Here is a 144,179-nt window from a genome sequence, read left to right on the forward strand (position 1 = left end):
GCTCTCCAGATATGCAAGAAGGGTTGAAGTTCTGCTTTGGTTCCTACAATTTTTTCTGGGATAATTATGGATAAAAAGGATATGGTTAGAGGATGTATGCCCTACATTTTTTCCATGACACTGCCTCTTGTAGCTCTTTGAGCTACCCAGTGCTTTTCATCAAACTGAGCTTCCACATATCCAGTGGTGCCTACTCCCTTGGACTCCAAATCTTAGACCATGTGTTGTCATTTTCTACCATTCCAGAGTCATTTCCTCTGATATGAAATTTCCCAGAATCCCACATGTATACTGTATCATGCAGCACTGGGCACCTGCATTTCCTTAGAACATTACTATAGGCCACCCTGATTACAATCATCAGTCCTCCACTTATCCTATGTGCTAAGCAGTCTTCCTTTTAACCATCCATTGTCATCTCCAAGAAGTCTTCCTCAAACTCTGGATTGACCCAACTGCTTCTCTTCTGTGCCCCTGTAGCAACCATGTTTATCTCTATCATAGCATTTCCTCACTACAACAATTGTTTCTGTTTATGGTCTGTCTCCACGCTGGGCTGTGAGCTCCTAAATTGTAAGGACTAGCTCTTATTTATCTATACATTACAAACACCTAGCACTCTGTCCTGCACAAAATAGTTGTTCATATTGATGAACCATTGTTGAAGGTTTGATTGAATGAGTTTGGGTGAAGGTTATTTCCAGGCCTATGAATTAATTCTACTTCAGAAACTCTTTTTGTTGTATTACTTTGTCATGATACATTAAGTATGGCTTGTGTTGACATTCAAATAGAAGGACACACATCCAACTGAAGTTGTCACTACAGAAAAACTAGTTTAACACTCAAAGGGTAATTTGATTTATCAGGTCTTGTGGAGGGCCATGTTGAGGGAGATGGCTGAATTTCCCCATGCTTTCACCTTATAAGAGACAAGGAATTTAGCAGCCACTCTGGATTGTCCTTTAGTTTGGTCTATAGTTCAATAATCTCTGACAGTATCTTCCTTAAATCTTCCCAAAAGGCTCTGCTGATCTTCATAGACATTGTCAAACCAAAATGTCTGATGTGACTTATGGACCCTTAACCCTCTGTATCAACTTCCCAGCCACACTGCCACCACAAAAGCATGCTGCTGTCTTAGATACAGACTGGGAGCCCCAGAGAGAATCTTTGCCAATCTCAACAACTTCGGTTTGCTTGAGGATATCTCTGTTCAGCTACCTAATAAAGGATGTCACTAAGTGTTTAAGTCTCAAGGAGTCTTACATCCTGATGCTTTGAGTAGAAGAATGAGTCTTTCCAATTCTGAATCCTCTGGCTTTTGCCCTGATTATTTTACTACAGCTTCAATCTCCTCTAATTCTGAATGGTTAAAGAAGCCTTTCCCTGGTCACGTTTCAGGAGAATGAGCCCAAGTTAGGGCAGGGTGTGGAGAGCTTAATAAGATGTATGTAAGTCCATATGGCAAAGAAACAAAACCAACATGTAAGAAAAAGACTTTATTGATGAAACATTAAATCCTCTGGACACCAGCATACTCTGATTATGGATATGGAACCTGTGACCATTTGCCTAGGTGTTTCTGGGAATCATTTCTGGATAATGGGATTGCTAAACTAGTTCTCCTCTGCAAAGAAAGCTGACTGGGGAAGGAACATGAGATGCTTGTTGGCTTGTGGTACTGGGTGCTTCACTTTGTGAGCGTCCTTTCTGAGAAGCATCACCAGTAGCCTTCTGAGGCCAAATCTGGTGCTGTCACAGGGTTAAACAAAGAATAGTTCCAGAAGCCTAGTTTGGAAACCATGTGGGAAGATTTTACTGGGTCTCTGGGAATACCACAGAACGTTACATGACAAGGCATTCCATGCTCCTACTTTGGGGTATGAAGACCTGCAAAACTACAAGCTGAGTAGAATGTGATCCTGACACTCTAGAGAGATGGCTTATATATCCATGTTCACTTTGTGTTGGTCTCAGACTATTGATAGTAATGCTAGGAATGACTGGGGCACTCACCTGAGCCCCTACCCCTCTTGGCCACCCCCCACAGACGTCTCCCTGATTGACTGGAGCCAATTTTGTGGCTGGACCAGCCCTTGTGATTCTTACTATGATTGCAAGGTGCACCTCAGAAACAACCATCAGGGAACTTTGAAAAAACAAGGTTTTTTCACAGGTCCTGGAGAGTACATGCCATCCCCAGAGCCACACAATGAGGTCACGAGAGACATGGAGCTGACCTGGGGCTCTGCCTAGCTGGGGCTGCAGGTGGGGTGCCTCGGGTTTCTCGGGTTCACTCTTTATTGGTGAATTTAAAACATAAGAGCAGTAATTAGTGCACTGGAAAAGGAGAGCAGGGTCACTCAAGTGGGCTTTTCTAAAACAGGGGACTTCATGGGCAGGGTGGTCTTTATTTAGTTGTGTAATGGGCAATATGTTTGGAGATGGATGTCTTTGAAAAACAGCAATCAAAAGCTTACTGTTGGGCACTTACATTACAATTAAAAAAAACTAATTGTTAGGCACTTAACACTACAGTGTCATGTTTGGGATCTTTCTGGATGAAACCCAATTAAGAACTGATTCCTTCTATACTATAAGCTTTCTTGGTTCAAGGACAATGACTTATCAATAGCATTCTCAGCATTTTGCCCAAGGAAATATATATAAAAACAAGAAGCCAGCTCTAATTAACTAACTTATATTAATGAATAGTGCAAACTCTGAATGGGACTGCCTGAGTGTGACCTTGTGCAAGATTGTTGGCCTTTGTAATTTTTCTCTTACCTACGATATGGCCATAATAATAATATTGCTGGCATGTAACAAGGACTTGATAAACATTTCTTGTTTTGTAGTTAAATCCTCGAGATGTTTTAGGAGAATGGGAAGGAACTCCTACTGCAAGATACATCTTACTGAGGAACTGACCTCTAGTGGGGTAAATTCAACTGCTCCAGATAGTTTTGCCAAACATTCGAAAAGCTGGGACTGGAAGTTAGCCTTCCCTTTACCAGCTGGGTTTACAGGAAAGACAGATCTTAGAAAGTAAGTGTAGACTGGTTGTGGGGCTTGCAGGGACTCCCTGATGCCTACCCAATCTGTCTCCTTCTCTTCCTGGGCACTCACCTAGACTGTATATTTCCCAGCTTCTCCTGCAGGTAGGTGTGGCCATAGGAGTTCAAACTACAAAATCAGGAGGAAGTCATGTAACCAGTTCCAGGCCTGATTTATCTCCCAAGTTCAAGTTTCCACCTTTCTCCATCTGCTACCTGAACGGAGAGGTACCAAACATTATGTGTTGAAGATAGCAGAACCTAAAAGGAGCCTGGTTCCTGGGATCACTGCTTGGAGGACAGCCACCTAACCAGGAAGCCTAGGTCGGATTGCAAGATGAGTGAGAAATTAACAGTAACATGTTACTATTTGAAGGTTTCTCTCTTACATTATCCAGAGACAACTTAGGAGGGGCTTTCCCTGCCCATGGGTGGAGGAAGGATGTGCAGTGTGGCAGGAAGGGGAAACTCCACAAATCCTCCTCGTGGAGTCCAGAAACTTCTAGAATGAGAACTGCTGGAGGGTTGACCTGGCCGTCCTCGGCAGTTCCCTTTGTCCGCTTCAGCTTCCCTGGGTGAAAATGCCAAAAAGGATTCAAAACCTCTGGTTTTCTGTGCCTCTGCAGGGCCCACAGTAAAGTCTCATAAAAGCTGAAAGTGTGAGTAGGAAGCATCTGAAGTGGGAAATGCCGTTAGGCTGGCCCATAAAAGATGAGTGCTATGAGCAGTAAAATGAGCTAAGAAGGAAAACATGATGAATGTTTTCTCGGCCTTAAACAGCAAGATCCCCTTTCACAGTCCCACGTGGCACTGCATGCCTGAGCTGGAGAAGCAAGGGGCTCTGTGCAGAGCCTGACTCAGGGACTGTGGCAGTGAGCCCGTGCCTAGGGGCCCCGGTGGGTTTGGGGGGATGGAGTCAACTCCTCCATCACCTCCCAGCCCCCACTGGCCCTTGCCTGGATGAAGGCTCCCACTGAGACACTGGAGGAAACCCTGAATTGCCCAAGTTACAGAGCTAGGACATCTCACGTATGAAAATGAAATCCAGAGTCATGGTACCAGGAGCAGGAGGGAGAACATTTGACTTAAGAGATTTGAGATTTGACTTAAGAAAGTGAACATACTCCCCCCACTGCCCACTGCCATAACTCATTGCCCCATATAGAAAATATTTGTCTTTACTGTGCTGCTTCCCACACTCACACCCAGATACCTCTCTCTTCATTTTATGTGGTTTCCAGGAGTTCTTCAAACAATTCAAATTCGACCTCCTCCATGAACACTTCTCTCTTTATTATAGTCCTTTTGAATCTCATTTTTAGAAAAACATAATCGTGGAAAGACCTGGGCTGGAGCCCTGTCTTTGTTACTTAGAAGCTCTGTGATTTTGTGCACATTGCTCATCTCTATGAGTTTCTATTTCCCCATCTATAAAATAGGGATTAAAATACAAATTCTGTAGGGTAGTTGCAAGGATTAAAGGATGAACTTGCATAATGTGTAACATATAATAAAAACTCAATAAAAATGTTTCCTTCTAACATTTTACAGAATATATGCTCATTACCACAAATGTAATACTTTTTACTGTTCACTGTTTCATATGCACATATCTTGACTTCTCAACCAAGCTGAAATCTTCTTTTTTTTAAAGATTTTATTTATTTATTTATTTGACAGAGAGGGAGAGCACAAGCAGGGAGAGTGGCAGGCAGAGGGAGAGGGAGAAGCAGACTCCCCGCTGAGCAGGGAGCCCAATGCAGGACTCTATCCCAGGACTCTGGGATCATGGCCCAAGCTGAAGGCAGACACTTAACCGAGTCACCCAGGCGCCCTTAAGCTGACATCTTCTTGATGGTAGGAAATTTTCTACATCTCCATATTACATAGAACAGTTCTGAGAAAATTATAGAATACCAAGACATATTTAGTACTTTTTTAATTAATTGTTGTTCATAATTTATCTGATTGCTATTAATTAATTGTTTGATCCTTAGTGTTAACCTTTTAACAAAGTCAGATAGAAGGGATGGATGACTCTCATCCTCGACCAAGGAAGTCATGAAAATAGGACTTTATTGGGGCCAGAGAGAAGACAGATTCAGATTTGAGGAGTCTCTAAATGGCCCCAGTCCCAGAAGGCCAGCAGCCAGGTTTCAGCAAATAAGGATCAATGCTACAAAGCCCTTGGAAGAACAAAAATACCTGGCCTCAGCTGATGCAAGACCAACAGAGCACATCCTCCGGTGAGGATATGGCTGCCCTCGGTGTAAGTTGGAGTAAGCAAATTCTGAGATGATGTCCGCATGTGTCCTTGCTCAAGTGTCATCTCCTCAGAGCAGCCCTCTTAGAAAACCCTATTGAAATGAGTTCTCATTCTCATTCTCCAATCACTCTCTATCATTCTATTACTCGCAATTCCCTCGAGATGATTCTTGCAATCTGAAGTTACATTATTCATTTGTTTGCTAGGGTATCCTGTAGCAGTCTCTCACCAGACCATGAACTCCTCAGAGACAGGAACGTGTCTAATTGTTCACCTCTATGTCCTCATGCCAAGGGCAGTGCTTGACCCAGAGTAGGCATGAGATACACATTTACTGATATTGAACGAGATGAATGAATGAAGCCGGTCACAGGTATGGCCCTCTCTGGAAATCAGATCTCTGACCGACAACCATAAACACCATCGCTTTGTGAAAATTTATCTTTGTGGCTGGGTTTCCTTAGGAGGACAACTCTCCTTCAGTTTATTGCATGCAAATTAATACAGCAGAGCTTCTCTGAAATCCTCCAAGTACTGAGCAATGAATCAAACATTTGGCATCAGCCAAGAAGCTCTGCCCTTCCATCTCTACCCTCTGTACACTCACTAATGATAAACTATTTCATAGAAAAGGATATTAGTCTATAGGCTACAAGAAGGTTCCGAACTCTTGTTTTATTAAATGACTACGCGTGAATTGAGATGCTATCATTTTCCTCCAAAACTTATTTACTGATTGACTTTTAAGTTGTTATTTCATTCTTAACCCACCATTCCTTCTATAAAAATTCTGAGCATCATTCAAACTAAATCAAGTTCTACCCCCCAGTGAAAACAGTTCCAACCTCACCTTCTTACACTGAGCATCTCCTCTGAATTTTCAGTCTTTTATGTCGTTTGCCCCACAGGCGCATGACTGCCTGAAAAGTAAACCTTTCAAGAGAGAAACTATCACACGCATTTTTTTTTTAACCCTCCATTATGTATTAGGGGATCCTGGCAAGCTAGTATGTAAATTAAATTTACATGAATCTGCCACGGAACACCATATGAAGGATAATCTTTGTTCATTTGGGCCCATGAATTTGGAGTGAATGATAATTCAGCCATGCAACCATTTTGCACTATCCTTGGAAAATGGGCTTGGTCGACAAATTCAGCAGTAAGAATGACTATGTATTGAGATTCTGTACTAAGCCACAAACTTTCCAAGGATGCAAAGAGGAATAAGACAGACTTTCCTCCAAGAACATGAGTAAGGGCAGAATAGCTTTCTTATAGCTCTTTGTATGTAGTCAGTGTGCCAATTATGAAGAATTTTCACCATTCCATTAAAGAGAATTAGGTAGAGCGTATTCTTGAAAATTTTTTATCCAGTTTGTTAAAATAAATATTTTTATTCCTTTCTCATTTATAGATAAAGACACATGCCATAATTGAGATGTAATTGACTTGGACTGCTCTAATTAATCCAAATAACAGAAATTTTCTGTACTTACCACTCATGAATGATTATTGAAATTCTTATCCTGTTAAGTGAAAATATGGAAATTTCTATGTAAAGTTTGCTCCCTGGCATATGATGATTATCTGTTACCTAAAACCTCAAACACTATCAGGCCAGTGCATAATATTTGGTATGCGGCTGAATCAGAAAGAAATAACTCTAAGCTTTATATGTAGTTGTTTTCAGTCTGCCGTTATGAAGCCAAAGGTTGACTGCAAGATTTCCACATAAATAGTGCCTTTTTAAGTCTTGAGACATGTCACACCTACAGTCCACGGAGATTCTCATCAGCTGTCGTCCCAGCTATTTCAGCAACCATGTGATAGCTGATGGAATTAGCAGCATTTCAGTCTTTGAAGTTATCTATAAAATCAATGCAATGATTAAAGTCTTTGCTCCTCCAAACCAAGCTCCATTTCCGGTGAATGAGTGTGGTAGTGGACAACCTGACCCCCCAAATCAAGCCCACGTGAAGTGAGTCAGCGGGCTCCCAGTGTCACTGCCTACCGGGAAACAGTCCAGGATAGAGGTCGAGTGGGAGATTTCAAGTTCTGGCTCTGCTCCTTCCCAGCCACTCTGAAGTACAGGCAAGTCACAGCCTTTAGAATCCTCGTCTCCCATTTGCAAACCAATACTTCCTACCCTGTCCATCCCTCAGTGGTTACTGTGAGGCTCAAATGAGCAAATATGGGAGGAAACAAGAGAGAATATGAGAAAGTGCTTCTAAGTGGAACAGCCTGAGGCACTTTATTCGTCTAAGTCGTCATTTGGTACACGGCAATTCAAAATCACTCCTCCGGGGCTGTGGAGGCGCATTTAAAGGGGAGGGTATAAATGTCTGATCAAACAGCCTCAGAGGTGTGCTCACCTCAATCCCTTAGGATATAACTTCTTCCTGATTGTCCGAGTGCCTCATGGGACTGCGGGGACTGTGGGGGCTCCGGCAACGGAAGCCGATGTAACTGCACAGACCCGGAGCTCAAATGGCCAGCTCAATCCCTTGCTACCTGAGGGCCTGCATCACGTACTTACTTCTTTTTAAAGCTTGTTTCCAGATCTCTGAAACGATCAAAATAACACCCATCTCACAGAATCGTGGGGGGCTGAGATGAGATACGCATATAAAGAATGGTATAAGGCGCGGGGCCGGGATGGGGATCGCTGTTGGACTCGCTGGATTCTGCAGCTAGCATGAAAGCGAACATCCCACTAGAGTCAGACCTGATTTCAAGTCCTCGTTCCCTCTCTGACCAGCTCTTCGATCCCAGAGAATCCACTCAACCTCTCTGGAGCTCAGTTACTAATCAAAATGAGGATGGAGAAATCTCCTTCACGAGGTCTACATAAAGATCATGCCAAGCAGCATAGATCAGAGCGCTGTGCTCATTGTAGAGCACAATGCAAATGCATACACTGCTATTTACTTTTTCCGTACAAACACGCTGTAATACAATTGCAAAGATTTTATTTAGCGGCTTTCTGTGCTTGGCACTTAGAAACAGAGTTCCGTGCATAAGGGCAAATTTTTTATACACCTTTACTTCATACATATTTTACATACCCTTTTTATTGCCCCCTTTTTTAATATTCATAATATTGGATTCCCCACTAGGCACATAAATACATTATCTACAACACCTCAAAACCAAAAATCTTAATAATATCTGTATTATTTTACTTGGTATTATTTGCATTTCCACACCACTTAAAAAGTTTAGCTTGCACCAAACTTCACTTGTTTTCTTAACATTAAAGGACTTGAAGGGGAAAGGAGAGATGAAGGAAAAAACCCAAAACTTCAAAATGCAATAAACTATTTGATAAAAATGGAGATCTAAGGGCAGGTGGAAGGATGGAGAAGGCCCATCTGCAATTCCCTGGGACGTGCCCGGATTTCTCATGCCACAGGGGCTAAGGGGCAGGTGATCCAGGTCAGGTGTCTGGGTCTGGCATGTGGAAGGCCAAGCCTCTATTTGTCGCCTCTGCTCTTGGTATCATCTGTCGGGATTATAACACCCTTCCTTCTTCACACTCCTTCCGGTCCCCCTCCCCTGCCAGGCTGCATGCTCTGGAATTGGCACTGCGTACACAGGGCACCCCTCTTCTGGAGCACGGTGGTCAGAGCTGCGGGATCGAAGTGCATCCCTTGCCCGGGTCCCTGTCACCAGTGCCCTGACTCTGCACAGTGTCCCAGAGAGGTTTCCTCCTCGGTGATGCCACGATTCTTTCTAGAACCTGTAGGGGGGTGGGGGTGGAGAACCAAAACAAACCAATTTCCTCGGTGCATTACAACTCTCACCATTGCTCACACTTCCTTTCTCAGTCTCGCTCTCCGCCTCTCTCTTGCTCATTACTGCTTCTCTTCCTTTCTCCTTCGGCTGCTCTTACTCCCTTTTCACAGGCACGCCCGGGAACATCAGCGATAGCACACCGAGTGAGGAGAGCCAAAGTTCAAAAGCAATCGTTCTCAGGAAGCCAAGTCCGGTTGTAGTGCTGATGTTTGTCTACCTTCATGGACCAGAAGGGGCTCCAGGATACACGGTTCATTCCAGAAACAGGGTAGGCTGCAGGGGAGAAACGTTGACCGCCACTGCTGGCCCAGTCCAATCTAGTGTTGTACGTAGACCCATTCTTGGTGAAAGCCCCCACCGGGGCCCCCCTCCACAGAGTTCACCCACTTCCAAGTCAGTGTGCATGTATGTCAGTGTGTGTAAGAGTTTGTGTGTGAATACATATGTGTGTATGCATGCATGCACGTATGTATGTATGTAGGTATGCATGTATAAGTAGGTCTGTATTCGTGTGGGGGGTAACTTTTCATGGCTGCTACATGCTAGCATCTCCCTTAACATTATTATAAAATGATTATTCAGTTTCTTCAAAGGCCACTCTGGAGTAGACAATGCTTTATAAAACTAAGGTTTGGGAAGGCAGGAGAATGGCCACTGAGTCGGAGATGATTCTACCACAAGTATCCTTCAGTGGCTTAAATGTCTTTTGTTGTTCTTGGGTATGTGCTTTCCTCCTCCAGAAAAAAAAAAAAAAATACACAGTTCCCATTTCTCAAAGGCTTGGGCTTCCAAAAAGGAGGATCTGCCCATGGAGGCGCTGGGGCCCTGTGGGTGTAGGGCAGTAGGCTCCGTGGTGTTTGGACCGGCCATTAAACCATGTGCACGGACATCTGGGAGGAGGAGCCTGGGACCGCCCCATACTGCCGACCGTCACAGGTGTTAGTCGCCTGCTGGTTATTGGGCGAAGGGCTAATCATGTGCATGCTGTGCTCCATCCCCGTGGGCAGGTACTGCCTCTCTCCAAAGGCCCCATTGGAAGGAGAAGAACAGAGTAAAGTGCTTTGAGAGGCGCTCAGTTTTTCTGGGCTTGCAGCTAGCCGAGGAGAAGTGGGGAAATTGTATCCATAGAGATTGTAAGGGTTGTGGAGAGAGAAGGCGTTGTAGGAGCTCTGCTGCATATGGCTGCCCCCAAACATATGTGGTGATGAGGAGCTGGAGGCCGCATTGCCTGCCTGCATGACATACTGGAACTGGGAAGTGGGGAAGGACCCCAGCTGGCCACCGTAGGCTTCCATCTTGCTGTTGCTAGGCAACGAGGGAGGAGTCGGTATTCCTGAGATCAGGGATGGAGTCCTCTGAGGCATGAAGGTTTCCGAGGGCTGAGTGGCTGAAGCAGTGCCACTCTGGAGCCTGTTGTAGCCACTGTCACTCAGCCCTGGGTAGCTCTGCAAGGCCGCCATGTTGCTTCGGGCACAGGGTGGATAATCGGAGAGGTTTAGATTACACAGCTGGCTCTCTCGACAGCCCACATTGAAAGTGTTGGGCGCCAGATGAAATGTTGGAGGAGAACAGGATGGAGATAAAAGGTGAGAAGAAGCTGAAGGGGATGGTGTCCCAGTGCTGGAGGTGGTCGGGGAAGTGCCTGTGCTGCCCCCTGAAAAATAAAAGGCGAATACCATTGAGCCAGAGACCTTTTAAGAGAAGTCTGTGCAGGCCAGATGCAAGCCAGGCAGGAGGTGCCCTCAAATGTCCAAGATGGGCTGAGTTTTACAGAACCATCGCCTTCTCTTAACTCAGCAGACTCATGTTAAGTGATTCTACCTGTGTGCGTGCGCGCGCGCACACACACACACACATACTCCAAAAGAGAAGACAAAGAGGTGACACAAAAGAACACTAAACTCTTGTTTCTGTGTGTGTCTTCGAAGTCTTGTTTAAAAAGAAAAAACAAGCCCTCCAGTATTCACTTTGCCATTTCTCACCATCAAATTCACTTTCCAGTAAGACCTCTGATAATCAGATTTAAAATCCACCAGCTCAACTTCCCCCCATTGTCCGTGGAAATGCATCAGCTACGTGCTGTCACCTGGGACTATGGCTGACCTTGCCATATTTAGTCCTCCAGCTAAAAACACAGCATACCAAATCTCAGGCCCTCACCTGCAGAGGAAATGGGGTACTGGGGCAAGGTGCCAAATCAAGGTTAAGGCCTGGGAAGGCTGAGCAGGGGGGCCCAGGTAGTAGGGGGTCAGTTATGGGACTGAAGTTCTGTCATATGAAAGATATTATGAGCACAACCAGACGAGCTAGGTTAGCATAAAGCAAAGCTAACCTGTAACTAAATCATTATAATTCAGAGGCTCTGCTAATCTCCCTCTAGAAAAGCCTGTTCTCTGTCTCAGAGATTGGAACAAAGACTGTAAATGTAGTCTGCAGATTTGGGATACTTGTGAGGGCAAGAGTCCAGACAGGTCACAAAGGCAGGAGATCTCGGTTCTCACAGCTCTGCCACACAAACCCCCCATGTGGTCCTGGGCACATCACTTATCTTTTCTGGGTTTGTTTCTTTATCCAGAAGATGAGAAATTGAATTGGATCAGTAGCTCTCAAGCTAGGAGAAGCTACAAGCTTTTAAGTTCCAGGATCCCACCTCAGACCAACCAAATGAGAATCAAAGGATTCTAATGTGCAGCCAGGGTTGAAAACCAGTGATACCACCCAAATTCCTTATTTCAAAGCACCCAGCAGTTTAAGAAGAATCACTTCTTAAACTTTAGGGTACATGAGGATCACCTGGAGAGCTTGTTAAAACAGATTGCTGACTCTACCCCCAGAATTTCTGATTCTACACCATCTGGGGCAGGGCCCAAGAGTTTGCATTTCTGAGACTGATGCTGCTTGATGGTCTGGAGACCACACTTGGGGTGAGAGGACCTCCAGGTGCCTTTCATCTCAAGTTCCTGAAACCGTATTGACAGAGTTGCTTCTCTGACGTGCGGATATTAGAACTGGATTGGGGGCTGATGCACCAACAGATGAAGGGCCAGTTCAACTCAACCTACTTCACATGTGTTCTCAGATAGTTTCAGAAGACAAAAATGACCCTTCCAAGCCTCTCCTTTCCCAGGGCTACAAAGGAGCTGGGCAGGACCCACTTTTTGCCTCGCCCACTGGCAGTTAAAGGCAGTGGTGAGTGCTTGGGCTGCCGGGCCTTTCATTTGAATTCCAGAATGGGAGGCTGCTCTGTCTTCCACAGGGACTCTCCCATGATGGAATTCCTCCTTTGGGGCAAGGTTGGGAGCTTCCCAGCGTTGTTGATGAGAGCCCTGATTCCCCCAAGGAGCATGGTACCCTTAGGTCATCCACAACTCTTGTAAGGATTCTTAGAACCTGAGCTGCCATAAAAGGATAAGGACATTTTAAGTGGAAAGGAGCAGGAATAAGGTTTTTATCAGTGAGAGAAATGTGAAGAAAACTGGCAGGCTTCCAGAGATATTGGGATACAGAAAAACCACCCACAGGGTGCCAGGGAGGAGGGTCCAAATGTGCAAATTGAGAGGCAGATAACTCAAAGAGAAACCCAAAGTTCATTTTTTGCCTCAGCCTACATCCACAAATATGGTAGTGGTACTGACTGTGGAATTTCAAATTTAGCTCGTTAATAGTTTCTTCGGAGTTGAGTTTTTATAAAACCCAGCTAATATCATCTCTTGCTTGGTCAAAAGAATTTCCCCAATGAACTTCCAAAATAGAACAATAAACAGTTGCTGATTTTAGAGTCATTTCAGGAAATTCTCCTTCCTGTTTCTTCTTCATGCCTTAAATTCCTTTAAGAGAGGTAAAAAGATTTCTATCCCACAAGTTGAGATAAGGCCAATATCATATATACCACCGAGAGAAGTAAGCCAGCAGCTGACCGTGGTAGGAAGAGCACCTAGACTAATTCTAGGTCCACTGGCCTCCATCCAGCTCATGATCACAGGTAATGTGGGCTACCTCTTCATTCTCCTCCTCTGTGAAAGAGGGTCTCGAATGACAGGCTTCTGTTTCTGTCCTTCTCAGAATTCTATTGGCGTCTGAGGATTAAATTTATGCTAAAGTGTGAATGGCCAATAGCAAGGACTTTTCAAGGAGCCATTTTAATATAAAGAAGGAGTCTGGAAGGGCACGGCTGAGAAGGATGAGGAAGAATATCTCCCACTACTTGTTTCTGGACTCCCGAGTGGCCTAGACTGCAGAGCCTTCCAGGAAATTCAGAGATTCATGCTCTGCAACTGGCACTCTACACATTTCCCTCCTCTTGCACCCTCAACGCTATGAGCTTCGGGGAAATAAGTGCTATGGCACAAATGGAGAAACCCGACTCCAGCTGTAAAGAGATCTGTGTTTTATGGGAGATGTATCTGATCTCCTCTCTTTGAAAGTCCGCCCTTGCTCCTCCCCCCCCCAGATCTGGTGTTTATGTGGTCCCCAAAGAGACCCCCCCCCCGTTCAGCACACTGCACTGTCCTGTTCTAGGGAGGCTCCCTCAGCCCTGGCCCCAGCCTTGCAGCAGGAAGTGCATGATGGAGCAGATGACTTTTTACAACTCTAAATGGTTTTCTCAGATGGCCCAAGATGGAACGAATGGTACTGATTTAAGGCCGCAATTGGTTTCACTACAAAAAAATAAGAAGGGAACTATTAACAAGTTACAGGGATTTCTGTTGAGCAGATGAGAGAGGTCCCATGTTAAAAAGTGTGTAGTCAGCTTGCTTTGGCTTTTAAATGACACTCACTGGAAATGAGACTTGGTGGCCTGCTGCGTTTCAGGGGGTGGGAGCCCCCACATGAACTAGCGTTTGAAGAAATGCTCTTATGCACTTTAAGCACTTGATTCAAATAATAGCTATTTTTCAAGGTCCACATAGAAAGAGAAGACTATGGTACGCATTTTGCAGAGAAGCAAACCAAGATACTGAGAAGTCGTTACTCTCTTATGATCTCTCAGCTTGGCGGCTGTTAAACAAGAATGGGAGTACCAGCCAAGTGCTAAATAAGCCTAAGGAGGCAGGCTGCCCTCCCTGTGCTTTTCAACACTGGGCTGCCTTGAGGCCTCACATCACAGAAGAGCTAGGGCAGAGTGGGAGGCCTGGCCACAGTGCTACAGAGGGGTCTGAGCTGCCTCTCAAAGGAAAAGCCTACCTCCCTTTTTTGCATAACATTCTCACCTCATCCCTTCTGTATTGCCAAGTTCTGAATGCTCTCAGGGTCTTGATTTAAACCTTAGATAGATGAGCAAGGACTGTAGAGTTTTGGATTCCCCGGCTCTCTTACTGAGTATAGGATCTTGCAAGTGAGCCTCTCTATGTAAGTAGAATTTTGAGTGTCTACCTTCGTAGGGATATTTTGAGAAACAGATGAAATAACATATAATACAAAGTGCACATAGGCATTAAATATTTGTCAATGTTAAATACATTGTAAATATTGTTTCCTCTTCTCTTCCCTTCTATAAGTGGAGAAGGAGGGAAGGAAGGAGAAAGGAATCCTAGGGCATTAGGGTTCTGATGGAGAGGCTCTCAGGTGTTGGCTTCTGTCCATGGAGCTGAGCATCTTGGCCTCCCCACACACTGGTGAGCATATGTCACAGCTAGATGCCTGGATGTAACAGGCTGGAGGAGCCTCCATGGCTGTGAATGATAGAGCGCTGGCCCCTTGACCACTTATGGGCCCATTAAGCCCATCTTCCCAAAAGCTAAGCCAACTCTGTTTCCTCTCTGGACTATCTTTCCCTCTCCTCTCACTCTTGCCCAGAATGGAAATTCAATGCCCCATGTCTCTATCTCTTCTCAGACCAAGCAAGTGGAATTGAACACAAATAGGCAGGTTGGTGTCTTTCCCACTGTCCTCAGAGGTCTTAATCCACTTCTGAGAGGTGAGTTAAAATGTAATGCCCTAAGTGGCTGAAAACTCTCTGGTATTCCAGGACCAATTCCCTGTCCACCCCACCTCCCTGTATCCTGTTTTACCCATGGACCCAAGTGAGGAGGTCCTCATTGAAATTCATATTCAACATTAGCCTGTTCCAATATTCAAGGCTCACGGCCAAACTAACCAAAAAGAATACATGTTTAGCAGTGCTTCCATATGAGGACAATAACCTAGAATATACTTGTATACCATGAAGACAAGTTAAATGTGACCATGAAAATCCTGAATACCAAACCTGCTGACTTCTGCATCTTTAAATTGATCACTTCCAGACTGTAATATGAAGGCTTTCACATACAGTTTCCTTTTGGGTTTATTTTGTTGTGCTCTATTCCCCTCCCCCTCAGAATTGAAAAACAGTAAAAACAATACCCCATTTGGGCTAGTAAAGAATAAATTTCCATGTAATTACTTGGTTCCATCAGCCAGACTCTTCTCTCATATAACTTGGTGGCATGTGTCCCTGAAGAATATGGAATCACTGTGTCCCTGAGCAGCCTTCTTTGAGGCTTTCAAACAGATAAGAGGTAAAATGTCAGCACCCTATGGACTCAACCCAGGGAACAAACCCAGAGGCCATAACATCAATGCTCATGATCACAGCCCTGTCCATCCCCACTAAGGAATTACCCTTAGTTGAAATGAGTACCCTTATCAAAATGCAGATGTGTAACATTGCAGTGCTAATGAGAATTGTGTGGTTTCAATCTTAGAAAGACTCTTAATGCATCCTTCTCCATAAAGTTTAAAAATATACATGGATCCTTTTAAAATAGCTTTTAAGACTGTTGAATCTCAGATCTGTACCTCTGAAACAAATAATGCAATATATGTTAAGAAAAAAAAAAAGAAGAAGAAGAAGAAGGTAGCGGGAGGGGAGGAATGAAGCGGGGGAAATCGGAGGGGTGGACGAACCATGAGAGACGATGGACTCTGAAAAACAGGCTGGGGGTTCTAGAGGGGAGGGGGGTGGGAGGATGGGTTAGCCTGGTGGTGGGTATTGAGGAGGGCACATTCTGCATGGAACACTGGGTGTTATGCACAAACAATGAATCATGGAACACTTCCTCTAAAACTAATGATGTAATGTATGGGGATTAACATAAGAATAAAAAAAATAAAATAAATAAAATAGCTTTTAATATATTCACCCAATTCTCATTTTTCACATTGGTCCTCTGGGGTTCTGAGCCTCTGTGCTTCCTGGATGGCCCTGTTTCACACCTGCCACACTGCCCCAGGTGGGCTAGCCCCATCTTTTCCCCTTTCATTAACTGGGCTGTTTTCTCTGCTACTTGCTTTACCGCCTGCCCTTGCTGTCCTGTACACATCGGTTGTGATTGCCATTTAGGGCTGATCTGCCTCTCTCCTGGCCACAGTACCCAACTTCCCACTGAGAAACCCCCTCCCCACTCTCAGGCCTTCGCCCCTACCACCAGGGAAGGCAGGTGACTAAGGGCTGAATGGTCCAAGCATCATATTTCCAGGGCCCCACCACAGTAATTGGTAACACAGTTAGAGTCAATGAGACTCAGGGAGATTTTGCTAGAAAACTTAAGAGGGGCACGCGACCCTTCCCATCAGATTTAAACTTAAGAGGATGGAGGTCTAGGGCTGTTGACAGCTATGCTACTGCCCTGCGCGCTGGGGGTGGGGCCTGAGAATGAAGTCAAGTGGGAGCCGGGAGCAGGGTTGTGGCAAGGGAGACTAGAGGTGTGGATGGATTCCAGAACTTGGTTGGCTATGGTGGGTAGGGAGGGAAGGAAACACCTAGGATGGTGAGTGGATAGTGGTGTCCTTCCCCCAGGAAAGGGCGCCAAGTCTGTGAGGTAAATCATGGACTCAACTTTGGACACACTGAGCATAAGGGACTTTGGGACAACATAGAATATGTCACCAATAACTGTTTGTCTTAGTGGACTGAATTGAGATGCCTTCCAGTCCCTGTCATGAGCTGCTCACGGGCATCATTCCAGATCTCAGGGATAAATGAGATCTGCTTAAGTGGCTATCTCTGAATTGTTTGAGTGATCAATAGTGAACAGTAGTGCAAAGACGTGCTGTCCATTGAACTGTCCTCCTTCTCTATCTTTTACTGGTAGGAATTTCTCAGCATCTAATCCCTTTCAAGGGCCAACCTTGTAAATTATAATTTGTAATTATTACAAATCAAACCTATAAAAGGCCCAACACTGACAGAGATGTTTATCATCCTTTTAACTGCCTGACAAACATCAAAAAGCCCCAGGGGTGTTGAAATCCCTCTAGTTTTGGCTGCTACCAGTTGAGGAGAAGGGAGGGTTTCTGTAAATGACAGGTCTCCTTACTTCTGTAGATGGAAATTTCCTGCCAGCTCTGGTGTCGCTGGTCCAGGATGGTTCCTTATAGTACAACCATTGTCAGACCCTGTGGAGACGGATGGTGCTCACAGAAGCTCCCTCAGTTTGGGCCAAACAAGTAGCTCTACAGTATATACCATCAGAACAACAGAACTGCACTTGGCCATAACTGGCCTGGGCTCTTATTTCTTTTTTCTTCTCCATCTGTGTTGCCTCAGTCAACATCCCCCAAGCAGCACTTACGTGGTTAGTTCGTTTTGTCCCCGCCACTAGCAGTGTTCAGGCAGAAGCCACTCCAGAAACATAATCCCTACCTCCAGACTCTCCAAACGTATAAACTCCCTTGCCGATTCTCAATGAAGAGGTCTGAAGGTAAGACCAGACACTTGACTTGATAAAAACAAGATACTGACCTATTTAGAGTTAATGCTCAAGTTGTTGACAAGAAAATATCAAGTGTAAGAGTAAACTTAAAAAAAAAATGTTGTGGCGAATTAAAGCTCTAGTAAGTAGGAATGAAGAAAGCAAATGTGGTCTGGGTGGAAAGGCAAGTGCCCCGTCAAGATGGAGATCCATTTGGGAATCCTCAACTCACTTCTGCCACTGCTTAGCTGCAGACATGTGAGTAGACCGCTCTGTACCTTGGTTTATTCTTGTGTAAAGGCAGAGGATGATGAATCCCATGCAATCTTCTCCATTGGAGAAAACAACCATACAGACTACCCATTCAATATAATTTCTAAAATAGAAAGATCTGGGGTTTGGCAAAACAGTGGCTAATTCAACTAAGAATTTCCTTGAAATTTTATCAACAAATGGGTCTTCATGAAAGAGAAATAAAAATGACAGCAAGGGCGGGGTGAAAAAAGCAGCATCCTAACCTCACTCAGACATAAGAGTGGATCCAGCCTCCAGCAGGAGGACAAAACTGGCCCAGGGCTGCAGATGTGACATGCCAGGTATTCATGTGTTTGAAGCGGTGAGGTTATATGGATCCTGGGTGAGTCAATCATGTGGAGCTTAAGTTTAGTGCCAATGCTCCCAATACTCTCTTCACCAAAAGGGAATTACTACAAAACTCAGTCAGCCACTGAAGTTTCCACTAGAAGTTCAACACTCTCTACTTCTTCTAAGACACAAAACAGAGATGGCTCTGTCTCTCTTCTTCATTTTATGAGTGATAGTGTCCAGAGTTACTGGAACTCTCAGTTCTTAAGGGAAGGGGGAGTGGATGTTGTTTCTTTTACATCCTTTGTTAATGTCAAGAAACCAAGCCACGTATTTTTTAATAATGAGAATCTGGATCAAGTTCAGTATATAGTTCAAAAATGTATTCCAATTAAACAATTTAATAGAATTTTGGCTTTTCCTCTAGCCCCAATCCCACTACCATATGTATCCAATAATTCCAAGTTCATCCCCCCCCACACACTAAAATGGAGTCACTAAACAAGTGTGACATTTTGCTTCAAAAGTTCAGTTTCTCCAATCAACAAAACTAAAAGCCAGCCTATTGAATGGGAGAAGATACTTGGCAAATGACATATCTGATAAAGGGTTAGTATCCAAAATCCATAAAGAACTTACCAAACTCGACACCCCAAAAAACAAATAATGCAGTTAAGAAATGGGCAGAAGTCATGAATAGACAGTTTTCCAAAGAAGACATCCAGATGGTCAACAGACACATGAAAAGATGCTGAACATCACTCATCATCAGGGAAATAACAAATCAAAACCATGATGAGATACCACCTCATACCTGTCAGAATGGTTAAAATCAACAACACAAGAAACAACAAGTGTTGGTGAGGATGCAGAGAAAGCAGAACCCTCCTGCACTGTTGGTGGGAATGCAAACTGGTGCAGCTACTCTGGAGAACAGTTTGGAGGTTCCCCAAAATGTTACAAATAGAACTATCCTAAGACCCAGCAAATGCACTACTAGGCATTTACCCAGAGGATACAAAAATACAGATTTGAAGATGTACATGCACCCCAAAGTTTATAGCAGCATTATCAACAATAACCAAACTATGGAGAGTCCAAATGTCCATCGACTGATGACTGGATAAAGAACATACTGTATACACACACACACACACACACACACACACACACACACACACACACACAGGAATATTACTCAGCCATCAAAAAGAATGAAATCTTGCCATTTGCAATGATGTGGATGGAGCTAGAAAGTATTATACTAAGTGAAATAAGTCAGAAAAAAAGACAAATACCATATGATCTCACTCATATGTGGAATTTAAGAAAGAAAACAGATGAACATATGGAAAGCAGAAAAAGCAAAAAAAAAAAAAAAGGAGAGAGGGAAACAAACCATTAGAGACTCTTACCAATAGAGAATAAACTGAGGGTCGATGGAGGGAGATGGGTGGGGTGAAGGGCTAGGTAGGTGATGGGTATTAAGGAGGGCATTTGTTGTGATGAGCACAGGGTGTTGTATCTAAGTGGTGAATCATTGAATTCTACCCCCAGAAACCAATATTGCACGGTATGCTCACTAACTAAAATTTAAATTAAAAAAGATTAAAAATAGGGGTGCCTTGGTGGCTCAGTCAGTCAGTTAAGCATCTGCCTTCAGCTCAGGTCATGATCCCAGAAAGCCCCTCGTTGAGCTCCTCTCTCAACAGGGAGTCTGCTTCTCCCTCTCCCCCTCTCTCTGCCCCTCCCCTGCTCGTGCTCTCTTTCTCTCTCTCTAAATAAATAAATAAAATCTTTTTAAAAATTAAAAACAAAAATAAAAAAAGAAATAATTTTAAAAATACAAGAAAAGAAATAAAAAATTTAAAAAAGAAAGCTCAGTTTCTCTTAAACCACTGTTTTCTAAGAGTCAACACTGGCTCAACCACCCCACATGCTGGTGAAATGCAGACTGTCAACCCCAATCATCACTCCACATCCATATCCACACACATACCAGGTGGTTGTGCTCCAGGCCCGTGTGTCAGTGACCCTGCCTACCTCCTTTCATTAGGTACTTCCTGGCTGCCAGGCCCAGGGACAGTTCTCGAGAGCACAGCAGTGAACACAATGTCTCCACCAATGCCTGCTCTCAGGAACTGGCAATATCTCTGCCAAAACCTTCTCACACCAGCCTCCATGATACAAAACGCCTGTTTAGCTCGAGCTTGGACAGTCAGTGAGTAAAGCAAGGGCAGAGAAGCAAGAAGCCACCTCAGAAATAAACAGGATCAAGTGTCTTTGCATGAAAATGACCCATTTTCATTTATGAAGCATGTTTATATACATGACTGCACGAAAAGTTACCCTTCTTTGGTAGGTGAGGAAACAGACTCACTAGAAGCCAAGGTTATAGAGAGAGTTAGTGGCCATCAAAGATGAAGGCCCAGATCTCCCAACTGTCATAACACCTCTGCCTCTTAAGGGCCATGAGGGCCTCAGAGCAAAAGCAGCATCCTGAATATGTACTGAGCCTGCTTCTCTCACAGAATTATGAGGAGAAAGTTGGCTTCCTACAGAGAGCTTCCATTTCTCGGCCATTTATTGAGAAAAAACAGAAGGAAATTCTGCATCACTTGTCTCACCAGATCCCTATGAAGATGAATGGTCTAATCATGCTTTAAATAGTTAATCATCAGAAAGGCAGTATCTCTTGTCCCTGAGGCATCTTCCTCTCAGGTATCCATGTACAGGGACATGAGGGAATGGAGATGGTGGTGGTCATGATGGTGATGACAATGATCATCACCGCCACCACGATTGCTAGCATGTAGTGCATGCCTACTCTGTTTTTAAATGCATTGTCTCATTTAATCCTCACAAGAATTCTACTATATTCTTCCATTCTGCAGATGAGAAAACTAAGTGTCAGAAAGGATGGGAGACTTGGCCAAGGTCACAAAGCTAGGAAGGAGCAGTGATAAGAGCCTAACCCAAGTGGTCTGCCCCCAGCCCCTATCCTTTTAATCGCCTTCTTCATCTTAAAACCTGAGAGACTTCAATAATTTAGATTACAAAACCTAATTTAGTGTGCAAACTGCTGGAAGCTCCTCTGGGAGGGGAATGTAATATAATGTATTATCAAGTCCTAGAAGGGTTTCCCATATGGCAGAGCCACAATTTCAAAACTTAGGGTTCCATTAATGGCAGCTGTGTGACAGAACAGAGTAAGCTCTGTCTGTAATTTTGACCAGTGTCACTTTGGGGCGGGAGGAGGTTGGAGAGAGAGACTCATAAAGTGTCTGACACTCTGGGAAGCTTCCCGAGGCAAAGGGGTCCTGCCCTGGGAAGAGCCACTGACAGAGGAAAAGAGTTGAGGTTGGCCCACAAGCCATCTGTGCTAAGGCCACAGGCTTCCCACCCTGAGCTGCCAGAGAAGGGAGAAACTGGAAGTAAAGCACAAAGCAGTGCAAGGAAAATGTTCACCCGGCCCATCAACTTGAGATAGGTGTTGTGTCTGTCCAGGTGTTCAGCCAAAAAGGAGGGAGCCCAAGTTGCAAAATTCAGATGGGCTTGCAAGCGGTCCCCTCCTCACTGTCAGATCTAAGCAATTCATTCCCATTGTTCGGACTGAGTTTTTTCTCCTCTACAAAACCAGAATAAGAAAACTGATAAGGCTGCCATAAGGAATAAATGAAATTATCATGAAGTAGTTCTTCAAATACCAAGGGCTATGTGAATGCTTAGGCATAGAAATAATAATTTCACCCCCATCATAATCATGAACATAACCTTGCTTTTTGGAAGGGGGAAAGGATGCTGCATCTGGAGCCAGCTTGTTTGCACAAGTGGTTATGCTCTGGTTATTTACAGAGCTACCAAGTACTCTTCGTTCGAGAAGAATTGGTGTAACCCATGGCTTGGCTTGGGGCCAGATGTGCTGTATTCAGTTCCGCTCCCACTCTCTCCCCGGCACTATCACTAAGAAGAAGCCATGGCCCAGGATATTACCTTGCTGCTTTTGCATGGTGGTGAAATCCTCAAAGGTGAGTGTGCGTACAGGGGGTCTCCAGAACGCATAAGTCTCCATGATGGCTTCCAGTCCAGTTCTGCGGAGAGAAAAGCCAACAAAGGAAATTATAAATTATGCCAAGAAACGCACTGACTTTTTAAAGATCCTGCGGTGGTTTGTCTGACAAGTGGTATATACGTAGGATTGAGAGACATCACCCCCCTCACCGCCCGGGAAATTAGTCTAGAAGAGCACAAGGAACAGATGACACTGAAATGCATAAGGAAGAAGAAATTAACCCAATTCAGATTATGTGCAAGCAAGTGATAACTATGATGGAATTTTACTCTGAGCTTTCTTCAAAGGAGGTCTGGTCTGCATGAAAAGTCAGAAAAAAAACTACGCATTTTTAAAGGTCAAGGTCACTAATATCATGACCAGAGTTGAGCCGAGAGTGGCACTGACTATTTCTCGAGCACAGGACAATATCATCATCATTACCACAGTACATGGACACGGCCTGCCCCAGAGTCAACTCCACCAGTGGGGATGTGGAGTCCAGGGAACTGTCAAATCGCTTAAATCAACGGAGACAAGCAGGGCAATATAAACAAAAGGAGAAGTAAGCAAGCAAATACACTTGAGTTTCTGCCACAACAAAAAATGCCCACCTGAAGGCAAAGAAAGGGTTTTGTCCCAGAAATTATACCTCACGCAAAAAGGCCAATACATTTCTCTAAATACTGATCTGTATTTTATAATCTAATAACCAAGCTGGTGTTTGAGGGTCACATACATGAGACCGTTGGACCTCAGGAAACTTTCATCCAGTATTTTACAAATACATTAAGGCTTCTGTTTCATTGATACTGGAGGTTCCATTAATTAAAATATGCACACACTGCCTACCTTACCCTTCAATAAATTCTCTCTATCATATATATGAGGTACTGATGGACATCAATTCAACATAACTATCCAGGTTATCTCGGTCATATTCTTGCTGATATTCCATGTCCTCAAAACAGAGTATTGGTTGGGGCTTCGTTTAAAGCTTTGAACTTTTAACTTTGTTAAAGCTTCTGATTATTGACTTTTCTTTAAAACTAACTGCTTCACTTCTATCTAAGTGGAAGGAGCAGAAGTACAGGGACTGTGGACAAGGAGGGTAGAGACGAGTAGGTGGCATTGTCCTTTCATTGCAAAGTCACTAGAAGGTAACATGGCGTCCCTTCCTGCAAAAGACAAGCATTCCCTCTTGAGATGAAACTTATGCTGCCTGTCTTCCTCCCTAGGCAATATATTTCCAGAGCTCTCTTCACTCCTGCAGACCAAGAATAAAGTGAGAAGCTGTATTTTAAGTGAGAACAAATATCTTTTCCTTACAAATGACTAGAAGATACCTTGAGGTTCTTCTCAGATGAGCTGCTGCTCTTTGTGTTGGAAAATTTCCTCTCTGAACAGGCTTTACTTGCACAGTTAACTTTCTAAAGTCTTCCCTGGAATCTTGGAGGCTTTAAATACACCAATGTTGGCAAATCAAACTCTGTATTTTTAGAAGAGGTTGAGAAGAGAGGGTGTTGCATGGTGTTTATTAGCTGTTAATCTGTTAAAAGTAGGAATAGAAGACATGTCCACATAGTCACCTACATTAATGCTGAATACAGTACATGGAACTATTTGTGGAGAGAAAGAGTCCAGACAATTAGGGAGTTCAGAATAATAAGAGGATAGGCAGATAAAGCCATGCCGAGCTTTGATGCATATAAGAAAGAGATAGGTCAGGCATGGATCTCACTGCCTTGTTCTGGAATGTTGGCCACCCATCAGAACATCTTAGGATTCCCTGTAATGGCACGGGAGGCTCACTGCAGATGGCAAGGCCTTTGTGGTTTCACCTTCTATTCCATTCTTCGCAGGAACATTGTACCAACGAGGGACAAAATATTAGCTCAAGGACAAAGAACAGTCCCTTCTCATTTCACAATAAAGTGACAGATGACTGTGAAGTAACAGTTACACACTGATATACTGGCCATGTCATATTTATACAGGAAATAGAAAAACTTTGATTTCATTTTCCTAACAGGCAAAAGGACTGTAGCAAAGGTATTCATAATTTTATTTAAGCCGCCAACGCTATATAGGACAGTGACCATTTACCCATCTGTCCAAATCTAAAATCCAACTGGAAGACTGAGTTGTAGAATCATAGATTTAAAAATTGGGACAGTTCTTGGGTATCACCTACTTCCTCTTCCTGGGATGCCATCTTGGATGGTTATCCAGCCCCTGCTGGGGTATTTCCCAAGGAAAACACTCAGTTTTCTAATAGATGTTAGGAAGTTCTTTCTGACCTTGGGCTGAAATCTCTGATGAAACTTGTACTCTCTGGTTCCATCACCAGTGAATAAATGCTGACAGTGACAGACACTTTCCACATCCTCATCAGGAAGACTTTCCTTAGCTGTTAAGAACGTCCTGTACAAGACACCACATACGACACAGCTACTGTCCATCCAGTCCAGGGGTCTGTCAGAAGGTTCATTTTGGTGGTGGAGTTGTGGGGGAGGGGCCATGACAACTGAAAAATAATGACTGAGACCACACATCCCTCACCATGCTTTGCTGTGGATCCACCTCTCATAGATTTATCCCAGCTACTTCCCGAATCTATTTATATATTCAAAGCATATCTCTTTTTAGAAAAATTAATCCTATTTGTTTACTCTATGCCACATCTTATTTGTCCTCAAACTCCATTAAGCTTCATCAGACAGATCTAATTGTTAGAAAGTACTAGTGCTAGATATCAGGATTTGGTGGCGTGCCGTGACTCTCTTTGCCACTGGTGTGTCTACTTTGGATCCCATGTTTCTCTGTGTCCTGGTGCTTAAGGTCTGTTGCCTGTTGCATAGTCAGATCTCAATTTGTATGCACTGAATGAATAAATAAAGGAGTAAATTTTTGCCCTATGTTTTATTACTGCACCATTATTTCATGAATTTTAGCCAGCCTAAAACTGAGAAAAGCAACTTGATGTAAAATCAAGACTGCAGACAAAAGGAATCCTTTAGTACCTGAGAATTGGGAATTGTTTCTATAGCTGCTTGTGCCTTTCTTGACTCAGGTCTCAGAGGGGTTTCAGTTTTCCTTTGGTTTCTTCTGTTCCGGTCACGAAATTTCTGACCTGCAACAGTCTGAGTTCCCCTCTCAGGGGCCAGTCATTTCTACCCTCACCTTCTCTTACAAGAGTCTCTGCCAACTACCCATTAACACCTTCAGCCACTTGGATGTCTATTCAAAGTTTATTGTGAGCAATACATTGCTTATTTATCATCATGCTACCCTAGCTTTGTAAAATTTTATCGTAAGGTTCTTAAAAATGAATTCATTGTCTAACAGATTAAAAAAAAGCAGTCTTAGGTAACCTCGTGTCATTAACGTGTTCCACGCGGTGGGCCTCTCCAGGTCTGCTGCACACCAGAGACCCGATATCTGAGGTTTCCAATCAGAGATGATCATATTGGCAAGTGTCTCCTCTCTTGCTTACTTTTCCCTGTTTGCTCCAGCGACAACAGAGGCCATATCCAAACCCTCTTTGTTCAGTCCTTTGGCTAGAATCACCTCTCTGATTTCCAAGCCTCTTCTCTTTAGACTTTTCAGTCTGCTCACTGGCCAAACCAACAGAACGTGTTGAAGAGGAGGGAGACAAGGAAGGAGAGGAAGCGAGCCAAAGATCTCTTTTGCCAATTGATGATACGTCAAGATCAACTGATTTGGAAAAATAGCCAGACTGTAAAGAATTTTTCTTCCAAATTTCTCATTAAAAAAAAAAAAAGTGGGACTAACCCCTTTGAAGTTCAGCAAATATTTTATAATAATAACAATTATGACTACCTTCATGAACCTATTAGATAGCACACTGCTGCATACTTTCTGTGTTTTATTTGTGTTGAGATAGAGAATTGCTTTTTATGTTTCTCCCATTTATTTTCTCTGTAGTTCTGACTTTTAACTCTTCCCCAAGCTATTGGCCGGTGATTCTGGTAACAAAAGGAACATACACTAGGGATTGGTGAGGCCATTGGTCATCTGTCAACAGAAGACAGTCAAGGACTACAGAGATGGGGTTTTGAAATCATAAAGAAGTTTTCCAGCCAGTAAATGTATTAGGTCCAGGAGATATAGAGACAAAAAAGGACACAGGGTCTTTACCCTAATTTAGGAGTGTCTTGTTCAACAAGAGGACAGCAATGTAAATGACTAATTCCTGAACAGTGTGATGAATGTTACACCAAAGATACATAGAAGAGGTCACGGAGCACTGAGCAAGAAGTACTTAATACACCTGGAAAGCTCCAGGAACACTCCATAAAAGGCCAGTTATTTCCGCTGAATATTAAAGGGTACTCAGCAGTTTTCCATATGGACAAGAGGCAGAAAGAACTTTCCCAGGAGAGTTCACAGTATATACAAAGACATGGAGGTATGGAAGAGAAGGCACGTTCTGGGAACTGAAAATAGTTCAGGGCGGCTGGAGCTCCAGGTGCAAGATGAGACGGTGGGGCGGATACCAGAGATATTTATTCCATGTTAGGGGCCTGGATTTTATCCCATGGGCGGTCCTGTACCTCTGATCTTCTTTCCTTTCTCTTCCTGTTCCAGCATTTGAAAAGACACAGAACCAGAATATACTGTTCTTTCAGATCTAATTACTATATCTCAACTTCCTAATCCTTTTTCTTAGACTGTCCTTCATTCACCGAGGTGAGGTCAACTCTTCCACGCATCCTTCTCCTTCCCTGGATCTGGAATTGTGTCCTATATATTGGTTATCCAGATATATTCTACAAGACCTCCCAACAGAGGTCTGCAAATGGGAAAAAAAAAAAAAAGCCATCATTCAAAACTTGGCTATAGATGGTACAGTAAGTATATCTGCATGATGAATTGACTGTCACTGATGTGCCTTACACTGGTTTGGAAGAACAGGTGTCCAATGGACAGATGCTTGGAGCTGAGTCAAAATTGTTCCTCACCCAGTGACTCCCAACTTGGGGACCCTGTCCCCACATGGAGTCTGAACAGGTAGCAATGGCAGTCCCCAAGGAGTTTTCATTGCCTCGAGAAAAATCGCTGACAACACAATGCAGGCTAACTAAGAGATTAGGTTTCTTTGCATTTGACTGGAATGATCTGACTTTAATCAGGAAATACCAAATCGCACAAGGGGCAGATGAGCACAGTGGTGAAGAAGAGCAAGAGCTCCGGAGCCAGACCGCCTGGGCTCATAGTGCAATCCTGCTGTCCCTCAACGTAATCTCAGCCAGGCTGTATCACCTTCTCATGCCTAAGTCTCCCTACCTATAAAACGGAGATAACACTACTCCCTCAGTTGTTACAGTAAATGCAGACTGATTAAAGATAAAATATATCGAAGAGAAAAAAAAACAATGAAAGCTTGAGGACCACTGGTCTACCTCAAGCAAAAGAAACGCCACCACCGTTTGCCCAGGCTGTGACCTGTAACAGGAGAAAACATTCTTACTTCCCTGGAATCCAAACCTATGTCAGCCCTCCAGCTCCAGACTGAACGTGGAGGGACCCGCATGTTACTTAATTCCATTTCTCATTCTCTCCTCAAAGAACCAAACGTGTGTCCCTCAAGCCTCTATAGGCCTCATTATCTTGCAGATATTCCAGGCTCCAATATGTTAGCCATTAAAAAGACGTCACTCTGTTAGATGACACCATCCCTGGGCAAGAGCCATTGATAATAAAACAACTGCCAACTTTTCCCTGGCAAATCCCACACAGCCAAGAGGACAATGGTGGAAAAGGTTCAGGACCGAGGAGGGAGAAGAAATAACAAGGCAGAGAGAAACGTCAAATATCAGCTGGAAGACCATAAGCCAGGGGATGTGATACAGAGCCATGTGCTGGAAAAAGAGGGGTAATCTGGCAGGGATGCTGCCACTGGAGTCTAGTACGGGGCCAGCTACCTCGACCTGTAGATGCAGCGGTTCCTGAGAGGGAGCCCGGCGCTGACGACTTACTTTCGCTCTGCTCAACGCCCCGCCCCCGTGCCAGGGATAACATAAGAGTATGCAAAATCTACAGGGGCTAGGAGGATTGCCAGGAACAAGCAGGATGAGATTGGCTGGAAAAACACAGTCAGTGGCTCAAGGGAGAACAAATAAAAATATGAAAACTGAAAGTGAGGGAGACACTTGGAAGTCATGCTGGTTGAAAGAAGGCAAGGGGTTCGCTCACTGGCTCTCGGCTTGCTACATGAGACTGCAGGAGCAACGAGGACCTGGACAAGGGCGAGGGCGGGGCTGTCGGCTGACTGGTAAGCTGTGCCACACAGAGGGAGAGTGACATCACCCTCTGGATGCTGCCATTGGCTGGACTGGCAAATTCTGAAGGCTAGTATCTCACTCTACTCAGTTGTACCACCCATAAAATGGGAAACCCTCTAACAATACCAATCAGCTTGGAGACAGAAAGGGACAAGCTGGACTGCAGATACTGTGTGAAATGATTATTACTATTACTATTGTACACTTAGGATTTGAACTCCTAGAAACAAATATACAAGGTTGAACTGTATGAAATTGCTGATATTTTACCTCTTGGACCCACAAATCTAGTAATTTCCTATGTTCAGCTTAGGAGGTAGGTAAGGGGGTGGACAAGATTTGAGACACTTGGTTATAACAGAGAACCCTTCTAACAGACTTTAACTGAGACCCATCCTGCATATTTCTTCCCCAACTTACAAAGAAAAGTGGTTTCTTTCAGATCTAAGCACAGATGACCTGGCCCTGGGGCTGGGGGCTAGCTGACTCTTCTCTTTCTTCCTTCTCCCTTCCATTAACTGGAGGCACTCTGATTCCACACGGAGTTTTGAGAGAAGGAGCTGGGCCTTGACAGGGTTTCCAGTCTGTGTCCAAGGAGGTGGGTCTTCACTCTAGGAACATGGCCTTGGGACAGCAGCTGCTTACAAAGGGGTCCCAGGAAAATCCTTGACCCCCTAAATATTTTCCCCCGCATCAGTGGAAATGCCTTCCTTTGGGTTAAGTATCAGCCTCATTAATCATCGTCCTCCAGCAAGCAAATATATCTTATTCCCATAATGCAGTTAATGGCTCCATTTTTAGATCACTCTTCCCTGCAACATGTAAAGGGACACTAGGTACCAAGGAGGACTGCCGCCAGCCACATTCCCAGCAAACAGCAGGGCTGGCGGAGAATTAGCTCAGACTCACATGGCCTCGTACACCTCATCCTGCAGGCCCTCTTGTTTTCTCAGTGAGGGGCAACCTATTAAAGCTAGTTACCCATGTGAACCAACCGCCGCATGATACAGGGCCTGCCACCAGCTCCTTTCTGTCAGCTCTGAAATGGTGGAACTTGAGTATCATGGCTAAGCCTCCAAGAGTGGCCTCCATAGAGAAAAAGATCCCCTTCCAGAAAGCTCTGCAGAAGGGCCACTCGACCCCGGGCCTGTTGTGGAGAAGCAGGGGCTTCTGGGGCACCATGCCAGCTAGGTGCATCTGGAGGAAACCCTGTCACATGGGATAGTCCCCCTTGCAGTTGCCTTAGACGCAATGGAGGCTGGGAGTAAGGGTAAAGCCCAAGGTCAAAGACAGGATGAAGGGTGCTGAGGGAACCCAGAGTCCTGCATTCGATGGCACTCTTTAAAACAAGTACATAGAACCTTCACTCCCCAGACAGATCATAATTTTAATCCTCTCCTTTTTATGTATATGTTTGCTTTGGAGGAAGTCCCTGGGAATTATATAAAATTTCCCAAGCCGACTTGGGCCTTCTGTAAAATCTTGGCAGCCACTCCCAGCAGAGACAAGGCCTTCACGTTAGATGTGGACTGAGAGACACACAGCGTCCTCTTTCCTTCTGCTCCTCTGGCTATCCCTTTAAAGTGCAAGGTCTTTGCAGTTGTAATGCTCTGTCTAGCTGAGCACAGTGTGCTCGCCAGGCATGTGGACAGAAACCTCTCGAGGCTGCTTCTTGACCGTGGGACTCAGTGCAAACACTCTTGCTTCTCTCCAGCTCCATGACCTTTGTCTTCTCTTTGGAATGTGCTGCCCACTGGGGTGGCCACCCATAACGATATAATTTTACCTCTCCGTTCCCCACTGAGTGACCTTTCTCAACTAAACCTCACTCTGCTTGGGCTCAGCCTCTGGGACCCCTTCTTTCCTGAGGCTCATGGACTCTGAAACTTGCTGGGAGTCCTCTTTTCTCCAGGCAGCTTTATAAACGTGTGCCCACTGTTCAGAGACAGCTCCAATGGCCTGAAGGGTGTGCATGCCTAATCTAGGATGAGGCTAAATCAGTATCCATAGCATCAGTCCATCCCAGATTTGAATCAAAATTGCCCTTAGTCTTCAAACTAAGCCTATTTATAGATTCACTCTTTCTTCCCTTCTTGGTTCGTGTCTAAAACTAGCTCCCCGCTGTTGCTACACCTGATTCACCGTTGGTTGGGGTAACGGAGCTCTGGTTTTTAATTTCTCTGCCACTCATCAACTCTGTTTGCTGTTTTATAACTAAGTAAACAATTAATATTTTACTCTGTGTACCTGGCACTGTAGGAAATAATCTAAGACTAGAAGCCTGAAAAAGGTACAGTTCCAGTCTTCAAGGAACTTAACATTCTAGCAGCAGGCAGAGCCCACGAACACCAACTGAGACATCAATTCATCGAGCTGAGGGGATCTGTTTTCCCTAGGAATAGGAAGGTGCTACTGTCTCCTCCTGGAAGGAGAAATCTCCCAGAGGTCACTCTGGATATTGTGCGCTGGGGCTAGACCTGATGAAAAGTAAACATACACAGGTCTACCCAAAGCCAGATTTGGGCCACATAATTTCTGAGAAATCTAGAAGGAGGGACAATTTAGAAGTAAACACAATTGCCCTTCCATTGCAGAGACAATGCTGGAAGCAAAATCTGACAGTGTCTCCATCCAAATGGACCAGCTGTCTACCACTCTTCCCCTCAACATGCGCGCACACACACACACACACACACACACACACACACTTCTGGTGGAGACTTCTCATCAGGGATACAATTACATAGGAAGACAAAGTAACAACTCCCTAAGTACAGTTTGGAGAGTGGTGACCTTCTCACACCGAAGCATGTGAATGGCACCTCCTAAGGAAGCGGGGAAGACTGTGACAAGGTCTGGTGACGGTGACACCACAGGGCTGACACTGTGGACTCGCTGGGGCTTCTGCAGGGGTTCTGAAAGGCCCAATGAATGTCACTTCTTGTCCTCATTTGAAGTCAGAATAGAGTCCGAGAAAGCTGTAGGAGCCCGAAGCCACGGAGACTGAAACACCAGTTTCGTTATTGATAAAGGTGAATGGATACCATGGCACAGGTGTGGAGGCTGAACGAGTGGGTCAGAGCTCCCCTGAAACAGGCCAGCCCCCCAGAATGGCAGGCCTCCTCTGCTGGACTCACCACACAGTGGCAAGAGCCCAGAATGTACACTGTGTGCAGGCAAGCAGGTCCTCAAGAGTTCCTTCTCCCAGACTCAGCAATCAGATGGGTCACTCTGGTGCCCAGTGAGGGGATGGAGACAGCGAGAGGGCTAGACGCCAGGAGTATTCTCCATGGCTATCTCTTTACACGGAAATATGAGGAGTGGAAATAAGTATCCTCACCCCAGCCCCCCCGCCGAGTTCTCTTTGCCCAGGACACGGCTGTCGCCTGGCTGGCCCCCCTCAGAGGACACCTCGCTGAGAGGCTGGTAGGACGGGAGAGACTCAGGAGAGGCATGGGAAGAGAGTGCAGCGGGTGCTGTGTCCTCCCCATCTTCCCTCCACACCCCTCCCTTCCTGAGCCTTTGGATTGCACTGGGATAGATTGAGATCGACAAACCTAAACGTGTTTTGGTTTGAGGTTTGGCAAATTCCTTAACTCCAAAGTATTCCACAAATGTTTTGTGTTCTGCAAAACCAAAAAATATTGGCCAAGCACTCCCCCCCTCCACTAATTTTTAAGCCCATGTGTTTTTAAAGGAAATGTAATCCGTATGTTTTGGGTACATTTATATGCAACTCATCAAACCATGCTCGTCCCCATGAGTCATTTGACATCTAAAATGCATGGGGATGATCATAGATTTATAAGAACTCTGTTAGCACAAGAAGGGCAACAGGTGACGCACTGGTTGGAAGGTAAGGAACTGGATTCTGGTGTTGGCATAGAACCACCAGATCCCAGATTTACAAATAATCCCCTATATCCTCATCCATCAATCTTTCCCATCTGCAAAATGACATTAATAATTCTTGCCCTCATCAGATCCTGCAGGCAGGGAGTGAGATTTCAAGTCTGATTGTCAGGTCATTTTGAGCTTTTTAAAGACAAAATACAAGGGTCCCTATACCTGCCCCCCATGGGTCTATATTAATCTAGCTTCCCAGAGTGCTGGAGGACAAAAATGGCTTCTATATTCAATGATTCATCTTTGCCCTCTCATGAGACAGGGGACTTCAAGGCCATTATGTCATGGTTTCACCTGCTAGGGAAGTTCAGCCTGATTTCCTGTCCTCTACTAGGGAGCCCCTTGTTTACGGGGAGTCTAGAAAGTAGATGATAAAGCCATGGGGAACGCTACAAAGACAGGTGGAGAATATACAGGTTGTTTTATTTGGAAAAGAGAAGATTCTGGGTACTTTAGTACCTTTAAGTAAATGAAGGGTTTTCAGAGGAGGAGATCTAGTCTCCATATCTGTTGAAGACAAAATAAGTCAAATTTAAACTGTTAGCATGATGAGCACAAAGTTCACAGGCTTTGAAGTCAGGCGAACCGGGAGTTATTCCATGCTCCAGCTTTGCTCTGTGACACTAGGGGGGCTGCTTAAGCTCTCTGAGGCTGTTTCTTCATTTGTAAAATATTTTAAAACATTTTAAAGATTAGAAGAAAAAAACCCTAAGTAAAAGGTCTGAACACAGTAAGTGTTCAATCACAGATAATTTCAGTAATTACTAATGTTACTTAAAGTAGCCTACAGCTTTAAATGGAGCATACGTCACAAAGAATCACCATGCTACCAGAAAAATAACAAATAAGGCACTGAAATGGGCCAATGAGGATCCATAGTTCTGCTTTCGTGGAGTCCTTACAAAGAAGAGTAACCCATGAGGCAGGACAAACAAATAACTGTCCTGAGCAGGAAGACATTCATCAGCCCCAGAGCTGGGCCAGGCCAGGGCCAAATGATGCATCAAGGTCCCTTCTAGCCCAGTGAGGGGACAGGAGGACCCCAGGACTTGCACCAAGATGTCATCACAACTTCCTAACCAGAGGCAAATGCTTCAAGATACATGGTCTTATTCCCCAGATTAAAGCGTGGTTCCAGTTCTCAGAGCAGAATTCTGATGCTGCTCAGTACAGCCTCTCTATTCCAATGTTCTGTTCTAGGTCATGCCTCTGAAAAACGAGGACTCCAGTGGAAGAAAAACTGCAAAGAAAAAATCAAAACAGGGCGCCTGGGTGGCTCAGTTGGTTAAGCGACTGCCTTCGGCTCAGGTCATGATCCTGGAGTCCCGGGATCGAGTCCTGCGTCGGGCTCCCTGCTCAGCAGGGAGTCTGCTTCTCCCTCTCCCGCTCCCCCCTCTGGTGCTCTCTCTCTCTCTCACTCTCTCTCTCAAATAAATAAATAAATCTTAAAAAAAAAAAAAGAAAAAATCAAAACAATCTTCCAAGTTCCAAGAAGAAAATAAGCAAGTACTAAATGTCACTGGAGATACAGAAGGAAAGAAAGAGAAGGTAGTTAAGTAACTAAAGTCATAGGGCTGACCCCTCACGGTGTCTAGGGCAGAAATTCTTAACTCTTGGTCATGGAACTTTTTGAAAATCTGAAGAAAGCCATAGATCTCTCCCCAGAAAAATGCACACCTGCTCATCCACACACCAATTTTCCTTACAATACCTGGGAACTCACAGAACCCTGGAAATCCATCCATGGACTCCAAGCTAACGATCGTAAATACCCTTGCGGCTTCTTTATGAAAGGCCAGCTTCTATTCTGAGCACATCATCACTAGCAAGGTCCTCAATAAGCCTAGAATGCAGAGCCCCGAAAAGGAAACAACAGGAAACAGTTCACAGACAAGTTCTACGACCTGAACATGGAATATAAACTAACTGGCAGGAAGAGGACTGTCTCAAATGGAAGGAATAAGTATGCATTCCTCATTGGCTAAATTTTGAAGACAAAGGTCTTCGCTGAACAGGAAAGCATTTGGCCTGGAGTTCTTGTGCCTGTGGCCACACCACTAACTGCTTGCTTGATCTAGGACACATGACACAATTTCACCATCTTCAAACTAGAAGTTTAAGTGAATTTTTCTTCAGTAGATACAACACTAAGAAATTCTGAGGTAAATAAAATTTTATAGCAATCTAAATGTATTTTAAATATAAAATAAGAGTTTCACAAAGAAGTGCTTCCATAGGGGATTAAGGGTACACTTATTGTGATGAGCGCTGAGTAATATACAGAATTGTTGAATCACTATATTGTACACCTGCAACTAATATAACACTGTATGCTAACCATAATGGAATTTAAAAAACAAATAAATATTTTTTTTAAAAAAAGAAGTGCTTCGGGGGTCCTGGGTGGTGCAGTCAGTTAAGCACCTGACTCTTGGTTTCGGCTCAGGTCATGATCTCAGGGTGGTGAGACTGAACCCCACATCGGGCTCTGAGCTCAGCAAGGAGTCTGCTAAAATTTCTCTCTCCCTCTCCCTCTGCCCCTCCCTATCTTCACTCTCTCTTCCTCTCTCTCTCTCTCTCAAATAAATAAGTAAATCTTTTTTTAAAAAAAAAGAAGTGCCTCCGTAAATAATTTTGTAAAGGAAATGATCACCACAGATGATTTTTAGCATAAATCTGGCTTCTAGTAGAATGTGCTATTATATAGTTCATGAAGTGATCTAAATATAATACTAGATAGTTTATCTGAAAACTCTTGCAGAGAAAACTCCTGACGGTCTGTGTCATTCAGATGTAAAGAAATGTCCCCAAATGAGGAAAATGTCTGAACACTACATAAATGGTTATTGCAAAGCCTACACACTTTACAAGACACACGTGTCACATTTGTGGTTTCAGTATGGTTTATATAAAGTGAGCTTTTCTGACTGAATAACCTTAGATAGATCTGTGTTCCCTAGCAACTTCAGTTCTCCCCTAGCTCTCTGGATAACAGATTTTAATTTTATATAGGAAGGGTGGGAAAGAAAGGATTTAGAGAGAAGCAGAATTAACCAGAAAAATGCCACAGCCACTAAGACCACTTACAACAAGAGCAAATAGTCCTGTAAATGTCAGCAGCTCTTAAGAGTTTCCCTACATGATAACCTAGTCCTAATGATGATGCTGAGGCATCAAGAAAGGTCATGTTCTAGAAACTGTCTTTAAGGCATGCAACATCTAACATATTTTGGGAATATCTCCTAAGAGAAAAATGGCTAATTTTTTAACAGTTTTTAGCTAATCTTAAAGGTGATAATTTTCTGATAATTTTTATTTGTCCACAATTCCTTGTTTGATAATACAAAGTAAATGAGGTGTCACTGTGGGTCCTGTAGCTACCTAGAGTACTTAGCAGAAAAAGGAGCAATCTTTTGATGATAATAAATCACCATAAAATTTGGTTTAAATGACTGGATTATCAAGCATGATGTAGGGAGAAAAACACAATGAGGGATCTGATCTGGTGATGTACAGAGTGTTAACAAAAATTGGAAAACTCAACCTTTTGGGGACAGCTTTTTGATTCTCAGATCAGCTATCCATCTCTCTTTGCCTGAGTCAGCACAGAGGCATAGTGTTCAAGTTTTCCCCAAAAAGCAGGAGCCAAAAGCCACCAATGGGGTGGGGGGGGAGAAAAATGTCATGAAGAAAAGAAATGTCAGTGACCGTCTTTCCCAATTATTCTTACCTGTTTCTTCCAGAATCTCTGAATCCTTTAGCAAAAGGGTTTCGATCAATTTTTAATCTGGTGATCTGGAAACAAACAAAGAACATAAATTGTATTTATATTAACTGATTTCTTTTTTGGTTGCTCCTGGAAAATTAACAGAAATCACTCTGTTGGTAACAGCTGTTGTTTTTATTTAGTTTCCTTTAAGTCTGAGATTTAAATGGAAGTTGATATAGGACATGGGCCTGGCACCCAGATGTCTGACCCACCTGACCCACTTCTCCCTAAAAACTGAGGTCTTCCCAGTATGTGACTATAAAATCTCTTCTGCTCACCTTTCTTGCCCCAGAAAAGGTGATAAATCACTTGCCTAGACACACAAAGGCATGGAAATAGAAAACTGGTCAATGGTCAAGTCCGTGGTACATGACACACAGGAAGTACTTGAACAGCGTTTGTTGAGTGAATGAATGAGCGAGCAAGTGAGTGAATGATGGACAAATGGATTCAGTCAATCCAATCCAATGGAATCGGACCCCCAGACAACCCGCCTCAGCCTGAAAAGTCCATATAATTGACTGCATTTGCCATTTCACTTTAGTTGTCCCTTCCTTGCCCCTTGAGATGGTTCATTTAATGACCTAAAATGGTCTTGTAAAAGACATAAAAAGTAGCTACACTTTTATCAAGGTTGCATTCAAAGGAAAATCTATAAATGAGGGACCCGGTGGGGCAGGCTACATCCAGTCTCCAAGGCTCACAAGCAAATCAGAAGACATGAACGACTGTGTGACCCAGGTTGGATGGGTCCTCAGGAGCCATCTGGTTCAACCTCTACTCAGAGCATAAGCCCCTCTCTATCACATCTTACCTTAGCCCCTTCGAACTCAGCGAGGGTTGTACACACCACCCCCATGCCCCCAGACTAGACCAAGCCTGACCAACAAATTCCACATGTGTTCTTACGTTTCCACTTTCAGCCTTGGTCATGGGAGGCATTTTTGATATTTTTGTGTCTAAACCAGATGTCAATGACTCACTATCTTCAAGCAACAGAGACTTTGGGGTGGGGGTGAGGAAGCTCAGGAAAGGAGGCAAGGCACTTTCAATGGAAGGTGACTGTAGAAAGAAAGGAATCTCATTGAAGACCACCTTCCCCTTTCTGATCATTGCAGAACTTATTACCAGGATGGCTAAAGATTTTCTTACGTTGAAAATCTTTTCCAAGTCCCTCTTCCATCTTACTTTGTCAGAGTGGAATTTCCCAAAGCTGCAATCTTTAAAGGTCTTTAAAATGCAATGTGAGATTCTGACCAACAGACTCTGACTTGAAAGTACCAAAGTTAATGTTTTTCCCTAAAACATTCCTTGCCTTGAGAATGGCACACTAATAATGCAGCACTAATAATGTAGCAAAAGCAATTTTACATCTATTTTTATAGACCAGAGCAGGAGCCTGAAGCTTTGGCTCTCTAAAGTCGAGTGTCTGCCCTGTGAATATTGTATTGAGTTTAAAGACTGTCACTGCTTTTCTGTTTTTGACTTAAAATCCATTCTTTCTTCCTTCGTAATCCACAGCAATAAACCACACACCATATTTTCTTTTCAAGTTGGGGTTATAATATTTTATTTTCTCTTTCAAGTTGGCTTATCCTATCCGGCTCATTTATGATAGGGGTTTCTGATATATGATTGTGCTGCCATGTTTGGGGGGCCTCCACAGACTCCTGTAAATAAAATGACATTCTATTTCATGGGCCTGGGAGAAAAGGTTGAAAAGCCGCTTCCCACAGCTCTTTCTATCTCAGGCCAAGAGGTCTGCGTGGAGATTTAACAGAAAAGTGCCACCAAATGTTAGGAAAAACGGCACCTCTCTACATGTTTGGAAGCTTTTAATGTGAGATTTAGAGAGCTTTATGTAGTGTGGTTGCGTACTCATTATTTATTTGTCAAGTACCTTTGTGTGCAAAGCAAGGTGACAGGAGGCACAGGTGACAGTGATATACAGTCCATATATGGCTGCGTATTGTCTGGTGCCCCCCGGCCCAGAAGCTTATAATCTAGAAGAAAAAAGCAGACATATACACTAACACATAGACACTAACACAACACGGGAATGGGTAAGGTTTGCAATGAAGGCAAATGAGAGCCTCAGAGGGAGTAGCGAGAGTCCCAAGTTGAAGGTGAAACCTCAGACACAGCACATGAGCCAGGCCTCGAAGGATGTGTAGGACTTTAATGAAAAGTGCAAAAAGAGGAGAAAGGAACAAGGGAAGCATTGCATAAGACATGGACTATGGAAGCCAGAGCCCTGAAGTAGAAAAGCATGAAAGAATGAAGCGCACGCGAGAAACACCGAGAAGTCCAATTTGGCCAGAGCACAGCGTATGGGAAGATGGGCAGCGAGAGACAGCATGAGAGGCTGCCCTGAGGCCATATCACAGAATGCTTTATCGCCCTGCTTAGGCACCTACATACCCTCTAGGCAGAAGAGAGCAACTTCAGCAATATAAACCGAACTATGACCCCAGTTGATGCTCGTGCTGACAACTTTGGCGATGTCTACTAATCCTCAGGGTAACAAGGACAATAATTTGGAGGAATAAACCAATGTATTCTCAATCTCAATAATCCATAGTCCCGTGGTTCCCATATGAAGAGCCAGCCTGCTGGCATCTGCGCCTTCGAGTATCTTATAGAGCATAGAAAGGGGATGCAAATGACAGCTGGGCCACAAAGCCCGCTGTCCTGTGGAAGACAAGGATGTGACATCAGGTGAATTCTTATCAAGGGGGGAAAGAAGTAAGAGATCTTCTGCTCCCACCTCAGGGGAGTATGAAAAAAGAGGAAACAGGGCGCCTGGGTGGCTCAGATGGTTAAGTGTCTGCCTTCGGCTCAGGTCATGATCCCAGGGTCCTGGGATCGAGTCCCACATCGGGCTCCCTGTTCCTTGGGAGCCTGCTTCTCCCTCTACCTCTCTCTCTCTGTCTCTCATGAATAAATAAATAAAATCTTTAAAAAAAAAAAAAAGAAAGAAAAAAGAGGAAACAGACGAAAGAGAAGCAAGTAGGTGGACTTACATGTGTCTTAGCTCCCTACTCAAACCAAAATCCAGGGGTGCGGGTGGGGAGCTTCAGAGGAAAACTGGCAGGGCAACCTCCACACACACACACACACACACACAGGGCCGGCTGCATCAAAGTAAAAATGCCTCCCAGTCTAAAGAATCAGGAAGAGGACAAGTCAGCATCTCCACGCCTCCTATCGCCCTTTCCATGGTGAGTCAGGGACTTAGAGGTTCTCACATGGAAGGTGACTGTAGAGGGAAGGGAAGGTGACCCTAACACAGAGGTGCCATAGCCTAGGCAGGAGCCCAGTGGAGGACCCAGATGAGCCCTGAGGTGAGGCTGAGCCAGCCAGGGAGGCCCAGGAGGTCCAACTGAAGCAAAAACATGACAGCACAAGCTCAGCAGTCTCCTATCAGTAGAGCATGTCCACACAAGGGACCCAAGGCCCAGACTAGACATGACGGTCACCAAGAGAGGCCAGTGAGGCCCTCTGCCCTGAGCACACACCACACATCTAGAGGCCCTCTGGAGTAGTGTGGGAGACTCATTTGAATAGTTAATTTTCAACCCTACTCCAAAGTTACGTTTATCAATTAGACCCAAATATGGCTGTCAGTCTCCATCTCCCCACCTTCAACCAGAACACAGTCATCTTTTCATTAAACTACTCTATATAACCTTGGGACTAATCTCTCTTCTTCCACCCTCGTCCCTGTCCGGTCTCTTCTCTACAAAGCAACCAAAGTGATCTTTGTTAACAGATACGTGAACCACGTCATTCTCATCAGTGGCTATCACTCTACTCAAAACTCAACCCAAACTCCTTGGCTGGCCTTGCAGGGCCCCTGCCTAGCTCTCCATCCCCACCCATGCTCCGCTACACCTGGGCCACAGGCTCCCGCCAAACTCAGCTGCTCTCAGAGCTGAGTGTGTCAAGCTCTTTCCCTGCTCAGGCCCCTCACACTCACTCTATCTCCAGTCAAAAAAATGTTCTTTTCTGTGCTCTTCACATAGCTGATGCCTCGTCCTAAGTCTCAGTGTAAATGTTACCTCCTGAGAGAGATGGTCCTTGATCATCCCTCCAAAATAGGATGCTTTCAGGTAAGAACCGTGCCTATTTTCTACACCATTTTATTAAGAACCTAACATGACATGCTCTTTGGGCTCAATGAATATTTGTTCAGTGAGTGAATGAGTGAGTGAGCGCATGAATGAATAATGTGGGAAAGAGGGATTACCAGCCCCAAAGCCATAACAAGCCTTAGAGAATACAGACCAGACAACTCCCTCGATCCTATCTGCTTTCACTGGAGCACCACAGACGGAAGTCTCAAATGTCCTCCTGGGCAGAATGAGGTCTATTAGTAACTGTCTGCGCAGCTAAAACTATTCTGCAGCAGTCATGTTCAAACCTGCTCAAAGTGATAATGAGGAGACATGGAAAGTCAGAGGTTGGGGAAGCATTTTTCTTCCCCGATTTGATTTCCATTATCCTGATTTTACAGTCTGCGTCATCGAAGACCATAGCACAGGAAGAGGTGGCTGCTGGCTTACCACCTTTGGTTTTAATCATTTTCACTGACTTTTTGCCTAGAAACGTCCAGGCAGTTAATAAATGAGGTACACCTCACAGTGCATGGCGCAGACATAAATCGCACAACCTACAAAGAAAATGAAACTTCAATATCCTGAGTATGATTTTACAATACCAAGGCTGAAAAGGCCTTCCCTTATTAACACTCTCTTAGTTATTCTTTTTTTTTTTTTCTACCATATTGCTTTGAAAGGTATTCATCAGGGAAGAAAAAAAAAAACTCAGCCCATATGAAAAATAAAAAATAAAAAACCTCTGCACTGATTTGATTGAAAAGTTAGAGCACAACGGGCTCGATAGTTTAGGATATAATGAGTGGCTCAGAGCTCCTATTGGATTTGCTTACGCAAACCTGGCTGTGGTTCCAGACTTCCTATCTGGTTCATGTAGCCAATTCTCATCAAGAAATAAGACTGTGTTACCTGAGGAGAACAGGGCTGTGTCTTTTTGAAATCTAGTTTCCTGTTTGGGGGAAAAAATATATATATATATATCAAGGTTCGGCCATCTTTTCCCCTTAGAGAAGACAAAGACTCTGCAACGGAAACTTCCTGCTAATTCCATGAGGACATGTTGGCGTCAGCTTCTTCCAAGAAAAAGCGTTCAGTGTAGAGTCACCTTTATTCCCACTTCTACCACTTTATTCTCCACGATGAGATTCTGGGCATGGTGTACCTTCCTCTCTGCCTTAGGCCTGCCAAGTTGGCACTCCAAGAGCAAATAATAGTAATAATAACTTCAGTATGCTAGAGGCCCTGGGAGTCTTTGGGTCAGTCAGCAAGGGTGGGAGGAAGGAATGGGAAGGGGGGAAAGAAAAGCATAAAATATTTCATGAAAATAGAAACTCTTTCTTCACATTTCACGACTACTTATACCCAAAAAAGCAGGACCACAGCTATGTAAGGAAACTGGTAGTGGAGGTGTGTTGGCTAATTATTCATTCAGTCCTTTTCCAAGCACATATTCAGTGCTGTGCACCACCGGACAGACACAAATGCCTTAGAGTTACGCAGATGGAAGGGTCCTTCTTCTTAATTAGTGGTTTCTGGGCTTCAGGACAATTCTAATTCTCTCCCTCCAACATTTAAGGGGTCAACATTGATATTCCATATTTATTCTGTCAAACTAAAAGAATTACATCAATCCACGATCTCCTGCCATCATTATTTCATAAATTAAGTGACATTTTAGTATCAAAAAAGGTTAAAAGAAAAAAATAATAATAATAAAAATTTAAAAAAAAAAAAGGTTAAAAGGACAAAATAAAATACAGCCTATTTAAATGAACGTTTACAGGTATAAACTGCCCCTATCCTGCCTTTATTTTTCTCATCTTTCGGTGGACTATAAAAAACGTCTCCACAGACTGGTAGCTGAGAAGCAAACCACCGATTTGCAAATGAGGATTCGGAGGTGAAGCAATCTGTCAGAAGCAGTAGAGTCTGTCAGCTGCAGAGTTGAGTCTAGAACCTGAGTCCCCTAACTCCCGGGTTTTGTAGAGGCACGATGTTTGGTTCTCAAAAAGCTCAAAATATTGAGAGGAAGACTGGTCACACGCACAGCTTAGAATGTGACAGGGTCATGAGAGAGGTACAGCACACTAACGGTGCGATGACGGAAAGCTCATTCGAAGCCGAAAAACGTAAGGAACGTTGTAGGGGAAAATGTTCGAAGAGTAGAAGGAAGCTAGACAGATAAAGGTGAACAGAAAGGTCATTCCTGGAAAGACAACAGCACAAGCAAAAGCAAAGCTGCTACCAAGTGCAAGCAACAGTAAAACTCCAACTAGATCGCTGAACTCCTGTGGATGCATGATGATGATTAGTGGGAAATGAGCCTAGAAATGTAGCTGGTAACTAGCTACAGAGGACCTTAATGGAAAGACTCGGGATCTCGGACTATATACACTCCCTTCCGGCACTGAGGAGTCAACAGTTTTTGACAGAGAAATGACGCAATCTGAGCTATGTTTTAGGAAGACCCATCCCTCAGTGAATATATGTGATGGCTCATGAGACATTAACCATGCAGTCCAGGTGACTCGGCTGGAAGCTGTCACAACAGCCTAAGGTGGAAGGAGGGTGGGTCCAGAACAAGGGTAGAAGCAGTAAGATGAGAAAGAAGAAAATATTCCATCAGTAGAAGCAACATAGTTTAGTGGCAGACTGGATGTGTGGGGAGTCAGGTGTCCCGCCAGCCTCAGTGGCAAGATGGAAGCCAACAGGAAATACAGGCTTTAACAATGGAGAGGACTGGCAGGGGTGACAAAGGCATAGTATAGCTTGGAATATTTTGTTTACGAGCAACAAAACACCTTTCCCACCTTTCAAGTGCGGACTTGCTACAACTCTATTGGTCTCACCTGTTGTGGGGGTTAAAAAAGAGTTGACACACATGAACATTCGAATAATTTTCAATACTTGTGTGTGTTGACTGCCTCTGCTTGAAAACAATAAATTGTTCCCCACCCTCAACTAAAAACATGCAGAAAAAAAAGAGGGAGAAATTATGATTTCAGAGCTAATAGAGAACTTAGAAAACAGAGGCCAACTGGTCATTTTCTTGAAGAAGAAATCAAAACCCCAAAAGAAAATACCTTGCTCAGAATGACATAGGTAGCTAGTAGTTCATTTAGGATGAAAACCCAGGTCTCCAAACTACTAGCCCACTGCCTTTCCTTAGGAAGACTGGATAACATTTCACTTCAATTCCATTCCTCACACTGTCCTTCCTTCATTGTGTTCCTGAGAACAATGAGGACTCCCCCCCTCCACTGACTTTTCCTCTTTACTCTCTCATGCCTCCTAGCCATTCCTTTAAAAAGAAATACATGAAGTAAATAATTTTGTCATAAAATAGTAATCTTTCTCATTCAAGACAGTTGAGGGAAATAAAAACACAGTAGTAGGTGATCTAGCTCACAGAAGAGAATGGTTTATGCTACCCGGCATCTCTGTGACAAGTGTGAAAATGATTGCTAGGTAACAGGATGCAGACCTCCAGATTCCTGGGGGAAAGACCCGAGGTTAGTTTGCTTTACTAGAAGACACTGTGTTATATGAAATCATATCTACACAGCCAAAAAGAATGTTAAATAATTGTGCTTGTTGATGTATCTGGGGAATGAAGCCTTGTTAAACGGGCAAAAGCTGTTACCTTGATTTCAACCCGGGCAGAAGTGAGTATGCGTGACTCATCTATTTTGAATGTCAGCACATCATGAATTCACCAACATGACATTACAACAGAAAGATCAAACTGGTTACCTATTGGTTATAACACCTTCAAGAGCCAATGCAGGTCCTCTAAATCCCAACGATCCACTTTCTCCTTAATAAGCAATTTATGCTGTATAATTGCCTCTACTCCCCCCTCCCCTTCATGCTTGTGCAGACCCAGCCATTGACCAATGTAGGCTTCTACTAGTGACTTTACGCGTGTTCCCTCATCTAGTCCTCATCACTAATTCGGTGAGGCCAGGACATTTTCAGGCCAGGAAATACTGATGAAGGGAGTTAAGAAACTTGCTCAAGGTCATACAATCCAACCGTGGAAAGGTGAGAAATCAAACCAGGTATGGCTGCTACCAAATCCCATGAACTTAATCATGGTGCCCCACCCCCAACAAACCACCACTGCTCCCACCCCAGTCCAGATGAAGACAAAATATTCGTATGAGTAGAATGTCCTCAGACACAGGAATGCTGTGAGAGAAGGTAGAAGTGAGAGGGATTGCAGGCAGCCATGTTTGGTCTTCTTTCATTGACATTGTCACGGTGAGTTGTGGCTTTTTAATTTCAGCTTGGGTGACAGTACTGACCCTCATGGCCTCTATAACTGATCACGGTGAGGCAGCAGAATATTCATTCACCAGTGTTCTGGTTTGCCCAACAAGCTAAATTCTAAAGTTGTAATATTTGTTGCCACATCTCTGCCTTCATGAGAAACTAATGATTAAAATGGTGGCTGGCTGTCTTGGGAAAAAGTCCCATCAGTTATTCAAAGAATTTAGACTTGTGCTCCCCTCCTCTCCTGAACCACAATTAATCCCAAGGTTCCAATCACTCCCAAGGGCATTATCTATATTGCTGCACTATCTTGTTTCAGAGCTTGAAAAATCTTGATATTAAAGATTCCTGTAAGGACCCTCCATGGCTTCTGTTTACTACCTAAGGAGTTTGAAAGGGTTCAATAGTTTTTTAATAACATCCAAAGCAAACTAAAACTCTTCCTCTACTATAGATCAAATGTGGCAACCACAAGGAAAATCTGAAGTTGGGAATGCTTTACAGCTGCTGAGAAAGCCCAACAAGCATATAGTACTTGTCTACCAGACTGAAGGGTTGTTGTATATCAAATTCCTCTGGAGGCAAAGAATATCTAAGGAGTCTTAGGCAAATGCACTATGAAAGACCAAAATACTCTTTCTATATAAACCAAAGATTATATCACTCACCTTCACTTGCCTGGCACATAGTAAGCACTCAATAAATACTTAATAAATGAGTATTTTTCCTCTCTTTCTTTGTCAGAGCACTAAGCATAGCATCCAACACAAAAGGTATTGAGTATTGTGGTATAAGTTCATTTTGCTCCAAGCAGGTCCAAAATAAAAGTACACAGACTTTCAAGCAAAATAAACAAGCAGAAACTCTTATTTTCAGAAAAGGATTCACCTCAGGATCCTATTAATTAAACAAATTGTCAAAAGATGAAATACAGTCTAATTTGCAAAAAATGAGACTCTCATGCAATTTTCAGGGAATTACATAAAGTGAGATCACTTATAAATCCATCTACTCACCCTCCTCAAAAAAAGAACATTGTCTAGAATGCCCACAGTTCCAGACTTGGCGTCTCTCTCCCTCTCCCCATACAACACTCCCCTGCCATACTTCCCCCATTAGTCTGGCCAATTCTTTTTTTTTTTTTAAAGACTTTATTTATTTTTTGAGAGAGAGAGAGAGCATGCGCACACAAGCAGAGGTGGGCAGAGGAAGAAGCAGACTCCCCACTGAGCAGGGAGCCCAACGTGGGGCTTGATCCCAGGACCCCGAGATCACGACCTGAGCCGAAGGCAGATGCTTAACTGACTGAGCCACCCAGGTGCCCCAATCTGGCCAATTCTTATGTGTGTCTCATCATCAGAGAAAGCATTAGCTCCTCCAGGAAAACTTCCCTCATTCCCTAGACACAAGAACACCCTGTCCACATCTCTGTCATTAAATTATTTCACTGCTTTATCATTATGTATTTACATGTCTTTCACTCACCTAAAACTCTTCTTTGCTTATGGAGAAATAAATCCTAATCTGCTCAATTTCTCTACTAAGCTTAGACTATTGTAAGTTCTCAAGATCTCAAACATTTATGGAATAAATGAACATATTGCTGACATAAAAACACAGATGTTAGGGTGTGGCTGGTGATCACACAGAGGTAAATTTAGTCTGATAGTGTAAATGGAAGCAGTGGGTCTTCAACGGGGTTTGAGAGGCTTGATGACTTTGATGTAGCCACTGCAGGGATATACGGAAAATTGCAGAGAAGAGGGAAGGAATGAATCAAACCTTGGTACTTGCAAAGGAATTGCAAATGATGAGGAACATTTGCCAAGATGCAGGAGAGACCATGAACACGGGTACAAGTACAGAGAGACATGAAAATGACCTAGGAGATTCGGTCCTCCTGGTCAAAGATTTTGTCTTTGATCTAAATCTAGATTATACCAGCTGCTACTAGGCATCATGGCCTTGTCATCACCAACATGGTGTTTGCACAGCAAGCCTGGCATCTCTCATTCCAGTTCTTCGGTGTCATGTAGAAGGACTAAGTATTTCTTACCAAAGGCATGAATAAGCTCCTTGAACAGCAGATACAGCAGGAGCCTCTCAAAGGCAGCCTCTTACCTGCTGGTTCTGGTAGGCTGTGACTGTGGTAAACACAGTCTCAGGGAAGTTGAATGTTTTCACTCCATCCCCAACAGGGACAGGTTTGGTGGGCGAAAGGTCACTGCTGAAATCCTTGCGGATCACGTGAACTCGAGGCTGGTATTTGTGCATAGAGTGCAGAATGATCTGAAATGAGAAGGGGCCACATTATGCCAGAGTGGCTCAAAGGTCCTTACATCTTTTCAAGCTCTCATGCAAATATAACCACAGGATAGAAGCATTATAGGAAAAACACAGATGGGGGTTGGGTGGGGGGAGATGTATAAGAAACTGGAAGCCAGTGTACTTGCCTATGGCAGGAAGGACTAAGTGACCGGATAGCATTACATGGACCCATACAGCAGAGTATCCCAATCATGGGTGGTGGATGCAGTATGCTTGCCTTAACTGAACAATACTGAACAACTGTCCCAACACCAGAAAACAACACTCCGCTGAAATGTCTCAGAACCTCTGCTATGGGACAGTTGCTCCTTCCTGCTTCAAAGTTTCATCACGGGCTCATGCTGTCTTTAAATTCTATAAGCTGTCATTTGCACTTTGTTACCAAATTTATGACCACTCACTATGAGAGTGAATGTATATGTGCATTCTCCCTTCCTTCGAAAAATGTCATTCCCTTAAAGATAAGACCCATGGTTTTAGTTCTTCAATCTTCCTATAGCACCCAATCTGGACCCTCACATTCAGTGAAAGTTCTATGTATGTCTTGCCACTAAAGATAAATTAATAACATCAAGTGCTCTAATTATACCTGGAAAGTCTTAAAACCTATTCTTCTCTTAAAAATGCATGAATTTCTCAACAAATCAGCCCAAACTGTCACTTAATTGTTTCTCTGAGTTTATTGCCCTGTGAGTTATTCCACTGACTTTTGTGACTTCTTTCACCATTTTTAAACTTGTCCTGTGTTTCTGTCTTCAAACTAATCCCTGACTAGACTGTGGGTTCCCAGAACATGAGAACTCTTGTCTGATAAACACAATCTGATGCACAGCAGACGTTTGCTAAATGTTAGATTTGTAATAAATGAAATTTCATGGGAAGAAAAAAAGGAACTTGTATGCCTAGTTACTTAAAATGACTCCAAATGGCATAGAGCTTCTTATTTTACCTGTTTGAAAAAGCCTAGGGCTAATCAGCTCTAGAGCCAAAAGGGAGGAAGAGGGAGATGGATGGGATTCTTTGACTCACATGTCCTTGATCATCCAACTCATTGTTGGTCAGCTTGAGTTTGTCGAAACTGACCACCTGTCTCATCCAAGTATCTCCAGAAGCTAGAGAATCAGGGTGTATATAAACTCTTGGGGGCACAGGGGAGTCCGCGTTGCCAGCCACCATCCACTTGGAGCTGTGGTACACATATCTGAGGTGGAGAGGGAGAGAGGCGAAATCAGAGACAGATACAGAGAGGGAAGAGAGGCCCAAGAAAGCCAGTAGAGACAGGAGACGGGAGAGACAGAGAGATGACAAGATGGAAAATAGTAAGGATTAAACAGAGAATACAACAGAGAAAAGGAGTAGGGTAGAGAACCAGGGACAATCAGATAGAGATGAAAATGGAGAAAGAGGTGGGTTGGGGGAGGGCAGCAAAGGGTTGTGGTTAATGATCAAAGCTACAGCCCTCACAAGGAAAACATTCTCACAGTCCTTTTTCTTTCTTTTCCCTCTCCTTGCCTTCCACCCCTGTGTGCACACAGGCATCCTGAGCCCATGTGTCTAGCTATGGAAAAGGTATTTTACTGCAACCTTTCACCTTTCAAATTCAAACCATATAATCCGTTGGCCACTTGTTCAGGATTTGGTTCCTTATTAAAAACATCTTCCATATTGTCCTATAAAACACAGCCATGTGCAGAGACCCTCCAAGCCTCTTACTTATTAACCATTTCTTTGCTGAGAATCTGAATTTTGAGGCATTTCTATGAAAATGGAGGGTTTTTGCCTCAGTGCAACCATTCCCAGAAACACCACCAAGTCTTCCCAGTTAGTGTTTTAGTGTTTCTTTGATGAATCCAGTTTTGAATATCATCATCATCCACATTATTTTCCCACAAAGGCACTGGAAGTGAGATGTTGTTTAGTAGCAAAGGAGGTCAGTTTTCCAGTTTGCCAATTGCCCTGTACTTCTGAAGAGAGTTCTCTACGGATTTGGCACCTCCCTGCTTCTCACTTATTAAAGGACCACACAGGACCTGGATGCTAGCAAACAGAGGCACTCAGTCCAAATCACAAGATCCTCTAAAACAGATTGGAAACATCTCCTGTGCTAAGTCCTGCATCCAGATAACTTCTCTCTTGGGCAGCTCTCTCCCTCTACCATACTAGGCTGGTCTTTCCCATTCATTCATCTCTCCCCTCCTACTTCATAGGTTTGGAGCCAAGTTCTCAAACATTTCAAAAATGAGCCATGATTCACTGACCTGATTGACATCTCAAGAGATTAAGGCACAGTTTGTGTCTGGCAAGAACTATGTGTAAGCCATCCAAGAAACAAAGACATCGTGTTGGACTGTAATGACTTTGAAGGAAAGTTACTTAACAAACTCGCTCACAACCCATATTGATAAACAATAATTCTCCTTTACTAAATGTTGTTCTTGAAATCTTACCCAATTCTCCTCTTCTTCCCCTCCATCATCCACAGGATAATCCATCAGACATATGATTGAATATACTGCACTGGTCCACTCCTCCTCCACCTCTCCAAAATAAATCATCTCAACTCATTTAGTATTTCATAAACCAAATCATTCAATATGTTAATCACTTTCAATGTTAACTGAATTAATTTTAGACCTAATATTCATTTGATTTTTGTAACCCTGGCAGACACTATACAGTCCCGCTCTCTCCAGAGACACAGGGAGGATTCCAGACAAAATCATTACTAAGTCCTGATTTCCAACCACGAGTGACTACTTCCTGCATGGTGCTTTGCTACAGGTTATTGGCATATCCTCCATTCTTGTTCCCTATAGTGCATTGTACAGTGCACTGTGAAAATGCTTCATCTAATGATTTAAAGAACTGTCTTGGAATGCTGGTGATGTCCACAGTTCCACACCCCAGGGTCATCATTACCTGTATCTTTTATTGTCCACAGGCACAATGTCCATTGCTATGTAATACTGCTGGTGTGGGTCCAGGCCAGTGATTTTCACTCTCATGGCAGGAAACATCCTCCTATGAAGGGGAATAGGCAGTAAGCTCAACAGTCAGAGGGGGAGAAGTAGCAGGAATAAAAGCTTAGAGAGTCTCCTCTTATGAAGAACGCTAAACACACCAAAGTCCAATTCCTCTAATTCCCAAATTGGCTGCTTTTTTTACACTTTGGAAATTATTACTATAAAATATGCTGAGGACTCATTGCTGAAATAGCACCATTTCTTAACTTAGATTGACCTATTTGATGACTCATACACTCCAAGAGTTCATACCATACCCTGATTTCTATTATTAATATTTAATGTGATTAGATAGATAAGCAGATAGATAATGTGTATGTATCCACACATACATTTCCTATCAGACTATAACATTCTTGAAAATACTTACACTTAACATACTTGAATAACTTAATGCTTTTATTACTCAAGTAGCTTATCACAGTTGATTGTAGGTGATAATGAAATATTTTTTGATTGATTGAGTCTATTTAAAAGTAATCTCTAAAAAAAGAAGAAAAAAGGAAGAGGCTACCAGTCCCCAAACAAAGGGCCAACAAAGCTGAGGGTTTTTTAATGCATAAAACTATAGAAAAATTTCTGCAAGTTCTCAGGCTGTCAACATGTGTGTCAGAAGGAGGACCCTGTGGAATCTGGAGCAAATACCAAATGAATTCTAGTGGCCTCTGGGCAATACCTTGTTTCTACCACAATGGCTTGTTAAACTTGCCAAAGCAAGCGAGGTCAGGATATGGCACTTTACAACTACTCTCATAATTGAAGAGGAGGAGAGGGAGCAGCCCAGAAGAGTATTGAGTTTCAAGGGTCTAGAATAAAATTCTCCATTCTTCTTTAACCATAAGAAAGAAGAAAAACATCAAACTCTTTTGTATGTCATTTACTTAGGAGTCAGACATAAAAAGTGCTCAGTTCAAAAATTTAGATTGCCTGAATGTGCTCTAGGGTACTTGTACACAAAATGCTGCATTAAGCTTAACCATCTGGGGCCACTTAGTTGAGCTGGGCAGAGCACGGTGCTAATGAGGTCAAGGTCACAGGCTTGATCCGCATACAGCCTAATTGGCTTTGCTCCATTTCATGGCCATAGACCATACCCTGACCCCAGACAGCCATCTTGCTTACATGCCCTAGTTGTTTACATGAGGGGCTTTCTGTTCTAGTCACACACTGCACTGCTCACCAGAAGCAACTCAAAATGCAAATGTCCTGTGGTAGTAGGTCAATGACATCATAATCATATTTGGGAGAAGGCATAAGAGGGACCACAGACCTTTAATAGGAATGATGGCTAATTCTTAAATATTTACAAAGAATAATACACAACCATTCCTTCTTTCCTACTTTATGACTCTTCAGAAGCTTCTATTGATACATTGTTCTGGATTTACTACCTCTAGCCTCACAAGTTTAATTAGAAAGCCTTATATTTTGGTCTTATGGTGAGCTAATGAAACCCAGTGGTGGACTTCTCATAATGACTAAATCTAGCATTAACTATAGGTTAGGCACTTTGATCCACACTAATTCTCTCCAAAAACTTGGGAAAGTTGATCTATATACATTTACATTTAAACCAGTAATTACCTTCTTAATAACAATGACTTATGATTGCCTTGTATTTATAAATGGTTGGAGAAGACCTTGCCAGGGATGGAGAGAAAGTCCTCTCACTTGCTATCTGAGGTAAGATAATGTGGTTCCTCTCAGCCATCTACAGAGGCTGTGTTACACTGCAAGAGATTAATGTCTTCTCTTTATGACTCCAAGAAAAAGAGTTAGATGTTTTTAAATTCAATACCTGTTTTGTCTAGCACAGTCATATGACCTTGAGTGGAGAAGCTAGCAGTTTCTTACCTATATCCAAGTTCTAAATGAATGAGATGTGTGACTTTGGAAAAGTTATTTAACCTTATCACCTATAAAACAAAGAAAAGGGACTATATAATCTCTAAAGTGCCCTCCTGCCTTAAAATTCCATGACTGGGGCGCCTGGGTGGCTCAGTCATTAAGCGTCTGCCTTCAGCTCAGGTCATGATCCCAGGGCCCCGGGATTGAGCCCCCACCAGGCTCCCTACTCCGCAGGAAGCCTGCTTCTCCCTTTCCCACTCCCCCTGCTTGTGTTCCCTCTCTCACTGTGTCTCTCTCTGTCAAATAAATAAACAAAATCTTTAAAAATATATATAAATAAATAAATAATAAAATTCTATGACTACATTTGAATTGTCTTCTTAAAAACTTACCAAAAGTTGCTTTTTCTTTTTGCCAGTATTTTAGCACAGAATATCAAGTGAAGTCATAACACCCTAGGGAAAAATTAATCTTTCATATTCACAAAGTGAGATGCGTTTGGTTTTAATTTTATGGTTAAATTTAGGCCAATTCTTGTGTCTTCCAAACCCATTAATCCCTGCAAGCACCTCTGTCCATGGTGCTGATTCTACAGATACGTTGGTACATTCAAAGATTGAGGGCTCTGCAGACTGCAGTAGTTCTAAATCAACAGGATTACAGTTTGGGGAGTGAGAAGAAGTAGATGGTGACTAAAATCTGAGCAGGAAAAAGGAACAGAGAGTCATACAAAACTAATGTAACTGAGAAAATGAAAATTGAGATTAAAATTGGAAAGGACACTACAAAGGAAGGAAAATGAAGTGAAAAGGAAGAAACAGACTTGGGGAATCGGGAGGAGGTGAAGAAAAGTCAGAGCAGAGAAAGCTTTCTTTGTATGTTTTTGAGTTGTTCCAGAATTACTTGAAGAGTTACATGGAACAACAGCAAAGGCTGAGGCAATCCAATAAAGAAACAATGAATAACGGATCTTAACCTAAACAAAGGGATATGACTAAAGAACAAACTGTATTATGTTTGTACTGGGAATATCTGGGTATATCCAGGTATCAAATGAATTTGTGAAGGCAGAGATGTGGAAATTAAAACACTGCAGAACAAATCATGAAATGAGGTCACAGGAGAGCTGTGAAAAAGGTGTTTGGGTGAACTGAATTCACTGAAGTGCAGGGAACGACGGAATGATATCGGAGATGAAAATGACCGGAATGCACAAAATCCACAGTACTGAGTGAAAACCCAAAATAAGAAACTGGATAAAAACTTTTTCCTTGAATTGCTGTTTCCTTCTAAGCCATAACATCTCAAAATGTAGAACAGAAGTCAACTGAAACCCAAGCAACAAAAAAGAGATGGTATTGGAAATAATTCCCCTTCAGAGTTGCTCCTCCTAAGAAGCCTTTTAATGATCTTATTCACCACCAAAACTTCGAGAAGGAAGAAGGTTCCAAAGGAGAAATAAAATGAATAAGATTTCAGGTTCATTTTGACCTCATGTTTTTGTGAGCACAGGCTGCTTTGGCATAACCAATGCTACCTACCACAAGTAAGTGAAAAAAATGTATGTAATAGCTCCTACTTTTGTTCTCCATTCTTGGAATCTGGCCATTCAAAGGAACCTGTCCTTACCTGCCTGCTTTGGTGATGATCATCTCAGTTCCAATGTCATGGAACCTCTTCCAGAGGTCAGCACATTGCAGCTCTACCTGAATCTCTTCCATGGAAGACATGGCAGCAGGCACAGGGCCTGCAGCACCAGGGCCCAGGTCAGCGTGAGTGTCAAAGGAGCAGGAAGTCCGCTCAGTGAGCACCTCAGAGTCTGAACCCGTGCTTTGCTCAGAATCTGCAAAATAAACAATCAAGTCTTAGGTGAGAAACTGCTGAACTGCCCCCACCCCTCACTGCCCTAAAAGATGGGAGGCTGGGTGAGGGGCATGGTGGAGTAGGGAGAGTGGTGAACAAAAGGAGACTTAAAGCTGGGAAGCTCCAGAGCACAGCATTCAGGGTATTTTATTATTTTTTTTATGGTTTGTTTTTGTGATTTACAACCATCTTTCAGGTTTTGCATTTCCAACATGACATCTGGCATTTTAGCAACAGCTGAAGAAAACTGGTCCACAACAGGCAATATTAGGAGTACTAATGTCACCACGGTGAAGGGAAGAAGCCAAACAGGAACAATAAAGTAAGTGCCAAATTTTAAAAAATAATAATAATTACAGACCACAGCTCCAAATCTAGACAATTTCACTAGGGGCTGGGTGTTGGGGGGGTTCAATGCTAATAATAATATATTCTTTAATGTCCTACTACTCAGCATCATTGCCCATCAGCCAGTAATTTTTAAACAAAGCAAATTTTCCTCTATTTATATATCTTGGTCATCAAAAGTAATGAAAAGTTGTTTGGGATCTTTAGAAGCACTTTGTCATGTATTTGAGTAAATGGCTTTTCCTAAGAGTCCAATCAGACCATTTTGGATGAAAAAAGAAAAAAAAAATGTCTGTTGTAAGGCAAGGATGTAAGCATATGGAAAAAGTTACCCAAGAAGGCGGTTGAAACAAAGGGAATAAATGAGTTCAGGAGACACCTTGATTGGTTTCTGAAGTATGAGCAGAGGGGAGGGGTGATCCAAACAGGAAGGTAGGATTGAGAGCAACCAAATAAAAAGCTGGCGTGCTGTGCCAGATGGTCCTTTCTTCCTGTGTCTTCTGTACTCATGAAGGGGTTTTGGGGGGGAGGCGCATGCAGAGTGATAGAGAAGGCTGGAGTCAGATTTACCAGGGAATTTACTGTAATTTTTAAAGCTTTTTACTCTTAGAGGCCCAATGCCAAGAATCTTATCTCCTAAGATTTTCCAAACTCCGATTAGCTGATACAATCTCCTTAGGTCAAATGATACTGCAAGCTAAGCCTGAGAACCTATTTCTGCAACCCTCCCCTGACATCTAGGATTCTGATTGCTTCCCCTGTTAAATAAATACATAGACGAATGTGTATTGCTGCCATGCTCACTTAACTGCAGCAGGTTTCTAGGCCTGTGAAAACCCATCCCACAAGACCTTCCCTTTCCTTCCTTCTAGCCCTGATGTGTTCCTCTCTCAAACCCAGGCAGCATTGCCGGCAAGTCTTCCACAATGCTGCCAGGGAGCACAGTGACATTTCTCTCCTCCCCAGTTCCCCACCCTTCACTTCTGAAGATATTCAGGGTACTGCAGAACTGAACCAAGCTCCAAAATGACAGGCAAGTCTCTGCCCAAATCTAGTTTATCCACAATCACTAGTCCAGTCACCCTCTTCACACACACAAATATATATATATAGGTTTTACATGTCTCAGCATGTAATTTTAGACTTGGAGCTAAACAGGGACTAACTCTGGTCTCCTTCAAACACAGAAAAGTGGAGCTGCTTATCTAAGATGAGAGCTGATGCTTCTGAGTGACAAATCTCCATCCTGGCCTGATTCTATACGCCTTTCTGCTGCAGAGCCATTATATCAACATCACACACTCTGCCAAACACAGTAATTCTGATCCCCTGAGACATGATTCCCAAATCCCATTGTTTCTGTGATATGCCAAGAGCTCCTCACTTATCACATGTATTGTGAACTTTTCGAAAACTTCTCAAAGCAAGAGTTTTAAAAAATAGTCTTGTCCTACCTTTGGGAGCAAAGTGATGTGAAATCCACTTACCATAATGTGCCACAGTTATGAAAAAGTTGGAAATTTGGGACATATGATTTCTCCAATGAGTGTTTAGGCAGAGGGAGGGAAGGGAAAGATATCACTATGCTAAGTGATAACTTTTTAATGGTGGCCAAACTGGGTTGGGATTAGAATGGTGACTATGGCTGGAGAATTAGGAAACCAGAGACTCTACTCTTAACTCACCGTGTCATCTGAAATAAAATGGGAGCTCAAAGTGTGACGTTAAATGGACTATTAGTCCATTTAATAATGAATCACTTGGACAGGTCACTTAACTATAATGGACCTATTTCCTTATCATGCATTTAGAAGGATTGAGCTGAAAACTTTTATAATCTCTTCCACCTCTAAGGACTTGAAGAGTGTCGATGCATACTTTCTAATGAAACTTTCAGTGATAACCCAGGTAACCTCAATTAGAAGCATCAAATTAAAACTGCTTGGGCAAGACAAGTTAAATGAGGAAAAAGACTGGGGGCTCAGATTCACGTTATCATAGAAGTTAAAGAAATCAGCGGGTATTCTGTTTATAGTTTCAATCAAATCAATCAATAAGCACCTGTCAGCATGTGGCCCTATATGAGGTACCATTGTAGATAATTTGAAACAGAATCCCAGACCTTGAGAAGTTTCCCAGTTAGTGCTGATTAATTATGTGTTTATTGGGTGCTTACTATGTGCCCAGCACTGTGCTAGATGCTAAAAAATACCGAAGTACAGAGCGAGGCTCCACCTAAAGGAATTTACAATACAAATGGAAGCTGAGTGCATTCACAAATAGAGACCAAGACAAATGCTACCACACAGTTTCCCACACCATTACATATTGCCTTTGCATGTCTCACAGGAATCCAGCAAAGAGAGGGATCTGAGAGGACTGGAACAGTCCTGGCGAGCTCATGCTTACTAGAAAAGAAGCGTACAAGACGTGGAGATATAGGCAGCATTTGTCCATGAAGAGGATTTTCAGACACAGTTATTTGTTCCCCTGGAAGTACTCTCTGCTCCTGGATTCTCACTCCCTCACAAAATAGAGCCCCAGTGACTTCTACATAAAGAATACAGGCACCAGCCCACATTTTCAATAACATAAATTAAGCTACCTTATAATATCCTTAAAATAGGGTTAAGATCAACACCTTAGGTAAAAATAAAATTGAATCCTTTGTAAAATGCGTTTCTAAATCATAGTTAGATAAAATATTTAGGTTAACCAGATCATTTATTTTAGCTATTAATCAGAATGCATAATCCAGTTAACTATGTCATTAATATAAGAAATGCAGAACAGGTTATTTCAATCAAATGGGGCCATCCATTCAGAAATACAACCAGTCCCTTGAATATCAGAAAACACCTCTGTGTTTTCAAGTTTTTTTCTTTTTTCTTGGCAATTTGTGACTTCCTGCCTTCAAAAAACTAACCGTTAGGAACTCATTTGAATGACCTGGAAAGACTTCTTGGCTGTCAGATGTCTCTTGTGGACAGCATTTGAACAAGGGAAATTTTAGCAAATCAGGAACATAAATGATAAAGTTATCTATAACTAAGGAAGTTAAAGAAAACTTTGCGAACTTGCATGGATCCAGTTACAAATCACTGGAGAACATCGTCTGACTCATATAGTCAAACCAACATATCTATTACCATCCAAAAAAATCCCAACAAGAGATTCTAACCATCAGCTCATAGTGTTACTTGTTTTCTATCTCTGACCTATTTCATGTTGATAAAATGGACACAGTAACACTAAGTTCCCATAGAAAGTTGAGTTTAGCTTAACAGCAAGTTCAATTCTCAATTTATGCAAAATAATAGCAATAAGAAAATAGTTTCTTCTTTTACATTTTACACACTATTTAATTTATCTTTCCATTTGATGAGGTAGAAGCAGCATATTTTTAGGTCCATTATATAGATGAGGAAATTGAGACTAAGAAAATTAAAAACAACATGGCCTAGAAGGTAGGTCTTCTGTCTCCTGACCCAATGATCAGGTCTCTCCCAAGATCATATCAGGTTCAACCCCGGCCAAAAGAGCCAGCAATCTGTAGTAACTCTCAACTATTGTAACCATCCTTACAAATGAAATGGCTTAATATGTTTGGTCCTGGCCAAGTCACATAACTATTCTGGCCCTCATTTTCCTTAATCATTTTAGCACAGCATGTGCACATTTAATTAGAGGTGCTCTAAAGTCCCTTTAAGTCTAATGTTTACTGGATGGATTAGTAGTGCAGCTTAAAGACCACCAATTCTAACAACAGCAACTCAACCATGATAAGTTGAGTTGGTTGGCATGCACAGAAAATGCCTAATTTATATGTATTTTGACTTAATATCAAAACCAGACACTGTTAAAACAGATTTCACAGTCTTCCAGGCAATTTTCATCTCCACTTAACTAATAATTTTGAGGAGTAATTCATTACTACAGTGAACAGAGAACATTTACGCCTGGGGCTCTGCTCTTCACCATGAGTGGGGTGTTGGAGAGTCACTTCATTTCACAGAGCCTCAGTTTCCGTATCTTAACTATTTCCTTAGCATATCTATTACTATTTCCTTATCTTTACTATTAGGGACTGGGGGAAGATACCTTCTTGCACAGAAAATTGTATTTATAGCTTTATGATAAAATAGAAATTAATGATTCTATTGATAACAATGCTAGTGACTTTGGACTGTGAGATGAATATAAGCCCACAAGAACTATCCCAACCAAAGGGTTAATGGTCAACATCTATTGAACACCTACTAAGTATCTGATGCTCTGCTAAGACCTTATATATATATATATAAATGTTATATATATATAACATTATTTAATAAAACAAATCTAAGAGCTATCATTATTACCTCCTTTTTATATATTATTGACACCAAAATCCAGATTACATCAGCTCTACCTCCTGAGGATTGCAGGCATGTGAGACTATATTTAATTCCACTTCTATTTCACCAAACATTTCTGCTTTGTATAGATCAGGTTATATAGTAATAGACCAAGACAGATAAAATAGGTTCTTGCTCCGAAGGAGCTCACAATCCAATTTCATGGGAAAGGACACACAAACTATTAAAGAAGACTGGCTATGATAGATGTTCCAATAGATATGGGAGCAAAGTATTAAGGAGCTTTGAAGAACAAGCAAGTCAGTGATTTGGGATCAAGAAGAATCCACAAGGTGACATTTGAGGATGGACTTGAAATACAAGTTCAATATGAGCAAACAAAGAATTTATGGGAATGGAACTAAAGGTAGTGGGAATAGCATCAGTAAGGACTTGCCATTTTTAGAGAATTACAAGCACACTGATATGGCCATAGCTTAAAATACATAAGGGAACAGGGGAGGTGAGATAAGAGATAAAGGTGGAAAGTCAGGTTCAACTCAAACTCAACTAAATGACTATTTATTTAACATTTACTACGTGCCAGTCACTCTTCTAGATCCTTGAGACATCAGGGAAAAAAAAATCTCTGGCCACATGGAGTTTATATTCCAGGAGGAACCTGGCTGTCATAATATGGAGTTTACACTTGGTTTTCTTTATACCAAAGGTTTTTTTTAAGTGGAAGTGATGATAGTTCTGTCTTCCCTTCTAAACTATGAATTCCACAAGCTGAATCTAATGCTTTGTCACATCTTCTATATGAATGATGTACAATAGCCTGGTTTCATTGTGGGAGATGGGTCATAGAAGACTACTATAGTCAGATAAGAGATGCAGGATTTTCTGAGATTAGATGTACAGTGCCACTTCCATAAGCCTGGACTTCAGCTATCATATTTTACTCTAAGGCAGAAAACAGTTTGAAACAAAGGCGAAAGACACAACCCAGATGATAATCAAACAATCCTTTTTTTCTACCAATAACTGGAACATAACTATATTGAGTGGTACTTCCTATCTGATATGAGTGGGGCAGCTACTCCGTGGTCTATTTCTTAAGTCCTGAAGTCTCCAAAACCAAGACTCCCACAGCCATCTAAGGGCTCCCAACACACCAGGGCAGACATCAGAAGCTTATAACCCAGGCAGCACTCTCTGTACCAAGCTCAAGTAAACTCCTATTTCTAGAGGATTTCTGCAGTGGAAATTGGTTCTGGGATGTCAGATTTTATCAGGTAGCTTAGCAAAATCTGGTGATGAAACTTTTCATAGACTAATTCTAAATATGGCAGAAGCAGAGCACTTGGCACTGACCTGAGGACGGACTGAGCCCAAATTTGATACCCAGTCCAGAGCTTCAAGGGAATGAACTATAACCCAGGTTGGATTAAAGTAAAATTATGATGATAGCAAACACTCAAACAAGCCTGTTAGATGACTTTAGTGATGGAATGAGGTCTCTGAGCTCTCCATGCCCTCCAAGTTCTATTTGGGAAAAGGGGGGAGGTAACCTGAAGCCTGCAATTCCCATGCCAATAAGCCAATTAAGGAGACCAAAAGCACGTATCTCTCAGCTGCCTAAAGCACTCTCCATCTGACAACCAGCATCTCTCTCAGTGATACACAGAACCAGATGCAAGGACCCAAAGTCATCCCTGAGAACTCAGCCTTTTAAAGAGGCTTTGCAAAGAAGTGGCAGCAGTAATTTTTATATATACTTCTTGTTGATCAAACAAAGGCTCAGTGTCATGAAAGGTTCAGCCTCTAATGCTTCAGCATACTTTGCAAGTGGAAGCAAAAAGGAAGAGAAGTTATGAGCACTACACTAGATATTCCATATACATTATCTCATGCATTTTTCACAGAAAACCCTATGAAGTAGGCACTACTGTTGCCATTTTATAAAGGAGGAAACTGGGGCTTGGTGAGACTGAGAGGCTTCCTCACATTATATAACTAGTCATAGTGGGATTTGAGTCCTCCTGACACTAGAGTTGATGTTCTTTCCACTATACACTCTTTCCCCATTTTCAGAACGAGACCTGCAGAGCTGGGTGCTTCCCACAGTGAACTTGGAAATGCAGAGCTAACATTCAGGCAGTTCAGGCGGAAGACAGCTCTATGGAGACTAAGACATTGTCAGTTCTTTGGGGAGAGGAGAAAATTCAAGCCAAGGTCAGACAGGAATTTTACTTTCTCAGTAGCTGGGCAGTTGTGTTCAGGAATATTTGAGATATCTTCAGCAACTTAATATTATTTAATAAGTAAGCACAAGTACCAAAAAAAACAAAAAACAAAAAACACCTTTTGTACTATTTCACTTCCTGTCCCCAGTCCCCCTTGGGTAAAACATCTAAAGGTGACAGGTCACTGAAGATCACCGTCAATGTCAAGCCACTCTTTGACTCTAGCCTAGACCATAAGCAAAACAACATTAGAAGGTACTCAGAAAATGTTTGGACTTTGAGAAATGTGTAATGACACCACTGAAAGATAAGAAAAGGCAGCTGAGGTAGTTCCTACTTACACAGAATTTGGTTTATTTAGGCTTAACTCAGGTCACAGTTCATGGCCCAAGAGTTTTTGATAGTCTTAAATGGATATCTATATTTGAGGAGAATTCATCTGACAACAATGTATGTGAAAACATTTATAAACAGTAAAATATCAAATTAACATGTAAGATTACATGCCAGTGATAAAGTTAATCAGGAAGACCAAGAAAAAATAAAGACAAATATGGGTCTTGGGTTTCCTAGAACAGTCCTAATTCCAAATATTTTATTTCATTCTTCCTATAAAATTAAAATTTTTGAGATTGACTTTCAGTTCAGAAAATATTCCTGATGGAAAGCACAGAAAATGCATAAATAGAATCATAAAAAATTGGTCACAAGCCACATGGCAATATTCGATCTAAATACCTCTTATGCCAGAGGTCCTCCAAAAGTTGATCCTAATTGACTGGGTGGTCTTCAAGATTTACCAGTCAGTCTTAAGCCAGCAGCTGTCAACACAGGCCCCTCCTTGAGGCTCTTGGCATATTTTCTGGGTAAAGTGACACATTAGTTCATCCCCAAGCCAGTGCTTGTTTGCTCTTTGCAACCACGACGACTTCTAACCTCCCACTACCACTCTGGCCACTGTTATAGCACCATCAGTCATCTGCCATAGTGGTCTTTAATTTCCATGAAGTGAGAAGGAGCCCTTCTCCCATAGGCCCTAGAAGAACTTGCCTTATACCTTGTTAGGATATTCTCACTGAGCACCAATAAATAAACAAATTCATGCTAATACACTAAAGGGGAAGAAGTAAACAGCCAATTTTCAAGCAATAAGTATAATTTAACTTCCAGAGACAGTGCCCTTGGAGATGGCAGTCTCAAACATGTAAGTAGAATAGACATTTGAGTAAACCCAGGAACATGAAATTCCCTTCAAATTATATGCAAGAGACCACCAGCTACACTAAGTTTAAAACCCAATGTATCATGCCAAACATAGACAGCCATCCTGTTTAAGGACTATAAGAGAGCTACATGGCTGGCAACTATGTAACAACCTCTCCAATAATCTAAATCCATTCATTTGATAAATCATTTATTTATTCAGCAAATAATTACTGATGAACTCACTTAGACCTAGCAATGTGCTAGGGACTATGAGGGGCACAACACTGAGTAAGATATGATCTATGCTCTCAGGAACTTACAAAATCACTTAGGAGACAGGATAGGTCAATAAATAATCTAATAAAAATAGAATAGTCAAAATCCAACATGGCACATAGCACACTGGGGACTGGAATTTGGAATTCAAAAGACCAAGTTCTAAAGTTTACCTCTTCCTTTCCAACTGTCTAATCTTGAACAAGTCACTTAACCTCTTGAAGCCTTAGTTTTATCATTTGTAAAATGAGGATATCATTAGTACCTACTGTGTGAATCACTAACACAGCATGTATGTATGTTTATGTGAATACCTTATCAACAGTAAAACAGTAAAAGGGATAGATAAACGCTAATTTTCATGTTCTTCTAAGAGAAATATCAACAAAATGCTATGGAAGTTTAGAGATAAGAAGAATCTCTTCCAGCCCAGTGGTCTTTTCTGGGCCTAGTGAAGAGATGTCTGCAATAAAAAGGCAGAAATGGGGGAAAGGAGGAGAAGGATCTTCCAGGAAAGGGGAACTTTATGGCAGAGGCATGGCAGTAAAGTCTACCAGACAGGTTTAGAGAACAGCAAGTAATTCAGAAACACATCTGCATTAGTCCTCTTATATCCTCAGCACCTGGGACAGTGCCTGGCACCTACTATGCACTCAATTAAATGTTGGTTTTGATGAATAAATGAATGAATGAAATGTTGTCTGTTTAGCAAGGAAGGAGAAGAGATGTGACCAAAGTGTAGACTGAAGCCAGATGAGTGTAGACTGAAGCCGGGGGAGTGTAGACTGAAGCCAGATGAAGAATCTTGAATGCTATTCACCTTCTGATCTTCTTCCAGAGACCAATATACCTCTGGTAATGAGGTATCTTCATTGAATGCCATGTTCCCAGTGAAATCCCAAGAGGGTCACCTCCACATATAACCTAAATTATTGGAATCCCACCCACTTTTCCTTCCACGACTGTGAGCTCCCCCCTCCCCATAAGGCTCCTCCCCTCCTCCCCATAAGGCTCTGCACTGCCTCTCCCTGGCCTGGCCCAGGAAGACTCAGAGGCTGATTGGCAAGGTCTGACCTGAAGTTTTTCACAGGCTCCAAATGAGTTCAGTGAATTCAATCACTTCTGTGAGTAGCACTCCCAGCCAAGCATCTGGAAAATTCTCAGATATTATTTCTCTTCCACGGCAGCTCAAGAGGAGAAGGTGCCAGTGGTCATGAGGATAAAAAAGGGGGAAAGAGTAAGGTCTTCAAGTGCTAGAGCTAGTGATGCTGAGGGAGAAGAAGGAGGGCACGCAAGCCCTCTCCTTCAGAAACAGAGTGATTCCTGCCCCCTCCACATCCCCATTCAGCTAGGGTCTGTGCTGTCTACAGTAAAGCAGGGTTTTCAGAGATGCATCCAGGAAGAGGATAATGCACAATCCTTCTTTAGAATCACACAGACCCAGAGGTATGACTTTGAGCAAGCAACTTAACCTTTCTAGGCCAATTTCCTCATCTAAAATAGAGATGCCAATAACTCTCAGTAAAGCCCCTGGCACACAGCAGGAGTATATTAAATGTTAGTTCCTTCCATCATGTGGAAAGGGGAGTGACCACAAGGGTTAGATCTTTTCCCAATCACTTCCCTGTGCATATCTGAGAGAGAGAAAGAAGGTTTGTGTTCTTTCAAATACAGAAAAGAAGATGTAAAGAATTCCTAATAAAGAAAATCCTAATAAAGAAAATGTAAAATGTAGAACAGGAAAAGATCACATGGTGAGAAAATAATTCAGGGCCTGGAGCAGAAATCATCAAAACTGAATGGTGTTAGAAGAAATGGTGGAAAGGTAGAAGGAAGGAAAGCAAAGAAATAGTGAAAATGTCAGCTAAGAAAGCCTCCTTTTGTGTGGGCCTGCCTACGTGATGCTCCCCTAGTCGACAATGGCCGCCACACTATTGAGAAGGCAAATGACTAGAATCTGAAAGAAGAGACAACAGGGGGGCGCCTGGGTGGCTCAGTTGGTTGAGCGACTGCCTTCGGCTCAGGTCATGATCCTGGAGTCCCGGGATCGAGTCCCGCATCGGGCTCCCTGCTCGGCAGGGAGCCTGCTTCTCCCTCTGACCCTCCTCCCTCTCATGCTCTCTGTATCTCATTCTCTCTCTCTCAAATAAATAAATAAAATCTTAAAAAAAAAAAAAAAGAAGAGACAACAGGGAATACCACTGGGCAAAGATGTATGTTGGACCTTCAGTAAGGAAATGGGGCTGGGGAAACAAAGTCGAACCTTGACTTTGGTCAGCCTTGGCTGGAGAAGCAGTCCAAGGGCACACTGTTCCATGAAAAAGGGGGACACAGGAAAGAGTCGGGAGGCCGCAGCCTGACTCCAAATTGACACCCTTGTCAAAGCACTCACCCTCTGGCTCAGACTAAGGAAAATACACACTGAGGAGGCAGGAAAGATCTAGAGCTTAAGGGAGTCTCCCAGGGAGAATGGGGATGAGGTCTGAGAGTTGTTCATTATAACCCTATCGCTGAGACTTAGCCAAGGTGATCTGCCCAGTGCCACCCACCCAGAAGTACCACAGAGAAGCAAAGGACCTGGGTCTTGCTCCGAAGCTTGAATTCATCCACTGTGCCATACTTCCTTCAGAAATCCTAAAGCCAAACGCTTTGATAAGGGAACAGAATCCAGTTTTGGGGTATAGGGCAAGCATTGAGAGTGAAATGCACACCCTGGATTAATCATATTCATGGCAGTGTCTTTAAATTTACAATTCACTGACCCCAGCTGGACATGCTTACCGAACTTGGAATCCCATCCTCACATCCCAAGTCCCCAGAACCCTCCAGGAAAAGCCCCCCTCCTGTCTTCTCTGGTCTTCTTTCTTCCCTCTAAAGCCCTCCCCAGAAGAGAATGAGTTGTCAAAGGATGCTCACCTTAGGGCAGATTTTTGGTGATGGCCAAGAAGAGGGTGGGGCAAGGCAAAGGATTACCTAACACTGTCCTCTGCGTAAAGGCTGACTTGGGAATCCCAAAGTCAACATGCTATTCCTAACTCCATTCCTGCCTCCCTGAGTAATCCTGCCTAGATCACTTAACTCCACTCGTTCCTCTGCCAACACCTTGGCTACAGCATGCCTCTGTTTTCCCCCAGGCCTACCTACCTTAGTCAGAATGACTCTTGAAGAGACAGTGTCCTCCAAGTGTGTCAGCAATTCAGACCCTGACAGCTTCTAAAATAGCTGGTGGGTTGTTGCTGGGTGTCTGTTGCTCTCCAAAGGAGTGGTGGTGTCACCGAGGCAGCAGGATTTCCTTGCCAAAGTTGCTCCTCCCCTCCTCCCCATAAGGCTCCGCACTGCCTCTCCCTGGCCTGGCCCAGGAAGACTCGGAGGCCAGGGGCCGTGGCATTTAAGCACTGTCAGAGTTCCCACTTCAGTCCCCATCATGGTGCCAGTTCGGCATCTGTCATGATGACCCAGCCTGAACTGTATTTAGAAGCTTCGGACATGGCACGGTGTCCTGACCCATCTCAGGGTGACAGGAGATTTCCTGAGCACCTGGGCTTGTGATTTACTCCAGAGAATGGGGGGGGTCAAAAGGACTTTATGTTTCCTTCTCAGGAGGGTCCCCATCTGCTACAGGCCTCTCTCGAAGACTCAATCTCCATCAATGCTATCATATCAAGCTATTGTAAAAATCCAGACTTTTTATAAAGCTTATAAGACATGTTAGAGGAAAGAGAGAATCATGGGAAAATCTATCAGAAAATGGGTTTAACGGTCTGTCCATGGACTATTCTTACAAACATAAATTTCCCTAGAATTATATCGTGGCAGTGGACAGAATCTACCAGATATTGCCAGTGAACAGAGAGAGCCTGCCTAGGACTCTTAACTTCTTGGGGGACAGTACATAATATTTCACTTCATCTTCTTGGCAGACTCTATGCCCATCTTGAAAGTAGCTTACCGGAGTCCAAAAAAAAAAAAAAAATGTGAGTTATTCCTGGTTACTGGTTTAAAAAAAAACAAAAAACCTTTTTTATTTACACTTGAATGTAATCTCCACCCAGACAGGCAGTCTGATAATTGTATAACACTAATTGGGTGGGCTTTCTGTTTTGAGGGTTACTGCACATGGAGTGGGTCTAGTCCTCAACTCTGCTAGAGCATAAGGGAAAGAAAGGCTTCTTCCCCATTGACCCTCAACCAGTGTCCCTGACCAGAGTCCCATGGAGATAGCCTGTCATTTAAAAGGCATCAGTGTTTGGTCTCTCCCCATTTCTGGGCAAGGACTCAACACTCAGAGAATGTGGTTTTAGGATCATGGCATCTAATCCATTCAAGGATTATTTGCCCCCCCTATTGCTCAGATGGGTGTGTTAATCATCACCTCCCTTTGTTCTGTAATAAATTCAGCCCTGGCTAATTCCGAGCCTCTATGCATCACTGGAATTTAAAGATGGCGTTTTGACAGGTCAGATATTTAGAATCAATAGACCACCAACCAGTCAAAAATCTTAAGTAGTTTTAGAAACATGTGGAAGTAATTTTTTCCCAGAATTCACAAGTCTGAAGGATGAGATCTTATTGATGGCGTGTGGGCTGTTGTATATATTAAAATATTATTTTATATACCATATTCTATGTGTAATCAAAACTGATTTAACAGTGAAGGCTGATTTTCCTTATTATGCCAAATATCACATGTTATCAGATAGAAATTACAATGGAGTAGACACTACACAGCATCTTTAAAAGAACCAGTAAAAAGGTAAGATAAAATTATAAGTGAATGTGGGGGCCCCTGGCTGGCTCAGTCGGTGGGGCATGTGACTCTTGATCTCAGGGTCATGAGTTCGAGCCCCACGTTGAGCGAAGAGCTTACTTAAAAATATATATACATATAAGTGAATGTGCAGTGACTAGTGATGTAAAATACAAATGTTATAGGCTACAGCACTTCACAGAAATCAGAATATTTTGTGTGATGCTGGAAGTATACCTACATTTTAATTATAACCATCTCAATTGCATGCGGTCAATCTTTTTATAAGGGAAAAACTGTTTCATAAAATATTAATTTTGAATTTTTTCAATGAAGAGGTTATTAACCTAACGTCAGTGGATGGGCTTTGGGGGTTTATATGACCTAAAGTCATAAGTTAAATTTGTAAGGGCTTGCATTTCTCGGGGAAGAGAATGTATGGTATTTATGGGATTCTCAAAGCAATCCATGACTTTAAAAGGATGAGGACTACTGGTTTGAAAGACTTCCTCCAAGTGGGGAAAATGTCTAATTTCTAAGTTCTTCTGCTATAATGTAAAGCATTTTCCCTTCGCCAGATATTTTCAACAGGAAAAATATTCAAAATACGACACAGAATACTCGTGGTGCATCTTCACAAAAATGCGTTGTCTCCCTTATAAAGTCAAAGTGGTTGTGTTTCTCTGCCAGTGTTAAACTTTCTCTGTATGGTTCCTAATTCCTCATTTATCTGTATTTTAACCACATATACATGCATGTATAAATGTTTTTTTTTAATTGTTTGGAGAGGTAGGGGGAATTAAAAACTATCTTTAAGTGAACGAAAATGGGGCTTTTTCTTCAGCCTTGCTGCTTTTACTCATTCATACTCCGTCGCTCTCCTTACTCCTGCCTCTCAGAAAATCCTCAGTTGGCAAAGGAAGCCCAGGCTCCCCAGGCCGTTTCTCCTTCTGTGTGCCAAAACCACAGTAAGCTTGCTACTGTGGGACAAACAGTCTGGCCCCCTCACCAGGGACGGGCTCCAGGTTGGTGGTTCCCATACCTCAGAAGAAACCCTCCTCTCAGGCCCTACCCCCCAACCCCACCCCCGCCCTGTGTCCTCCAGGGCAGTGCCTGCAAGAGGCAGCTCCTCAGGGAAGGCTGGGCACAGCCAGTAGGTGACATTGCCCGCTACAGGACTGCCAAGGCTTTCCTAAAGGCCACGGCAACCGAGCCTGCCCACGAGAACATTTTGGTGAGCTCAGTTTGTTTGCTACTGAGAACCTCCTTGCCCTCACAGTCTATTTTTACCGTGCTGTGACGCAGAAGACGCCACTGTCACAAAAGTGAATGATAAATAGAATAAACTCTCCATTATCTATCGTTCTGTGGTGAAAGGAACCCTGGGTTCAGAACCAGAAGGCAGGAGTTTGAGCCCTGGTTCTGACCTTGATATGACCTCGAGGAAGCCACTGCATCCCGCTGAGTGTCAGCTGAGGCATCTGTAGAAAGTGGATAAGGAATCCCACGGCTTACCCCACTCGATGAGTCCTCGGCAGGGTGAAATCATGCCGATGAAAGCACTATCAACTACAATGTGCCTTCAAAATATAAGTCATCAGCACTACATTTCATCGTTTAACCCGCAGAGATTTCTCCCTGTGCTCGGAACACCGTGCTAAACTCACCCTGATGGGTCCACGCCCATTAAAGACAGGAAACTGAGGCTCAGAAGCAAAGTGGTGACGTGAGGTCTGCTGGCTGGGAGCCTGCACTCTCTCTTCTCACTCCCCACGTTGTGCACTTGACTTACTCTTGCTGAGCAACTACTGCCTCGCTTCAAAATCCCTAGCTCCTTGAGGCAAAGATCTAGACACAATGCCCTCCCCAGCATCTCATCCCATGACCTATGGTTCTGCTAGATCTGAGCAAGGTCTCAGGGTACCTAATTGCGGGGTGGGGACTAGCGCCCAGGTCTACTGACCAATGGATCCCACCATATCATTGCCGCTAGGGCCCCTGAGCTACAACACCTGGCCATCGCCCCCGTGATGACCCTGTGGCATGACAAGATCCTGAACTATCAGGATTAGAGGCTCTCCCATGCTATGTGTGCCTTTTACTATATTCTGATTCTCTGTTAACCAAAGTGGGTAGCGTCTCTTCACTGGTCAAGAAAAATAGCCCATCCCCTAATGGGGACAGGCAGGTAGTTGTCTTTAAATGATCAGATTACATTATATACTCCAGGAGATCTGTTCCATTACAAACCCCTTCATATGGAGATCCCTAGGCTGTAGGACAGTTATTATAGCCAAACTGCTTTGTCATTGTCAGTGACAGGAGGCTTTGTTCATTCCAATGGCAAAATGTTTTGTGGATAGGCCCATGGGATTCGCAGACCTGCAGCAGAACTGGCCTTCTGCTCCCTTAGTGTGAAATGAAAGCCAGTCCCAGTGAAACTGCAACTTTTCCATAAAGTTACTCAGCTTCTCCAGGGTCTAACATTCCTGTCTCTCTTCTCTCTGGACTTCAGTGTAGTTCTTCTCTTAAAGTGTGCCTCACTTCTTTGCCCCACTGACTCACTATTGTGGCGGGATTCAAAAATGCTTACAAACTCTGCGAGGAAATGCGTAACGAAAGAGGCTGCTGTTGATTCTCATTCCTCAAAAGAACTTTCCAGAGCATGCTGCTTGTTGCCAGAGAGGAAGTGACATCTCTTCCCTCCAGAAAGACCCTCCTATGATTCGAGTTGGGATTACGCAACTGGATTCAGTTCTCACAAAACTATTTATCTGTGGAGATGGATGTTCCGCTAACTCAGCCTTTAGAAGAAAGAATGTGACATGTTTCTTGTCATGCTCTTATCTTTTTTTTTTCTAAAGATTTTATTTATTTATTTGACAGACAGACACAGCGAGAGAGGGAACACAAGCAGGGGGAGTGGGAGAGGGAGAAGCAGGCTTCCCGCTGAGCAGGGAGCCCGATGCGGGGCTCGATCCCAGGACCCTGGGATCATGACCTGACCCGAAGGCAGACGCTTAACGACTGAGCCACCCAGGCGCCCCGTCATGCTCTTATCTTAAACTAAACTACCTGTGAAAGACTTCCTTCTCGTCATTATTTATAATTTAATTACAAACCATTGTGGTCCACGAAAAATACATCCCCTTAAGCGAGGAGAGAAAATGAGTTTTAACACATATGTCAACTCTGGTCATTTGATGGTGGCAGTCAGGAGCACAAAACTGAGGCGTATGAGGCCCAATCCAAGCTCAAAGGGAAGAGCACCAGATTGATGAGCGATGGCTGCCAAGGGCACAGAAGTAGGGGATAGCAGTCTACGTGTGACATATTCACTATTATATTTGTTCCAAGGCTTCTACTAAAATGCTATCATGCACGCATCAGCACACTGTCCCTCTTACCTGCTTTACGGGAATAAAGGCGAACGTGCTATTGTTCGTATTTTGTGCCACTATTTCCAAGTGGACCAGGTTTTCTGAAGGCAGCAGATAGGCCACCAATCTCTCTCCTCTAGTGATAAGGTCCTCATGTTAGCAAACTTCCTCTGCTCTGACACGGTTGTGGTTTTAATGGAGAACTAATGTCTTCATCAGTATCTGTGCTATTTCACACTTCATTTCCTTCCCCAGCTCTTGGATGAAAACCATTCGGTCCTGGTGATTTACTTTGTGGGAGCTTCTTTCAAGTTAAGTTTCCTTCTCTAGGGATGCCACGCAAGCATTTCTCAGGGCTCCAGCGGGGGAGCACCCAGCCTTGAAACATCAGTGTGTGATCAAGTCATTCAAGAAAGCCAAAAGGACTTGGCAGGCACCTAGCAGCGAGGTCCTTGGCCTCGGCCTTTGAGGCTGAAGGCAACAGAAGCAGCTGCTACTTTTTCTGCCTCTCAGGGAGCACTGGTTCAGCGGGGCAAGGTGGTCTAGACTGCCAGGACCCCGAGCACTAGGAGCACATAGAAGGAACACACAGATGCTTTGAAACTGAAACAGTTCAGGCCTCTCCGTATATCACAGTGAGTTTCACAAAATCTCCAAACAACCTCAAGGCAAAATCTTAAACTTCTTTTCTATGCCCTATGGTTGTAGCAACCCCCCAGCCCAGATTCTCTAAGACAGTCCTAATTTCAAATATTCCATTCTGTGGCTCTTGAAATACATTTCCATTTAAAATATACAGATAAAAGATAACATCCTAATATCTGGCTTGAAAAACCATCCTTTAGCATAAGTACACAATAAAATACTTAACTTTTAATTTGGCACATTCTGGCCAAATGGTCCAACTGTCAGAAGTCGGTAAGGAGGGTAAAGGAAAAAGTGGCACAATGTCAAAAAAAACTTTAAAGGACAGAAACAGAAAGTACCTACCCCCCGGCTGTAACAGTCACACAGCCTTGGGGGCTGGGCATACAGGGCTGGTGAAGGACAGATTCCTCTGCAGCTCCTTCAGGCAAGACCACACCTGACTTGTTCTCCACTGGGAGGCGACAAAAAAGGATTGAGGATAAAGGACCCAAGACGAAGCTGCCCAATGCAGAGCCAAGACACACTAGCATGCAGAGAACCTCCCACTGCATGCATCCTGGGGGCAGAAGCCCACATGACGTGGTCTCGTTTTTGGCCTTAAACAGAGTTTTTGGTTTGTTTTTTTTTTTAATTTTTTTATTCTTATATTTGCCTTAAACAGAGTTTAAGGAGGCCAGAGCCGTGTTGGACCATTGAAGAATCTGCCAGTTTCTGCAGAAGATACATAAGCACCTTCCCTCAAAGCAAACTCCACATATAGAGCCAGGTCTGAGGCCTCCCCAGAGAAGTCTGTTTAAGTGGCCTGGGCCTGAGCCACACAGCCTCTGCTGTGGTTTTGCTGCTACTGTTTTGTTTTTTAGAAGAATATCTGATAATCATATCTTGATAACTACGAGCCTGCCCTTCACCTTCTGACAGGTAAGCTTTAATCAGAATACCACACGGAGTTCAAACACTATTTAACACCAAGAAGAGTAAGAAAGGACAGCTTCAATTTCTCAACACTTGATGGTATGAAAGCACGGTGTATTCCATATTTCTCACTGGAGGACCAGGTGGGTCATTCTCAACATCAGCATGTGTGACCTTGGGTCTTTGCCAAATGAGGCAGTCAAAACAGGAAAGCCCAGCATGTCACAGGGGCGCTCTGAATGAGTGCGAACATTTATGCCACCCAAAAAAGTAGCACCCGTGAGCAATGTTCATACTATAGCAAATGTAAATTTTTAAGAACAGATAAAATCATTACACTGTTCAGATGTCATCTAGCTATATACAATAAGAATTGGAATATTCCAGAAAGCAAATGACTAGGAAAAAAAACTATATCCCTAATGTCATAAAACACCTAGCTTGGAATAAATTTCCTTGATAGTGGAGAAATGAATCTTCTCACCCAAAGGCTAGAAATGTCCAAATTCCAGCTGTCAGAGGATAACAAAATCATGGGGAGGGAGTTTATGTCTCCACTGTAGGAGATGCTGTCCCTGCTTGACTTGGCATTCTAAGTTCTTTGTAGACCCCTACATTGACTTTAGTGGAGTCCCACACACTGCTCACATGCAGTCCCCCAGAATAAGAATCAGGGAGGTCTCTCTGCTAAGAAATAGGAGTAACCTGGGCCACTCCTCCTTCTCCCAGCTGGAGAAAGGCCACTGGAGGGGTTTTGAGTAACAAGAATACCAGTCATTGGCTCCAAGCCTGGGGCAGGAGATCTGTGGAATCCCAGGCCCTGGTCTTCCCCTTTGGCTGGCAGGGTCTCCAAATGGCTCTTGAGCTCTCCTTGGCAGTCATTAAAATTCACCTGCTGCAACCACAGGTGCCATTCTCTGCTCCACCTCATGGCCTTGGTTGCAACACCCCATTGTTCCTGATCCCAGGGGGGGAGCCTGAAGGTCACCATTGGCCTGGGCCAAAACTGCTTCCTGCTCCCATCCCTGCCAATTTGCACCACACACTCCAAAGGTCACCAGCTTGATGTCAATGCTTCCTATCCCTACATGGGCCTTGCTGCTTCTCCAGACCCACAGCCCCTACTAGGGCCATCCCTGCTGCACATGGGAGAGGAGCCCGTCCCCAGCAGTGTCAGATATCTGAATGGGACTCTCGAGCAGTGCCTTCAGCTCCTAGGAACGTAGGGCTGCGGTGACAGATCATGTAAGTGTACTACAGGGAGCACAGTTCCTCTGTGCTTAAAACCAACCAGGTCTTCTGGCTGAAACGAAGACTCTCAGATCTCAGATGGGCCCTTACGGAGACGCAAACTTGTTCGGCACTCTCTTTTTATAAGCCTTGTTACAATCCTGGAGCCAACCAGCAGTGCCAGCTGTTGAACCCCTCTGTCTCCCTGGCAGCCCTGAACATAGCCCTGAACACCTACCAATGTCCAGACTGGGTGCCCACATGAAGTATGGCTGAACTTCCCAGCTGGGCTAGCCAAAAGAGGCTCCATAGACAGGATCATAGTTACTGTTTGGCTCTGGGAAGGCTGACAAAGACTTTTTTCTTGCCCAAGAACCTGCTCTAGAGCCCACAGAAAACAGAAATCAAGAACTTTCTTTACCTGAAATTCTTTGTCTCAGAACACCAAGCACAGGACACCACCAGGAAAAGGCTCTTAGCAATTTAAGGAATGGTACAACCCCCAGCTATTTAGATCCACCCTCAGCTCAAGCATCTTAGAGCAGTAGAGAAACAGAGAAAGCAGCGCCAAAAGGAGGTTGGAAGAAAAGGAGGCATCTCATTTTTTTTTTTTTTTAAGTTTATAGACCCAGTCCTGACATTTTTCCACATTGCCAGTGACTGGTTTCCAGCTTGTTCTCTTTAAGACTGAGAATGTTCTCTTGAAGACTTGATTTTGTGACAAAATTCATCAAGCCCCCTGCTTCTAATTATAAAACACATTTTAAAATGCAGTTTCAAACTGAGTGTTGTTGGAGTGGGGGGTGGGGTGGGAGGGATGGGGTGACTGGGTGATAGACACTGGGGAGGGTATGTGCTCTGGTAAGCGCTGTGAATTGTGCAAGACTGTTGAATCTAAGATCTGTACCTCTGAAACAAATAATGCAATATATGTTAAGGAAAAAAAAAGAAGAAGAAGAAGGTAGCGGGAGGGGAAGAATGAAGCGGGGGAAATCGGAGGGGTGGACGAACCATGAGAGACGATGGACTCTGAAAAACAAACTGAGGGTTCTGGGGCGGAGGGGGGTGGGAGGATGGGTTGGCCTGGTGGTGGGTATTGAGGAGGGCACGTTCTGCATGAAGCACTGGGTGTTATGCACAAACAATGAATCATGGAACACTTCATCTAGAACTAATGATGTAATGTATGGGGATTAACATAAGAATAAAAAAAATAAAATAAAATGCAGTTTCATTATTTCCTAGTTCACACAATAAGACTTCAGATGGGAACAGAAGATGCATGAGAAAAGCCGTGTGCCCGTAATATGTATGATGTTACACATATGGGAATTGCCTGAAACCCATGTCTTCCTAACTCAGCACTAATATTTTACACACAAGGCTGTTTCAAGTTGTTCTTTCTTTTTTTCTTTCCTATTGGCCTTCATGCTCAAGTAAGTCAACAATTGTCTCCATGAAATTTTTTCAATAAAAATTGGTGAATATTTTCTTGCCCCCTTCAAAGGAAGACATTATTTTAGCAAATTTGAATTCATCCTAAGCAAACACTCTAAAATTAAAAAGGCCAAGGAGTGGTCTGTATTTGGACTGGGAGTGGCCCTAATATGAACACAGTAGGCTATAACGGCTTTGCCCACCTTTCCAAGTCTCATAACCAGGAAGCCCAAACAAAGCCCAATGTCTTATCCCTCAAGAGTTGTCACATGATGACAGCTAGGCAATGACTGGGGGGAATACTAATCTTCATGTGGACACTTGGAAAAGCCTCAGTCTAATCAGCTACTTTCTAGCAGACTGTCAAAGCCTTCTTTTTCTCCAACCTGCAATCAAATCAAACTGTAACTTGAAGACTAAATGTCACAAATGGACAAAGTCAGATGAACCTTTGGGGACCAAGACGTTCCCCTACTTGGCTTGCCAAAGCCAGGATCAAAGGAAGCTTGGAGTGGGTGCAATACCACAGCCCTGGAACAGAGGTCAGGTATTTGGCCTTTTCCCAGCTTCCAATGATATTGAATACAACAGATAAATTAAGATCAAGGCACATGGCAGTTCTAAAAGCACCAGCCTGTCCCCAGGAGATCCCAGGGGAGAGCCATCATCCACTGCAAGCCAGATCTTGTCGTCACTTGGAGGAATGCCTGTTAACATGGGGATGTATTACAAACAACAATGTCTAATCAAAAGCCCTACAACATGATCACAGAAGGGGGCAAACTCATCAAGAGCCCTCACCTGGCCAAGGAAGGGATCCTAATGCAGCACAGGACAAAGTCGGTGAAACTCCCTATGCTCCAGCTCCTGATTAAGCATATGTGTGTGGAGAGGTGATTACCCAAAATAGCAAGAGAGCTCAAGTGCTTACGGGAAAATCTGACCCTTTCACTTAAGGCAAGCATGGCCTACCAGCAAATCTCAAAGACAGGAAATATTTCTGGGCTTAATAACTCAAGCCGATATTCATTTCAGGTTGGGGGATTTCCTTTATCCAACTGCTGGTTTCCAAAGTTGATGCACATGGGCATCCCAGCTGTGAGTGCTGCATGATTTGATAGCTCCTTATTCAGTAGAGCCTTGGAGTTCTGCCAGAACCTACCCCTACCCCTTAGAAGGCAGAATCCCAAGTGCCTCCTTGGCTGGAAGAATTATAAGATACCAAGCTTCAGGCTTCACTGGACCCAAGAGTAAGGCCCAAGAAGGGAGCATAAAGAATGTAAACCATCTCTCCAGGATCCATCTTCATGGTAGCAAAGGAGTCATCTACATGCTTTCATCTTAGGATTGCCAGGAAGGCCCCTCTTGTTCTAAGTTCGCCTATAGTTCAACACTGAAGATCATCAAGGTCATAGTTTTATTTTTATTTAAAAGAGACTTTTCAATATATAGGAGCCCCTTTCTTTTAAAAGGCCATCTGCTTTTTAAATAAGGAACGATGTGGTAAAAAAAAAAAAATTTTTTTTAGGAGAAGTGAGGTCTGGAACTGCTATAGTGATTTTGCTTCTACAAGGGAAAGCCTAGAGCCACTCCAGGGCCACAAGGCTAACCTAACACACACACACTAAAAAGCTTTAAATTTACACAACTCAACAAATCTCATCTCTGTATCTCCCATGTCACACATCCCAAGGCAGTTGCAGTTGTTTCAGAAAAACAATCAATGAATAACTCCTATGCACATACAATGGGAGATGCCAATACGGATAATGCAGGGCCCTGCCTGCAAGGCATTTACAACCTAGAGTGTAGACAGAATGGAGATATAAAATTACTGGGCCTGAAAAAAACCTTGGCATGCTTTTCTGCTAGGTAATATCCTTTCTGCAAGAGTCTAGCAACATCACTCACAAGAGCAATTTTACAAAGACTCAGAGCTCCCTGCTCTAGGATAATCAGGAGTTGAATAAAGGCAGAGAATGTCATAAGGCCGTGCTTTCCTACTTTAACTCCATTACCCTGCTCTAGGTTCCAAGGAATGCTTCTGTGTGGAAATTCAGTGAGACCCAAGACTTGGTTACAACAGCCCACTCTTCCCTATGTGCGTCCCACTGAGATTTATAGCCCAGGTTTAAAAGGTCATCTATGAAACAGTTCATCTTTCTAGGCAAGGCAAATGTGCAGAGTTCATCCTACGTCTGCAAAGACTTCCTGTCCTAATGGTTATGAGCTGTGGGGTCTTGCTTGCCTTCTCCAATCTCATCCATAAGAGTTGGTACAGACTTACTGTTGGCACCCAGATAATGCAGTGATGATTTATACACCTTCATGTGGCATTTGCCATGGCTTAATGTAGGCTCTTCTTCCCTTCCCTACTAGAATATAAACTATTTGGGAGCAAGAACCGTATTTTATGCTCTAGAGAATCTAACAAGGACTAAGCACAGAACCAACCGTCACTAGATACACTGAGTTAACTGGGGGGTTTTAATCGCAGTTCTTAACAAACACACTCAAATAAAGCAATTACCTAAATCAAAATGATACATCAATGCACCTGTGCAAATCATACCCAGACCTGAAATGCTAAACCAAAGCAGAACAATGGATTCAAAGACTAACTGATCACACCTTTTCATTGGAAATGTTGATGACGTCACATACACAATATGGTGTGTAGTACAATGAACATAACAAATAACATGGAATCCAAACTCTATCTTCAGCTAGAATAACCTCTCCAAAAAAGAAAGTGTAGTTAATGTATTACAATTTAATTATATTGTTCTAGGGCTGGGGCAGGAAAAGTACAAGACAAGCCTGGAACATCTTGTTGCATCAGAAAGTAAGAAAGTGCTCAAAGAAAAATGGGAACATGTCAAAGCATACAAGAGCTAATTGGAAAAGACTTCCACTGGCCAAGTCAGGAGTGATCTGAGTATCAAAATAAATAAGAACAGGTTATAATCCATTAAATGATATAGGAACCTGTAAGTCCATGAGTCCATTTAAATAAATGCATAAATACATAAATATTTTACTTAATTAACTAATAAAAAAGAAAAGCTCTTCCTCGCACTAGAAGGTCAACTAATAAATGCAGAAGGAATGATAGAGATAAAAATATCATCATCTTCGGGGCGCCTGGGTGGCTCAGTCGGTTCAGCAGCTGCCTTTGGCTCAGGTCATGATCTCAGGGTCCTGGGATCGAGCCCCACGTTGGGCTCCCTGCTCAGAGGGGAGCCTGCTTCTCCCTCTCCCTCTGCCTGCCACTCTGCCTGTCTGTGCACTCTCTGTCTCTGTCAAATAAATAAATAAATAAATCTTTAAAAAATATATATATATATATCAATATATATATATATATATATCATCATCAATGGACTTCCCGTTTCTGGTTCCAGCATGTAAGGATCTTAGAAGTCATCACTCCATCTTAACAACAACTAAAAACCTGAACAAACTTGGATGTGTCAGAGAAATGAGGTCACAGGGTAAACTACTCCCCCTCCCCAGAACTGAAGAGAGAGGCAGATACTGAGACTCATTACTTACTGGAGCAGAAACCCATGAGCACAAACCCCTGCAGGAATGGTGCCAGGGTCAGAAAACCTGATTATAATTGACAAATTGCTAGAGGCTCAATCTGGACAAGTATGAGAATTAGAAACTCCAGGGGGACTCGGTCCTAGGGGGCTCCCACACTTGGGTGACTTTTACCTCCAGGAGCTCTACAAGGAGCTCTTCATAGCAACTAGCAGAGAAAAATCCCCTCGTGTTTCCAATCTGGGGAGCAAACAAGGAACCATTCTGAAATATGCCACAACATTCTCTTCTCAACAAAGCCCGCCCTCAGAAGAAACTATTTTCCAGAGGCTAACCTACCTGGGGAAGGGAACTACCCAGCTCTGGCCCCACTCCAGCCATCCTGTCCCAACCACGTGGGAGGGAGGAGGAACCCGAGAGGAACCGGTGAAGTTCATGGTCCAAGAACACAGGCTCACCTGTGCCCCCATCACAGGGCACTCCAGAATACTCCCCTCCCCCGACAGTGTCTGCTCACACACCACAATGGGACTAAACTAAAAATCAATAACAGAAAGAGAGCTGAAAAATCCCCAAATCCTTGGGAAGTAAACAACACACTTCCAAACAACACATAAATCAAAGAAGAAATCTCAGGAGAATTTTTTTAATACTGTGAACTAAATGAAAACGGAAAACAATCATCAATGGATGCTTAAACAAGTGGGTGAAAGTTTGATTAGGAACAAAACACACAGTCTCAAAATAACTCTCTATAAATTATTAATTTCAAAGGAGAACAAACTAACTTTACGGTGGAGAGAACTGTCTGGTGCTACCTTAACCAAGTGACCGAAGGGACTATCACCAAGATGGTGCAACTAACCCTATTGTGGCAATTATTTCACAATATAGTCATATATCAAATTATCACATTGTACGCCTAAAATGTACACAATGTTATATGTCAATGAAATCTCAATACAAGTGGGAGAAAAAAAAACAGGAGAGAAAAAAATGCAGCTGGGTGATGTCTTCTCAAAAAAAAAAAAAAAAAGGAAGTCAACATCACCAAAATTGGGATAAACCACTATCATGGGCTTTTGAGATGGTAAACTGAGGATACATCACCCTGTGGTATTCCTGCCAAAGATGCATAACCTGAATCTAAACATGAGAAAACATCAGACAAACCAAATTTAGGAACAGGCTACAAAATAACTGGGCTCTTCAAAAACTAACAAGGTCAAGAAAGACAAGGAAAGGCTGAGGAACTGTTCCAGATTAAAGGAGATTAAAGGAATTTGACAACCAAATGTGATGCATGATCTTGGATTAGATCCAAGGAAAAAGGAATAGCTGTAACGAACATTAGGACAAATGGTGAAAATTGAATATGGACTGTGGGTTATATAACAGATTATATCAACGACGAGGTCTCCAATTTACTAACAAGTGTTTCAGAAAACAATTATATATTTATATGTATGCATGTGCGTATATATATATAATACGTACATGTATGTGTGTGCATGTGCTCGTATGTATTATGTGTTCATATATAAATGTGTGTTCATACATGTGTGTGCTCATGTGTGTGTTCATACATATATGTGTGTGCATGTATACACAAAGAGAGAAAAAGAAAACAAATGAGGCAAAATATAAACAATCAGTGAAACTGAGTAAAGGGTATACGGACAGAAATCTTTTGTATAGTTCCTATAACATTCCTGTAAATTTGATATTGTATCAAAATCAAAAGTTAAAAAATATTTAATTTGGAGAAACGATCAAAAAGACTTTGGAGGGGCGCCTGGGTGGCTCAGTCGTTAAGTCTCTGCCTTCGGCTCAGGTCATGGTCCCAGGGTCCTGGGATCGAGCCCCGCATCGGGCTCCCTGCTCCGCAGGAAGCCTGCTTCTCCCTTTCCCAATCCCCCTGCTTGTGTTCCCTCTCTCGCTGCGTCTTTCTCTGTCAAATAAATAAAATCTTAAAAAAAAAAAAAAAGACTTTGGAAAAAGTCACATTATCTGAGAGCTAAAAAGACACTTATAGTCTTTAAAATTAGATTAAAGCTGCAGACATACCAAAATTTCAGAAGTTACAGCAAAGGTTTGCCTAATAAAGCTAAAGATTCAAGAATGGGTTCTCTGGTTCCTCACTACCTCCATTCATATGAGAAATTTTTAAAATTAGATTTGACTGGGGCACCTGGGTGGCTCAGTTGGTTAAGCCTCTGCCTTTGGCTCAGGTCCTGAACTCGGGGTCCTGGGATCCAGCTCTGCATTGGGCTCCCTGATCAGCAGGGAGTCTGCTTGTCCCTCTCCCTCTACAACCCCCACTCATGCTCTCTTTCTCTCAAATAAATAAATAAAATCTTTAAAAAATTAGATTTGATTATGGAACATTATATTTAACTAATTATTGCAGTATTGGATGAAATGCAAAGTCCTGTGGAACAATAGAAATAATTAAGTGTTGAAAATGCAACCCTCCCCTTGGCACTAATCAAGGAAGAAAAAGGAAATGAAGAATTTGGTCAGCATTGGACCAATCCAATGAGTGATCGACCTTTAGCTCAGGGTGATGCCTTGACTCAGTGCCCCTTCCCCAGATCCAGGAGTTGGGAGTTTCCCTAGAGCAGGGCCAGGACAAGGATGAGGTGAGTAAGGCAACATTGAAGGCAGCACCGAAAACTTCAGTAATCAAAATACACAATATTTTAATGCAATATTTTTAAAAATAAAAATTAATACAAAACTCAGTGATGAACAAAATACCAAACTATTAAATAAAGACAGTGTTACGGACTGAATGTTTGTGTCCCCCTACAATTTGTATGCTAAAGCTTTAACCCCCAACGTGATGGTATTTGGAAATGGGACTTGGAGAAATAATTAGAGCTAAAGGAGGTCATGAGGATGGGGCCCTCATAATGGGATTAGTGCCCTTTTAGGAAGGGACACCAGAGTGCACTCTCTCACTGGTGTGCATGCTCTCTGTCTCTGTCTCTCTCCTTCTTTTTCCACCATATGCAGACACAGGGAGAGGGCAGCTATCTGCAAGCCAGGAAAAGAGCTCTCACCAGAAACTGACTCCGCTGGACCTTAATATTGGACTTCCAGCCTCCCGAGCTGACAGAAATAAATGTCTGTTGTTTAAGCCGCCCAATCTGTACTCTGTTGTGGCGGCCCAAGTTGACTAAGACAGACAAGATCAGTATTACTGTCACCTCAATATTTTGATACTTAGCTCACTGTGGATTTTTTTCATATTAAATTTGATTAGTTTAATATTGCACTAAAACATTACTTACCTTGATAGCGAGGTAAGCGTTGCCTCACCCGAGGGCTGGCCCTGCCCTGGGAAACACAGGCTAGGGCTGAACCCTGCTCCCCCCACAACATCCTCACCTTTCACCAGCAGCCTGCCCTCCCGCAGCAAAGTAGCCAAATGCCTGTGGTTCCTGGCCTGGGTTCTGCCAATGTCTTGCCTTGTTAGGCAATGTTGAGGTGCTCACCAACTCCCTGCCAATTTCACCTGGCCAGCCCTGCCTCGTCTGGTTCCAAAGAAGGAAAATATTAAACAGATGTCTCGCCCCAAGATAGAGGTTGGAACAGTAAGTGAGATGGCAAGTTGATGTGGGGGAGGGGGAGTAGAAGATAAGGATTAGTGGCCCCGGTATTACTTATACGACTTAACAGGGAAGCTCCCTCAGAGAGGAGAAGTCCTACCAGTCATCAAAGAGTAGAACGTCTTCCCTTCTACATATACACATAATGGGAAAGTAAACGCAGGTTCTGGTAACTTCCCTGGAGGGGGTAAGGTAGGAATGAAGAGGAGCTGGTTGGAACGGAGGAAGGAAGGCTGACAATGAAGCACGTCTGCTCCCCACCAGGAGCTGGGCTAGGGGCTTCCCATATTTACCTTGCTGAGTCCTCCCGCCTCGGAGTGCTGGGCCGGGAAGGTATCACTCTCCCGGCTGCCAGAAAGCTTTCAGGCACATAAGAGCGAGTATTTATAGAACATCTGTGCAAGAAACCATCAGCTCTCCCTGCTGGAAGGCAGAAAGCTGTGGTCTGCCAGGTGCGCTCCTGCATCCGAACATGAAATGTATGAGGTGTCTCGGGCTGGTGCCTGAGAGATCATGGTCCTTGATATTTCCAGAACCTGACCTCTGTCAGCACCACGGGGGCTCCAGTCTCTGGAGCTGGAAAAGACACGCCATCGCTGCCAAGCTGGGCCAAGCCCTTCCTGGAATTACGGTGGCAGCAACACCTGTTTCCATTGCTATGTGTTTTAGCCATCTCCTAAAATCGCCCTGCCACTCTGAGCACCAGCAAAAGGCCGAGCTGTGCTCTGCAGAACGGTGTCAGTCCATCGCCAGGTTCCTAATTCATCATTCTCCAGTAGAGAATGAACTCCGTTCAGTGTGCGACGAGAGCTACCTACAGCCCAAGTGAGAAAGAGATGAAATCTGACTTCAAAACCGGAATAAGCACAAATATCTGCAACAAATTCAACATTTCCAAAAACACCCTGAATAAAACTTGAGTTAGGAGCCAATTTCTCCTCCTTGTAGAAGAAACACCTGGATTATATTGCCTCGGGGTGGAACAGAGAGGCATGTTTCCTGTGGCTTCCCAGAGAGGAGAAATCCTTGGAGGAGACCAGCTTTCTCTGCAACTCTCCTGCACTCCAAAAAAAGACGCAGCAACTCCAAGATTATCAAGCCAACTGCAGCCCTGCAAGCCAGCTGAGGAGTCCCTGGAGCAAAACAAAACTTGGAGAGAGAAAGAAAAACAAAGAAGAGAAAGAGGAGAGGCAGAGCGAGGGAGGGAAAGGTCTGGCAGGAGCTGGTGGGTTTGAGTAAGGCGGGATGGGGGGGACCCCCTCCGCTATTTCGGCCTCTGCTTTTGGTGGCCTCTCCATCTTGCCGTTGTTGGGCCTGACGTGACTTTCCACCCAAGTACACTCCATAGGCCTGCAGTGGAAAACCTACCACCTTCCACACAGTCCTGGTTCCATCTGATTCACACCAGGAAACTCTGGTTTCCAGAGCCCAGCGCATTTTTGCAACTGGATGGAAACAACGATGCAAATCAGATGCAGAGAACATCTGTAGCTCCTCACCACACTTGCCACCAGCCAGCTCCCTCATCCAGCCTTCGAGGTGACCGATGTGGGTGACCAGATGCAGTGATGGAGCTCCTCCAGGCTTTGGTGTCCGCAGCTACCAGCACCCCAGGACCCCCAAAAGAGGGAGCCAGTTCCAAAAAACACCAGAGTTTGCACAACAGCACCAGATGACCAGGAGCCCAAATTGGAGAATGAAGGCAAGGACCGCGGGAACGCAGGCCAGGGCAGGACGCACAGGCTCGTAATTTACGGGACGTGACACAGCCTCCCAAGCAGGCTAGCGTGTGAGCCGGCAGTTTCCCTCAGGATCAGGCCTTTGTGTTCCAAAGCTGAGCAGGCGTGAGGAAACAGGGACAAGTGGCCACCCTGACTCAATCAAATGTTTGCTACTCATGGCTTTGAAGGGGGGAGGGCCGGCTGGAACCGAGGTCTGGTCCACACAGCAGGGGCTCGAAGGGCAATTTAATCATCCTGGGCTTGGGCCAACCTATCCTGTCAGTGTGAGGGAGGAACAATTTGTTACCGCTGCTGTCATGGGCACTGGGCAGCCTTAGCCAGAGACCTGCAGGCAGCAGTCCCCGCAGAGGCTAGAGCAGAAGAAGTGGGGTGGCAGTGGCGTGGACTGGGCGGGCAGCTCGGGAGAGGGGTAGCTCCACAAGCACAAGGAATTCACGCATCTTTCATCCAGGCTCTGCTTCTGGGACACCTGGAGGGAATCGAGAAACTACGAACAACCTCTCGGCTCCCTCCCAGCCCAGGGAGTCAGGTGCCCTTGCTCCGTGCTCCCACAGACTCTGCACACGCTCCATGGGAGTACTCGTCACCTGTGTTACATTTCTCTGTTGACGCATCTGTCTTCTTGAGAGCAGGCACTGTGTTTATCCGCCTTTCTGCCTCCCAGCACCTAGTAGCCTGTCTGCGAGGTTCATGCTTGAGTGAATGAACTACCGCTATGACAAGAGTGTGATCTGTCCCCTCTGCTGACCTTGGGGGGAGTGCTTTTGTGCTGTAGAGCAGTCCGGACGTTTGCACGAGTTGGGACGAGGCAGCCATGTTTGCTAGGACAAAGGAGCGTGACTCAGGGTTTGTCTGTCACTGCCGCGCAGACTGACCTGTCCTGACTCAACTCCGATCTCCCCATCCTTCTCTTTCCCCAGCCCACACTTTATCATCTTATTTGCTACAGTCACATGAATCTTCCTAAGGCACAGTCCTGATGACGTGCTAACATGAACTGATCCCTAACTACGGACGACTTTACGTAATTCTTCAACCTTTATAAGTAAGGACATTGAAGTAAGAAGAAGTTAAGCCACCTGCCTGGAGTGTGCAGAGCCAGTAAAAGACAGAGTCACAACTGAAACCCAGTCTAAGCTCATCACTGTGCTCCTCAAAAATCTTGCAGGAATTCCAAATACCTAGTCATTTATTCCTTGTGCCTAAATTTTAAAGTCCTTAGGGCAGGGACTGTTCCTTACTCATCTGCACGCTGTAAGTGTTCAATAAATACTTGTTAAATTTAGTTGAATGGACTATTTGTCTTACGGCTCTTGTAAAAACAACCTGAAGAGCTAGTGCATGGGTCAAAGAAAGCACAGCACAGGGATTGAATAAGCACCATGGATCATGACTGCTCGCAGCCATTCTTTGGGCAAAGGGGGATAGTCGTGTAGGAATCTTGCCCTTGGTCCCCCTCCAGGCTTTTCCAGGGGTCCCAATTCTTTCCTACTACAGGAAGGGATAAACACCCTTCATATATTTCCTCTCACTCCCAACTGCAAGGAAAACAGTAACACTAATTAGTTGTAACAGGGTGTTCATTTCACACAGTTCTCAGCAGGCTGCCCTGCTGTTCTTTGAAATGGTCTGGAAACAGCCTTGATTTTAAACATCTGAAGATAATTGAACCAAAGTTGCACCCAGAAACCCTGAGTGACATGCCTTTTATTCTCTCCCTCACTAACAAGAAATGTTTGCTGCCATTTCTTATTTACTCAACACCTTGAAAGCCTCCGGCACTGACGACTTGCACCCCAGGATCCTAAAAGAATAAGTTAAAGTAATGATTGGTAGTAAATGGAGGAGCAGGGAAGCCTGAGAGATTAAACAAAACCCTATGCCTGTTTAAAGGGAAGAAGGAATTGCCCTATAGACCTATAAACTTAAGCTCTGTACCTGGAAAAAATTGGGAAGTCGGGGGGGGGGGGGGGCGGTGGGCAGAGCTGAAGAGAATTTATGACAATATCAATTTGCAAACATTTTTCAAAGATAAGGATATTAGTTAGTGAAGATGGAAACATTTTCTAATATATTGTTGGCAAGCGGGTGGGAAAATAGGCTGTCATACCCAGTGGGTGGAAGCGTAAATTGCACCTTTTGGGGAGGGCAATTTTGGAACACCTATCAAAATGTTAAATGCTGTAACTTCAACTATACAACTCTACTTCTAGAATTTATTCTATAAATGCTATTGCAAGGGTGACCCAAAATAATTATGGAGCTATATTTATAGAAGCAAATGACTGAAAACAACCTAAAAGTCCCTTAACATAAGTTCAATAAAACCTATGATAGACCCACACTGTGGAATACTATGTGTCCTTTAAACAGCAGGGAGGGGAACTCCTAAGTATGCCCATTTAATGCTCACTAGTATAACAATTCAAAACTAAAGTCATAAAGTCCAAAGTTATGTGCATTATGCCACAATTAGTGTTTTAATTTTAAAGGTTTGCATATTTGCATATGTACGTACTTATACATAATGATTTATACATACCATTCATAAAATGACTTGTATGCATCCTGCATCTATCTGAAATGATGCAAAAGACACTGGTAATGGTGACAGATCCTGGGATCATAAACTAGGGGACCAGGGATGGGAGATTACTTTTCACTTTATGCTTTTCAGTAATTACTTTTTGTGCTATGTATGTACAAATTATCTGAGCATTTTTTTTTAATTTATAAATAAAAGAGGAGAGTAAGTCACAACTGTCACAGCCTATTAGAGAATGGAATCTTGCAGGTCAGCATGATCAGACCCAGATACTGGTACTTTAAGGGGAAAAGAAGAATAGAACCTATCCCGTGATTCTCAGACTTTGATTTCAAGTCTTTCAGGGGAACACCTACAAACACACTTGCAAAGCAGACAGAGAGTCAACATGTCTAGAGGTAACCAGAGACCCATCCCCAGAAGGAGGTACCTGATGATCTCTGTCCTTCAGCAGGGATTTAACAAATAGTGCAGGTGCTCCTGGGACTACAGGGCAGCAGCTGAGGAAACATACAGGTAGACATTTTGGTCCAGAAACACTGGCTCCTCAAAAAGAGGGAAGGAAACCCTCCACATCACTACCACCTGCCCTCAGCCAGCTGCCTATAGAACTAGAGGAAACCCCGCTGCACACTCAGTGGCCCTCACAGTGTAAAACAATATTCTGCCTGCCTCCAGAACACCCTCTCCGGCATAAGGGAAGCACGGTGGACTGAGGCTGGTGGGGGACAATGTTCACAGGAGATCCAGAGGCCTATCCCGGAGCTCTACTCATCCTTGGCTATGATTTGGGGCAACGTGTCTTCATCTGCTTTCCCACCCCTAAAAGAAGATAACTGGTGGCTCCATTCTGTGTGGTTTTGAGAGAATCAAGAGATTATCATGAATTTTCATACTAGGACGGACAATGCTTTGAGAAAATAAACTTCTATACACATGTAAAATATTAGCAGTATTCCACAAGTGATGTTTTTGGTGAAAAGCCAGCAATTTGACTACATTGTGCAGTCTGTTGGTTCAGTCAAAGCAGTCAGTCATACTCACAAAACCCACAAAATGAATGATTTCATTCATTAATTGCCACACACATAAATTGAGCACTTATTGAAAGGCAGGGTGGTGTGAGGACTGGATCTACAGAGCCAGAGAAGCCAGACTCCTGACTTATAGACGATACCAAGATTAGTCAAGGAAATACATGAACAAATGATTGTACCCCCATATCATCACTACTATATTTTATTAGAGGTACAAGCACAGTGCCACAGGAGAAAAACAAAAAGGTTGACCTTGTGATACTCACAGTATCAACCTTCAAATACAGACAAACCAAATACCAAGGTATATGGACTAATGACAACTACTCACTACACTGCACATGTATTTGGTAAGGAACCCAATAGAGATTAGCAATAATCTTTGTAACAGAATATTAACCAACATATTTCTTTAGTATCATTCTGATTTAGTCAAGGCTCTCCTCGAACAATCACAAAACTAAAGGACCAAAAATGACCCTATCACAGGTGGTCATTTCAGATTTCACAGTCATAGGAACACTGGGTAAAAATTTAAAAAATGGGGACACCTGAGTGGCTCAGTCAGTTAAGCGTCTGACTTTGGCTCAGGTCATGATCCCAGGGTCCTGGGATGGAGCCCCACGTCAGGCTCCCTGCTCAGCGGGGAGCCTGCTTCTTCCTCTCCCTCTGCCCCTCCCCCCCATGCTCCCGAGCTCTCTCTCTCTCAAATAAATAAAATCTTTTTTAAAAAAGAAAGAAATGACTGCAAGGAGCAGCATTACTAGGCAATATTTTAATCAAGATAACTTCAAATAATAAGTTCACCACCAAGTTCAGGTTTTATGTTCTCCATGTGCCTGAAAAACATAGCTATAATCCTCCTGCTAACTCGGTGGATCCCATGCATCAGTTAAGAGAAGCAGACTGAGAAGTAGAAGATAAAACACACCAAGCAGTTTTCTAGAGCCGTGTAGACAAAAGGAAAGGTTAACCAAATGTTTCACTTTTAAACTTGTGTTTTATTCAACCTGGTGTTCCATTCGGGACTAAATTTCATTCTAAGAGTTGCAAATGTTGGGCTGAGCTCCCTGAATTAACCTGCATAAAATTAAATTTAATTCTAATTTAATTCCCTTCCAGAATGATACTCTACTGCCAATATGAAAACCCTGAAGGAGTTTCATTTTCCATGACCTCTATAAAACAACAAGTTGTATTTGCCACAACCAGAAAAACATCCTGAGCCTTATTTGCCTAGGGAGCCTGTAATCAGATATTACTTACAGGTCCATATTATTTCAATAGCCACTTGTCACTCCTATTAAAACAAAAAGTGATTTTCTGATGTTATTACAATAACAGGTGTTCTCAGATATGACATTTATTTGGGTGCTAGTAGAACAATAGTCTTAAAAATATAGATTCCAGAAAATTCTTGTCATATGTCAAATGTGCACTGACCAGTCCATCAACTCCTGGGCATTCCTAAGGAAAACACAGTGGTAGAGAACAGTGGTTTCCAAACCTGGTTGCCTATCAAAATCATCTGAAGACTTTTCCAAAACACAGACTTCACCACCTCCTCCTGGTTCAGATCTCCTAAAAGAAGTCAACCATCCAATTTGAGAAACAAGGCAGGATCATAGGGGAAGGGAGGGAAAAATGAAACAAGACAAAACCAGAGAGGGAGACAAACCATAAGAGACTCTTAATCTCAGGAAACAAACTGAGGGTTGCTGGATTGGAGGGGGTGAGAGGGATGGGGTGGCTGGGTGATGGACATTAGGGAGGGTATGTGCTATGGTGAGCGCTGTGAATTGTGTAAGACTGTTGAATCACAGACCTGTACCTCTGGAACAAATAATACATTATATGTTAAAAAAAAAAAAAAAGTCAGCCATGCTGGGGCCTCAGAATCCGTCCTAGAAATGCACCCTTCAGATATATCGGGCAGTCAGCCTAGTACAGACTTTTGTTTGGTGTGTGGCATCCTTAGAAAAAAAGCAAAACAGGTGGGCAAAATCAGGGCAGAAAAGTTGGCCGTGAGGGCTTAACAGTTTTTGAACAAATCAAGGAAATTTGAGTGGATTGACTAAGATGATATCAAGGAATCAGTATTGATCGTATTATGTGATGATGTCATTTTATCTAGGTCAGCAGATGACCCTTTTTGCAGGTCTACTCAAGTACTGAAGTACTTTGGTAAAATGCCAGAAAGCCTGAGGTTTGCTTTAAAATGCTCCACCCAGGGGCACCTGGGGGTGGCTCAGTTGGTGAAACATCTGCCTTCGGCTCAGGTCATGATCCCAGGGTCATGAGATTGAGCCCCACATCGGTCTCCCTGCTCAGTGGAGAGTCGGCTTCTCCCTTTCTCTCTCCCTCTGCCTCTCGCCCTGCTTGTGCTTGTTCTCTCTCGCTCGCTCTCTCTCTCTAATAAATAAATAAAATCTTTTAATGAATGAATGAATAAATTAAATAAAATGCTCCAGCAAAAAAGAGAAAAGAGATAGTGGACAAGTACAGCAAGAACAGTGATCAAGGTGAAGGAGGGCTCGGGAGGACTCCATGTTGAGAAAGTTTCCTAATAAAATGTTTAGTTGTCTGAAAGAGAACGATAATAGTAACCAGAGCCTGTTTCTGCCAGATGAAGCTATTTTCCACTACCTCTGAAAGACAGCTGGGTGCCACGCCGTCTTCTCGCCCATTTGCGGGGAGAAGTAAGGGTATGGAGAGGGCAGATGATTTACCTGGACTGCCAGTTGCCCGCCACTAGGACGTGCCTGACATTTTTCCCTTGTAAGAAGACTTTCCGAAATTGAGGGTTGCTGGAGGGGTCGGGAGTGGAGGGATGGGGTCACTGGGGGATGGGCATGAAGGAAGGCACGTGATGTGATGAGCACCGGGTGTTATATGCAACTAATGAAGCACTGAACTCTACCTCTGAAAATAATGACGTTCTATATGTTGGCTAATTGAATTTAAATGTTTAAAAAAAGACTCCATTCAGTATTCTAACCCGAAAATGGAATTAGGGCCCATTCCCTAAGCATAACGTAAGCAATGTTTTTGAAATTCACCCTTGTGAAGTATTTTGAATTTTTCTTTAAGAAATTCCCTGAAGGCGCCTGGGTGGCTCAGTTGGTTAAGCGACTGCCTTCGGCTCAGGTCATGATCCTGGAGTCCCGGGATCGAGTCCCGCATCGGGCTCCCCGCTCAGTGGGGAGTCTGCTTCTCCCTCTGACCCTCTCCCCTCTCATACTCTCTCTTACTCTCTCTCTCTCAAATAAATAAATAAAATCTTAAAAAAAAAAAAAAAGAAATTCCCTGAAACAGGACCCTTTCATTTTCAGGCAGTAATACATGGAATCTGTGAGCTTGGCCAATGCAGGAGGTGAAATCCAAGTCATCAAATATACAAAATGGGTCCATTTTCCAGCCCCAACAAAAATATAGAATCTGTTACAGGAAGATAAGACTTACTTTTAACAAATTTGATACATGAAAACCTGGTATTACTGACGTGATAGGAATTTGCCTTCACTTTATCAATGGATTTTTTGTTGTTGTTCTGCATAGCATTTCACTCTAGAATACTAAAAAGAGCAAACAACCTTTGTACCTTGAAAAGTAAGTTTATCATCCAGAAATTCTATTACCCACTTGGCAAAAATTCACATACTCCAGAGTAAGGTATAGCAGCACCTAATTATAAATCCCACTGGTTAAAGTTAAGTAGAAATTTATTTACAGGGTTTACTCAGATATCAGAAGAATTGGTGTGATACTATTTTGCACTCAGAGGTAAACAGGCTGTTTTGTTGACGCTGCTACATGAGGAAGGAAAGACCCAGAAGCTCTAAGCATAGCAACTAGTTTGAGGGGCTGGTGGCTCCGGTTTGGGCTTCTGAAAAAGGGTGTTGGGGCCACACTTCCCATCTAAAGAGAATGTATGATGTGGATGTTGGATTCAGGTTTGCAATGAACACAGCCCCTGAGTCAGGCACAGGGAGCTTCTCTGTTTGTCCAGAGCCCCTTCCAGACAAAGATACCGGGCCTCAAACTCTATCTTGAGTACCAGGCACTTCAGGGTTGGTTGGTTGGTTTGTTTTACATATAAAGACAGAATTTCCCTAAGACAGAATAGCCCAGGTATAATAACCACTGCATCACTTACCAGGGACTGTTAACAAGATCTGGGTTAAAGAGAAGCTTTGCAAGTCATGAAAGGCAACTGGCACAATGGTCAGAGCGTCTCTTTCCCCAGGGTATCTGTACTAAGTTCTTTAGCATCCTGGACAAAGGTGCTCACTCCCTCTCGAAGGAGAGGTCTTTCCCCTCACCTTACAGCTCAAGATCCTATCATCCTCTCCTCCACCCCACATCTTGGTGAAATAGAAAAGAAAGGAGATCAATCTGTGTGATTATCACAAGGACTACAAGGCAGTGACCTTCTGGAGTTACTATCTGTGGTTAATTGCTCCTGATCGTCTAGACCATGAGAGACCTTAAGGTTTAGTTAAGAATCAGGATGCCAGGAGTGCCTGGATGGCTCAGTCATTAAGCATCTGCCTTCGGCTCAGGTCATGATCCCAGGGTCCTGGGATCGAGCCCCACATCAGGCTCCCTGCTCAGCGGGAAGCCTGCTTCTCCCTCTCCCACTCCCCCTGCTTATGTTCCCTCTCTCGCTCTCTGTCAAATAAATAAATAAATCTTAAAAAAATAAAAAGGATCAGGATGCCATTAAGGAGGGCACGTGTTGTGATGAGCACTGGGTGTTACATGCAACTAGTGTATCATTGAACATTTTATCAAAAACCAATGATGTACTATATGTTGGCTAATTGAATTTTTAAAAAAAGAATCAGGATGCCAGTGCATGAATAATGAACTTCTATTTTTTTTTATTTTATTTATTTATTTGACAGAAAGAGAGAGAGAGAGCACAAGCAGGGGGAGCAGCAGAGGGAGAGGGAGAAGCAGACTCCCCGCTGAGCAGGGAGCCCAATGCGGGACTCCATCCCAGGACCCCGGGATCATGACCCAAGGTGAAGGCAGATGCCCAACAGACTGAGCCACTCAGGCGCCCCATGAATAATGAACTTTTAAACCTCTTATGGACAATATATACTCCACAGGATGCACTACAACACCTGAAGAGCCCTGTTGTCCTTCAGAGGTGTGCCAATAGGGTCCTTCATGACCTACAATAGATCTTGGTGTGTTGTCACGTGCCCCATTCCCAAGTTTGAGTTTCTGAAACATACTCTCTTTCTAAAGAGGATCTAGAATAAGCACTATGTTGGAATGCGGAACTCCCGGAAGACACCAAGACATTGAACAATTCCCAGAGTCTGTTGGCAATTAACATTTAGGGGCCCACAGGCTCATCTTGAAGAAGCATCCTCATGATTCAGGATCAAAGATATTCAAACAGAGAAAGACAGACTCAGAATGATCCTACTTGCTTACATATAAAGTGCAGAGAAGCTCTCTTTACCCACAACTTGGAGCTTCAGGTCTGTTGACTTCCATGGAAGTTTGCCTCCACTTTGCTGTATTCAGAATGTAATAATGGCTTGAAAGCCATGAGCCCTGGGAAACCCATAATGACACCAGGTTGGTCCCAATGATCGGCCGCCACTGCGGGCACGATAGCTGAGAGCCCAAAGAAAGACAAGTCTGGAGAGCCTTTTCCTCTAAAGCAGGTTCCAGCTGAGGCATAAAGGTGGAAGGGAAATAGCAAACTGAGGCTGTTTTTCCCCATGATGATCTGAGTCAGACCCAGGACAGTACTAAGGATCTTCTATGTAATTGACAGGTCCCCAAAAGTACTTGGCACTTTGTACGTCTCGGTCCCTGACTATTCTTTATGAGCGTGCTGGTTCCAAAATGCATTCTCACAGATCTCCCTTACATCCCTTAGGCCCCTGCCCTGCTCAAAACTTACCTTAAGGTTCAGAGGATTTTCTCCTTTCTCCTCCTGACAATTTGCCTTTTCCCACATCCTGGGTCCGAGCCCTGAGCTGGGACCTCCTGTCAGTTCACTCACATCTTCCTACTGCTCGTGGGAAGGAACCACCAAAAGAATTTCTGTCATTCTGCTTCAGCTCAATGTAACTCTATGCTGCTTTGTTGGGCAACCTCATGCAATCTGTCTTTCATTTGGAGATATTTTTGCACTTCAGTTTAGCACTGGGGATTTTCAGATTGCCTTTTATTCCATTTCTTTTTCTCCCGTGCTGGGCAGAAAACAGAGGCCGCCATGGACATAAGGCCTGAAAAAAACAGGGTGGGATGGGGCAGAGGTACTCCCACAAACTAATCGTGCTTCTAAATGCTAATGCCTCACCAGGACAGAGCTTCCAAAATAGGCTCCATGCAGAAAGCATTCAGCAATCAGCTACAAAAATGCCTTGTTAATAGTACAATGAGATATCCTCTCCTTCTTACTAAAATCCAGTGGCCTTATCTCCATTAGAGATAGAGAGACTCCAGAATATAGAGACATCAATTGACACGTCCAAGATCACACCTACAGGCAATTGGCAGACACCTCATGCTGGGCGTCTAGGACCATCATGAAGCCAAATCATCTGCAAAGTGGCTGTAACAGTTACAAAATCCATCACTAAAGTTTGACAACTACCGATTCCATTTTACAAATGTTCAGAGAGAGCTAACAGGGATTCAGAGATGAGTAAGACACAGTGGTCCCAGGGTTTTCCACTCTAGTCCATTTATAAAACAAATATGCTCTCCAAAAAGTTATCATTCAAGGCAAAATGTGTTAAGTGTCATAAGAAAAGTACAAAGCATTAAGTTTTATAGGCTTCTACTTTACCCCTTCTTCAGTGACCAGTTTTAAAATGTAGAAAAGCACAAGCGAAAGCACTATGTGAGTGTGTGCGTGCACGCACATATATGCAAAGATAGCCAGAGAACGAAGAGAGATGGTTAGGCACTGTCTCCTTGGCTATGGGTATCAGTTGCTCAAGAATCGAAAAGTACGTACCAATCTACAAGGACAATAAGAAGATAACAGGCACATATCCTGCCAAGGAAAGAAAGACTAAATTCAAACTACTGGCCTGTTGGTAAGCCTGCAGCCTTCCACTCTACGAAGCCAAAAGCAGGACAGAAGCCTTGCTCAGAAATGGGCTAATCAGATTACTTGGTGAAGACCTCCTCTCAAGAGGAGCTTGCTGACTATGGCAGCCAACAAGGGACCCCTGTATGTTCACCATCTTGGCTACTCCTTTGAGAGCCAAATATCATCTAACTGAGACTCCTTTGTGACTGTAAAATGAAAGAAAGGCACTGGCGCCATTTTGAGAGGAAACCATAAAGAGACCCCTGAAAGGGGAGCTCTCTAGAGCAGACTCCAAGTGGAAATAAAGCTAGTGGCATTCCAGAACTTTCTTCCATTAGCACAATACCCACATCGTATGTGAGCTCTGCATGTTTGAATCTGTGCATCATGTCAATTCACATTTGTATCAAATTGCCCTTTTTCATCTGGGAATATTTCCGTCATACTAAGTGCTTAAGATGGATCTTGAAAGCAGGATAAGCTCTCTTCAGAAGGAATTTTAGGAGAGGAGAAGGAAGACAGTGTTCCAAACAGAAGGAGGAGCAGGAGAAACTCATGGAGGATAATGAAAAAGCCTGTGTACAAAGGAAATGAAAGCAGGATCTCAAAAAAAGATATGTGCACTTCTATGTTCGCTGTAGCATTATTCACAATAGCTAAGATATGAAAACAAGCGTCCATTCAATGGATGAATAAAGAAGATGTTAGACAGACAGACAGATAGAGTGGAGTATTACTCAGAGAAAGAAGGAAATCCTCCCATTTGCCACAGTATGAATGGACGTTGAGCGCATTATGCTGAGTGAAATAAGTCAGACAAAGACAAATCCTGTATGATCTCACTTCTATGTGGAATCTAAAAAAGCTGCATTCATAGAAACAGAGTAGAATGGTGGTTACCAGGGGCTGGGAGGGGGGAGGGGGAGGGGGAATCAAGGAGATATCAGTCAAAGAAAACAAAACTTGCAGTGAGAAGATAAATACTAAAGATCTAATGCAAAGCACTGTGATTGACAACATAGTTGACAACACTGTATTATATACTTGAAAGTTGCTAAGAGACTACATCTTAAATTTCTGCACCACAAAGGGTGGTAATCATATTGCAATGTATATGTATATAATGTATATACAATGTATATGTCAATTATGTGTCCACTGAAAATATTAGTCAGCCTATATGAAGGGTTGTGCTCTGAATGGGGCAGCAGTGGAAATCAGCTAAGAAGAGTAGTTTGGGACAATCCTGTGTCTGACACTCACCAAAAAGTTCTCTTAAGAATACTGAAGAGCTTCTGCGTTTTCTCAATTTACTAAAAGGATAAGTATGATCAAGGGAGAAAGATGCTAATACTGGGTACTTTCTATGCGCCTGGCACTGTGCCAAGTGCCTGGCATTTGCTGTCTCACTGATTTCCCACGGCAGCCCTGCAGCGGGTAATGGTACCCTCGGCATCCATGTACTCAACTGAGGCAGAGTGAAGTCACTTGCCCAAAGCCACACAGCCAGAACCATGCACCCTGACGGACCCACACCCCAAGCTCTCGGCTGTGTTCTGCTGCCTCCTTGGCCTCCATCTACTGTCTTCCACACCAGCCAGTTCCTTCTGCTTCTGGGATATGAAGGACCATCTGCTTTCCAAAACATTTCATAACTGATCTCCAATAGAGGTCATCCAATGCAATACAGGATTGGTACTAAGCTGACGAGATGATGCCCCCCCAAAAAAATCCCTCAAAATTTATGAAAGATGCTGGACAAGTTTACCTATACACATGCCCCCAAATTGCCCTTGCAATAAAGTCAGATCTGTCCTTCTAAACACTCACCAGCAATGAGCCACACAGCTGCGGAGGCCTAACAGCTTGGGCAGGAAAACAGACAGGCAAAGAAAAAGAAAAATGTAGGCAAGCCCCAAGGAAAAAAATGTTAACATACGGAACCAATTCACCCACACAGGCTGGGGGAACCGTTCCTCCCAGCTCTCCATAACACCCCTCGGCACCCCTGCCAACCCTCCCCTACACACACACACACACACACACACACACACACACACACGCATGCACACTCTCGCCAGGGCTTCGTTCACTGTTTGCTCATTCCTACAGCTGTTAAATTGTCCTGTGTCTGTAGGGAGCGCCTCCTGCAGTACCTACCACCCAGTCAGAATATCACAGAGATGCCTTAAATCTCTGTGATGTCACAGTCTAATCTGGGTAATGCACCAAATGGGATCTAACGTTCCCAGGATTAATACTGGCCATGCAACCGGGGCTCTGGATGCTGGAGGAAAAATGAAATGGCCAAGGCCTGGCTGGTTTCAGATCTTGCGGTATCTACCTTTCTAATTGAACAGATCTCTTGAGTGAGCTCCAGCACACCATCCAAGATTGCAGCATTCATCCCCTCCTCTGCCACACTCTATATTTCAAGAGTCTGGCTCCACATTGGTTCCTTGGGAAAGGAAATAGGCCCAGAGATTCATATGCTTCTGTTGATGCAAGAGCATATTGAATCCCATCAATCGTTGCCTGCACGGAGTGGGGTGGGCTGTCGGAAAAAGCAAAGCTTTAAAACAGACAGACTTTACATCTTTCTCTTTTTAGTTTCTAAAAGCCACTTTTCTAACACTGGGCACCACAAACAGGAATTTGATAGACCTTACAGTTACACGGCCAAGAAACACATTAATGTACAGTCCACACACTGAAATCAGGGGGTGTAGTTTTTCTCCAAATCCCTGTTAGAGACATCAGACTTCCTAAGAGAGGAAGGTTACTTGGAGGGGGAGAAAAGTGGTGGAAAGACAGCGAACAGGTGGACCAGAAACCCTGAAGGCCATTACTAAGCTCCCTGAAACTCACTGCTGGGGGCACATCCACGTAGAACATGCTAGAAGAATGAAGGAGCACAGGGTGTAAGCGTGTCTAGGGATGAGAGATCTCTGCAAATAACTGATCCCATACCAAACGAGGCTGCTCTAAATAGAGCTGTTACAAAATAAATGAATCAGAGCAGTCACTCAGAGGTTAAAGTTAAAGCCGCGACTCTGAGAGCGGGTGTACTTGCTGTGGGTCCTCAAGGCGGTTACCTAATCCCCGGGCATTAAAAAGAAGCCACTGTGGAAATCAGAATCTTTTCCTTTGTAAATTCAATCCATGGCAAAGGGATTTCAGCTGCAATTGCTGAGTTTGAAAAAATCAAGAGTACTTAGAAATGCACAAATTGCTCCTCACTGCAACTGATACGTTTCTAAGCTGTTCCATTTTGAATCAATTACCAATATGATTCCATCCATCCCGTTGTGAATGGAGAAGGGAATGGGTAAAACAGGGCAGTTAAAGTTTCCCCTGAATTTCACTGCATGAGGGGATTTAGGTTGAGGAGGTTTTTGATCAAATTCAATATGTAGCCCCCACGTTTCAGACACTGAGATTTCTGTGCATGAAAGTCAAAGAAAAGCAAGTCAGGTTGGCACTACTGCACATGCCCTATTCCAAAGACCATGTCACACAGAGACTTCCTCCAGCCTGTAGGGAGAAGGCACCTTAAGACAGAGACCCCGAAACTGTAAATGAGCTCTCTCTCATTTATGATTTAATAATTTCTATTTGGGGGAACAGCACAGGCAGCAAGCACAGATTTCCATCTACAAAATTCAAAGTTCTCTCTAGAGCACTTAAGAGCCATCTACAGGCGGAGGCAATATCGTGTAGTGGTTAAGGACACTGGCAGGTTTTAATTTAATCTCTTTGGGCCTCAATTTCTTCATCCATAAAATGGGGAAACAATTACCTCCCTTCCAGGACTACTGGATGAATGCAATGAGACAATGTGAATGAAACCATGAGCAGAGTGCCTGGTACAGAGTGTGCCCTCAATCCAGAAAAGGTCTTAGTGGTCAGCACCGTGGGCACTTTGAGAGAAGAGGATGTTTGTAAGATTGGGGAAGTAAAGAAGCAGCTGTCTTTGAGATAAAAGGGGTGGTGCACGGATCTGTTTGGAAGACCAAACCCTGAATTCCAGCCAGGGAAGGGCAGCTCCCTCCTCCGGATGGTCAGGCAGGGCCTGCGTACGGCTGCTGAAGGGTGCTGGGCTCCATGAAGGAGGCCTTGGGAGGGATCGTCTCTGTTCCTCTTCCCCTGGGAATGCATTTTCCCCCTCTGCTACCAGGAAACAATATAAACAAAGTTTGGGGTGTAACTAGTTTTGAAAAAAAACAAAATAGTAAATGATCAAATTCAGGCTTCTGTTTGCTGGAAGGAAGAAAACTGCAAAATTGTGCAGCCAGATGTAAGTTCTAACGCAACGGCCGGGGCCTCTGCTGCTTTCCCTAAAAAAAGACTTCCCAGTCTCTTCTTCCTGACAGTCAACTTAGTTATCGATTTTCCTTAAACTTAGTCCCTTTACTCTTTTTTTTTTTTTTAACTCAACTAAGCAACACCTACAAATCCTTTACTGCGGCTTCAATAAATGGATGCAACTGGTTCATTTTGCCCAACCTTGGGGGCCATCAAAACACAGGTTTACAAACAAAGGCCTTATGAAAATGAATCTTCCTTATTGCCCATAGGATAAAACCTGACCATGTGGGGATTTCTGGGCTCCAGGTCGAAATATCAGAAACTAACCAGAGAAACATGCTTGTGTTCTTCCACTTTCCCACATCTGGAAAGGCCCCTCTGTCCTCTGCCAGAGCCTAGTTCCTGGGGAGCTGGTAAAGCTGAGGCTCCCTGCCCCACCCTCCACCTACCCTCTCTTCATACTGCATGCCAGACAGCTGGTCCTCACCCTTGAAGCCCTCTCTCCCTCCCTCAGATGCTTACTCGGAGGCCAGCTTTCTGCCTCAGCGGAACCCTGAATAGCAACAGCCCGCCAAGTCCTATTTGACTTCCTTAGCCAGCCATCCATACTCAGATTCTCTACTCTGTTTCTAACCATAGGCTATATACCAAGTACCGACTGATAGCCCTCCAAGTCCCAAACATCCCATTTAACACAAAAGACGGGGGGGGGGGGGGGAGCGGGCAGCAGTGGTGCCTGCCAGATTTACAATTCGCAACAATTTCTTATCAAGCTGGTCACCGAAGTGAATAATCACTATCAATTCAATTGACAGGAATCACAGACATGGCTAAATCCTTTGTTCCTCTATGGGCACTAATTTAATCCTCACAACCACCTTTTGATGAATATGTTTATAATTACAATTTCCTAGGTGCAGAAACTGGGGTTGGGAGAGATTAAGGAACTTGCCCAAGGTCATACAACTAGCAAGTGTTGGAACCAGGGCTCAGAAACAAGCAGTCTAAGCTCAAAACCTGAGCTTTTAACCACTATATTGTATCACTCATTCATTCATTGCACCAAATACAAATGATAATAGTAAGTGTATTACTATTTCATACCAATGCTTTGGAATGTGTGTGTGTGTATACTATGTATATTCTATATGCACACACATACACACACATATATACATTCCATATATATAGTTGTATATTATTTGTAATATACATGATTATCATACTGTGATTTGGAATACATATATTATATTATATATTATATAATAATATAACATAATTATACTATATACTTTAATATGTATTATATACAACTACATATTATATTATATTATGTCACTGTGATACATAATACACAACTTAGCACAGTGGCTGGTACATAGTGTTCAACAAATGTTGCTATTTATTATCATTATATATTAAGTGTTAATCTGTGCCAGCCACTTGTGCTAGGCTCTGGAGATACAAAAGCAGTGAATACAAGGTCCCTGCCCTATACCAGTTTATAGGGTGGTAGTGAAAGAGGATGACAGTAAATCCATAAGCTCCTCGAAGACACAAATCTACACAGGGGCTGGGGCTATAGAGAATGGGGGCATCAAATACAAGTGAGGAGTTGTCACTGGCCCAGCTGTATAAGTCTGTAAGGAGAGATAGAAACATGAGAACCCTTCCTAGGTGTGTGCTGGGCCCAGTTTTTTGTCTGACCCTGCCCTCAAGTTCAGCAGCTATGAATAGAGGTCTTGAATGCTAAGCTGTCTTCTGATCTATCTTGTTGACAAGCGTTTTGCCTGTTACTAAGTCATCCTTTTAGCATTCTCACATCTCTGCCAGATCAAGACCTCGGCTTAGCAGACTAGACATGGAAAATAGTTACTAGTGCTTTCCATCAGGCTCAGAGAGTAATGAGGGGCAACTGATTTTCTTGGGGGGAAGGGAGGTCCCATCAATTCAATTTACTAATGATGAAGTTGTTTTTCTCAGTCTTCATTTTTCAAATGCATAGTTTTTCCAGATATTTCTGAGAATGGCACAGAAAATGTCCAAAGCATAGATAACTTGTATTTCCTTTAAATTCACTAATGCCATAGAATTCTCCCAGCAGGAGGGTCCTGGGCAGTCACACAAGCAACAATAGGTTACATCAAACAGAAAGGACTAGATCCAGAATTTCTGAACATGTGATATTAATCTAAAAACTTTTCAAGAGCTTTATGGAAGCTCTTAATTCTAGCAGTAAAAAATCTTTTTTTCTTTTTTGGGTTTTTTTTACCTTGAATTGCTATTACTGTTACTATCTACAATTGCAGTTAAAACTCCCCTTGTTCCAACAAAGGGATGAGTCAAGTGATGGCCAAGGTACCTTAGGAGAAAATGTTCATATTTTTTAAAAAGTTAACAAGATCACGGAATTCTATAGCTAGAGAGGCCTCAGGTGTCGTTTGAATCTCTCTCCCTCATTTCACAAACCAGCAACTGAGGCTATGAAACAACTTTAAAACATTTTTTTTCAACGTTTATATGTCTGCTTTTAGAACAAATATCCCTGGTTCCAAAATTAATGATAAATCTAGCGCTAGACTCTAAATCTAGTTTAAGCTAGTCAAGCCCTCTTCCTTGAGCCCTCTATAATACATGGATATAATCTAGAATATGAGGACCTGTGTTGAAAGCTTTGTATTTATAATGAAGACTCAAAAACGTCCACATAAGCAATTAAGTTTCCTGAAATGTTTTTACAATTCAGTATTCTTCTGCAAGCTTGCTCATAGGATTAATTTTCTCATAAACCCTCTTTTTGCCTAAATAGTGCATAGGTATATAACCCCTCCCCCAGCTCTGCTGCAAATCAATCAATCAAAGTATAAGGCTACTAAATGCAGGAAGCTTTCTCAAACCCAGGGAAAGCACTGCTGTGCTCACAATCACTTACTGGCACTAACACCTGGCCCTCCCTACGATGAAAATCAAGTATATATTTTTCAGGAGCAAGAACACAAGCCGGGCACCACCCAAGTTCCCTAAGCCCTAGGTTACAATTCTGGGCCCTGAGGCCTGGTGTGATTGATACTTTGGAGCCTCCAGGGAAGAGTCCCCTCTGAGCTAATGTGGAGCTTAGCAGGGAACCCATTCCTGCCTGTTACAAAATGTAGTAGTCAATCACTAGTAGTCAATTCTATGGGTGGTTTCTTTTTTTTTTTTTTAGGAGAAGAATTATTTCACTACTTTTAATCTCCAAGAATAGCGTGAAGGCCAATTGCTTGCTGTCCCTTTGTCTCGGTTGAGCAATGCCGGGATTCTAAGGAGGCAGGGGGCAGCTCTACCATCATGAACCCTCTGAGGCACCCGGGAATCCTCTGCTTCTCGAAGAACCACAGAACGACTTTCCTTTTTAACAGACTGGCTAGGATATTTACTGACCCTAGAATTACCCATTTGGAAATGGTTAGGGATTAAAAGTTCTTAGGGCAAAGGATTCTTGGTTTCTAATTGCTAATGTTTGAAGTCAGTTTGACTCCTTGGATATTTGTTCAGCCTGATGAAAGCAAAAGCTCAAACTCCCCTCAGGGCGCGAGGTGTAAGATCCTCGGGTTCCGTTTGGGGGGTTTTGGGGGAGGGTTGTTTGTTTTTGTTTGGGTTTGGGGTTTTGTTGTTGTTGTTTTGGGTTTTTTGTTTGTTTGGATTTTTTTCTTTGATTTTTTGCGGGGAGAAGGGGGGGTCTTTTACCAAGGCCTTCCCGATTACCCCTGACTGCCCGCATTTCTCCAGGCTGTAACGGGAGCTGAGAAGGGCACCGACCATCCTTCGGGATTGCTCACTCCCTGGTTTCCCGCAGCGGCGCGGACCCGCCGGCGGGGACCGAGCCCCGAGCGCCAGAGCAGGAGCCCGGGCCGTGGCGCACCCGCGACCCGGCCCGGGCGCTCCTGACCCGGCTGCCGCTCCGGCCCCAAGGCGCCGCCGAGGCCCGGGCGAGCGGCCGGAGGAGGGCAGACGCGGCTGCGGCCCAATTCTCTAACTTGGGAAGGTCACTCGAGCCGTCCTATTTCACGGGAAGAGATGCAATCCCAAATCCTTCCCCGGTGTAACTTCATCTGATTTTTTCTTTTTTTTTTTTTGAGAGAGGAAAAATATGGGCGTTTCACCGTGCGTATAGGAAGTGGGGGGAGGGGAACAGGATGTGGGGGGAGGTGAAGGAGGGGAGGGAGCGTAAGGTGGGCTTACTGCTTTCCGAGCCCCCGTCTGGGGTTTCGACGAGACTTTTGGGGCCGTGGGAGAGCAGAGAAGGCAACGGGTGTTGGGAGTAAGAATTTCGGTTCACCCCGCTGAGAACTAGGCGCTAAAACTCCAAGGCTCCCGACTAGGTACATAATAATGACCCCTAATGATCCCTTTCAAGGGATCTACTGATATCTCTAGTATTCCGGTTTTTAAAATAAGGCTGTATTAGGATATTACGCTTGCAATCCAGACTTGGGGGGGGGGGTTGTTGCTGTTAATCTTCTAAAGTGTGTGGCAATTTGGAAACAGCTCATTTAGCCTCCGCAACTATACTGAAGAAAGTACAAGAAGACAAATAGGGAGAAGATTTTTGCACATATTTCTATGTTGTTAAATTATTATGCCCAAATCACAGTTTCTCTCGTTATTTCTATTAACAGATTTCCCTTAGTGATCCCGTTAACTCTCTGCATGGAAGAACATGAAATTCCTCTTCAATACAAGCCAGGATTCTGCCCATCCGAAATGAAGGTGGCATTATTCACCAAATCAAATGCCAAACTGAGTTAGAAAAAAATTCCACTCTTCCTGCTCTTTTAAATTGCATCTGTACAGTCTCGTTTTCTGGTGTTCTCTCTTAGGCTTTGGTCAAAATCTTCAATTAATTTGACACTTAACTGAAAATGCCAATACCTAGAAGTTTCAATTTGGGATTCCCTTGAATTGTCAAGTGATACCTAGAGATGACAAAATTTCTGCCCCGCCCGCATATTGTAGGTGTTCCCCGTGTGTTAACTGGCTCCACAAATAAGGGGGGCAGTTTATTTTCTCTAATATTTTTCTGATATTTCCTGAGATATTATCTATGTCTCATTCAGAGCGGTAGAGTTCACACATAAATTTGTGTGTAAACACAGTTGTTTATATACTCTTTAATACATTTTACACACTTATATCTAAAGGGCATAGCTGAACACTGGCTGGTAAAAAGAGTACAGAATCGGGTATCAAATGCAAGGCCTATTTTCACTTCTGGTATCAAAAGCTCATCATCAGTTTGTAGTCAGCAGAATGTCCTGCCTCAAAGTGGAACTGCATAAATGTTGATTTGTCCTCACCAGAGGCTTAATTCCCTACCTCTTCCCATTTCACCTCCTGTCCTCCCTACTGAGTCTCATTTTCCATCCTGACACTTGGAACAAGGGCCTAACTTAAATTAAGTAATGATTATCCTCACCCAAAGACATGTGAACGGACCCTAATTTACAAATTGGCTAATTGCTGTTCCCAGTGCAGACCCCTGTATCTCAGTCATACACATATAAAGTGCAGGGCTCACTGGAAACCAGAAAAGGCAAGGCAAAAATAAACCACATGGAGGAGAGAAAGAAGGGGGAAAGAGTCCACATTCCACCAGTTCCCTACTTTTCCCTGTGGAAAAATATCCCAAAAGGTCAAAACTAGAAAACCACTTAGATATTCTCTCCTGCTGCAATACTTTGTCTTTATCTTTTGGGAGTAAGAAAGCAATAACCAGCTACACCCCCCCCCCATAATAATCATTAGATGGATTTCTGCATTTCCAGAAAGGAAAGTGAAATGCCAATCTGCTCTCTGCTCTTTATCCCTGTGGAATCTGCTCACTTCTGTCTTGTTTTTGTTTTTAACTCTACAGTCACCTAGAGAAGGAACGGACAGATTTAAGAAGTAATCATTTTACTCCTGGATGTGAGAAATAAACTTCTAACCCAGTCCATAATAGGGATCTCAAAAACATCCCCTCATCTTATTAATATATTTTTGGCAATACAGAGAACCATTGTGACAGACCCGGAATATTTCACTCTTTGATACTAGCAGTGCCCTCGAGAAGTTTGGATGAACAAAATGTTTCGGGTCTTCTGAGCCAAAACGTATTTGTCCCTCTCCCCTTGTGGCCCAACATGAAGGATTAATGGTGAGGGACTTGCTTCCATTAAACTCATGTCTGCACACACAAAGGAAATTATACAAATAAATGGGGGAACGCAAACCACCAATACCCGATCATCTTAGGTTTGGCCCCCAGGTTAGGCGTTTCACACCATTCTGCAGTCGCTCCTCGCGTGCTGGGTGTATTAATCAGATTTTAAACTAATTTTCTTTAATATTTAAAAGATGCTCATGATACCATTTGAAGTAATGGGGGGGAAGGAAACCGGCAGCGGGTATATGTCAATATAATTTCAGTACGAACTCCACTATTAAAAATTTAATTCCCCCTTCCCCCTGCATGAACGTCACCCCGCGAACTTTTCTTCCTGGGAGTTTAACCTATAAAATCAGGAAGCCTAAGGTGGCTAGCTCTGAACCCAAATAAATAAAGTGTTCAATAAGAAATGGTGTTGGGTGGGGCGTGGAAGACGCGAATTCAGAAGCGCTGCGCGCCTAGGCTGTGAGCTGATCTGTCCAGGAAAGGCTTCTCCCGGCGCGGCGGACCAGTCTCGGAGGGGCAGAGGCGAGCGGCGGAGCCGGGCGAGGGACCTTGCACCGCCCAGCCGCGAAGGGAGAGAACCCGCACGCTCGCCTGTTACTCCAGCGCCTTCTCCACGCCTCACAAGGGCCTGTGAAGCGCGCGGGGGACGGTGGATGACGGTGCAAAACACAGCACACTCCGCCTCCCTTCCATCACATTCCAAACGCTGGGCATTAGGGTTTTCCCAATTCCCTGTCCTCCTCACTGCCTTCAGCAGTTCGCTCCATCTACGGGATGCAGGGGGTTAGAATTGTTTCCTTTTTCCTGGGGGCTTCTATTGTGCCACCGCGCCAGGGCCAGCGTAAAACACAGAACATCTTCATAACCCTGCCCACCTCCCGGGAGCCACTGCCACGCGCTCTCCCAGCCCCGCGCATCCGCAGGGCGTCCGATTTAGCCACCGTCCGACCTGAGCGACAAAAGGGCTTTTGGCAGCCGAGCACAACCATCCTCGCCAGCCTATGACGAATTCAGATCTAGCCTACCCCCTCACTCCCCTTCACACAAGGTCACTCACCAAAGACGCGGCCACCGCGGAAGGTCGTTTTGACTTGGCAGGCGAGAGCGTTGCGCATGTCCAGCAGGCACCACACTTGGCTCATCCTCGGGGTCCCGGCCTGGCACCTTCGAGGCCTGCGCTGGCGAAGGGGCGCACGTACCACTGAGGAACGGTGTTCCTCGCCCCGGACTCTACCTCAGGCATACACTTTGGCTTCTCGCCCAGCGCACCCCACACCCTTGCCGGGCAGTCCAAGCTCCGGCCTGCGCCCTGGCTGGTTCTTGCCCCGCGCAAGCACAGTCTCCCCACTGGCTTCAAACTCATCGCTTTTTCTCCATTACTTAAACGTTTGTCAGTGAAGAGTCACTTCCTCCGTTTTGACCCTGTGTTTCCCTATTGGGGATTGGAGGTGGGTGGAGGGGTGATGTCAGGATTAAAATCTTGGGAGTCTTATCCTGAGCGCACAAGCCATAAACTGGCAGATTAATTCGCGTGAACAGTTGATCTCGGTAATTCGGGAGAAGAAAGTGCCCTGGGGCCACTGCACGGGCTTTGCCTGTCTCATTTAACTAGGGATTGCGCAGATAGGTGCACGGGACGCGCGAGCCTGACATATGTGCACGTGTGCGCGGAGTACAGATCTGCCCGCATGTTCGTGAGTGTGCCTGCTTTGTGTGCCCACCCGCGTACGCCGCCACCTTCTTAGGCCTCTGAGCGCCGCGGCTGCAAGCCTCAGGGCCGCAGGCCCTGGAGGGGGAAATCCTTTCGCAGAAGGTTTGAATTATTTCGCTCCGCGGGAGACCGGACCTCGGCCGCACTCGGCTGTGGATTTGGGCGGGAAAGGCCCAAACTCCAAACCCGAGCTGGGGAAGCCGGGTGGAGCCGGGGCTGGGGTCCGAGCGCAGATGGCGCCGCCGCGTGCCTGAAATGTACTTCCAAGGCCGCAGCCGGAGCAGCTGTTCCGGGCGATCTTGGCTCAAAAGTGTTCCTGTTGCTGCTTGGTGAGAGGCGGGGGCAAGCAGGCCCGAGAGTCAGGCTCCTCGGAGACCCTCCCGAGCCCGCGGCGGCTGCGTCCTGGCGGCTTCTCCAAAAGACGCGGAGTTCTGGCAATAATGAGGGCACCTCACAGGCCCTTCTCCAAGGCCCTTTGGGCCTCGGGGTTTTTCGGGACCAGCAGGCTCGGTGGAAAATTTTGAAATACATACTGTGTGTCCTCTGATGTGTGAGTTCCTACAGCGCGCAGGCTGGGCTGGTCCCCCGCTGCTGCAGGTTGACGCCCCAGGCTGCGGGCGCCCGGCGCCAACTAAAGCCAGCTCTGTCCGGACGCGGAAAGAAAAACGGACTGTGAAAAAGCAAAAGGCCACGTCTTTGAATAAAAGTTAAACATTAAAATCTAACCTTTGGGTTGTCTCAGAATCCTGGGATTTTAAGGCACGGACAGGGAGGGCTGGAAACGGAGGTACCAGTCAGGGAGGGAATGGTGAAAATGATAAACACAGTTGCTTTACGCGGGTGTCCTGTGTCTGTTTGCGTGTTTGTTTAATCCTTCCCCAAGCTCCGTGGCAATTTTGTTTCTGTTGTCGTTCCCCCCCCCCCCCCATTCCTGACTTCTTATCATCGGCCTAGAGCAGGCGAGCCACGCGGCGGGTCCAGCCTGCTCTCGATCCTAATCCGGGAAGAGAGTTTAAACAATTTGAGGCCAAGGACGGCAGAGACCTGGCCCGGGGCACAATGGAGTCGCCCGTGCCCCTCCCCGACCTCCACCACCATATACACACCTTTAAAGATGTGTGTTCATTAGGGCGCCGAATTAGAGGAAAAAGAAAGGCCTACAGGGAACCCCAATCCCTGGACTCGCCTACCGCAGAGCCGGCAGCTCCGCCTCCTCGACTCTGGGGACTGCGGAGGCTCCACGCCACCAAGCAGTTTTTCTGAAAGCTCTTTTCTCTTTCTATGTCCGGTTCGTAAGAAAGCTTTGGCCACTGCGGGGGCTCCAACTTGGAGATCCCCTCGGTGCACGACGCAGCCAGGCCGGGCTGCTAGTCCGGCCCCGCAGAAGGCCCGCGAGTACTCTCGGCTTTCAGCTTCTTCCTCCTCCCGGCCTCAACCCCACAAACATACTTCGTTTTCTCCAATCCAAACGCCCATCTTTTTCTTAAAAAAAAAAAAATTAAAAATGATGAAATGGGAAGGGGTCAACTGAACTCTGTGTGACATAAAGTCCTATGTTAGGTCCTCACCTCCTACCCCCATACTGTGGGAGCAAGAGAACAGCATTTTGGACAACAGGTCCTCGCGTTTATGTCTCTGGAATGGTCTCTTCTTGCCCCAACCATTTCTCTCCTCACTATGGCTGATGTAAACGCCGGAAAGAGAAAACTGCAAGCTGAGTCTCTGATCATGACCCCACGTATTGGTCCTTTTGAACAAGCGACCCTAGACCAGCTCCGGCGGACCTGGACCCCTCCCTAGAGAAAAGTACCCGCGGACAGGATGTCTGCCACGCGCAGTTAAGCAACTTCTGTCTTTTCCACTGTCGGGAAAGTAAAATAACCTCCCAAACCATGAGTTGTCATGAGGCCTGAAAGAACTCCCACTAAACCGTGTGAAGGCACAAGTGAGATTTCCACAACATATAAATGCGGTGAGGAAACAGGATCTGGCCAGAGATGGGAAACACACATTAGCCACGCGTTCCTTTCTGGATTGCCCACACAGGGGTCCGCGTGGACAGGCACCCGCATCCAAATACAGGGAAAGATTTGAGCGGACGAAATAAATCTCCTTTTAATTTTCTTTTCATCGACTAATAAAAATAATTCCCCAGCACTAAACTCAAATACCGTAACGGGCCACAAGAACACGGAGAATTCATAAAACTCTGTCTCTGCAAGTCACCCGCTAATCGCGTTATTATTAGCCTCAGGAGCATGGAAATTGAACTGTCACTGCCGAAAGAGAAAATGTAAGCGACAGCTGTCCCTCCCTGGGTCGGCCAGTTCTCCAGCCCCCAAGCCCCTGGGCCCCAAGCTCAGTCCCCAAGTTCTTCGGCCCGTGGCCGTCCCCAGCCCTTTGCGGGCCGCCGCCACCACCCTGGCTTTCCGCTCCTGGCGCGCTGACCCAGGTTTACTCCCTAACCCTAGCTGGTCAGCAGGAGCACCTCCAGAATGGCAGCAGAAGTCCTGGCTGGAAAGTTTCTGAAACCGCTAAACCAAGCCGCGACCGTGCGTGCGTGTGGGTGTGTGTGTGTGTGTGTGTGTGTGTGTGTGTGTGTACGCGCGCGCCGCGCGCGCGCAAGATTCTTCCGACAACAGCTGTTCCCCCGGGCTGTTTTGCACAGTTGAAATCTTGGCACTTAATATAAAACGTTAAGTTGTCCCCCCCCCTTCAACTACCCTCCCAGGTTTCTGCTAAAATACAGACACCAACATCCGCTCTGTGTTTTACGTGTTGTGTGCATATAATGTGCATAGATCTGAGACACAAATTAATCGCTCCGCTCCCCTCCAGTACACAGAGATGTGGGCCCTGAAGAGTGACCCAGGGCGCAGGGTAAGGGGTCTAACATACAACTTTTTTCCATAAACGCCAACGAAGTAGAAATATAATTATGCTCCGTCGTCCCCGGAGTAGGGGAAACACAAGAACTTGAGTCCCAGAAAAGTTGGTGGGGGAAGGGCGAGGACCGAGGTCGAAGGCTAAATGGGACAAACTGGGCATTTCCCAAGACTGGGTGTCGAGCCCGAGAATTCAGCGCCAGTCCTCTGGAGCTCTCAGAAGCGAATCCCAGCCCCTCTCCGCTCCTGCGGTCGCCTTCGATCTGCGCCCCTCCTTAACCCCAGGGGCCTGCGGCCGCACAGCTGTGGACACCAGAACAGTGCGCTCCGCTCCCAGAAGAAAAAGGGATGCAAGCGAGGCCTCCTTGCCTGAGGTTGGCGACGAAAATGCAAGGCTCAGTTCCCCTCAAATTGTTTGCCGCGAATTTGGGGAAGGCTCAAGATATTTGCGCCAAGAAAAGGAAACCCGCGTTGGAGCAAGGCAGGGCGTCAGCGAGCAGGGCCTCCTTCCACACCACTCCGCCCGCGGGCTGGCCGCCCGGTGTCCCCTCTCCGCCCGCCTCCCTCGGTCTGGTCCTGCGCACTCACCCGGGTGAGGCTCCAGGCCCTGTGCGGCCGCGTCCTCCGTGTCTCCAAGTGGGCCCGCGGGGCTCAGCGCCTCCATGGACAGGTCCAACCCCTTCTCCTCCCAGTCTCGCAGTTTCCGCTTTTTATTTGAGCCGATCAAGGCTTCAACGGAGAAGGCATGTGCTCGCGAGCTCAGGGCGACTGCAGATCTTCTCCTTTCACTCATCTTAGCCGCCCGCACCCCGGCCTCCGCTCGCCCCCGCTACTGAGGGAGCAGCCCGCGCCCTCACGCTCGGAGCGCCCTCCGGGCCAGGCCCGGGAGAGGCAGCGGCGCGGCGGCCGAGACAGGCGGCGGCGCTGCGGGTCCTCGGCACCCTCCCCCTGCGTCCTCCCCCGCCCTCCGCAGTCGGCTCCTACCGGCGCCCCTAGCTGCCCCAGCCGCTAGGAACGAGCGCCCGGAGCGCCGCCCGCTCGCTGCATGAGCGCCCGAGTCCTGCTTCCCACCCACCGGGGCAGGCGCTCACAGGCTGTGCAGACTGGACTTCATCTTTTTTTTATTCTCTCTCCTCCCTCTCCCTTTCTCTCCTCCCTCTCCCTCTTCCTCTCTTGGTCTTCCCGTCCTTCCTCTGATCCAAACTTCTGGGAAACTTTTTTTCTAAATTCCTCCCTTCCCGAGGAGCTGGGGGCAGGCGGTGCGCTCCTGTCCGTGGGGTGAGGGAGAGGGAGGGGGAGGAAGAGAAAGACTGAGGGGGAAAAAAGCCAGCCCCCGACCAATGGCGAGGAGGGAACAGGAGAAACCCTGAGAGCGCGGGCCAATGAGAGGAGGGGAGAGACCGAGGCTCGGGCCAAGGCTCCGCGCGGGTAGTCCGGGGGATGCTCCTGGGCCGACTTTAACCCCTGGCTTCCCGGTTCCCCACGGGTTCTTCATAGGGGAGGGAGGAGGGCCGAAAGTCGAGGTCTGATCTTCGCCGTTCCAAACTCCTGCCGGTCCCAAATCCGTACCTTTCCCTTCCAAATCTGCTAAGTCTCATAGACGCAGCAAGCCCAGTCATTTTAATTACCGATCTGGAGTCTGGGGGCTCTCAACCTCTCCAAAAACGCCCGAAAACGACTCCGATAATCTCGCGCCTGCCCCCAGACGCTATTAGCTCTTCTGGTTCCGCCGGGATTTCGCCACACAGGTTACTTTCCTGTGGTACGATGTCTAAGCAACTCTGGCTAAGGCAAAACGAAAGAAATAAACAAAGACGCCCGGTTACTATCCAGGGTCTTGTAATTGTAAATCTAATGATCGCTTCCTCCTTCCAGTTCTACCTGGTGGAGGAGACGCAGGCTCGGCTCCCTCAAAGCAAGAGGCCGGCGGTGGGGCTCCCGGCTTACCGCGCGCTCCGCAGACTTGTTCCGTCTGCGCCCGCACGCAGCAAACGCTCGCCTTCCCTTCCGCGTGGATGCTGATCTGAGCGTTGCCTGCTCGGGGCGCCTGTTCTGGAGAACCCACAGAGAAGGGGTGGGCAAGGGCAGCCAGTAACTCTGACAGCGGAAGAACTTTTTCAGAATGCCCTTCAAATCTGATCACCTCGGGAACCCGGCTCTCTCCACTCGCTGATCCTCCTTCCACTCTTAAAAAAAAAAAAAATCTTTTAGGACAGAGCGGTCGTCAGGGATTTCTCTGGAACTTACAATCCCGCACTCTGGCCATTCTCATTTCCCACACCCCCTCCTGGGTCACGCTACTGGTCATGGGCCGCAGGAGACCGCGACCGCAGCCCAACGCAGAGCCAGTTCAGAGGGGCCGAGAAGTTGATCCTGCGAAGCAGGAAAAAAAAGGTCCCGGATTTCGCGGACGACGGCCTAACCACAACCTGATCTTCCCATCCCAAAGCCCTGGTCGACACTCTTCCATCCCCGCGCGAAGAGGCAGGAAAGAGCCAGCTCCCCGGGTGCCACGGACAGACAGAGAAGCTCGGCAGACACGTCTCGCCGACAGCCAGGCCCTGAACAGGGTCAGTAAGCCTAGGGCAGAGGGGCCCACGGCCAGCCACAGGCCCCCCAAGAACAAGCGCCCATCTGCCCTTCCACCCTGTCGGGCCTCTGAAAGGCCACACATTCGCCTCCCAACCGCAGGGTAAATCTAGTCCTTGATATTATAGTTGGAAGTTCTCCGGTGCTGGAGGCAACCGCTGAGGGTCATGAATGCACCTAGGGCCTCTTCGGAAGAAAGCAAAAAAGAACACTTTTGGAGCCCCCTCACATTGGGCATCAGCCAGACAGGAGGAAGCTAGTGGCGCAGCAAATGCAGAAAGAGTGATGGAAGCCACCGGTTGAGTGCGAGTCAGCCAGGCCTCTCTCAGGCTTGGAGATCCCGGAGCAGCACTCCAAGCACCCTGGGACCTAGAAGTCGGCAACAAAGCCCCTCTGCGTCTCCCGCCTGGCTGCAGGGCAAACTCCAGGAGCCTGGGTGGCAAGGCGCACGGTTTCCCACCTCAGTCACCGCTTGGCGTGGCTGCCAGGAGCCGCGGCAGAAAGTGACAGCTCAATCACCACAATGGGGCCTCAGCAAAAGAGTTGGAGACAAGGGCAGGCCAGGAGCACCCAGCCACCTTCTCCTGCGGCTTAGATCTCTTTTGGCTCCTGATTCTGGTGTCACTGCCCAGAACTGGGGCCTGTTGGGACCAGACCAAGTGGGATAGCAGTGACGGGGCCAGCCTCTCTTCCTTACCAACATTTTCCTCCTCCCCATTGCCTGTATCTCCCATCTCCCTCTGGCAGCCTCTTGCCTTGGCCTTCCGTCACAGACCTAGTTGGGATTGCAAGTAGATGCATCATAGGACATACACCCTCCCTAGGGCTGCAAAAGTTCCTCAAAAAGAGAACTTTTGGTTTACCCACATACCAAGATGCAGGTCCAGAAAGCCCACACAATGTAGGTGACCATACACACAGATTGGAGAGACATGCATAGAAAAGATAGCCCTGCCTTCAACAGCATGCATCTGCACCTCACCCCCAAACATACACACTGCATAGAGTTCTCAGAGGAGCTCCTACACCCTTCCTTCAGTTCACACATAAGTTGCCCCCACCTCCATCCCATATACACATATATCTTAGAATTGTGAATTAGGCCATTAAACAAATCAGAGGGTCATGAAGCCAGGTTGCTTTGGATCAGTCATGAAAATAGGAGTTTTCCTCTAGGTAAGTGGGAGGGCCAGGGATATTTTCTTTTTGTGACTGTAGGGGTCAATCTAAATTTCCCCCACCCCCAGGGGCCTGCATTCCTTGGTTCGTGACCCTATACTGATGGGAAGGGAGATCTGGAGAAAGATTAAGCAGGATGGTTTAATGGCTGTGACTTAAGTGTATAATTCTATGTGATTGGGAGAAGAAGAAAAATGGGACTGGGGGATTCAATGTAGAAATCTGGGAGTGTGCTATGCATTTTCCTCCACTCATATCAAAGAGTTTTCAAAATCTCATGACCCAGTTTCTCTTTCCTTTAACCTTTAGGAATAAAAGTGGGATGCCCAATGCATGAAGCTAATTCCTGAGGCAATCCCCAGATCTCCCAGCCACCAACCTTAGGTCTTGGGTGGAGTCTAAGGCCTGACTCCACCTCAGGCCTGACACTGATGGGAAAGGAACAAGCTGGAGCCAGACCTCCCCCCACATCCCGCCATGCCCCCCTGCAGGGTCCCAGAAAGGAAGAGAAGGTTATTAAGCACCTGAGAAGTCAGAAGGGATCAGGGGAAAGTGGAAGAGAGGACCCCACTGACTACCTGTAGGGACCTATGGAAAATGGATGACCAGTCCTAACCTTGACAGGAGGAACGCCCAGAAGCAAAGAACAGCATAATGACTACTCACCTAAAACTGGCCATGTCCAAATATTTTGATTTTTCAAAGGAACAACAGAGTTCTGCAGCGTAAGGACGAAAGTCCTGGAAACACAAATCCCTACATCCCCCACATACCAGTCTTCCTTCTGTTTCTCCACACTAAATACCACCACCACTGCTAATGCCTCAATACAAGGTGATCTACCAGATGCTGGGACTTTGCAGTTTTGAGTAATTGAAAACAAAGTTAAAAATCGTTGCCAGCAGGACACGTTAGTCTGCCCTTAAACACGTGGGCAGGACACCAGGTGGGGGTGAGGCAATTACAACGAATTCAGCCTGTCTAGGCATTAGATATAAAACATTATGAGGCGACTATGGGGTGGGAGGTAACCCTCTGGACTCCAAGGCAGGTGAAGCCTAGCGAACAGGTCCCCTTCAGCATTTAACTGTGTGACCTTAGGCAAGTCAGTGCGTGGCCTGTGCCTCAGTCTCCCCTCTGGCAGAGCGAAGGAGCCCTAAATACTTTACAACTAAGCAAAGCAGGCAAGATAATGGGTCGGAGGCGGAACAGACCTTAGGCTTTATTGTTGCTGTGATCGAATCTTCTGGGAATATGAGGCCAGGGTACCCACTTTTCACTTCTTCTTCCACATTGGCGCCCAGTTATGGGGTGGCAAAACTGGCCTGGAGCCCTCGGGTGGGCGTGGGAGGGAGCCGATTTCTGGAAACGCCCGCCCGATGCCAGCCCCGCGGAGACTGCGCAGGCCCACTCTGGCAGCCCGCATCTCGAGTCTCCGGGTTGGTTCAGGTTGCCGGGCGCTTCGCGATGGCGTGCGTCGTTGACTGTTCAACCACCCCCTCACACTTTTTAAAATAAATGTCCGTGGGGGCAAAAGGGTCTTTAATGATGTTTTTTTGTTTTCGCGAAATAAAATCTTTTGTTTTTATTTTAAACCAGCAGCGTGCCCACCTCTTGGTCCTTCCAGATGTTTGCAATAAAATCGCAGGTTTTGCCTTTGGGACTGGAAATAAAATTTAACGGCCTTCACCCTGTAATTATTCTCTTAGCTCGCCCTTCATAAATTTATCTGCTTTCTATCGGCGTTGGGGTAGGGGGCGAGCGAAAGGGGAGAAAGCCCCGATTTTATATTTGTGACTATAAAAAAGCGCCACCCGGTTGCTTCGCCTTTGGCGGCCGGGTGTAACCCGGAGAGCCTGGCCCGGCGGGCGGCAACATTGCGCTATTGTTCGCTGCCCTCGTTCTGCGCGGGAGCTGGGCCCCTCCACAAAGGGGGCCTTGTGCGGCCATGCCCGGAGCGGCCGCGCCCAGGAGACGAGGAAATCCTGTCCCCCCAGGCCCAGCGCCTCTTTTCCCTGAGCGTATCGTGCAAGCCGGCAGCCGGACCTTGGCCTTCAGTTTGCGCCCGCCGTGCACGCCGCCAGTTGCTACCCTGCCAGCTTTCGCAGGAAGCGAAACCTCGAGCCTGCGCGGAGCCCACGGAGGGAGAGGGAGGAGCCTGCCTCTGCATACCCAGGAGCTAGGAAAGGCGGGCACGAGGGCGTCAGGCTAGGGGGCTTTCTGCAAGGCCCTCCAGCCCCTTTCCTTCGCCTTGCTTGGCCTGGGCTGGAAGGTAAAATTCCGGCACCTTCCTGAGCTCAGGGTTGCTGGGCAACCCCAGGCAACCCAACCCAAAGTCAGCAGATTTTGAGGACACCAGCGTGCACCCCCAAATAAACGTGGCTACATCAGTAACTACTATGTACTTGTATAGGCAGCTTGTAAGTAAAAGGTTCATGCACCTATTTTGCATGACTATACAAAGCCATGGTTGTATCTGTCTGGCAGTATACAGATGCATGCACACACCAAGTGCAGCTACATGCGTGTATGCACATGCCTTTCTAGAATCAAACATGCGTGTAGAAACAACCCAGGGTTGGGTACAAAGCATCAGGCACAGCCATATGGGGGAAGCATTCCCGTGGCACACTCAGATAGCCCCAAAGTCTGCAGAAATCTACCGGAATTCCGCACGTTGCATCTCTCCCCCAACTCCACAGTTCTCTTGGGCTCTCCCTGGCCTCCAGAAGCTTAATCCATGTGGCTGTCCCACGACCTCCTCCTTCATTTGCGTGGAGCTTCATCCGTGGGCAAGGTCTCTTAGGTGACAAAAGAAGGGGAAAATGAAGAGCACCAACCCTCGAGGCTTTGTCCCTTGGGAGAGCTACCGTGCCTGGATGAGACCAGGGCATTCTCCAAAGCCCTGGAGACCCAGCAGGGACTGAAAGACTGGGCAGTAAGAAATGACACCAAGCGGGAGCAGCAGGGTTTTGTCCTGTTCAGTTTTTAATCGCATGCAGCCCCTTCCACCCTCTGGCCAGCCTGCCTTGGGCCAGAATGCCAAACTCCAGGAGCCAGACAGAGCAGAGCATTCTTTTGAGTTCTTTCTGCCCCGCGGACTCACAGCTCTTCCAGGTTTGCCCCTAAATGTGACTCCATCTCTCTTTTCCTGCTGGTTTTTGCAGGTGCTTGGTTAAGCGAGGTTAAGAGTTCCCTTTGGTTTTTCCACTGAGAGGAAGGATTATCTAAAGCTAATGGGGGTGAAGAAGGGGAGAAGTCCCAGGCTCCACAGTCTAACACAATGGGCCAAAGTCCTGGGACCTAAAGAGGATACTCAGGGGTTCCTGGGGCTTGGATGGGAGACTGAGGCTGGCAGCAGTGAGGCAGGGGAGGAGGGTACCTAGGGCACCGAAATGGGGCCGCCCACAAAGACCAGCAGCTAAAAGCAAATGATTTGGTGCATTAGGGCCTTGATGTGATGGCTTTTTTGCCAGAATATTTGGATTTCACTTGTCACTAATAAAAATCGGCCACCCAAGAGCAAAATGTCCTCGGTAGAACTAGGAGAGCTGGCTGGGCCTGAGCCGGCCACTGGCAAACGCTGACCAAGTAGATTTTTACAGCCTCCTTATGGATCAATCTCTCCCTCTTCAGGAGTGAAGAACGAATTGTCCATTATACAAAGAGAGTGGAAAAACAGCTCTCTGACTGCACAGCTCCAAGGAGGGGCTGGGGAATTAAATCCTCGGGTGTTCGGGTGTTCGGAGGGGAGAGATAGCTAGAGGGGGCAGACCTGTGCTTGCTTCTGCCCTCCACCTGGGGAAGGAGGAGCTGGGAAGTGGCGTGCGATTTAGGTCACAGAAGGCTTTTCGTCAACTTTGGTCCATAATTCATAAGCCACTTCTTCCACCCTTCTTGAGCGAAATCAAATCAGTAGGGGTGGGAAAATATCCAGAACTCTCCGGTGATAGGCATCACATCCCCGGTGACAAGGAAATTAGCGGGCATAGGGATATTACCACAGAGGGACCCTTGCCGTCCTGGCAAATGAGCCCTCGAAATGTTTATATATATAAAACATTATTATACACATAAAACATACACCTATAACATAAAACCAATTACATATATATGCATATCTGTAGTTGTTTTCCAACACGGTGGGTGTTGGTGGAGAGGCTGACGTTGCCAGAGTTACAGGGCCTGCCTCTGGGAATGGGGGTGGCAGTCCCACGCTGGTGGGGCTCAAACAGCAGCGGGGAGGGGGGCATCGCACATACCCCAAGTACCACAGGAAGCCAGGGGCAAAGAAAGCTATCTGTCCCTAAGCAAGAGAAGTATTCACTTAACTTTACATACTTTCCAGAGACTTCATAGGACAGTCAACAAATCCAGGCAAATGAAGGCATTCCCAGGGCAGAACAATCAATGCGTCCATAGTCTCCCAGTCCTCAATGGCGTCTGAAGCCCCAGAGGCCCAGGATGCTTGAGAATTCTGTGGGCCAAGAGCAATGGCACCAGGGTGGGCCACTTCACCACCAACACCTGCCCCCAGTATTGCTCTCCTTGATTGCTTTCATGGGAAATGAGAATTTCTGACCCAGCTCGGAAAAAGAGCAGAGGCATTACCACCCAGAGGCCCCGCTTAGAGGAAAATCAGAGAGGAAAGTTAAGCATGTATTTCCACAGCCTGTCTCTCATGCGGCCAAATCTCATTCCAGATCTCCTCTCTTTCTAGTCTGCACCACTAATGAAGAGCTCATATTCATTCAGCCTTTTACTTTGTGCCAGGCCCTGTACTAAGTGCTTTGTGTAAACTGACTCATCCACCCACTTCAAGGTCTGTGAACCAAGAACCAGTGCTACCGGCCCCATTTTACAGAGGAGATAACTGAAGTACCAAGGGGTTATGTAACTTGGCATGGCTCTCAAAGCTTTTAGTGCAGGCATTATAGCTCTACAACCAGAATTCTTATTCCCCATACCCGCAGCCTCTCTGCGTGCAAATGCACTAACATGTAATTTACACACCTAGGTTGTCTCTGCCTTTAAGTGATTCCAGCAAAGGGGGCAGGCTGGGGAGGAACTGATGGAATTGTCTCACACAGGCTGAAAAAAGCCCACCCCACCTGAAATACACCCCGAAGGTCTTCCCTGAGTGAGGGAGGAGATAAAAGGGCAGGAGCTCCTTCCCGTCTTTCCTCAGGGTGGAGCCCCACAGGTGCTGAACAGAAAAGATAGACCACCACCAGCCACAGGGGAAGGGAACCGAGGGTGGAGCGGGGGCTGCCATCTCTGGCGGGGCTCAGTCAACTGAGATCAAGCTGCTAAGCTCTGGTTGTCTCCCATGGCTCTTCCCCGGTACTGGCCTCAAGCTGGCCTCTACCCGCAGACTTGCTAGCCCAGGATCTTCCCTCCTGGCCCAGCGGTCCAGGGGGCCAGGGCTGCTATGCTTCAGAAGCATGGGCTTTCCATGGCTCAGATCTTTATTGATTCAACCCCAAAACCACCTATTCCCTGAGGCTTCTTGTCTGTACATCACCCATCCCCTCCCCCAGGCACAGATCTTCCCCAAAACACTTCCAGGCTGGTAACTGAGCAATTAGGAGGCAGCTGAGCCCCACCCCACCCCAGCTCAGTTCAAAGCACCTGTCCAGCCCCAGTGGCATTTGTCTACCCCGTGGTGGATGGTAGCCAGTGGGAGGCAGACCACCACCTCTGCCCTCAGATTGGGAGTTTCCTGAGAACAGAGCCTGTTGATCTAGCATTGGAGCCATAACTCCAAGGTCACTAGGGAGATGCTGCTCCCTATGGTGGACCCTCAAATGTTTTTAAAGTGAGTTCTCCTCCTGCCTCCTTTTTCCTCCCACCTCCTTCCCCCTCCCAACTGTACACATATTCACAGGGCTCAACTTTGAGGTCCATAGTATATTTTAGTCCTCATTCCTCCAGCTCAGATCTGTTTGAAATGCAAATAAGGAACAGGTCTTGTGGCCCCAGCACTGATTGGTATCAGCGGTTTATTCCTCAAAATAGCTGAGGCCCCAGATACCAGATTTGTCGCATAAAAAGGAACAGAGAGGGAAAACTCCTAGGGCTTTGGGGCCCAGCATAAGGGAGAACTTTGGAGTTTGGAAGAAATACCTTGCCTTGGGAGGAATAGCTTTTTGGTTTAATTTGGTGGGAAAGGAGAGAAAAGCAGTGGTCCCTGGTGCCCAAGGAGGTCTCACTGTGGAGCCACAGACCAGCCAGGCTTGGGCAAGAGACAGACTCATCATCGGAGTCCTCATCCCTCAAAGGTGCACCTCAGCAGGGATGCCCCGAAGCCCCAGGAAACCTTCAGGCTCTGTGGGACTCAAACAGAGTCCAGTCATGTTGCATGCCCAGGGGACTGCAGCCTCCTCCCTTCACCCAAGTCGCAGGCCTAGTTCTTTCCTCCTACACCCAGTGAAGGCGGGCAGGCGTGGGGAGTTGGGGCTGTGGGTGTGAAGGGAGCTTTTCAGATGGAGAACAGTCCCTGGGATGGCCCCGGGCACTGGCCCCAGCCAGCCACTTCCTGCAGGATCCAGAAAGAGGGAAGAGGGTGAAACTCAAGCAGACCATCCCTTCTCTTTTTTCCCTTTTCCCGACTTTGGTTTCTTGGTGGAATGTTGGCAGCCTCTCTTCTTGGGCTATTTTTTCTCTCCGCCTGATGGCAAATCCAGTCTCCCTGGCTGACTTGCTCTGAGCAAACACTGCGTGAAAACTCCTGTCGAGGCCATGTAGTGATGTGCCAGAGTCCTTGGGGTGGCTGTTTCCCCAGGCGGGAGCTCCGTGCTGCTCTCCAGCCTCCCTTGTGCTCTCACTGGTCATATCTGCCCCTGTCTCTCTGGCCAGGGAGCTTCCCTTAGTGCCACAGATGCATCTTTCCACCCAACCAGCTGACCCAGTCCACTTTTCTACCTGCCCGGGACTCCCACTTGTCTCCTTTCCATCTATTTTTCCTGAATTTTTACATTGAAACTGGAAGCGGAGCTCACACGTGTCCTGTGGGGTGGAGAGCGAGGTGGGTGAGGGTGTTAGGGCTAAGGAGAGGAAAAGAATGTGCAGGGGGAGCCAGTCCCTGTCCTGGGCCTTCACCTCAGGCCCTGAGAGGCCCTTGACCACCCTAAGACGGTCAGCTTCTGTTTTGCTGCCGGTTCCCCAGGCTTCCCACAGGTTCTATCTCAGACCTAGTAGTGCTGATGGGCAGTGACAATGGCCTCCTCAGAGCCTGAGAAACATGACTGGGGCTTTTAGGGCTGAGGCTACAGAGAATAAAAGCCAGAGAAACCTAAGAGGGAAAGGAAGGATCCAAGGACAAGACAAAACTTAAGGAAGAAAGGAAGAAAGAAAAGGAAAGGAAAGAAGAGGAAAAAAGAAAAAGAGAAAAAGCGAAGGAAAGAAGACAGGACTGCTTCACCTCCTAAAACCTTAACCCTGGCCTGGGCATAAAATCAGGGTCCCCCACTCTGATCCATCTTCCCAAAGTAGGATTTAGGGTGAGTCAGGACAGAGGATTGGGGACCGGGCCTGGAATGGGTCTTCGTCAGGCAGAGCAGAGAGAGCCCCTGTAGCCAACCGCCTAGCCTAGGGTTCTTAGTACAAACCAGACTCCTACAGAGACCCCAGTGGCCTAGTAAGACCCGCCTGCAGACTGAAGATGGGCGAGGCTCCAGCACGGCTTCCTCAAGCTGTGACTTGCTGGATACACAGTCCCCAGGTCTCAGAGAGAGAAGAGATTTGAATTAGACAATAGAAAGTTAATGGGGCGAAAGGGCTGGCGGGCTGAAGACCCCAGGGAATCCAATACTCCAAGCGGGCTCTGGAACAGTGGGAGTTGGGCGGGGTCGGCCTCCTCAGAAAAGGGAGGGCCTCTCCGCTGGGTGTGCGGGTGGGAGACGTCGGTGTTTGGAGCTGTACGGAGTTTAATATTCTCGAGAACCTAATCCAATTTGAGGCTATTAGGCAAAGTGCCAGAAAAGGTTGCACGTGGGTTTTATTTCAGTAAATCCCTTTGGCGGGAAAGACCGATAGAACAGGTTGATACTGGACCTCCACCCACCGAATCTGCAGGTGCCCCATTCCCGGTGAGGAATACGGTGGCGGGTACCGAGTTTGTCGCAGGAAGGCGGGAGGGTCTTTTACTCTCTGAGCTCCTCCACCCCTCTCTTCCAATTCAATTCACAAAACGTGAAGCCAGAGTCGGAGCTCTTCCTACCGCACCTTCCCCTCCGCCCCACCCCCCGGGTCCCGCCCTGGCCAACCTCTCCACACCTCTCCTAGCATCTCTAAGTCAAAGACAAATAAAGCACAGCTTCCTGCCTGGGGTGAATCACGCGGTCCGGTCCGCTGGGAAGGAAGAAGAAAAAACCCTGGCGAAGAGGAATGCGCTGCAAACCGGGGCCGAACAGATGTGCCTCGCATCCCGGGCCCAGCCCTGGTCCGGCCCAGAAAGCCGCTCCTCAGCCCCGCGCCCATGGAATTGCATTATGTTCTCCCCGGCCCAATCATCTTTTTACAGAAAACAAAATTTTTTTAAGAAATAGAAATTACTGCTTTGCAAGATCAAAGTGCCGCTTTCTGGTGCATCTGGCTGAGCGGGGAGATGGGGGAGATGGGGGAGGGAGTGGGGCAGAGTGGCGCAGTCCTAGTTACCCAGCTTCAAAGTGTTCTCAAGAATGAATTTTGGCTAGTGTATTTTAAATTTTCTTTCTCCTCCAACTTCGCCGGGTGCGCAGCGGGGAAGCGCATAACTGCGCTGGTTCTGGGCGCGTGGAGAAACTGCCTGCACCAACTCCACTCGCACTAGATTCAGAGCCCTGAGGCTCCAGCCAAAAACACTGACTCCGGGACTGCGCAGGGGCGTGGTGAGCTGGAGGGCGAGGGTGGCTAATCACGGACCATGGGGTCACCAAATACCCAAATAAACCGCGGAGACGCCACCAAATCGCCAAGTTCCTACCAGGTAACTGCCAGGGGATCCTTGTCAGCCTCCTCTGCGCTCCGGCAGGCAAGTCACTTTTGCTCTGCCGGAAGAACTGGGGAGAACTAGGTTAGGATTCGAATTATTCGGGGGGACTCGGGCCAGTCCCAGGCTTTCCAGGCAGAAGGTAGCGAAGATCTTAACTGTGGACTTGTTTCTACATGACAGGTCAACTATTCAGACAGGGCGACTATTCAGGCCTGGTCAATTAGACCAGAGCTCCCCTGAGCCCCCTCCCGCTTTCCAAGCGCAGGGCTTGGCATCTGCCACGCCAAAATCTCGCAAGGGTGGTCGGAGTGCCAGCGGCGGAAGCCGCGAGAGGTGCGCGGCGAGTTCGCAGGGCTTGGGAATTTTTGCGGCCAAAGAGGCTGAATCCAGGTTGGGTTGAATCCCGGGGAGGGGCCGGCCGCCTCTTGGCGTTCGCCGCCAGGTTATCGCGGAGCCAGGCGGCAGAGATGAGGGCTTTTTCTCGCGCGTCTGCTGAACCCACCTCCCGAGCAAGGCGCGGAGGAGGACCACCATGTCCCCACTGGGCTCCCCAAGCCCTTCGGGGCCGGCTCGGGGGCAAGCCGGAAGACTCGGCTGTTCCCAAACCGCGGCGGTCTTTCCTTTCCTCGAAAGACCAAGTGCGCAATAGCACCTCGATTGTACTTGATCTGCGTTATCCCTGCGTGGCCGTTTCTGATGTTTTAAATTTCAGATTTTCCTGCCAGAGCAGAATGGGTTAAAACCATGGAGAGCGCGGCTGCTTTTTTTCCTGCCCTGGGTTCCGCTTCTCCCCAGCCGCCTTGGGGACAGCATCTCGGACCAGAGAGCTGTCACTCCCCTGGGGCGTGGGGACAGCATGCTGTTGTTATTCTCGATTCTAGATAAGAGAACTAGAATCTCTAGATAAGAGATTCTAGATAAGGTCCCTAAAACTTCGTTGACTGCTCCGAAATTATTGTGAGGCAAAATTACGTAGGACCTTTCACCCAGGTCGCCTAAAAATTCTTATTCTTCCCACTCCCTGAGGGGTGATTCCCCCCGCTTCGCACTCCCTTCTCCCGCCCATCACTCGAGGACGTCGCCGCGGCCGCTCGGGCAGCTGGGCGCGGGCCTGTGCGCACCGCCCTCAACGCGCGCGCCGGGCATCTCACCTCAGCCAGGCAGGTGCAGAGGTGGCAGGCGCGGCAGCCGTGGGTCGTCCGGCCGAAGGGCAGGAGAAGGCTGGCCGCCTCCTTCTGCTGCCCGGTGGCTGAGGGGGCAGGGCGGGAGGTGGGGGGGGGGGGAAACGGGGCCGGAGAAACCGCCGTCAGCGGGTCCCGGCCCCGCCTCCCGAACACAACATCCAGGAAACCTCGTAACTTTCCATTGTCTTAGGAGCTTCACTGAACAAATTGTTTCTATAGCTCTGGAGGTACTTAGGCGAGCGGCTAACTGGGGGATCGAGTTGAAGAGCCGGCCCGGGCAGGCCAGGGAGGAGCCCCGTGCCCGCAGCCTGCCCGCCGGGGAGTGTGACCACCGGAAGCCCTCAACCGCCCGGGCACCGCGAGGAGGGAAGAGCACAGCGCCTGTGCTTCCCGGCGCCTCAGTCTGGGAGCTGCGCTGCGGGCGTCTAGGCCCCAGGAGGAAGGGGTGTCCGGGCCTGGACTCCTGGGTTCCGGATGGGCAAGGGGCTGGCTCCTGGGAGAGTGCTTGTTCCTTGGAAGACCTGGTGCCAGAATACCGAGCCCAAGGGCCAGGTTTCCCGGATGTTGAATTTGTAGAGATCCCCACCCTAGATGGTGGCGGGTGGTGAAGCTCCCGCTTCCTTGTCTGCACAGAAGTTACACCCCTCTACCCCCAGACATTGCCTTCCTGTCTCTGCAATGCACGCGCCTTCCTGCTACGTGCACTACCCTCAACCCCACCCCGCCCTCAGAGGTGGATTCCCAGGAGGCCCAGGGACTCTCTGAACGCCAATCCCCAGTTCTTCTCACTGCATGGGGTAAAAAAGATCGGCTGCCCTTTCTTGGGAAGCAGATGCGTGTGGGCGTGGACCCGACTCCCTGGGCCACCGAGTCGCGAACTAACCTTGCACAAGTCTCTTGATCACCAAGCTCACATTTATTTGTCAAATCAGGGCGATTAAAGCAGCCGAAACGGGCTTTACGGTTCCTGGGGACCGTCAACTGTGGCACGGATTCCAAGCACATCGGACACGTGTGCACAACTACATTGGAATCCCTCCACCTGAGACCCTCAAACACCAGTGCACAGACCTGCACTGTCTTTCTGTCCCTCTAGCCACTTTTCCTGCTTGCTGGGCTGGTTTCTGCTGGGTGATTAACGACCCCAGATAGTGTAAGGAATTCGGCTTCTCAAGCTCAGCATTTTCAAATTCTTTAATTTGTCCCTTGGTGACCATTAGCGATCGCGGCTGTAGATCCCATCGGGGGCGGGTCAGGTAGAGCGAGCAGCTGATTCAACACTGTTGAGTTGGATTTGATTTCGTTTTTTAAAGGCGACTCAGAAAGCAGCCCCCGGAGAACTTCAAGAAGGCAGCAGGCGGCAAGCTGCCCAGGTCCCTGAGCTAGACTAGCCTTTTGGGTTGTCACCGCTCTCATTCTTTATAAACTGTAAAGCGCTAGCAAATCGCAAAGCCCCTCTGGGCCTTAGCCTCTGACGTGGGTGGGGCAGACAGGTGAGGAAACAGAGGATCACAAGTGTCCTGACCCAAATCCAAAGCCTCACTGGGAGAACTATGCTCTGGGTCAGGCCTGTTTCTGGAACCTGCTCACCACCGGGCAGCTCCAGAGGCAACCACGGCTTGACATTTTTCTAGCTGTTCCAGTTAGAAACAAGTTGCACTCCCCTCCACCTCCACAGTCTGTTTGCCGGGGAGACCCCTTTTCCCCAACCCCTGAGTCCTGATCACTGTTCATCTCATTTAAAGAGGAGATATTATCCTTCCTGTGGGGCTGGCGGTGCCGTCTGAAACATTCTAGGTTGTCCTCCAAAGAGCTGCCACTGGTTTTTTGTTTGTTTGTGTGTGTGTTTTGTTATTTTTTTCCATTTGGCTTTAGTGGAGTTTTCACATACTCCCTTCTTGCCCCTGCCCCCACTCTCCTCCCTGATGAAGGAGGCAGCAACCCTGGGGGCAGAGCCTTTGGAGACAGCTCCCCTCCTGGACCTCCTGGACTTCCAAATGCTAGGGGGCCTATGAGGGAAGAGATGAGAGGTGAGGAAGGGGAGAGCAGAGGGTTTCGAAAGGGAAGAGTCTTTGCCCTTGTTTTCCTGGGTCTCTCAAACTCAGGCAGACTCTGTTCAGAGAGAACAGAAATTAGCCGGGCTCCTGCCCTGTGGTGACTAGGACACTGGTTTGGCTGCTCCTTCCAGCTTGCTCCTCTTCGGCAAGGGTATGGAGGCAACAGGAGGAAGAAGGTACCTCATCCTCTAGGTGGCAGCAGGATGGCTGGGGCACAGAAGAGGATCTTCCCACTCCCTCAGAGGAATGATGACTTGGGGTCTACCGGACAGTAGTAGTGAGACCCACTGGGCTCAAAGGTCCTGGCACTGCACTCTCTGAAGCACCAGGTTTGTAATTTCTACACACAGAATTGTGATTAAATGCACATTTTTGTAATACAAACCTAGAGCATGAGACTAGTCTCAGCCAGATTGGGAACCATGGCTTCTATCCTTCCCGGAACTGGCAATCCTTTCCCATATTAAGACCCAAAGCTTCCTGGGAACTTTGGCCACTCTATGAAAATGCTGATTGAGGCTGGGTCTGTTAACAGAGGCGACCTGCCTGTTCCCAGGCCTGTGAAACCCAAGCACTATACCACCTATAGAGAGTATAAAGGAATGTGGGGGGTGTGCAGGATGAAATTAGCCGAAGAACTTTTATAGAAACATGAGTGTGATCTGTGAGGGAAGTAAGGACGTGACCAAAGCAATGCATTTGCTTTTACTGGCTGACTGACAGCCTTTGGTGGGGGACGGATAAGTTTACCAACTAGTTGCAGAGACCTGTGCTTCTGGCAGGGATTTAGGGGAGGGGATTGCTGGGGGGTGGGGGCTGGAAAGCAAAAAGGGACAGATACAAAAATTCCCCTATATTCTGGGCACACAATTCTTTGTTACATAGATGTTACATATGCATATGCAAGCTTATTTAGTTTAAAAATTGCCTTGGAAAGAATAAATATACATGAGTTCATTCATTCACTCAACAAATAATCATTTATTGAATGTCTACCACGTGTAGGGCATTTTACTAAGCTCTCCTTTGTAAAAATGTGTGTGTGCGTGTCTGAGTACAAATTCATCCAGCAAGCTCTGATTTGGCTTCATGGCAGGTTTGTGAGACTTGCAGCTCTGAACCATCAGAGCGATGGGGCTCAGATACACACACACTTTGGGTCATTGCCAGAGGTGGTAACGAGTCTGCTGGAGCCCTAGGAGTTCACACTTTTCCTCCTGTGCCATTGTGGAAGTGGGGGAGGGAAAGCCTTGAGCTCCAACTTCCAGTCCTACTACCTTTGGGGGAAATGCTGAGAAGCAGAGTGTGCTAAATCCCTTTTAAATAATGCTTTCCATTCCTAAAGCCTGTTCCCCTTCCAGGAGCAGTCTAAGGAGGTTGGGAACCATAAAGCCTGCAACCAAAGAATTTCTTTTCAATGTATATGCCAGAGAGAAGGAGAGACAGGTTTAGGGCAATTTCCATAGGTGCGCACTTCAATATCACCCTCTCACACACAAACATATGTGCACACAAATACATACATTGTAACATTACTATACAGTGTCATTTGCACACAGTGTAATCACACCTACAAAAAAAGCAGAATGGGAGAAGAGTTTTTCCTACTTTCCAAATTCAGAAGGTCTGCAAGTAAGCTCAAAATACCACTTAGTTGTTTTTTGTTGTTGTTGTTTTGGGTTTTTTTGCAATCATTTTCTTGCATCTTTACTAACTTATCTGCTTTATCAGTGCGTGACCTATCCTGGACCTGAAGCAGCAAATGAACCAATGGCCTGTGGCTTCGGTTAAAATCCAATCTGCACTCCCTGGTGTTGAATGCTCAGACCCTCTGAGACGTATGAGAGCCTGAACAAGGCTCAGCAGGCTTGGGGTAGGCATTTGCATGTACAAGCATATTCCTGGGTGGTGACTTCGAATTCTACAATTTAGGCCAAGCAAAGAGGTACTAATATGGGCATTCGGTCTGGAAGTGCCCCCTCCTTTGTTTTTGGTCAACTAGGGTAGGGTGTGACAAAGGAGTAGGGAGGAAGGTAAAACGTCCCAAAAGACAGAAAAGCGACCACAAAATGCCACAGAAAATAATGCCGTTGGAGTGACGGGGGGCAAAGGCAGGGGTGGGGGTTGAACGTCAGCCGAACTCGTCCAGATGTGGCTGCGCTCAAGCACACCCTACGCCAACGGCCGAGGCGGGTACAATTCTCTCAACGCGAAGGCAGTGACGAGAGGGCACTGCGAACGGGGAGCCTTTCCTTGTACGGATTCAGAGGAAGTGTAAACTTCACGCGACCTCCCTAATTGCCCATTCGCCTTAGCTATATCTAGTGAAACAGACAACAGAGAAAATCATCCAGCTGTATCAAGCTGCAAACATTTTCACTTTCACCTTAAACAAGTGAAGCAAACGGCTTTTCCTTTTCTGAACATCGCTCTTATTTCTGCAACTAGTTTTTGGAAATGTAGCCTCGGACTTAAACGCGCGCAGTCATTTTCACTGCACCTGCACAGGTCAGAGACGCTCACACCCCTGCGGCGTTGGATCGCTAAATTACAAAGCCAGGCGGCTACCACCCAGGGGTGGCCGCGAGCTTCCCTCCCCGGCCCGGGTTCTTCGGCAGGGCCCAAAGTGGTGCGGGCCGGTGGGAGAGGCAGCGAGGCTGCTTGAGGACCCCAGCCGCCCACCGGCGCTGCAGCTTGGCTGGAAAAGGGAGTCCGGCCGCCGGCCGCTCTAGCGCAGGAAGCGGACGGTGCCAAACGCACCCTTCGCACCTCCGCGCTTTCCACTCATCCGGGAGGAGAGCAGAGGCTTCTAGGTCAGACTCGGTCCCCAACCTGCGCAGCGCAGGAGCTCCTTGTGCGACTCGGGCACGTCCGCGATATTCAGACGGAGACCTGGCCGCTACGCCCGCCTTTGTCCCAGGCGGGAAGCGCCGTGCGGAGCTCGGGTGGGGCTGCAAGAGGCAAAAAAGGAAAAGGGTGGGGGAGCCGGAAGCGGCGCGGCCGAGCGCCTGGCCAGGGCCCTCTAGGAAGCCAGCTCTGCGTCCAAATACGCGGATTTCACACCCACAGGGACACCCAAGAGCCTTCGACCCCGGCTCCCCGGCGCCCCGTGCCCCCTCGCGAGGTTTCCGAGCAGAGGCTCTTTCCCACGCAACCCACAGCGCTAATGCCCCACGTGGGTGGGCCGCGCGGGCGGCTACGGCAGCGGCGAGGGGGCAAAAAAGCGCCCTCGCCTTATTTCTAAGGGCTCGAGATGAAGAAGGACTGAGGCGCCTTGTTCACCCTAACCCAGAGATACCGCTTCCATGTCTTTTGGGGGGGGGGGAGAGCCGTCTTGAGTTTTCACTTTTTTTTTTTTTTTTTTTTAGATTTTGAAAAGCTACGGCCTCGCCCTCCTTGCCACTAAGGGCCTACCCCTCTGGGCACAACTTCCGGAGAAATGTGTCCGCGCCGCGAGCTCCGTGGAGCCTGCGGGCTGTGCCCTGGGGCTCGGATCGCCCCCTCGCGCCGCGCAAACCGGCGTGTGGTCCTGGGCCCGAGGAGGCCTCCGGAGCTGGCTCCAGGTTAAAGCGGAGGCCAAGTCCTCCAGGAAGCTTCCCCTCTTCCTGACTTTAGCGGGTGCCCCCTTCTTCTGCCTGCACGGTGGGCCCGTGGGGAGAGGTAAAGCCTTGAGGAAGTCCTCCCTCATAAACCCAGGCTCCCCGCCGCTGTTTTGTGGAGCGAGGATCTGGCTTTGTTTCGGGCTCGGGGCTCTTAGGTTTTGCTCTACACTCTCACGGCTCGCACGCCCGACTGCACGGGCGCTCAGCCGCCTCCCGGGCTGCACCAACACATGCACGCCGAGGGACAGAACCGTCTAGGCCCCGGGCTCCCGCCGGCCGGCTGGCTGAGGTTGCGGTCCGCTTCCCTTGCACCGACTTTAGCTTCTAGCACAGGAAGGTCTTAGGAGCTCTTAATTAATGCCAAGACATGATCCCCATCGGAAACAGCACGCAGGGCTCGGACAGTCTCGCGCCCTGACTGCCAAGGGTGCGGCCAGTAAGCCCCAATCGCGCCTCGCTGCAACGCGTCTCCCCGGCCGGCCGTGGGGAGAGGCGGGCGGCCTGGGCCAGCTCTGCGCCCTGGGGGTGGGCTGTGGGTGTCCGGGCGCGGGCCGGGAAGCTCCTGCGGAGCGGACCGAGGAGCGCACTAGCTTGTGAGAGAGGGATTGTAACACTTGCGGCGGCCGCCAGATAGGGGCAGGCCTGGCTGCCGCCGCCAGAGTGTCCACGTTGGCCAGTGAACACCCCGCGGGGTCCACGCCCCCCTCCTCCCTTTGCTAACTAGTCCCCGCGCGGTCGTGGGCTGGAGCCAGGGCGTCTCCGAACCCGCGGGGCAGGCCCGGCGCGGTGGGGTAGGGAGGCGGGGACGTGTGTGTGTGTGTGTGTGTGTACATGTGTGCGTGTGTGTGTGTGTGTGTGTGTGTGTCCGGGTCGGGGTTGGGGGTCTCCGTAAATTCCCGGAATCTCGGGAATCCCGGGCCTCTGGCTCTTGCCATCCGCGCCGAGGTCGTTAGTATCCCAGGACCCGCTGTCTGCGGGCCCCCACCCCGCCGCCTCCTCGGCTTCTGAGGCTTTCCATTTCAAAGACCCAAAGGAAAACCTTTGTGACTGTTCACAACCTCTGGCACAGTCCCGTGCTATCGCCTCCCGCCGGACTGAGAAGGGCGTGAGGCTTAGTTCCTGAGCGTCCTTCCCCTTTGCCCTTTTTTTTTTTTTCTCACTCCTCAACCTCAGATAAAGAAGCTGAGCCCATCGAGAAAAAAAGTAGTGAAATCCGTGCGAGAACGAGGCCGAGGAAACTTAACAGTCACAAGACTGCCCCCCGGTGATGGTTTACAGCAATAACTTTTCTGGGTAACTTCAGGTCGCTTTATCTCTCTTTTGAACTAATGTCATCTGTGGTAGAAAAGTTACTGAATCCAAACGTTTACGTTAATCCCCCAAGAAAAGGAGAAATGGCCTTGAGAAACCTCCTTTCCACAGACGCTGAGAAATTGTTCAATTTGTCTTTCTAGCCTCACTACATTAACATTTGATGAGGGCACCTTCAAAATCAAACTCTCCCCTCCTGGAGGGGCAGACCTGCTCCCACCCATCCCCTTTTCTCCCTCCCCTTCCTCCTTGTTTTCTCTTTCTGAAACAATAGTCCTCCAGGCTGCTGGAGTCAGTCTGATGATATAATCCTTAAGGCATTCACGGGCAGACCAAGGGCCAAGCTATCAAAGGGTTCAGCTTCTTCTTTTTTTAAGCTGTTTACTATTCAGGAAATTTGGTAATTATTTTTTTTCTCCATGTAGTGGTATTACCCTCTTCCTTTTGATATTAGATCCTCTATGGGCCCCTAGCTTCATGCTGTAGAGAAAGGAGAAAGATGAAGGGGCTGAATTCTGCATCAGAATGTAATTTTCCTTTATGTCATCATTGCTGCTAAAGACCAGCTGAGGGCTTCCAAAAGAACAGGAACCCCCAGAGCAGGCAAAGTCCTCATGTTTCTAAGAGCAAAAGGGAGTGCCAGTTTCATTTATTCTTTTACACCGCAAACTTGTTTTTTTTCGTACTTCACTGCACCAAAATATTTTCAGTACCTTTATAGTAGGATTGAAGGGGTACATCGGGAGGGGCAAGGGAAGATAATAACCAAATTGTATTTATTTTTTTTTTAAAGATTTTTTATTTATTTATGAGAGAGAGAGGAAGAACACATGCTAGAGAGAGCACAAGTAGGGGGAGCTGCAGAGGGAGAGGCAGAAGCAGGCTCCCCGTTGCACAGGGAGCCAGGAAGCGGGGGCTGGATCCCAGGACCCGGGGATCACAACCTGAGCCGAAGGCGCTTAACTGACTGAGCCACCAGGTGCCCTGATAAGAACCACATTTTAAAAAATCATTTGTTTAGAGTGCTTCACAGTGAATCATTTTTAGGGGGTTTTATTGATCAGTGTTAATATCCTTGATACGTTATCAAGGTTTTCTCTGTGCCCAGCATAGTGCCTTGCTCATAACAGGAGGCATTCAATAAATATTTGTTGAATGAATGGACAAACTGAGAAGTATAAAACAAAAGGGATTAGATATTTAACTACATTCGGTTAAAAACTCCTCCAAGACACATTACTTGTGTCATAAAAGCAAAACCAATTTTGCTAGATTGTCAGGGACTGACCATGTTTAATGGGTTTACTTTTTTTTTGGTCTGCCAGACTGTAACATACTGAGATGAGAGACTCAAAGTTAATACTTTGATTAAATACAACATCTTATATCTTGCTGGGTATACTGGTTAATTATCTTAGAGTAAGGTGAAGGAGGAAGACTCAGTTATTTAAGATGGAAAATGTTAAGAGACATTTAATGTTCAGACATCCCTTTAGGCAGTGCCACGTATCCTGAGGGACAATATACCAATATACAGTAGTCCAGGGGTATTGAAGTTTCTATTCAGATTTCTCCTTTAATTGGGTCAGATCTCTTCCTGCCCCAGTTCTCTCCAGAACCAACATCCTCTCCTCCCTTATCTTCCCACATTAGGCTATGAAACACAGAGAAGGGGATGAGTTAAGCTGAAGATGACTCTTCTGTGTTATTTCCTCCAATCGCCCAGCCATAACTTTTTTTTGGTTCCACCATTGTACGCTGTGATGACTGGTTAGTGGTTGTGTGGGTACTAATGAGGTCATCCCAAAGGTTCCATCCACTTGGGCATTAGTTGATTTGGTCCTATTCCAAGTATGTCCTTTTTTTTTTTAAGATTTTATTTATTCATTTGAGGCACAGAGATCGAGAGAGAGCATGAGCAGGGGGAGAGACAGAGGGAGAGGGAGAAGCAGGTTTCCCGCTGAGCCAAGAGCCCTATGTGGGGGGCGCCTGGGTGGCTCAGTCTGGGGCGCCTGGGTGGCTCAGTCGTTAAGCGTCTGCCTTCGGCTCAGGTCATGGTCCCAGGGTCCTGGGATGGAGCCCCGCATCGGGCTCCCTGCTCCGGGCTCCCTGCTCCGCGGGGAGCCTGCTTCTCCCTCTCCCACTCCCCCTGCTTGTGTTCCCTCTCTTGCTGTGTCTCTCTCTGTCAAATAAATAAATAAAATCTTTAAAAAAAAAAAAAAAAGAGCCCTATGTGGGGCTCGATCCAGGACCCTGGGATCACGACCTGAGCCAAAGGCAGACACTTAACCATCTGAGCCACCCAGGTGCCCCCCAAGTATGTCCTTGATAGCCTTTTCTGTAAATGTGTGCTGTCTGGCTAAAGGGAACTGGGAAAGAGCCACGCTTAATATATCCTCAAGGGAGGTTATATTTCTGGAAAAGGTGTACCAATCAATTGGATTTACCCAGGGAGCCAACTTATCACATAGGCTTATGTGCTGTGTCAGACTATGTAATAAAAAAAGATGTAAAACCCACTTTCAAGGAGCTTTCTGTTTTCCACCTCTTTTTGTATTTTTCATTTAAAATTTCCCTATGGCAAACATAGGCACTCAAGGTCAAATTGTTGGTCATTCCTTGTGGCTTTCCAAATAGAAAGACTTTCTGCTTTCTTAAGGAGTCATCTCATTAATACCCTGTACCTAGATGTAAAGCATAAGGCACAGATGGCCTTCCTAATAATGAATAGCTCCTTCTTTGATTCCTCACTATGTTTCTGCCTTAGCATGTTCAAAAGTCTCAAATATTTGAATTGGATGTTGGCTAAATTAGAAAGTGAACAGTGTTGAGTTTGATCCTAACTCCACCAAATCAGAAGTATTTTCTATCTCAGCCACACATCCTGCCTGTTATGATGGTGAAGAGCAACTGTCACTAAGGACTCTTTCCTTTGATCAGTTAAATTTTTTAAAAAGGATTAAAGGATGGAAAGCTGACTAGAAAGCAATGGGGCTGATAGATATTTTTAAACACCAGAATTTATTTATTCAAATTGGAGTTGTCCTTCAAAGAAGATACCCTGGGATTCTCTATCTTATTCAAATGCTTGTTCAAAACATTTTTGGAATGCTTCTTTTGGAAATGTCTTTAAGAATAGCTTACCAGCCACATGAAAGACTGCATCATCACTGACTCCAGCATTCTTTTCCTCTTAGCCAGCTAATATGGGTACACGTCTAGAAATCAAAGCTGTTCATACTGAGGCAGTAACTCTAAAAACTAGGAGTGTCAGGTGCAAAGCAACATCTTTGCCCAGAGAAAGTATGTCACCTCAATGGTGTCCCTGTGACGGAACACTTAGCAACCAATGCAGTGCCCTAGAACAACCGTGCATCAGTCCCACCTTCATCCAGGGGCTCCAGAGCTCCAGAACAAAGCAGCCCCAGGTAATCAGAGCAGATTCCTAGAGAGGGTGTGCCTGCCTGGAGAGTCCCGGGTATTCTGAGTCTCTTTATTCGAGAGAGGGCTTGTTCCAGGAAAGCCTCCCTATGTGGAAGTGTCTGAGATATTGTAAAACAGTCTCAGAGGAGGGGTGCCTGGGTGGCTCAGCTGGTGAAGCAGCTCAAGTCATGATCTCACTGTTGTGAGATCGAGTGCCGTGTAGGGCTCTGCGCTGGGCGTGGAGCCTGCTTAAGATTCTCTCTCTCCATCTCTGTCTCCCCCCATCCCACACTTGCCTTTCTCTCCCCATTTAAAAAAAAAAAAAAGAGAGAAGGAAAAGAAAAGAAAGGTCTCAGAGGAATTGGATAATTTAGCTGCCAGGCCCCTCACCTTCCTAACCCCTCTAAACAAAATAAACAAAACAATAAAAACAAGTGCTTTAGACTAAGAGTCAGACTAGCAGGGCCAAACAGTGAAATTATAGAAGTTTGCCGATGGCTTAACTGATGATGAATCATCTATAGGTTAAGAAATAACAACCCAATGGCCAACCGCATGTTTCTCATGCCCTCCCCACCCTGTAATCTTCCAAAGTGCAGACAAGGAAAAACTACCTTGCTCACTACCCATGGTCACTACCCAGCCCAAGCCTGCTACCAGGGGATGCTGGAAATGTGGGGGATCTCATGCTCCAGCCTATACATAATACTGGCAGCTGGAGGTGGAGGATGTGTCCCTTTTGCTCCTCATTGTTATTTCCAGATCATTATCCCTCATTCCTCCCTAAAACCCCTGGCTTGGGAACTTGGGCCATCAGCCTACAGCCTCCCAAGACCACTCCCCTTCATTTCTTGAAGATTTTCTTCCTGGCCCTCTCTCACTGTCTCCAGCGCCTCTCTGGGCAAAGTCTTTGTGGTTGCACATTGAAGTCAATGATCTTTACAATACCCTAGCTTCTTCGACTTTCTCTTCTCCTGAGATCATCCTTTCCAACCCATATATCCAATCATTCCTCAGGCCATCCCTCACACTTGATTATCAGTACCGAGCATTACCTGCCCATAAGCTTGAATTCTCAGATTGACATCTCCTTCAATTCTTGGACACCCCTGGGACCTTCAATCAACTGATCTTGCCATCCTTCACTGTTTCCCCACCCCTCAGAGCCTCACTCCCCGCCTCGCCTGGTTTGGATGCCATGGCCCATTGTTAAACCCACTTAGATCCTTTGCCCACTTTGACCTTTTATTGCAATTACCCAGTAAAGCCCAGCTCTAGGTTAAATCCAACTCTTAACTACAGGAACAAACTGAGGGTTGCTGGAGGGGAGGGAGGTGAGGGGATAGAGGGATGGGCATGAAGGAGGGCACTTGATATAATGAGCACTGGGCGTTGTATGCAACTGATGAATCACTGAATTCTCCCTCTAAAACTAATAATACAGTATATTAATTAAATTGAATTTAAATAAAAAATTTTAAAAAGAAAATCCAACTTTTCCTGTACTTGTGCCTACACTCACACAGTGCAATGTGGCTGGGCAAAATAATCAACTGCCTTGATTGCCCTCATAAATTCATGTTCTGTAGCCTCAAGAGAGCCTGTAAATGCTGCCTGTCGGTACCGTTTCATTTCCCTGGTACATTCCCTTTCCTTTTCCCCACGACTGTCCCCTCCTCCTCAAACCTCCATGTCCTTCCTTGTCTTAATTCTCTGCCGTGGACCTTGATTCCTATTTCACTAGGAAAATTAAGGCAACGAAGAGACTTTCTACCACTTGCTTTTCTACCACATGTAAAAATCCATCTGCATCTGCGTCCATCGACTCTTCCTCCTCTTCTGTGCTCTCCCATCTAACGCCACCCTGTTCGCAGGTGCTCTGGATCCTATCCCTTCTTACTCAAGAATGTTCCTTCAGCAATTGTCCTCTCTCTCTCTCCTGCATCACCACATTTTCATTCTCTACAGGATTATTCTCATCAGCATACAAACATGCAATTATTCATCCCCCCTCTTGATTCCATATCACTATATTCCTGTCCCATTTCTCTGCTTCTCTTTACAGCGTTACTCCTGCAAGGGTTGTCAAGGTCACTGTCTTTCATTTCCCTTTTCCCATTTCCTCTTAAACGTATTCAACTTTTGACCCTTCCATCCACCCGAACTGCTTTGATCAAGGTCACCAATGACCCCCACGTTGCTAAATCCAATGGTCCTTTTCAGCCTTCACTTTACTTGACACAGATTTGTCCTTTTCTGGGAAACAGCTTTTTCATGTCTTCCAGGGTAACACTCTCTTCTGGTTTTTCTTCTGTCATATTGGCCTTTCTTTCTCAGGCTCCTTGCTGCATATTTTCTCATTTCCTTCTACCTTGAAATAGGATCAGTCCTTGGACCTCCTCTTTTCTCTGTCCATACTCATACATGCAGAGATTTCTTCAAGACTCCTGGCTTTAAGTGCTGTCTCTATCTTGATGACTCCCAAATTAATATCTCTAGCCTGGACCTCTCCCTGACCTCTAATTTTAAATATCCAACTGCCCGCTAAACATCTCCACATGTCAAAACCAAACTCGCGAACTTTCCAGATTTACTTCCCCTACAGTCTTTCCCATTTCAGTAAACAGCTACTCCATGCTTCTAATTTCTCAGGTCAAAAACCTTGAAGATAGAACCTTGACTACTTTTTTTCTCTCAAATATCACAACCAATCTATCAGCAAACCCCATTAGCTCTCCTTTCACAAATGTATCCCAAATTTGACCACGTCTTACCACTTCCATCACTGTGATCCTACTCCAAGGCTTCCCTCTTCTATGGATGATTAAAATAATCCCCTAACTAGTCTTCCCATGTCCATGTCTGACCTCTATAATCTATTTCCCAACATAATAGCCAGCATGAACCTTGACTAACTTAAGCCTACAATGGCCTTCCAGTTCCATTGCCCTAAAGTAAAAGCCAGTATCCTACAATGACCTGTCAGTCCCTGGCTGCACTAGATTTCCATCCTCATCTTACACTTCCCTTCTCATTCACCCGACTCTACCCCCAAAGGTTTTCTTGCTGCTCTTTCAACAAGTCATGCACACTCCTGCTTTTGTGTTTGATGTCTTCTCTGGACTGGTCTCACCCCAGATGTTACCTTGCTGTCTTCCTCACCTCATTCAGTTTTCTGCTTAAATTTAACCTCAGCAAAACCATCCTTTATAAGCCTATTTAAAACAAGCACTCTGTATGAGTTGGGTAGGGCTTCCATAACAAGATGCTGCCAACTATTAAACAGGAAAACGTGTGGAGGTTGGAAGTCCTAGATCAAGATGTCAGCCTCTTTGGTTTCTTCTGAGGCCTCTCTCCTTGGCCTGCAGATGGCCACCTTCTTGTTATGTCTTCACACGGTCCTTTCTCTGGCAAGAGCACCTCTGATGTCTTTCTGGATGTCCTAATCTCTTCTTATAAAGATACCAGTCAGATTGCACTAGGGCCCACTCTAGCTGCTCATTTTAAGTTAATTACCCTTTTAAAGGCCCTGTCTCCCAATAAAGGCACATTCCCAGGGTGCTGGGGGTTGGGGGCTCAACATATGAATTTTCGGGGGTGGGAGGAACCACAATTCAGTTCACAGCACACTCTATCCCATTTTCTTTGTATTTCTACATCACTCATCACCTTATGCCTAACCATTTACTTTCCTAGTTCATTTATTGTCTGTCTCTCTCCAGTACATTTCCCTGGTACATTATCAATTATCATTATCCAGTACAATATCAATTCAAAGAGGGCAGGGATTTTTGTCTTTTTTTTTTTTAAGATTTTATTTATTTATTTGACAGAGAGAGACACAGCAAGAGAGGGAACACAAGCAGGGGGAGTGGGAGAGGGAGAAGCAGGCTTCCCGCTGAGCAGGAAGCCCGATGCGGGGCTTGATCCCAGGACCCTGGGATCATGACCTGAGCCGAAGGCAGATGCTCAACGACCGAGCCACCCAGGTGCCCTTGTCTGTTTTGTTCACCACGGTATCCCTGGTGTCTAGAGCAGTGCCTGGCACATAATAAGTGCTGAATAAATATCTGTGAAGTTATTTAATGAATTCACATAGTTACCTGTCTTGTGAAGCCATTTGAATTTGCAATGCCCTCAAAGGCACTTACAAACACGTACACACACAATAAATGAATAGTAATTTATGGTGCAAATTTCAAGGGCAGTAAATAGGTTAATGAGTGCCAAAGTACACATGGAATACTTAACTGTAAAATGGGGATAACAATTCCTATGCTCTATACAGGTTTGTGAAGATGTAACATGGTTATTGTTTGCCAAATATTTCTCCGTGTGTTAAATTAGGAAAAGATTAGAAAGTCACAAGAAGAAAGACAGAGACTTCTGGGGGCCAGAAGGAAGGAAAACTCTCTCATGGAAGGTTCTTGAAGATTGACAGGAGTTAACCTGCCTGGAACACCCAGGGGCCTGTTAGGTCTGGTCAGCCAACATAAGCAGATCACAATGATGTAATCCTTGTAACATGAATCCTTGCTGGGGTGCAATGGTGGGGCATGCTGGAGCCTCACAGAGGGGTCCCTCTCTAGCCTGCCCACACAGTTCAATTTGCTCCCAATAAAAATGCAATAAAAAGCTCACTTGCCTCCAGACTGTTGAATGCTTTTGATTCCAAATTATTTGGAATAGAAATGCTGACTGAGAGTATTTTGGGGAAGACGATGGATGAAATATCCTTAAAGGGAAAATGAGGGAAAGAAGGAAAGAAATTGGTTGTATCTTACCAAACTGGACGATAGTTTCAAGACCCTGCAAGATTTTAAAAACATGTAAGCCAGGGCTGAAGTGATTTCTAGCAGCAAACGACTTTGTTCCTAACAGTGGGGTGGGGAAATTAAACCCTTTCTTCTAAAGATGCTCAGAGCTTTGAGCAACACTGACTGCTACCTCTTCATCATCACAAAGAGTCTAGCATTCCTAAGTTTGGCTAAGTGTACTAACACTTATTTTAAATTTTTAAAAAAAGACTGTATTTATTTATTTGAGGTAGAGAGAGCAAGCAAGCAAGCAAGAGGCAGAGGGAGAGGGAGCAGCAGACTCCAAGATGATCAGGGAGCCTGATGTGGGGCTCGATGTGGGGCTCAGTCCCAGGACCCTGGGATCGTGACCTGAGCCGAAGGCAGACGCTTAACTGACTGAGCCAGCCAGGCACCCCTAACACTTATTTTATATGTTAGCACTATCTAAAGTGTTTAGCTCTGATGCCAAAGGCATAAGAACAGTTTGCTATGTTTAGTAATAATATTTTATGTAGCTTTTAGATTTTCTACAGACTTCAATGATCTGAATCATCTCTTCTCTTATTAAGAAGAATGGCAAACTGATTTTAATCTGAAATAACAAATTCTTTTACAAATTGCATCCATTGTCTCCTTTATTTCCTCTACCTTTACTTAAGCCCATTAAATCTGAAGGGTGTACAGGTTTTATACAAAACACACTAAGTCCAAGAGTCTTTATTCTCGGGCATTCTCCTTTCTAGCCCATCACCGATACCACATTGGTCTAGCCCAGTCTAGCCTAGAATTCTGAACACTGAAGATTATGATGATAAGGATGGTGACAGCAAGGATGATACTTACCTTTTTTTTTTTTTTCTTTTTTTTTTTTTTTTTAAAGATTTTATTTATTTTTTGAGAGAGAGAGAGAGAATGAGAGAGAGCACATGAGAGGGGGGAGGGTCAGAGGGAGAAGCAGGCTCCCCACTGAGCAGGGAACCCGATGCGGGACTCGATCCCGGGACTCCAGGATCATGACCTGAGCCGAAGGCAGTCGCTTAACCAACTGAGCCACCCAGGCGCCCAAGGATGATACTTACCTTTTATGATACTGATGTCAGATACTTTCAGAATAACTTGAACGTTCCTAACATGTGTTTAATGTAATTTTATGACTTTCTCACCCATGACTTTAATCCATGCTCAACTGTTTTTATTTCTAGACCATATAATCCTTTATAGGGTAATAAGTACTGTGCTTTTACTACCCACGGTATAAAATAACTCCCTCTGCTTATTTGTCTTTCTTGGCTTCAGGAGATGCTCATCAGTTCTAATATTGATGATCAAATCTGTTTATCCTATTACAAATGTAGCTTTAGTTATTTCCCCCTTTAGGATTTGCATAGACCCACATGACCTAAATTTTTAGGCTGTCTTTAAACAATCACATTTGTAAACAAAAACAATCTAAGCTGTATTCTTTTGAGTTAATCTGACGAAAAAAGAGAAGCAGACAGGAAAATAGACAGTCAAGGCAATAATTATGTTTTTATGACTGATTACCTATTTGCACCCTTTTCCCTCAAATGTAAATTCCTTGATAGAGGCCCGTTTTTATTCCTTTTTTTATCCCCCAGTACAGTGGCTCTAAAGCATTAACATTCATGCAGATCACCTGAAGGGTTTGTTAAACCCAACTGCTGAGCTCTACCCCAGAGTTTCTCATTCAGTAAGTCTGGGGTAGACAGTTTGTGGATTTTCATACCTAACAAGTCCCCAGGTGAGGATGATGCCCCTGGTCTGGGACCCATAATTTGAAAAACAATGCCTCACCACATAGAAGGTTCTCACAAAATGTTGGTTGGATTGAACTGAAATAACCCAACTGGAAGGAAGACATCAGACAAAGAGTCTAGTAAGATTTGTGTATTGGTTGGGATAATAGCTAAGGTACTGTAACAAAGAGATCTCAAGATAAAGTGGCTTAAATATAATAAAAGTTTATTTTTCACAGAACAGTCTGGAGTTAAGTAGGGCAATCCAGGGCAAAAAGATAGCATTGCTTACTGAGCCCAGGGGACCCAGGCTGAGGGGTTGAGTGCCCCCATCTTTCTCTTGTGGCTTCCATCAATGGGCCCAACAGGCTGTTCCAGTAAGGGTGTGTGTGTGTGTGTGTGTGTGTGTGTAAGCAACTTCCTTTAAAAGGATGTGTCTTGGAAATCACATATCACTTTTGCCCATATCCCATTGGCTAGAACAAATTCACAGAACCATCCGTTGCTGAAGGGTAGGCTTGCAAATGTGGTCCCTACCTGGCACTATGTTCTCTGCTAAAACTAAGGAAAAGGATTCCATCACTAAAAAGGAAGGAGAGACGACATACTGGGGCATGGTGAGGAGTCTCTGCCACAGCAGCTTGATGGCAAGTGATGTAAAATCTGAACCACAAGTACAGTAAGGGTTCTTTGTGTATCTGTACATATTGTTTTCTGGGGGTGGGGATGGGAGGTGGGGAAGCATTTATGCTTAATACAGAGGTTGTTACTTTGGGTTTTAGATGGATCAAGAGGCAAAAACTCTTCTGTATACCTTGACATGTTCACATGCCAGGACATCAAAGGGGCATCAGAATGTGCTCTCCTCAAAAGAACATGAAGCCATAGAGGGCGTGAGAATGGCATGGAAGTGATGTGGCTGATGCAGGAAGGACAATGCAAGAACCAGAGGACAATGTAAGAACCAGAACTTCAGTAAGTCCATTATTTGTTAATTCCCAGGAGGAGAATCCATCATAAAACAATTCTGTGGCTCTGAATTCCCATGAGGTCTCATCTCTCCTTCTAGTATAAGAACTTTCTTCTGGAATCCTGCTAAGGAATAACACCCTTCTTGCTCACTGGCTCTCTGGCTCTAGGTGGGAACACCTCTCCCCAGGTCTGGTTCCTGTGGTCGTGTCTGAACTAGCCACACAATGTTTGGTTTTTTAAAAAATTATTATAGGAGGGGCGCCTGGGTGGCTCAGTTGGTTAAGTGTCTGCCTTTGGCTCTGGTCATGATCCTGGGGTCCTGGGATCCAGCCCCACATCTGGCTTCCCGCTCAGTGGGGAGTCTGCTTCTCCCTCTGCCCCCCCACCCCTGGCTTGTGCTCTCTCTCTCGCTCACTTTCTCTCTCAAATGAATAAATAAAATCTTTAAAAAAATTATTATAGGCGTTCTTTTTTTGGGGGGGGGGAGGTGGGAAGGCTGCTACAAACTGAGGGAACTCTCCAGATAATCTATTTATTTGAACTGATAGTTGCTCCCAGTGGGATTCTCTGTGGACAGGCTAGCATGGGGTGATCTGGTGGTAAATGCCAGGCACACATACTTCTTCATCCTGCATTCACAGATAAAAGAGGGGATGTGGCTTCCTTCCCAGGAAGCCTGTATTGTAAAATCTTATTTGAAAAAGGGATTAAGTGGATGGAACTGGAGGGTGTTATGCTGAGCGAAATAAGTCAATCAGAGAAAGACAGGTATCATATGACCTCATTGATATGAGGAATTCTTAATCTCAGGAAACAAAGTGAGGGTTGCTGGAGTGGTGTGGGGTGGGAGGGATGGGGTGGCTGGTGAGCGCTGTGAAATGTGCAAGACTGTTGAATCACAGACCTGTACCTCTGAAAAAAATAATACATTATATGTTAAAAAAAAAAAAAAGAAGAAGAACATAGCAGGAGGGGAAGAATGAAGGGGGGAAATCGGAGGGGGAGACGAACCATGAGAGACAATGGACTCTGAAAAACAAACTGAGGGTTCTAGAGGGAAGGGGGTAGGGGGATGGGTTAGCCTGGTGATGGGTATTGAGGAGGGCACACTCTGCATGGAGCACTGGGTGTTATACGCAAACAATGAATCATGGAACACTACATCAAAAACTAATGATGTAATGTATGGTGATTAACATAACATAATAAAAAAATGAAAAAGGGATTAAGGTGGCTATGATAAGACAGTGACTATGTAAAATCACATCAGTTTATTCTAAATAGAGTCATTTAAAGTCACATCATGTGCTTTTCAGAAACTTTAGGAAATGATGACTGTCAGCCTGGTTTACCATGTGTCTGTGTGGGTAGGGATGGGGAGGGGGCATAAAAAAAAAAAAGAATTTGCATTCCATAGAGCCAACATGGCTATATCAAATACTAATTATTCTGTTCCTTTCAGAGCCACTAAGCAAGTGTGACATTCAGAAGCCATATTTCAAATAAACAAGAGCTAATGCCATAGTCAATGGCATGTATCCGAGAGAGGTACAAGACCCAGAAGACTTTGCTTCTAGTTCCTATTCTACCTCTCACTGGCTTTCCATGTGCATCTCCAACAGACATCTCTTGAGACTGTGTCTCATTTCTAATTCTTGGTGTTTTGATGGTACCTGTAAGACAAGAGCTTGACAAAATGCTTGTTCGTTGGATAGATCAGGTTGATCCACACTGAACTACCAGGAAGTTATTTTTTTTCCAAAAAAATAACAATCAAATATTGACAATTTCAACCTAGTATTTCCATTCTCGTTTTGCCACATACTGTGTGGATTGGCTCTTCCCTAAATGCTTTCATGCCCCTGTGTCCTAGTTTCTTACTGGAAAGCCCTTTCTCCCATCATGTATCTATTTTATTCCTTCCCTAAACATCTTGGATGATCTTTTGTTGCCATGCTCACTCAGCATGTGCCACCTAGTACCTCTGTGTGTCCTCCTCTAACCTACTGGCATATCGTCTTTCCCCTGTACCTTCCACAAAGGAGGCCCTATATAGACATTTGTCACAATGCTGAATTACGTATCTGAGGATAAATCACCAGCCCGCTGAACCGGTTTCCTTCCTGGAGAAAGAACAGAATCCCTGCCTAGCCAATGGAACAGAATTACTGGAAATGAACATCTGAGAACTTAAAATGATTAACAGTAAAGCCTCCGGGTCATTCGGCCAATGGAGGTACTTGGAAAAATGACATGAGAGTCAGGGGCATTCTGTTTTCAAGCTCAATTTCAGGGAGGAATGGTCTCTTCCCAGCCAAAGAAATTTCAAAAGACCCCCTCAGGTTGACAGTGAAAAGGGAATGTTGATCACACAGGGAGAACACAGAGTCAATGAGAACAGAGTTGTCATTTTTTTAAAAAGATTTTATTTATTTGTCAGAGAGAGAGAGAGAGCATAAGTAGGGGGGAGCTGCAGGCAGAGGGAGAAGCAGGCTTCCCGCTGAGCAGGGAGCCCGATGCGGGGCTCCATCCCAGGATCCTGGGATCATGACCTGAGCCGGAGGCAGACGATTAACCGACTGAGCCACCCAGGCGCCCCAGAATTGTCATGTTAAAGAGAAAGAGACCAAGAGCCACCACAGGCTAAGGTCACGGGACACACAGGAGAGGCTCACAAGTGCTGAGAGAAGAATCTAGACTGGTCAAGAAGGGGCAGACCATTCCCTTGGGCACACCAGTTAAGGGGTATCAGTGGGTTCCTAACTCGGAGATACTAGACAGGAATAATCAATGTGTGACTTTATGCAAGTGGCCGAATCTTGTTTATTTACTTGAAAGAGCAGCACTAATCGTTCCTATGTTATAGCCTGACAGAAATATGAAATGAGATAGCACATATAAACACACAAAGTGCCCCACAGAGAGCAAGTGCTGAGTAGGATCTGACCTATATGTGTTTGAGCTACTACAAGCAAAATCAGCAAGCTGAATGTTTTCACCTGGCAGTGTCCAATGGACGTTTCTGTGATGATGGAAA

At 45.4% G+C, this 144,179-nt stretch overlaps 1 protein-coding gene across 5 annotated transcripts; it reads right to left on the bottom strand.

The window, feature by feature from the left end:
- Positions 1-8,280: 8,280 nt before the first annotated feature.
- On the bottom strand, positions 8,281-110,195 carry TBX15 (T-box transcription factor 15). 5 transcript variants are annotated; one of them, XM_081815790.1, is made up of 9 exons: positions 106,944-109,114; positions 105,757-105,877; positions 53,639-53,852; positions 50,058-50,159; positions 48,168-48,339; positions 46,932-47,099; positions 36,379-36,443; positions 22,377-22,474; positions 8,281-10,777 (listed from the first exon to the last, which is right to left on the bottom strand). In XM_081815790.1, the coding sequence occupies exons 2-9, from the start codon at positions 105,839-105,841 to the stop codon at positions 9,993-9,995; spliced, it is 1,689 nt and encodes a 562-aa protein (XP_081671916.1). In that variant the 5' UTR covers positions 105,842-105,877; positions 106,944-109,114; the 3' UTR covers positions 8,281-9,992. The 5 variants fall into 5 exon arrangements, with proteins under 5 accessions (XP_081671916.1, XP_081671915.1, XP_081671917.1 ...); XM_081815789.1 differs by lacking the exons at positions 105,757-105,877; positions 106,944-109,114 and adding an exon at positions 109,884-110,195; XM_081815791.1 differs by lacking the exons at positions 105,757-105,877; positions 106,944-109,114 and adding an exon at positions 86,520-88,805.
- Positions 110,196-144,179: the final 33,984 nt, after the last annotated feature.

This window comes from Leptonychotes weddellii, chromosome 4 (genome assembly GCF_054177405.1).
Source record: "Leptonychotes weddellii isolate Sample4059 chromosome 4, ASM5417740v2, whole genome shotgun sequence".
Taxonomy (NCBI): Eukaryota; Metazoa; Chordata; class Mammalia; order Carnivora; family Phocidae; genus Leptonychotes; species Leptonychotes weddellii.

Coding starts and splice junctions, on each gene's coding strand:
- TBX15 (XM_081815789.1), bottom strand. CDS start 110,088: ATGAGTGAAAGGAGAAGATCTGCAGTCGCCCTGAGCTCGCGAGCACAT. Junction 50,160..53,638: donor ATCATCACCAAAGCAGGCAG/GTAAGGACAGGT, acceptor TCCCCTTCATAG/GAGGATGTTTCCTGCCATGA. Junction 22,475..36,378: donor AGAGATTCTGGAAGAAACAG/GTAAGAATAATT, acceptor TTCTCTCCGCAG/AACTGGACTGGAAGCCATCA.